The sequence below is a fragment of the Rhinolophus sinicus genome, chromosome 8, assembly GCF_057876585.1.
Source record: "Rhinolophus sinicus isolate RSI-liver-muscle chromosome 8, RSI-T2T, whole genome shotgun sequence".
Lineage (NCBI taxonomy): Eukaryota > Metazoa > Chordata > Mammalia > Chiroptera > Rhinolophidae > Rhinolophus > Rhinolophus sinicus.
In genome coordinates, this window is record NC_142508.1 from 12,196,488 (window position 1) to 12,318,383 (window position 121,896).

General features: G+C 45.3%; 3 protein-coding genes, 1 long non-coding RNA gene and 1 other non-coding gene across 12 annotated transcripts; 3 read left to right on the forward strand and 2 right to left on the reverse strand.

Annotated features, from left to right (window-relative positions):
• The first annotated feature begins 13,338 nt into the window (after positions 1–13,338).
• On the forward strand, positions 13,339–13,412 carry TRNAI-AAU (transfer RNA isoleucine (anticodon AAU)). The gene has a single exon. It is a non-coding gene; the product is annotated as a tRNA-Ile (tRNA).
• Positions 13,413–51,728: 38,316 nt separating this feature from the next.
• On the forward strand, positions 51,729–64,751 carry FAM180A (family with sequence similarity 180 member A). Its single transcript, XM_019750668.3, has 3 exons — positions 51,729–52,093; positions 61,993–62,093; positions 63,617–64,751. Exons 1-3 carry the CDS (start codon positions 52,018–52,020, stop codon positions 63,959–63,961), a joined length of 522 nt encoding a protein of 173 aa, XP_019606227.1. The 5' UTR covers positions 51,729–52,017; the 3' UTR covers positions 63,962–64,751.
• Positions 53,161–66,186, reverse strand: LOC109457634 (uncharacterized). 7 transcript variants are annotated; one of them, XR_016021925.1, is made up of 5 exons: positions 66,024–66,148; positions 59,780–62,066; positions 58,911–58,972; positions 55,657–58,188; positions 53,161–55,233 (listed from the first exon to the last, which is right to left on the reverse strand). It is a non-coding gene; the product is annotated as an uncharacterized LOC109457634 (long non-coding RNA). The 7 variants fall into 7 exon arrangements; XR_016021923.1 differs by lacking the exon at positions 53,161–55,233 and having other exon boundaries at positions 55,273–58,188; positions 59,780–59,949; positions 61,964–62,066; positions 66,056–66,186; XR_016021924.1 differs by lacking the exon at positions 53,161–55,233 and having other exon boundaries at positions 55,273–58,188; positions 59,780–59,949; positions 61,976–62,066.
• Positions 66,187–68,660: 2,474 nt separating this feature from the next.
• On the forward strand, positions 68,661–105,952 carry SLC13A4 (solute carrier family 13 member 4). 2 transcript variants are annotated; one of them, XM_019750649.3, is made up of 16 exons: positions 68,661–69,509; positions 74,804–74,932; positions 83,793–83,929; positions 85,775–85,947; positions 86,350–86,404; positions 88,990–89,029; positions 90,051–90,128; positions 91,489–91,673; positions 94,149–94,268; positions 95,409–95,510; positions 96,746–96,847; positions 97,640–97,737; positions 97,934–98,064; positions 101,247–101,408; positions 102,605–102,742; positions 104,759–105,952. In XM_019750649.3, exons 1-16 carry the CDS (start codon positions 69,411–69,413, stop codon positions 104,894–104,896), a joined length of 1,887 nt encoding a protein of 628 aa, XP_019606208.3. In that variant the 5' UTR covers positions 68,661–69,410; the 3' UTR covers positions 104,897–105,952. The 2 variants fall into 2 exon arrangements, with proteins under 2 accessions (XP_019606208.3, XP_019606216.3); XM_019750657.3 differs by having other exon boundaries at positions 97,940–98,064.
• A 3,321-nt stretch (positions 105,953–109,273) lies between these two features.
• STMP1 (short transmembrane mitochondrial protein 1) lies at positions 109,274–121,414 on the reverse strand. Its single transcript, XM_019750689.3, has 3 exons — positions 121,288–121,414; positions 112,080–112,133; positions 109,274–111,165 (listed from the first exon to the last, which is right to left on the reverse strand). Exons 1-3 carry the CDS (start codon positions 121,300–121,302, stop codon positions 111,091–111,093), a joined length of 144 nt encoding a protein of 47 aa, XP_019606248.3. The 5' UTR covers positions 121,303–121,414; the 3' UTR covers positions 109,274–111,090.
• Positions 121,415–121,896: the final 482 nt, after the last annotated feature.

The window sequence follows — 121,896 nt, forward strand, 5'->3', positions numbered from 1 at the left end:
ATGGAGAACAGGAATTCCAGGGCCTGTGAATTAGCCACGATGATGAGACGACTGAAAGTAGGAGGAGATGACAGGGAGTAACTGGAGAGGACCTGTCAGTGCCTACATCTGTGCCAAGCTGGAAGAGTGACAAGGGACCATGTCTGTAATTTACTTCATCTAAGCAACATTTGTTCCCTCGAATCCCTGCAACTTGCAGTGGGATTTAATTGTGGGCGCAAACTGGGGTTGTGCAGAGGATAAGAGAGTAGATCAGGGGAACAGGAGGAAACCACAAATTCAGAAGCGGGGTCTACGGAGGGCTCTCTAACACCTTCTTTGTCTTCTGATTGGAGGCAGAGGAGCCCTTTGGTTAATTATCCGAAGTAGGGGATCAGTTATCATTTCCTCTCCTTCGTCTATGAATGTAAGACTCACCAGCAATAGGGCTTGCCTTACGGTTGGGTGTTTTTTTTTTACTCCCCCTCCCTCAGGGGTGGAAATAATTAATGCTGACTCATGTGATCACAGAGAGACATTTGTAAGGCAATGGGCCAGTGACTTTGACCTTGATGTTTCTCAGCTCAAACCAATTGCCCTAATGCGATAGATTCCCACTTGCCGAGGAGTCCAACTCTGGCTGCTGGTTCAGCAATTAGCATTTTTCCAATTGTCCCCTTCTCTAAGAAGACAGCGCCATCTTGTGTAGAAACACTGACGTTTTCAGGCTACGCCAACTCATTTTTTTTCTTTTCCTTTTAGTTTCCCAGGTATTCTACCAGGTCTGTGCATTCCTGTTTCATTTCCAGACTTCACGGAGATGTTGCATCATAAGGTGTCCCTGAGTATGTTAAGCCGTTGCCAGGTACAGGAGGCAACACTTAAGATGTACCTTGTCCCTCGAGGATAACCTTCAGCATCGTTTTGGTGGCCTGTTACTTGCCTTCCTCAATGTGGTGCTTAATAGTAGCAGGAAATCTGCCTACCTGAAATCCTCCATTCAAAGCATGTCTGTGAATTCAAGGTTTTCTAAAGCTCCTCCATTCAAGTTTAAAACACCCTGTTGAGCTTTTCTCTGCAAGTGTGTGGGTCAGCCACTATGCTGCTGGGAGCAGTGGGATGGTGGCTAACCAGCTCCCAGGGAGGGGGAGGGTGGTCCTGCTTTGTAGCATCTTCTGGTTTCCCTGCTGCAAATACCTCCATTAAGGCTGATTTCAAGGGGCTGTACGCCATCACTGCTGCTAAGCTGGGGAAAGATGCACACCATTGGCTCCCATCAGCGGATGCAAGCTGGCTCCCGCAAACCCCCAGCTCACAGACCCACATCTTGGGCACATCTGTGAAGAATATCTCCCTCTCATGCTCAGAGGTAAGTACCAGATCAAAAGGGACAGAAGGGCTGATGGAAATGGGCCAGATTTGGGGACCCAAAAGAACCAGGCAACGCCAGGAAGGGGACTGGGAAGCAAAGTTATCTTCTCACCTTTGTACACAGACACAGAGACAGGCTCTGGGATGCTGTGTCCAAGAAGAGTTGATTTTTACCAGAGCAATATCCCATGGAGGTGCTTAAAACAGTGCCTAACATATGGCACATGCTCAGTAAGTTGTTGTGGTTATTAAGACTGTGACTTCCTGGGATGCACGACGGGCCACAGATCTTGATAAATTTGTTATTTTCTTCAGTTAAGGTCCAAAAGGAATAATTGTATCTTTTTCAGGCTCCAACACATATACCCTCAGCATCTCTGGAAAGCCCTGAATATTTTCCCTTGAAAGAGGCCAATAGTGAAATTGGCAAACACTCCTTCAACCAGCACAACACTCCTGGGAAAATGGTATTTACTGAGCACCTAATACGTGCCAGACAATTAATACAAGGTCTCAGTTTTCTCTTGCAACAACTCTGTAAAGGACTAGCTTTATTCCTTTCATAAATAAGGAAAATGGGGTTCTAAGATGTTAAGAGAGTCGTCCAGGGCCATTCTGTGAGACAGTGACAAAACTACTGTGACTCAAATTGGTCTTTGGGGCTCAAAGCCTATCACTCTCTCTATACATCCATGCCATCTTGAATGCGAGAAAGCAGAGCTCAAAGAAAGCATTTTCATCAAGTTGCAAACCCCATTTTACAAATCATCACTGTCCATGTGAATGGGACCCTGGATTTGTGCAGTGCACAGCCTGTGCACCCTTACGTGGCCATGTGTGTATTTCCCTCCCCTCCTCTCTGTTACTTTACCTCAGGGCCATTTTCTCTTCCCTAGGTGACACCAAAGCAGAATCAAAAGTCCTAAGAAAATGCTCAACTTCCACTTACGTGAAAGACAAAGACTTTCTCCTCAAAGACCTGAGGAAGAGGAGAGAAAAGATGGTGGCCATTGAAAACAGGAATGGAGGATGGTCTTGGCTCCATATGGATGAGGAGTACTCCAAATGGAAGAAAGAGGACCCTACTGTCAGAGAGGTCCAGAAAGGAGGATGAGCCTCCCCAGGGGGAAAGTCCCTGCCAAGTTCTCCAGTGAACAACATCTGGACTCTCTGGCTTCTGAAGAAACAGCTGTGGCCACATCTGGGCAGCTGAGGTGTGGGCCAGAGACACATCCAGAGACTTGGGGGCCTGGAGGCTCCAGGGGCCCTGACTACATCAGCCTCTCTCCACCCCTGGAATTTGAAGAAACTGGAAGTTCGTGCTCAGCTTAGCTATATAGAATATGGTACTGTGAAGCCCCCGCAGATATCTGGCTCACACAAGTTTAGACGACAAAAGGAAAAAACACATTCCAGCATGGGCAGATCCAGGGAACACTTCATAGAGCACGTGTTTGACTTAGTATTTGAGCTTTCTGGGCTGAGAGCTTCCCTGGCTGTACTGCACATGCTCAGAGGCCCTTCTCCCCAGTTAGAGGTCACCTTGCCACTTTCCTGTGGAGCAGGTCAGGTGCAAGAGGAAGAGAAAGTCAGATTTCTCCCCGGTTCTTCTGAAAGTGTGGAAGCACCCAGGGAGAAATGTGGGGTAGGGAAGAGAGAAAGATGTTCCCCACCTTAAAAAAAAAAAAAAAAAAAAAAAAAAGTCTGGCTCGGTATGTTTGCCCTCAGTCAAATGTCCTCTACATATTGCACAGGGAGAGAGGACTATTTATTAATATTTTGCCATTTACAAACGATCACACACAAAAAATCCTTATTTAAATTTTGAAGATGCAGGGACACAGAATTTACTCTTATGCTATTGGAGTAATTTTACTCTTTTTGGCAACATCTAAATATAAATGCTTTAAGACACGCCTCTGCCTAAGGCTGATAAAATCGTGTGGCATAACCAGCATTTGATCCATTAACCCAGAAATGCAACTCCAACCAGCTGGCTGATTGCAAGGTTAGCACATGGTTGGCCCACACCAAATGTTTATAGAGGAAGGGAGGGAGTCCTCATGAGCTGAGATAGACAGCAGTCAGGAACTTTGGAACTATGGAAGAAAAGGAAAGGGCTTTTGAAGGCAGGGGGCAGTGTCCTGTAGGAGGAAGGGAGATGCTTGCCCTAAGAGCTCCTGTTAGCCTGCTGAAACTGGAATGAAGGGCTCACATCCAAGCATTCCAGAGGCAACCAAGATCGTCCCAGCTCGCACACAGGATGGGTTTCTTTGGTTTGCTTGTTTGCTTTCCTTTGATTCTGCTGTTCAAAGGAAATAGGGTGTGTTGATGTTTTGGATAAAGAATGTGCTTTCTGGGGGATCTTACGCATCTTGCCATAGGAAGGAAAGGAAACCAGGGGGCAGAAGGAGGCAAGGCATGCGGAATACCTCAGTAGAAGGAAAACATGTGAGATTTTCATCTAGTATAATATAAACATGGATGTGACATTCTGCTGTGATGTGTCTTCCATCTTTCACCCTCTAAACTATGGATAACAAAAACATAACTGGTGTGAAGAATAAATGTTACATGGGGCAGGGCTGAAGGGTGGGTACCAGGGGGTACAGAAAGGAACAAACTACACACATTATCTCATTGAATCCTCACAACAGCCCAAAAGGAACTAGTATCTAAAAAAATAAAAATAAATAAAAAAAAAAAAACAGGGTCACGGGGAAAAGTCACATAGCTGGAAACTGTTAGACCCAAGACTTGAGTCCCGGTCAGTGTAATGCCCAAGTCCCTTCACTTCCCACAGCCTCCTAAAAACAATGAAGACTGTGAAAATCACAAAGCTGCATAGCCATTAGCCATGAACAGAAGTTCCTTTTCCATCGAACTTAGGCGAAAGGTACTTACTCCTGGAAATTACCAGCTTACTGGAGGTCTCCGTTTTTTAGGTAGATGCAGTATAGGTGAGATATTTTTAGCCAGCTTACTTGTATCAGGTTATTAGGCTATACTCTTTCCAGTATAATAATGGACAGGGTGAGTAACGGGATTTTGTTCTTAAGAAGGTTAAATGCCCACATCTAAGCAGCTGTGGTATGTTGGGATAAGGGAGTTGTTGTGCCTTCTAAGACAGGCCAGAGGTAAGAAATCGGTTTACCGAGGCTGTACAAGTCAACACATGCCCCTGAGCCCAGAAGCTGGAAGAAGTGGGCAGAGCTGCTGGTATTAGACTCTGCTCCTCTATTCCATTTCATTTGACTTGGATTGGTCTTTAATCAGAGTCTGTATTGACGGAAGAAATGCTGAGGCTCTGTCCACACCAGCCTGAAACAACTTGAAGACCGGTCAGCCATTCAATTCTTCTCTTTACAACTGCCAAGGGTCCCTGGTAGTTGCTGAGTTTTTCATTCTTCATCCAAATGTTTGTGTTTCCATATGTTTAGTGCACATAGGTTCCCTTAGAGCCAAACATTTGGATTGCAAAACATTGAGAATATACATATAGTTGACTTTTCATTCAGAAATTTGGCATTGTATAAAGACAATTAAGTTTTAATAATAAAGTCCAAGAATGGATAGGGCTGGCCAGTGCTAGGAGGGAACAATGTTTCAGCTAGGTCAGTGTATATTTTAAGAGCTAGTGAACATTTTTATTGAGCTAAAGTTCTACTTGGTCTGAGGCCCCCCATCACAGAGGGCCAAAGGAGGTCCCACCATGTGGCCAGGATGACATCACAGCTGCCGGGGCTGAGCTGAACTCAAATTTTACCCAATGCAGCCAAGAACAGGAAGACCACAGGGCAAGGAAAACTGTGCTCCAAGGAGGTTTTTGAACCAGGCTGGAGAAGTCAAGTTCTATCACCAGAAACAAAGCCAAGGGGTAAGGAAGCAAGAAATAATCAAAGATTAGAAGGAGAAGGAAAGAGGTCCAAGACCATCTCTGAGACTGAGGCTTGTCCAGATCAGCTTCAAACTAAGTACTCGTTTGAAGGAGCATCTTGTAGACCACAGATTTTCTGGGTCTGTTCAGGAATGACTGTCTCGGGGGACTTCCCTGGTCACTAAGTATTACAGTTCACAGCCCTTCCCAGGCAATGTTCTTCAGGACAGTTTCAGCCTGCCAAGGATAGATGGGTTCCTTTGGTGTCATCCAGGCCAGTGCACAAAACCCCGGACCACGTGGATGGAAAGGGTATGAAGAATGTAAGTCAGCACCCAAAAATGTAACCTCCGTTAAGCTGAAAGTTGTGGAGGAGGTACGGAAGGAAATGTCTAAGCTGGAAAGAGCGAGGCTAATAGTTAATACCCTGCACCTCAGGGTCAGACAGGCCAGCATCCAAATCCCAATTCTGCAACTTAGTGTTTGGGAACAGAGGACTAACTTGTGGAAAATCTCAGGTGCCCCATCTGTGAAGCAAGCATAAAAATGGCACCTACTCCACTGAGACTTATGGGGCTTGAAGGGTATGGCGACTGCTAAGGTGTACTGAGTTCTTATAGTGGGCTGAGCATCTTACAAGTATCATCACTTGCCTGGAAAATGGTAAGAATGCAAATGTTTGCTATAATAACCATCCGTGTTTTAAAATACTCACACAGGAAATATAAAACATTTTAATCAAGCAACACAAAAGGCAGAGTTTTTAAACTCAAGTCACTACTCATGGCCTATTAACAAACATTTCTTGAGGGGTTTGTAGTCTCGCAGAGAAGACGAGATGAACACAAAAAGAACCACTAACTACCGTATAAGAGAGTGTGTGCTGAAATCAAGATATAAAGAGTACGTTAGGAGCAGGGGAAAGGGCTCCTTGCGTCTAGATGAGACAGTGGCACCTCCTGAAGGAGGGGAAAGGAGGGTGTGGCAAACAGCGACAGTGAGCACACCAACAGCCAATCCCACCTCCCTTCCCTCTTGCTCACTTCCCAGCTAAATACTCACTTTCCCAGCCTCCCTTGCAGCTAGAGTAAGGGCAACCACATGATACAATGTTGGACATGAAGCTTTAGAGGAAGATTATGGAGGTTTCTGAAAATGGTTTTACTATTTGATAAAAGGGTAATCCATCACTGGCGATACTCTGGCCCTTCTTCTTACCTTAGCAGACACTTTGCAACCATATTGTGACAAGCCAATATACCAAGATGACAGAAAAGAAGGATCAACTGGGTCTTCGGTGACCTGGCTGAGCTGCTGCAGCAGCCCTGAACAGCCCTGAACAGCCCACCTCTAGATTTGTTGTTATGTGAATAAATGAATGTTTTTCTCGTTTAAGTCACTGTTGGTTAGAATTTATGTTACTTGCAGCTGAATGCACTCCTAAGTGAGGCAGAATTGCAGAGGGCAAAAGCACAGAGGTGGGGACACACAGGGCACTGTCAAGGAAAGGTGAATAAGCCTGATTTGTTGGAGCATAAGAAACAGAAGAGGGAACACAGAAAACCAGGCTGGAAATGCAGGCTGGTGATGATTGCACAACATTGTGAGTGTTCTAAATGCCACTGAATTGTAAAATGTAAAATGGCCTTATGCAAAATGGCAAGGATTTTAGATTTGGTGGTAGGGAAGGTAATGACGTTTTTGCATGTGAGAATGATGTGGTAGGAACTGTACTTCTGGAAGATTAAATTGTGGGTAGTTCAGTTTGGAAGGCAGAGGTGCTACAAGCTAGGAGAGCTGTTGGTTAGCATGCTACTGCAGCCATTCAGGGGAAAGGTGGGGGGTACCTGGCCAGGGTGACCAAAGTGGGAAAGGAGACAATGTTGGTGCAGACTGACTTCCTTTTTAACTTTTCCTCAAATATGGAGAAGTTCAGCTCGCAAAGCACAACTTAAAAGGGCTGTTTTTATGCACTACCTATATTTCACACCGGAAAGTACTCTTAGGACTTAGGACTATAGCTCTTAATATACAAAAATGCTTTAAATTGGGCTGACAACTATGTTCCAGGGTAATTGAAGAGACTTGTTAGGGCCATCGTCTCACAGATGCCTTCACTTGCCATGTATTTCAAATGTATTTGCTGAGGAAAATAAGACGTAGAAAGCACTAGAGACGTGAGGGAACAAAAATACAAGTCGTTAGCTCTGATTTTGTGCCAAACACAGTTCTAGAAATATTTACATACTTTACCTCACGTTTACTGATTTTCAAGACTGGTATTACTCTCTTCCTTTTACAGCTGAGAAAACTAAGGTTTAGAAAAGTTGTGTCCCTTATCCATGTTTATATACCATTAATTGGCAGGCCTGAAACTAGATTTCATACTCAACATACTAGGACAAGCCTCACAGCATCTGTTATGGGCTGAATGGTGTCTCCCCAAAATTCCTATGTTGAAGTCCTGACCCCAGTACCTCAGAATGTGACTATTTTTGAAGATAGGGCCTTTGGAGAAAAATTAAGGTAAAATGAGGTCAAATGGGTGGGTCCTACTCCAATATGACTGTGTCCTGAGAATAAGAGATTAGGACACAGACAAACACAGAGGGAAGACCATCTAAAGACAGAGGGAGAAGATGAACATCGACAAGGAGAGCGGTCTCAGAAGAAACAACCCTGCTGACGCCTTGATCTCAGACTTCCGGCCTCCAGACTGTGAGCAAACAAATTTCTGTTGTTTAAGCCACCCACTCTGGTACTGTGTTATGTCAGCCTGAGCAACCTAGCACAGCATCTTGGCTTTCTTCCCCAGCCCAGTCACTTTTCCTGCCACCCCTGAAGGCAGGGAGGCCAAAGGGCTGGCTCTAGGTGAGGAAGGAGGCAGGACTCAGCATTTTCTGTACTGTCTGCATGTCCCAGTCTTCTTAGAGTAAGGAGAGCCCTACTCTGCTCAAAAGTGCTAGAAATCTCCTCAAAAATTTAAATATAGAATTACCATATGACACAGCAATTCCACCCAAAAGCATTGAAAGCAGGTACTCAAACAAATATTTGTACACAAAGGTTCATAGAAGCATTATTCACCATGGACAAAAGGTGGAAGCAACCCACGTGTCCACCAACAGATGAACAGATAAACAAAATGTGGTATCTCCACACAATGGAATTTTATTCTGCCATAAAAAAGAATGAAGTACTGATACATGTCACAACATGGATGAACTTTGAAAACATTATGTGAACTAAAAGAAAGCAGACACAAAAAGCCACATATTGCATGATTCTGTTTGAAATGTCCAGAAGAGGCCAATCTATAGAAACAGAAAGCAAGTAGTGGTTGCTGGGGACGGAGGAAGTGACTGCCTAATGGGTACAGGGTTTCCTTTTAGAATGATGGAAAATAGAATGTTCTAAAACTAGAACTAGAATGTTCTAGAATGTTCTAGAACTAGATAGAGGTGATGATTGCACAACATTGTGAGTGTTCTAAATGCCACTGAATTGTACACATTCAAATGCGCACATTAATTTTATGTCACGTGAACTTAGCCTCAATTTTGCTGTAAGTGCTGGGAGCATGGAGTAGAGAACAGAGGATAAAGAAGACCTACGAAGACGTCTGAGGAAGCAGCAGAGCCGTGAGAAAAGCACTACACCAAGATCGAGAGGACACAACTCTGCTACACCCAGCTGTGTGACCGTGGGCGAGTCACCACCCACGCAGGGCCTCCGTTTTCTCCTCTGTGAAATGGAAAAGGCTCAAACAGCCAGCTCGGAGTTATCACTGTTCAGATGTCAGTCATTGTTGTCGATGTATCGTTAATTTTATGGATATATACATTCTTTTCTAATGACCTTCTCCTAGATGCATCCTGGTTTTTAAATCAGTTCACTAGTTCAGTCATTGCCAACTTCCAAGACGAAAGGCAGTGTCGGAGAGGCCAGAAGGGCCTGCTGTTCTAATAAATATTCTATGTTGAAGAGAGGAGGTGAAAGGCAGAACAGAGCCAATGATTAGTGAGTTGAGGGAACAGATGACAGAGAGGCTTCTGGCCAAGATTGTTAAAGAAACATGCTTTTTGACTTCACCACCCTGCAAAGCTAATAAACAACCCACTGTGCATGATTAAATAGGACACTGTCTGTAAATATGATTTGTGAACTCTAAGGCCACCTACTCCGAGGAAGATCTGATTTGTAACGATGGGAGCATCTAAGAGGCAGGAAGTGGCTGTGAAGCCGATGCCCCACTCCTGCCAGGGAACACCCAAGATGAAAGCCATGGTGGTGATGGGCTGCTTGACTGTTCTCTCCATGACTGCAGTCTAGACTGGAAGGGCTTCAAGCTGTGGGGGGGCCCCCAGGACACAGCCCCAGATTCACCCACAAGGCTGTGATCTCCAGGGCACCGAAGAGCTGTAGTGTTGTGCCCTGTTCCACCTTCCAGAGAACAAAGCACCAGTCTCTCCTCCTGCTTCTCTGGGTGAGGCTGATGGGGGTTAGGGATGGGGTGAGGGGGACAGCTCCAGCTCCAGCTCCCCTGAGGCCGTGACAAGCAATGCTGGCAGCAGCAACCCTGCAGGGCAGGGCAGGCCACACTGGATGGGAGGGTCCGTGGAGGATGAATTCTGCTCCAAGGTGCCCCCCTCCTTGCCTGCCAACAGCTCCCGCGGGAGCTCCCATGCACAGGAAGAAAAACACACAGATTCACCTAAGTGCATCTTCTAGATACCGTGCATTTTGTTGCTGTGTACAGAAGCTTTGCCTTGGCCAGAAACACCCATAAAAGGAAAAAACCCAAGCAATGTGACCTGGGGTCCACACTGCACTCAGCCTTCTCAATGTGCCAACCTACTTCTGTACTGGCAAAAATGACAGGTACTTGTCTGTTCCACATTCAGACACTTCTTAGGTTTGGCTGTGTCACCAGCACTTCTGCTGGGCACAGTGAGAGAGTCATAGTAAACAGAAGGCGTGTTCTCTGCCTTTAGGACTTAATTTCTTCATTCATTGATGCAGTCACTTATTGAGCCATCTGTCACGTGCCAGGCACTGATGCCAGTAGTTTGAAGTCAACATAGGGAGAAAAAGTGCTCATACCTCAAACAGCTAAAGAGTAATCTCAAACTGACATAACATGTAGGCAAATCATGACAATTACTGATATTCATGAGTTTAGTCATTTGGATTCACGTTATATATGAATTCAGGCAATCTCAGGCAGCTAGAAGGAGCTAGAGTCACCAGTAAGTCTGATGTCCCTACCCAAGGCCTGTACCAGAATCTCCTGGGGAGCTTCTTAAAAATACAGGTGCCTCACGCCCATCAGGATTGCTGAGGATGTGGAGAAATTGGAATCCTTGTGCAGTATTAGTGGGAATATAAAATGGTACGATGACTGTGGAAAACAGTACAGTGGTCCCTCAAAAAAATAAAAATAGAATTATCATCTGACCCAGCAGTTCCTTTTCTGGGTATACACCTAAAAGAATTGAAAGCAGGACCTCAAAGAAATATTTGTACACCTGCGTTCATAGCAGCATTACTCATAATAGCTAAAATGTGAAAGCAATCCAAGTGTCCATGGATAAATGGACAAATAAAATGTGGTGTATGTATACAATGAAATATTATTCAGCCTTGAAAAGGAAAGATATTCTGCAATATGTTACAATATAGATGAAGCTTGAGGGCATTATGCTAAGTGAAATAAGCCTGTCATAAGAAGACAAATACTTTACGAATTCTGAGGTACCTAGAGCAGTCAAATTCATAGAGACAGAAAGTAGAATAGTGGTTGCCAGGGGCTGGGGAGAGAAGAGAATGGGGAATTGTGCTTTAATGGGTAGAAAGTTTCGGTTTTGCAAATGGAAAAGTTCTGGAGATTGGGTATATTCACAACAATGTGAATATACTTAACACTACTGAACTGTATGATTAAAAATAGTCAAAATGGTCAAATTTAAATTTTTCAATTTAAAAAATACAGGCTCCTAGGCCCTGGTCCCAGAGATTCAGACGCAGGAATCTGCATTTCTAAAGCTTCCTGAGAGTCACTGATTTGCAGCCAGATTTAGAGACCTCCAATCATTCTTATTTTAGAGATGAGGCAGCTACAGTCCGGAGAAGTAAAGTGATTGCCAAAGGTCACCCAGCTCCTTAGTGACTGTACTGGGGAAAGCCTAGGTTGCTGGTTTCTCACCTGGGCAGGACATCTGAGTCACTCACTGAGCTCCAACCAGCCCCACTGAATCAAGATTTCTGGGGGAAGAGGCCTCAGCAATGGAACCTTGGAAACAAATGCTCCATGACCTCTTAAAATTCTGATATGTGACCAGAATTGAAAACTCCTGACCAAGTCTTCCAGTTCTTTTCACACTCACACACAAGACACCCGTTTCTGGCTGAGAATCAGAGATTGTACATCTGCTGTTTGAGAGGGCTGCTACCAGAAGAGTTTCCAGCCAGTTCTGGTGGTTTAGCAACCATGGTTCGCACCCTCTTGAAAAATAAAGTGTTGGCAATATCAGAAAACATCACTATTATGTATTTTGGAGTCTAGTACATTGCCTCCTTAATGCAACTGAGACCACAGTACCGAGAGAGATACACATGGAAGAAAGGGCCGGATGGAACCGCTGTATTCCACTTCATGAGCCTGGGCTGCAAAAGGAAGCCAGAGTTTCATCACGTCTCTAAGCCCTCAGCTACCCAAGTTAACAAGGAGCCAAGACTTTCTTCCAGAACTTCCTTCCAAACAATATTCCACAAAATCCCGGGGTTGCTTATGCACCATCAATGGGATGTGATCCAACCGTGTGAAACTTGAATGCCTCTTTGGGTGATGTGTGCCCTCTGGGGCAGTCTTCTCTAGAATAGGCCAGTGTGACTGTCATCAAAAAGACAAGAGACAACAAATGTTGGCGAAGGTGTAGAGAAAAGGCAGCTGGTGCAGCCACCATAGAAAACAGTATGGAGGTTCCTAAAAAAATTAAAACCAGAACTACCTTATGATCCAGTGATTCCTCTTCTGACTATATATCCAGAGGAAATGAAATCAGTCTCTTGAAGAGATATCTGCACCCCCATGTTTGTTGAAGCATTATTCCCAACAGCCAAGATATGGAAACAACCTAAGTGCCCACCAACAGATAAATGGATAAAGAAGATGTGATACACACACAATGAATATTATTCAACTACAAGAAAGAATTTGCTAAGCAATCCTGTATTTGCTATCATTTGAATGAATCTTGAGGACATTATACTAAATGAAATAAGTTCAGACAGAGAAAGACAAATGCTGTATGATTATCATTCATATGTGGCATCTAAAAAAGCCAAACTCAAAGATACAAAGAGTAGAGTGGTGGTTTCCAGGAGGTAGGGATGGGGAAAATGGGGAGATATTGCTCAAAGGGTACAAACTTCCAGTTATAAGATCAACAAGTTCTGGATATATATATATAATAAATTTTAAATACATGAGTTATATATGTGTATATATATATATATATATATGTGTGTGTGTGTGTGTGTGTATATATATATATATATATATATATATATATATATATATATATATATCTCACATCTTCTTTATCCATTCATCTATCAATGGGTGGTTGTTTCCATGTCATGGCTATTGTGAATAATGCTGCAATGAACATGGGGGTGCAGATATCACTTTGAGACAATGATTCTGTTTCCTTTGAATAAATACCCAGAAGTAGAATTGCTGGGTCATATGGTAGCTCTACTTTTAATTTTTGAGCAGCCGCCATACTGTTTTCCATAGTGCCTATATTAGTTTACATTCCCTCCTAAATTTTCTAAAGAAGGGATTAGAGTCTCAATGCAGTCCCTCCCTGGACACACCTGTGCTGCAGACGTCAATGTGCCCAAACTCTATTATAGGCAATTTGCTTTGCATGTGTATAAGGCATTCCATTAACTTTCCTAGAACAAGATAAAAGTAAGTAGTTAAAGATGTAACAATTGGAAAGGAATAAATAAAACAGCACTATTTTCGGATTCTATGATAATATACCAGACAACCCAAGAAAAAGGACAGAAAAACTACCTCAAAAATATGAATATTTAGGGGTGGCCGGTTAGCTCAGTTGGTTAGAGCGTGGTGCTAATAACACCAAGGTTGCTGGTTCGATCCCCGCATGGGCCACTGTGAGCTGCGCCCTCCTTAAAAAAAAACAACAACAACAACATAAAACACAATATTTAGGAAAGTAACAGGCTACAGAATTAAGAAACTATAACCAGTCAGAAGACATAATGGGGAAAAGGCCCCATTTACAATAGGAACCAGGGAAAAGAAAAAGAGAAAATAAACTTAACCAAAAAAGTTCAAGGTCTGCAGGAAGAAAAACTGAAAACAGTTCTGAAGGAAACAAAAGAAGATTTGAACAAATAGAGAGACATATACTATGTTGTGATATGTCAATATTCTCTAAATAAATTCATAAATTTAACATTGTATCGGGTGGTGAACACACAATGGGATTTAGAGATGATGTAATACAGAATTGTACACCTGAAATCTATGTAATTTTACTAACAATTGTCACCCCAATATATTAAAAAAAAAAAAACACATTATATCAACATAAATACCGACAGACTTTTTTTCTGGAGCTAGACAAGGTGATTCCAAAGGCCTTGATAAAAAATACAGTAGGAAAAGCAAGCGCCACGAGTGGTATTTACATGTATTATTAAGCCTCAAAATTTTTAATTGCATGGTACTAGTGTATAAGTAAGAAGACAGACTAATGTAACAATAGAAAGTCCAGAAATAGTCTCAAATCCATAAAGAAATTTGGTATATAATAAATTTGGGAAATCAGTGGGAAAAACATGGACTTGTAAATAAAAAGTACTATTACAACTGGGTAGTCCATCTGGAAACAGTTTGTAAGCCATACCTTATGCCATATGCCAGGATAATTTTCAAACAGATCAAAAATTTAAATATAATGACCAAAAAGAAAATCTATCAGAAAACATGGAAGAATTATATATATATATATATATATATATATATATATATATATATATATATATTGCATGGAACAATGCTAATATATATATATATATATATATATTAGCATTTATAATCTCAGAATCATTTTCTAAAATAATTCAAAATCCAGATGTTATGAAAAAAAAGATAACAATTGTTCACTTTGTAAAAAATTGAAACTTCTACATAGATGAAAAGAAACAGTCAAATGAACTATTATGAACAAAGACAAATGACAAATAGAAAAACATTTGCAACTCACGTCCCACATATATAAAAAGCTCTTACGAATTGACAAGTGAAAACATCAGTGGCTCAAAGAAAAATGGGCAAGGATAGCCCACTGAACAGGAAATACAAATGCTCTACCTCACTCTTTATAAAAGATGCAAATTAAAGCCACTGAGACAGTATTTTTCTACTTAAAAAATTGGCAAGAATCTAAATGTTTAATAAGGCAGACGCCTGTAGAGGACACAGATCCTCTCATTCATGGCTAGTGGGAGTGTGAACTGATACAATCTGTTTGGAAGCAATTTGGTAATATCTATTAAATCACAAAGGCATGTTCCCTTTGGAACTATTCCACTTCCAGGGATTTATCTGACAGTTATTTTTTTGCACATACAAAATGAACTACGTACAAAATTATTTATTAAAGCATTATATGCAATAGCAAAATATTGGAACCAACCTAGATGGATGACTACATGAATAAGACACTGATTAAATAAATTATGGTACAGCCACAAAATGGAATACCACACAGTTCTAAAAAGGTATGAGGAACTTCTTAAAGAACTGATATGGGAAGTTCTCCAAGATAAGATATTAAGAGGTAAAAGTAAGGTACAGAATACAGGGAACCCTGTTAGTGGTTTTTTTAAAGTTAGAAGATGAAAGACTATATTCATACTTATTTGTACCTGTTTTAATAATACCTCTTAAAGGATACCCCAAGAAACTAAATAGTACCAGATACCTGCTAGAGGAATAGAAACTGGGGGGATTGCGGACAGATTTGGAAAGGAGCCATTTTCTGTATCTAGGTATAGTTTTCATTTTTGAACTATGTACATGTATTAACTTTTTTTTTAATGGTAACTGTTTAAAAAGAATATGCTGAACAAGGGAATTAAATGGTATTTCCCTTGCTTCACACCAGTTGTTAAAGCCACTCTTACAAAACATCCTTTCATAAACATAAATTAGGCTGCTCTTTGCATCCTACACAGGAGGCCACTGTGCTGGCATTCCACCTCCCAACCCATGAGTGTCAGCCCCAGGACAAGGGACAGTGAACTGTCATCTCACATACCCTGCTTTGGAGCTCCACTCCAACCATCCTGGATTGATTTTTTAAACAAAACAAAACAAAACAAAACAAAAAAAAACAATGCAAAAATAGACAGCCTGGCCCAAGAAAGTCTTTCTTTGGGAAACTAAAGCTTATCTCCCAAACCCTATGGTAAATTTTTAATGAGTTTATGCAAACTCAATACTCATTATGGAGATACAACTAAATAATTTGGAGTTTCTTATTTTAAGATAAAAATTCATATTTTAAGATAAAAATGCCTTTTGGAAAAAAGAACACAAAAGAAAAAAAAAGCCTATATGCCTCTGACCTCTCCCACCAGTTCTCCATAATTTGTAGTTTCAAACATGACGGTGCTGTCCTACATTTCCTTCAGAAGCAAAATTTCATGCTCCACCACTTGCTAGCTTGCCATTGGATGCGCGATGGTTAGTTCTTATGTCTTAGATATCACAGACATAGGCAAATTTATGAAGTACTTTCTTTCCGTAAGAACGGTGGCTATTTAAGCCCCTGCAGCCACAAACTATCTTGACTTGGGTTGTCACTCTCTGAGGTAAAATGGGGACATGGAGACCCTGTATCACTGCCCACTGCTGACTTATCTACTCTTTCAACTTGTGTGCTAAGCAAGCGCTTGTTTGGAAAGGAGAGTTTTGCTGTCTTTCTGGGTGGCTTAGCTCCTGCTCTAATAGTTCCTGTATTCCAGCCAGGTGTCCCAAGATAGCAGGGACAAAGTAGAGAACTGGGGAGGGGCACGAAGGAAGCAGCACTCCTCCATCTGCGGAATCACCGTCCACCCCCACCCCACTGCACTACTGTCCCTTCTTTGTCCTCCCAAGCCACACTCATTCTTCAAGACAAGTTAGGTGTCACCTCTTCCAAGAAGCCTTCTCTGACTCTCCTCCTGCACTGAGCACCCATCGTTCTTTCTTCATCAATTTCCTGGCCCTATCTCATCAAAACACTAATAATACCCCACTATAATTGTCTTACTCCATGGCTATTTTCTCCTAACCTGTAAGCTCTCTGAAGCCAGGAGCTGTGCTTTATTCATCTGAACCCTCAAAGGCTAAAATGGGTCACCCAGCATACAGTAGGTGCTCAGCAAAGATTTGATAAATGAATGATGAGGTTAAAGAGAGGAAATTTGACCTACCAATGGTTAAGAGCCAGCCGAGTGCAAGCCTTTCCTTCTACCATCAGTTAGAAAATTCAGTAGGAGATGCCCAGCGATAGGAGCTATCCACGCAATTCAATCTCTGGCAGCAAATCTTTAACTGGATCCTTTTAACTTTCCCTGGACACTGGGCATGACCAGTAGGAGAACAATTGAACGAGCATGTTTCCCCATAAAGTACCTGAGTCATAGAAACTGTGCCCACAGGGGTTGAAGGAGCTCAGAAGACAAGGGAGTGTGGTGTTCCCAATGGGGAAGGCCCCAGTGGAAGGCTGAGCCTCAAAGAAAGGAAGTCTAAGACCTGGATTGTTGGAGAAAAGGGGAGAACAGCAGGCAGAGGTAATGGCGGGATGGCTAGGGCAAGCCAACCACAGGGTGGAAGTGAGCGCCTCTCTTTCCCTACCACCTTCCTTCCCCTTTCCCTGCTGCTGGGTTATGAGCTAGAAGGGGAACGTAAAGTTGAGTAATAAAGCCCAAATTATGAGAACGGTAGTCAGAATGCAGGGAGGGAGAAGGAGGAAGAACAATTAGTTCGTGTCAGGGCAGGAGGTATTCGGTGTGATCAAATTCCTACCTGATGAGAACAGGAAGTACACAGTGAGTAACTGCAAAAATAAATCAATAGATAATTTTTTAAAAAGGTTGAACAGGTAAAGCGAGAGCTATCCAAGGAAAAGCAGGTGGAGGTGACAATAGGAAGCAAATGACATATAATGAAGCCAACCTGACTATCGGCTAATTGATATAAACACAAGTTAAGATCTACAGCTACCCATCAACATACCATGTTTCCCCGAAAATAAGACCAGGTCTTATATTAAGTTTTGCTCTAAAAGATGCTTTAGGGCTTATGTTCGGGGGATGTCCTCCTGAAAAATCATATTAGGACTTATTTTCCAGTTAGATCTTATTTTCAGGGAAACACGGTAATAAAATGACATTATTTGGGGACCTGCTGTACATTTTTCATATTTTAACTCAATGGTTGTTTATATGTTATATGATTTTTAAGTCTGTTGCCTATAAACTCGGAAAAGGTTTAAAGGTTTATGGTTTTTCTGGGCTCACTCTTTTTGAACTCAAAGTGTCACTGAGTTTGCTGAACATCAGAAGTACAAGCAGCTCTGAATGAACCGCTCTCAGGCGGCTCTGCCCAGTAATTTGCAGGTGGGCCCATTCTTAGCTTCCAGCTGTCATAGAATGGTGTGTGTTTGTACGTCTCTCTTCACCCCACTGATGGGAACTTGGCCTCTGATTGAGTTCGGTTTTGAATCAGGTGTTCAAACGTCATAGGAATCACCTCTTTTCATACGGAATGAATGTTTCATTGAAGACAAGTGCTTTCAAGTTGCCTTGCTTGGAAGAAAAAAGCAGCCAGGATAGAAATACTTTCTTCCAGAAATACCCTCCCTGTCCCAGACCAAGTCAACATGGGGAGGGAGTCCCTGGAAAGCGCAGGCCCAGGAAGGGTGCGGGTAAGGCGGGGACTATTTTTAGCCCTGATATCACCTCCTGACAGCCACTGGCGTCAGTGGGCATAGGGCCTGCCCATTGGACCGCGTTCCTTAGCCTGAGTTCCAGGAGCTGCTGGCTGATGAATGGTTCTTTTCTGCAGGGAAAAATGCACTGTCCAGATGAATGGTGGGATTGTCTGGGGACTTGCTGGGAAAAGGTTTGGCATATTGCAAAAGAAATCTTGGATCAGCCAGCGAAGAGCTTCGTTTCCAGGCCTGCCCAGGTCCCCACCCCTCACTCTGCCTTCACCTCTCACCTCCTTACTTGTCCTCCTTTGCCTTCTCTTGTCACCAGCCCCCCTCCCCTTCAGTATCCCACCAGACAGTGGCTTCAGCAAGGAGGGAAGAGAGGCAGATGTGGGGAGCCCCTCAGCGGGAAGGAGGGGTACCCACAGGCTACCAGTCACGGGATCCCTGCCCAGATGTGACACTGCCCGAAACTGTCTTGCAGTGGCTACAGACACTGGGTTTCACTTTGGTTGTACCCAAATCCTGGTGTCCCTCTCAGCTTGCACCCTACTGTGTGAAAATGAAAACTAGTGTCACGTCGGTCTGATGTAGATGCAAGCAAGAGAAAATAACACTAGAACCAGGGTGATGGGTTTGAACAAGACTAATTCCACATCAAGTCATCTTATTTGGAATTTAGGAATCCATACATTTTCCTACCTGAAATAGGGCCTGGCTTAACCCCAGAGCCCAGCCGAGGACTGAGAGTAAAGATAGAGACTGTTCACCAGGCCCCTCTGGCAGGGTGGTAGCATTCAGACAGCCAGACTGGTCTTCATGGAGTTAGTATTGGAAACTACCCAGGTATATAGCAAGGAACACGGGTGGGCTGTGGTCCCTACTCGGTCCTCTCATCTCTCCAAGAAGTAGGTAAGGGTCCTCTTGCCAAAAATGGTAGGCAGCCAGCAGACTGTCCTATAGAATGTGCCTATTATAAGGCTTTTGCCTCAAAACTATCTCAAGCATGTCTGTCTAACCCTGAATGAAACCTCGTTTGGTTTTCTTCATGTTTGTAAACCTACAAATAGAGTCATTAGGTATGTGTTCATTTGTGAATGGCTCCTTTCACTGGCTCCATCACACTGTTGCTGTGGTTCTCCCCCCCCCCCAGGTTAATGCATGAGCTGTCATTTATTTTTCACTGTGTGTAGCACAATTTATATATTCATTTCCTCCTGGGTGGATGTGTATGTTTTTTCCAGTTTTTTGTTATTAGCAACAGTTCTGCTGTGGAAATTCTTTTTTTGGTTGTTGTTTAATGAAAATGCTCCCACCTCTCTCCTAATGCTCATAGGGAAGAATTTCTCTAGCGGGAACAGAGTGGAATTTCTGGGCCATTGTGCTATTGTACATCTTTAGCTTTTTTAGATAATGCCAATTTTTTCCCCCCAAAGTACCACCAGTAGTACTTTGCTCTATATACATGGTATTGTCTGAATTGTTCATTTTTGCCAGTCCAGTGACATAAAACAGTATCTCCTCCTTGTTTTAATTTGCATTCCATGATTAATAATGAAGTTGAGCACTTTTCATATGTTCTTACCCGTGTTTCCTTTTCTACAATGTTCCTGTTCTTATGTCTTCTCTACCTGTAGATTATGTGGTTTATCGGTTTCTTAGCGGTTTTTCGGAGTTACAGATAATAATCTTGTTTGTTGACATGTACTACAAATGTCTTCTCCCGTTTTGGAGATTTTATTCTCACTCTTTTTCTGGAGCTGTATAAGAGTTCTTAGTTAAGGGAGCAGAATTATCAGTCTTGCCCTGATACTTGTGCTTTTGTTTAAGAAATCCTTCCCTACCCTCAAGTCTTAAAGATGGTCTATGATTTTTCTAAAAGTTTCAAAGTTTTACTTTCTCTCAAGTCGTTATTCAATCCAGACTTGGTTTTTGCACATGGGGTGACAGGGCTCTAATTTCATTGATTTTTCCACATGGACAGCTATCGAATACTCTAGCACTCCCCCACTTTTCTGTAAGGCCACTTCTGTTATTTTATCAAGTTTCTAAATATGCTTCGGTCTGTGTCTGGACCCTCTCTGTCTTTTTCCAGTGGTCTTTTTGTATGTCCCTGTGCTAATACCTCACTGACTTAATTATTATTGCTTTATAATGAGGCATGATAGCTTGTAGGGCAAATCCCTCCCCTGTCCTTTTTTCCTTCTAGACTGTGTTGGCTAGTCTTGGACATTTGCCCTTCCACATAACTATTAGAATCAGCTTGCCAACTTCCATGAAAAACCATGTTGGTATTTTTATTGGAAATGCTTTAAATCTCAAGCTCCAATTTGGAAAAAATGGACATAATTTCCTTATATTTTATTGCTATTGTAAATGATACCTTTATCTAATTAAATTTTCCAATTGTTACTGGTATATAAAAATGCAATTGACTTGTTTATATTGGGTTTATAATTGGCAATCTTGCTAAGCTCTCATATTAATTCTAACAATTTCCTGTGATTCTATGCAAACAATCATATCATCTATGAAAAATAAGAGTTTTGTTTCTTCCTTTCTAATCCTTATACCTTATAAATCTTTTTTTTTCTTTCCGCTTTATTGTACTGGCTAGGAACTGGCAAAAGCAGAAATCCTGTGTTATTTCTTCTTGCTAAAGGATCTTCTTTTGCTATTTCATCATTAAGTGGAGTATTTGCTGTAAGTTATTTTTTATATACAGATGTCCTTTATAAGGTTCAGAAAACTCCCTTCTTTTCCTGGTTTGCTAAATAAGCGTCTATATCATAAGTTGATGTTGGATTTTATCTAGCAGTTTTTCTGCTTTTATTGAGAGAACGGCATGTGAATTTTCTCATTTGATCTGTGAATGTGGTAAATTATATCAGGCAATTTCAAATGTTGAACCAGTCTTGCATTTCTTGTTTATAAACAACCCTCTTTCCAATTTAGTTATGATTTGTTGTCTCTTTATATACTATTCATTTAGTTTACTAATATTTTATTTAGGATATTTTGTTCATGAGGAAAATCAGCTTATAATTTTCCTTTCTCATATTGCCCTCATCTGCTTTTGCTATGAAAAGTTTTTACTAGTTTCATAAACTGAACTGGGGAGTGTTTCCTCTTTTTCTATTCTCTGTAAGGTTTGTGCAATATTTTAATAATGTTTCTTAAAGTCTGTTGAAACCTACTTATAAAACTACCAAGGCCTGGCATTTTCCTAATGAGAATATTTTGTACTGCTATTTCAATGTATTTGATTCAATGATTATGGAACTATTTAATTTTTCTTTCACTTTTAAGTCAGTTTTGATAACATATTTCCCATTGATTTGCCCATTTCACCTAAGTTTCTGTGTTATTGGCATAAATTTGCTCATAGTAATCGCTTACCTTTGTAATCTCCACTGTATCTGATAAATGTTCCCTTTTTTTCCTCCTCATATTGATTATTTCTGTCTTCTCTCTTTATGTCTTTATCAGCCTTGCTGGAAGTTTGTTAATTAGTCACATCAAAGAACAAACTCTTTGTACTGAGTATCATTTTTTTAATTCTCTATTTTATCCTATATTTGTTTACTACTTCATTAATTTCTTCTCAGATCTTTGTCATTTTATTCATTCTACTTTCTTTAGGTTATTTTAATGGGTTTGTTTTTTTACTAACTTCTTAAATTGGAAACTCAATTTTTTTTATTTTAGCCATTCTTATTTCATAATATAAGCTTTTAAGGTTATAAAACTCCCTTCAAACACAACCTTAGCTGCATATCATGAATTTAGATACCGTGTTTCCCTGAAAATAAGACCAGGTCTTATACTAAGGTTTGCTCCAAAAGATGCATTAGGGCTTGTGTTCAGGGGATGTCATCCTGAAAAAATCATGCTAGGGCTTATTTTCTTGTTAGGTCTTATTATCGGGAAAACATGGTATGTGGTATTTTAGTTACATTACTAAAGCATTTTATTTTCCACAAGACAGCAGATAGCTCCATGATTTATTACAAAATGAATACTCAAGTAACCACCAACTAGGTGAGAAAAAAAAAAAAGAATATTACTTGTGTCCCACAAAACCCCTGAGTGTCCCTTCCTGGTCACTACATTATGCCACCCTCTCCAAAGCTAACCATTATCCTGACTTTTATGGCTATCTTTTCCTGTTGTAATAGTTGTTAACTCCTAAGTGTTTGCCCTTAAACACAAGCTTAGTTTTGAAAAAATTTTTCGGTTTCTTTTTTTTGTTTGTAAATGGACTCATACCAAATACATTCTTCTGAATTTGGTTTTGTTCACACAACCTTATGCTTGTGAGATGCAGCTACATCATTTATAGGTAGTTTATTCACTTTAATTGCTTATAGTTTGCCATTGTATGAACATATATTGATTTATTTATCATTCTACTCTTAATGGATATTTGAGTTGTTTCCAGTTTGGATTCGTTATGAATAATGTTGCTATGAACAATCTTGTAAGTCCCTTAGAGTATGTGTGCTTCCTCTACTTCTGTTAATTATATATCTATTAGTGCATAATTAACTAACTCAAAGGGTATGAAAATCTTCAACATTAGTATATAGTAACAATTGTTTTCTAAAACAGTTATATCAAATTACACTCCCACCAGCAGTGTAACTACTACTCCACAGTCTTACCAACACTTGGAATTGTCTTTCTTTTCAATTTTGGCCTTTTTGATAGGAATGTAATCATTTCTATTTGCATTTTGCTGGTTATAACGATGTTGAACATCTTTTCACATGTTTATTGGGTAGAAGAGAATACTAACTACTGCTGAAGGAAGAATTAATAAACTGGAAAATAGATTTGGAGAAATTACCCAGAAGCTAGCACAGAGGGAAAAAAAATGATGATGACATAAAAAATTAAGTGACATGAATGATAGAGTAAGAATATTTAACATAGAACTACTTGGAATTCAGGGAAAAGATAATATAAATAATAGGAAGGAGTCATATTTGAAGCGATATTAACTGAATTGCTCCAAGAATTGATGAAAAACACAAATCCTCAGAATCAGGAAGCCCCATGAATTCCAAGAAGTTCAAATAAAAAAAATCCATATTAAGATTCTTATGTCAAAATATAGCATACCAAAGGGCAGAAAAAGATCTTAAAAACAACCAGAGAGAAAAGAATAATTACCTATCATGGAATAACTATTAGATTAATTTCTGACTTCTCAACAGCAACAAATGAAGCCAGAAGACAGTAGAATAATATTTTCAAAATGCTAATAGTCAACTTATAATGTATATTAAATGATAGTTTCTTTCAGGAACACAGATGAAATAAACATATTTCAGACCAACAAAAACTGAGAAAAATTACTAACAAGCAGACCTTCCCTAAAGCAAAAGACCAGCCCATTAGTGAAATGTGGAAACCATCGAGAAACAGGAAATTCACAGGAACCAAAAAGTAAGACAGGGAACACCTTTCAGGTGTCACACCAAGCCTCCTTCCCTTTTCCTAAGAACTGAAAATATAATTTCCAAAAAGTTAAAAACACAACTCTCGTACAAATACAAAATAAACATATGTTAAGAACTGTCCAACTTATTTATGAGGAAATCAACCGGCCAAAGGAGCTGATTCAAAGCAGGAGTATAAGATGTAGGATTATAGAGTCATTAAAAAAAGATGTTGGAATAAGATTGCTAGGTTAAGTACAAAACAAGTTAATGTGCTATGGCCAATAAAACTATTACCTTTAGTTATATTTTCCATCAGCTAGAAACCCTTTTAATATCTACTAGAGAAACATCTATTAATTATCATGCTGCTTCACAGAGTATGGGCCTTTAATCAGTAGTAGAAAGTGAGTCCAATATAGGTATGTTCCCTAGGTAATTAAAGAACCCTTCTTTACACAATGCTCAAGTATGACATTGAAAGGACATGTTGTTCTCCTTTTGTCTCAGACTTGAGATAATTTTTAACAGAATAAATCCCCGCATAATGAAATGAAAGATGGCAGTATTGTTGGTAACACGCAGATATGGCCATAGCCAAGGTCGAAAGTGACCCAACCTAGCCTACTCAGCTTCTCTGCTATTGGGAATTGGGACATCCTCAAGGCTCCCACCGGAACTAAGGAGCAAAGTCTGCCATTTTGTGGCAACCATGTTTGTCCATGCTCATACCAAAGAAGTAAAAGCTGATCTACAGAGAAAAAGAATCATAGATCAAACAAAGAAGCAACGAGTCCAGGTGACCCCAAATGAGAGAAAAGTGAGGATGAAATAACCAACTAGCTTCTTGATGACTTTCTACCCACTTCCTTGTTCCCGGCCTTCATGAAACTCAGGCTGCAGTTCTTGGCCTTAGGTTCTGTGAGGTAGTCCAGTATTCTTCCAATAAATTCCCTTTTGTATTTAGAGGGAGTTAAGCGAGTTTAAAAAACCCAGAGAATCAAGACAGAGCTATGAGAGACTTTGTTCAATCAATGCAACTCCAAGGCTCTGAGTGCAAGACCCCCTTGATATGCCAGAAGATATCAGTTCTTGTGTGTTTCCTGTTAACCCCAGGTAAGGATACCCTGCTATGCAGTCAAGAGCCACACAGTGGACAGTTAATTAGGACTTTGAGCCAAGAGCTTCCCTGGGCTAAGCCCATGAACTCATTTCCACAACACATGCAATCACATCTTTCCTCTTTCTAGCTTTGTGTTGTTCATTCAGTGAGCTCACAGCCTGTAGTATGTTCTCTGTTGTCTATATTGATATAAACAAAAACACAAGGAAAACTCCGCAGCCCTTTCGTTTGATTTACCAGGTCAATTTGGGGGTCTAATTTTAAAGCTAAAATACCCACATCTCGAATGGGTATTTTCGCTTTTATATTGAAAATTTTTTTTTACATGTTCAAGCTTCCACACAAATACTAGACACTAGGACATCTCTTTAAAGAACCGAAGGAAAAAGGAGAGAGAACCACAGGGTGGCGGGGAAGACAGAGCTGTGATGAATGAATAGGAAGATGACTGGGGAGGGATCAGTCCATGAGAGAGAGAGACAGGGAGGGGCCAAGATGACATGGATTGAATCTGATAATCTATGGCAAACATGGGAAAACCAGATATTACCAACTATTTGCCCTGTATGAATCGGTCTGCAATTACCCTGGTGCATGTGACAGCAAATAAGAAACTGGAAAGGGGCTTTCATGAAAAGCTTTCCAGAATGTGTGAAATAACAAAAGGTTGAGTTTTCCATCTCAGCTCTTTTGTGCAATCACATCAAATAGAAACTCAGCAGGCCCGAGGGCCACTGCTGCTTCTAATTACGGCCCCAAGGTAAGGCAGCACGACAGGCGGTATCATCCCAGCAAAACATAAATTCCACCTCTGTCTCTAGCAGCAGCAGGCTGATTTGGGCTCTGTATGCTGTGTTTGTTCTCAGCTTGCATTAAAAGTGGCAGGCTGCACCTGCCTTCCAGACACCCTGCAAGCAAGTTTATTCTAACGCTGGTTCTCTTGTTCAAACAACTCAAAGCATGGCTAACAGATGTTAAGTAGAAGAGAAATGAGAAGCAAAGCAGTTTTCTCCTTTATGTGTATTTGTGTGTGTGTGTGTGTGTGTGTGTGTAGGAAGGGTATTGAATATAAAAGAATTACTACCCTGTTTCCCCGAAAATAAGACCTAGTTGGACAATCAGCTCTAATGCGTCTTTTGGAGTAAAAATTTAATGTGACCCGGTATTATATTATATTATATTATATTATATTATATTATATTATATTATATTATATTATATTATATTATATTACATTACATTACATTACATTATATTATATAAGACCCGGTCTTATAGCAAAATAAGACCGGGTCTTATATTAATTTTTGCTCCAAAAGATGTTCTAGAGCTGATTTCCAGCTAGCTCTTATTTTCAGGGAAACACAGTATTGCTTTCTTTTGCAAAAATGATATCCCATCCAACACATACGTGTCAACTCTGAAAGTTTGGGTTCTGGTCAAGGGCCTTCCTTCAGCCATGTGTCTAAGGAGAGTGATTCTCACACTTTAGTGATCATTAGAGTCACGCAGGAGGCCTTGCTAAAATGCAGATTACCAACCTCACCCCCAGAGTTTCTGATTCAGTAGGTCTGGGGTGGAGTCAAAGAATTAGCATCTCTACCAGGTAGTCCTGACGCTCCCGGTTCAGGGACCACATTCTGAGAATCACTGTTTTAGGACGTAAAGAGAAAGAGAAAAGGTGAAGAATCATCAGTTAGGTAACTTCCGATCCAGCCTGTTGGATGTTTTGAGACACAGCTGGTTGACAAAGAAGAAAGAGCTGGATTTAGATCTGAGCAGGTATGGGAAAGAACAAGCTGAGAGCAGGCAGAAGAGCGTTTTAAAAATGATTTCCAAGTAAGGGACAGTTCGTTAGGAGGAGGCGCCACTGGCCAGAGAGAGTTGGATTCACATTTGCACAGGAGGGGCTGCCCCAGCTTCCTAGGTCTCTATCAAGGCCGTGAGCAGGGCCCTCCCTCTTCATTTCTTCCCTCTCTTAGAAGCTGTGGGAGCCTGCTCCCCACCTTCCACCCAAGTTATTGCCACCACTCTTTCTCCTCACTGCCCCATAGCATCTCCTCTTGTAGGAAAACCTGGCTGTGGCAGAGAAAGGAGCTTCCTCAGCTTGATTCCTAGTGAAGGAGGGATGAAAGTCAGCACATTTTGGTTTTTGTTGTTTTAGGCCTGAGCTGCAGGACACTGTCTGCCTCCAATCTGTTCTTAGCCAGGCAGCCCTCATGCCCAGTCAATCCTGCCAGAGGTGGGTCATTTTTTCTATTGTGGGGTGTGGGGAAGGGGGTCTGTCTTATAGAGATTGTCAAATTAATTAAACAAGGAGGAATTTAGATTGAGGTGTCTCTAATGCCATGGCAGCCTGTGCAAGAAAACCAAAACCTAAGCTTGTAAATAATTCAAGGTTATGAAATCAAAACACTAAGGACAACCAATCACAAACAGCCAGCTGGGCTGTAAGCCAATCAATTTAGTTCCTTTCTTTGCTTCTGCATCTTCTCTATAGATGCCTTTCCCCTGGCTCCTGTCAGCAGAATGCTGCTATTAACTACTTCCTATTTTTGTGCTGTCCCATTCAAATGAATTTTTGTGCAAATAAACTCATAAAAATGTTAATAGCCTTCAGTTTCTCTTTTAACAAGGGAAACAGGAATACAGCATTCATTTTTCCGTATGGATTTTCCTTCCTCGCTGACCCCACCTCCCCACTGGCTCTCAGTGAGATAGTATAGGCTGTAGTAATGAAACAGCCGTGGCTCCTGGTCTCAACTACACACAGTATGAGTCGTGGGCAGGACCAGCTCTATACTTCTCAAGGCCCAGTGTCAAATGAAAATGCAGAGTCCTTTGTTCAAGGACTACTAAGAATTTCAAGATGGCAACAGCACAGTATTAAACGAAGCATGGGCTCCCCTACGTATGGGGCCGTGAGGAACCACACTGGTTGTAGGCCCCTGGGACTGGACCTGGTCATGGGATAATCTACAGGAGCCTTAGCATTCAGACAGGAAGCTGTGAGCTGTCCCTACTCTGGGATGCTGCCCCACTGGCCTGGAGGGAGCCTCTCCATTGTAGGCTCTGTGGAAGGAAAGAAAGGGAAGTGACGTCGGAAGAACAGGAAATGCAGTCTCTGACCTCAGAGACTCTCTGGGGCCTGGGGGAGGCAGACAGACACCAATCACTGAAGAACAGATTCTTTGAACAACTTTACAGGACGGGATGATGTGGCTGACCATCCATGCATCTAACTCTGCTTGCTGGCACTTTTCCAGCAAGGTTATCCAGGAAAGGTAAACAGAGGAGACCCGTGACGTTCGAGGACAAGAAAAGTGAAATTGAATAAAGAGGCCCAGGCACCTTCTGTTTGATCACAGAAGTTTCTGTCAGTTTCTGGAGATCTCAGAATTATGTGCAAGTCAGAAAGCAAACTACCTGATCTCCAGGTCTCTCCCAGCCCTATGAATATGTGTCCACCCCAATTTACAGCAAAGTTCCCAGGTATCGGCTACATAACAAACTATCCTGAAACTCAGTGGCTTAAAACAACTACCAGTGTTTTAAATCTCGCAATTTTGTGGGTTAGGAATTCAGACAAGGCTCAGCCATTAGATTTTTCTGTTCTACATGGTATCAACAAAGGAGGACCCAAGGCAGCGTCACTCACGTGTCTTACACCGTCACGGGGGTGCCTGGAAGGCTGAGCTCAGTGGGAACTGCCCTCTGGGACACCTATATGTGACCTTTCAAGGCTTGGGAATGCAAGATAGTGAATTCTCACATAGTAGCTCCCATGAGCCTCAGGGAGCTCTGAGCTCCCAGAGGGTAGGTATTCCAAAGAGTCCAGCAGGGAGTTTCAAGTCCAGCCATGGAAACCCCAGAATGTCACTTCTGCTGCCTTCTACTGGTCAAGAAAATCACTAACGCAAGCCCAGATTCAAGTCGAAGAAAATTGGACTCAACCTCTCAATGGGAAGAACAGAAAACAATTTATGGCCATTATTGATAATTATGAATGTGGTTCATACAAGAGAGAAAATAGGGAACTCCAATCAGCATATCCATGGTCAAAGAAAAAGCCTAGACTCAACATTAAAATATTAGGGAACGAATGTACGTTTAATGGTTTTAAATAAAATGTTTAAGCGATACAGGCACTATTTTTATATTGATTTCTCAACACTTTTTTCTTTATTTTGACCAATTGTTTGGGGTAAGAATCTCTCTATTGTAAGTTAAAAAACATTCAAGAATTTAGATTCATGACCATTCCTTATTTGTCTTTAAGGATTCAAAGCACAGCATGTGTTTGCTGATTCAGTGCAAAAACAAAAACAAAAAACTGGGTGCTCACTCTTTTTGGCCCCAGGACTTCCTGCTACAGCCTCTGCGGTTTGTATTGTGAAGCTCTGATTCCTAGAGCTAAATTGTCTTTTTCACCTCTCCTCTCCACGGTCACCTTGGCCAAACCTGCCATTTTCTCAGCCCCATTTCTCTCAAAGATGGAGACTCTATCCTCTGACTGCTTCTAACTTAAGCTGGGTAATGCTCCTCCATCCAGAAAACTAATGTTTTCCTTACTCTGATTTTGAAATGCCCACCATCCACTAACCACTCTCATGAAATCATTATTACTCGGCACCCTCCAGCTTCACTAATGATCCAACCCCAAGTACCATCACACCCTCAGTTCCTACAGACCCTATCAATGGCCCATCAAACCCATCCCCTCAGAGTCGTCTCATCCTTTGTTGCCATGGTAACCCTCATCTCTGGTAACCATCCTCTTCTACACACTTATCCTCATGCCTAGGGTGACTTCTCCAATAGTCTCTGGCAAAATAGTACCTACACTTTCAGACTGTCCTTCCCCTTGAGTCTTTTTCCATTAACCTCATCCATGGCTGTCTTTGCCTCAGTGTTCCGTCCGCCTCCTCTCCATGCCACCTCTGTCCCTATAGCCAACGAATCACAGGAGGACTGCTTCTAGCTTGTCACCCATATGTGTCTGTCGCTCCCCACTAAAACGCAAACTCTTTGAGAGCAGAGACCATGGTTTATGCATGCATTTTTGTTTTTGTTTTTTCTCACATGGTATAGACCACAGGAGTGGATTTCACAACCCATGCTCTAAAGATGTGTCTTGAAAAATTAAATGTCTAAAATATATATATTAATTGTGCCAGGCACTGGACGAAGCCCTTTATGTTATTTAATTATCATCCTATATTACCTCCTCTCACATCAATTTTAACAAAATGCAACCAAAGGGAAAGAATTTGGATGTCCCCACATAGTTCATTATAATAGGATTTGGCGTCTGGTACAAGCACGGCTCAGAAAGCCAAATAAAGGCATGAACATCGTCAGGTGGGGTCAGTGGCAATGAGCTCCTGGCAGGTGAGCTTGAGTTGCATTCGGAGGGACATGGCTCTGACTCCAGGCCGAGAATGGAACAGATAAGCCTTAGTGATGGAAACCAGCCATGTGTGAGTGAGGGACAAGAAGTAAGTTTCCTGCTCTAGAAAAGAGGAACTGGGTAGGAGTTGTGAGGAATGAAGTTGTGGAAGTGATGGGCGGATCCAAAATCCCACACCCTCAAAACAGTCAGACTTTCATTGTTTTACTATATATTTTTACAAATACTGGAACCAGGGACAAAAGGAACAAGCCACAGAAACTCGTTCTTGGCTTGTGTCAAGCGACAGAGCCCCGCACCATGATCTGAAAGTCTGTTTGCTATTGAACGGGGGATTCAGAGACACAAAGGCACTGGCGTGTCTAGTGGGCTCACTGGCTCTGATGCCAAGCGGGAAGGTTGGGAGTATTTGCCAGCAGTCTGCTCTGGTACACTCTGTCCCTGCCCAAATCTACTGTAGTAATTAGCTTTGCTCATTAGTTTCAAGCAAATAATCTCCTTGTCACAGCTGGGATCCTTTATCAGAACAGTGGACATGAGGGTTTGCAGAAGCAAACGACTTTTTTCCCCTGGAATTCCCAGAGATCTGAATGAGGCAAGGAAACTTCCAAAGTTGACTAAAATGTCTAAGGAATAGCTCCACCTAAGAGGGAGAAGAGTCAGGTATTAAAAATACGAAAAACAACAACAACAAAGAAAAAAGAAAAAGTTTTGGAATGAACATTGATCTCTTTTTTAACTCAGTTTAATGGTTTAGATCAACAAGCACACACAGTAGCTGCTACGTACCAGGAAATGTAGCCCCTGCCCTGGAGGGGTGTCCAGTCCAGGGAGAGACTGACCAGTAAACTGGTAATAAATGCACTAATAGCACCGATGCACTGTGATAGCAGAATGTACAGGGGGAGGGCACCCTAACCCAGCCTGAGTCTTTAGGAAGACTTCCTGGTGACGTGACTCCAGCACTGATTTAAGATGAGAAGGAGCTGCCAGGAGCATCAACGCAAGGTTTGTGGGGTGAGGAGGGGATTCAGAGGCTTTTAAGATAATTTACAAAGTACCTGTTCTCATTCTTTCATCCCTTGAACTCCCATCATTAAGCCCATTTTGAAGGAGAAAGTGAGAAGAGAGACTTGGCTGCCTGAGGGGTTGGGGTTGGGGGACAGTGCTGGCAAGGTGAGGCAGGACCCCCGCCAGCTTCAGGGAGTACCCCGTGGAGGCAGAACATCCTGTCCCTGACCCTTTAAGCTCTGCCAGGGGCACCTGCAGCGCCCTTAGTGCCAGGGGGCATCATCATTGCCAGGAAGGGTGCCAGCCTGCTTATTTATTGTTTCAAGGCCTGACTGGGCCAGAGCTCAACACCCAATCCCCTTCTCCCTCCACAGTGAACCTCACTGTGGAATTTAACCCAGGGCTGCCCAATAGAGGAAAGGTGACAAGGGTAAGTAGAAGGCAAAGGGGATATGTTTTCTCTTAGATTGACTGGAAATCATAAGGTGGGGAGAAAAATGAGGCAAAGAGGTAAATAATTGCGTGGTGGCTAAGAGCGTGGACTTTGGAATTAGACAGTACTGGGTTTAAGTCCCAGTCCTGCTACTTCCTAGCTGTACGAATATGTTCCCTGGGCTCCCTGCCCCTCAGTGTTCTCATCTAGAAAGTGGGTGCAATAACAGTATTACCCCAATGGGCCATTGTGAGAATTAGATGCAGTAATATGTGTAAACACTTCATGCAGTGTATGGCACACAGTAACTACGTGATATATATTAGCCATTGTATTTCCCTGTCCAATCAACGCACAGGATGCCTGAATCCACCAAGAGTGTCGCCTGATTCATCTAGACAGGTGCCTTTGTTTGATCATTTTGGAGATAACCAATGATTTTTTTTTTCCACAAATACTGTTTGTTTTTTTGTTTTTTTAACCAGAAATTGAAAAGATGCTTTCTAGTAGCAAAGAAGAGTTCCCAGGAAAGATCAAAACTAGAACTAACACAGGTTCTCACGTCCTTTGGGGCAGAAGGGGTTTATTTAATAGTACTTTGCCTTATGGCTGCCCAGCCCCTGCTCATGGGCACATTTACTGATGTGTGATGTCTCAGAATGGACAGTCCCTTTGAACAGCCTACCTGGACCACAGCATCCTGAGTCCTGAAGTAGAAATGAAAGGACCGTTGCTGTTTGTTCATTTGGACTAATTCATGTCACTTTTACTTTGATTAGCAGCTACTATGTTCAAGGCATTGCTTTAGAAATCACTGTCTTACCCAGGGACAATGAATGGGCTGTCCATTGATTACAAAATCGACTCTTCGTCCACAGTCGTGATCACAATTGGCAAACTTACTTACAGCTTTGTAACAGCTCAGCGTTTGAAGCCCACGTTCACAACCACGACCTCCCTGGAAGCAGGCAATCGAGGATTTTCACCCGTCGTAGAGTCTGTGAGAGTTTAAGTACTTGTACAGCACCATTTGATGACACAAAGCAGGCAGGCGACCAGAGCTGGCCTCCTGATTCCAAAGCGCTTCTTGTTACTAAATCAGGCGACTTTTGTCACAAGGAAAGGACACGCTGCATGCACATTCTTTATCCTTTGAAACCTAGAGGACACGCTTCTAGGACAGTTGGCTCGCGTCAGGGTATGATTTCACGTTCTGGAGCTGGAACCCCTAACCTCTATTTATGCCATGATCCAGTCATCCAAAGAGAGAATTTTGCAACTGGCTTGACCACAGTCCAAATTCTTCTGTTATCTGAATTAGAAATATTCAGTCCGTTGGCCAACACTGAGCGGAGGAAACCTCTGGGGCTCGTAGGCCTTCTAAGGGAAAACGACGGCACGACCCGCTCTCTGGAAAACCGCACGTACTGCTCCAAGTAGTCCAAGCTTTCTGACCTCCAGGCCACACACTGTATCTTTTCTCAGGCTTTAATGTTCAGAAATAAAACGAAACTGAACTGACAGTGGCATAAGAATTCTTTGTGTAGGGGGATCAAGGGTTGTGGCCACCGCCCTCTTGTAAAGTAGGTTTTGGGTAGAGGGCTCAGAGGGAAAAAGAGGTCATCCTGTGCCCACAGAATCTACTGAGGTCCATGCATCCAACTGGACCTCTCAGTGTACATCGTCCCTTCCCAAATAGAGGGGAAGCCATAGGTGGGTCCTAGACAGGGTCACGTATCTGTGGGGGCACATGAAACATTCAACCACTCATTATGGCAGAAGGCACTGGAAACCACAACAGAATGTTGAACTTTTCTTCAGGTGGCAAAAAGACAGGCCCAAGATGGCAGGACTATCTTAAATACATTCTCCTGATTTTCTTCCGGGGCACTGCCATTTACTGAACACTGACTACAAGCCCCTTGCCCTCCTCAACCGAGGTCGGACAACTAAGTTCGCGAACTCATCCTAGCAAAAGTGCTACATCCCTCAATGATGAATATCACCAGGGTCACCTTCGACGTACTCGCCTTGGGAAGCTAGGCACCGATGCAACAAGTTCATGAACTTAATTGTTGACCTCGTATGTTGTCTATATTCCGATGACACGCTTGACCTCTAAGTCAGCCTGCACTGACAATTCTGGACTTGCTGTCTCACAAAAAAAAGAAACCCCTAAAGGTTCAAGCCACTGTCCTGGGTTTTGTCTTCCCTGCAGCCTATTCCATTTCCCCAGCCAGAGCCATGCCCTTCTCTATGAAGAGCATTCCCCCAGCATAGAGCCTTGCTTCTCTGTGCTGTCATTTGTCTCCCAGCATTTGGGAGGAGGGGGCAGGAGGACTGCGCAGAAGTGATGGGCTCCCACTGACCCAGGAGAACAACACAGGAGCGCAGATGCCCTGACCTCAGCAATGCCCAACCCAAATTTATCCGGAAAGTTGGGGACATTTCCGCTCAGGGGAGCCCCAGCAGAGGTGGTGGTGAGTGAGAATTTCCTGTCCTAGGATTCAATAACCGCAAGACCCTGCTCTCAGCCAAATGTGGAGTTAGAAAGACTCTAAAGACAATTCATTCTAAAGGGAGAATGGCTTGATTTATGGTGTTTCTCAGGAATGTGTGTGTGTGTTTAAAGAGAAGGTCATTGACCTGAAGACTGAAGGCAGATCTTTGGACATTCTGACAGGTGGTGGGGACTTACTTTGCAGCAAGGGGCTGTACCACGTAGAGCGTCCACTCCCCTATGTGGTAGATTCTCCCTCCCCCTGTGCCCAATGGGGTCAGCCCTAGGTCACTGCTTTTCTTCTGAAATCAGAATCTCCTCATCCAGCTGCTGGGAAGAGAGAACAAAGCTGCCAGCTGATTATTATTCGAGAACAAAGCAGACCATTTATTTTCGCAGGTTCAGAGCCATTTATCTCCCCAGGACACACGCTGCAGTGTGTGCTCGCTTCCTTCAGTCCTCACACCCTTAAAGAGTGTGTTGTTCCTCTTGCTGAAGCAAGACAAAAGGGAACTGGAGAAAGAAATGTGTCGCGGCAATGACCTACGGAAGCTTCCCTCTCCTTCCTTTGCTGCCTGGACTTCTCAAAGGCATCAGGATTTCCTGTCTCTTCTAGAAACCACAGGCAGGTGAGGGAAGGTAGGAGAGAGGAGAACTTGGGTGGCAATCCCCACTTGAAATCGAGGCAGCCCAATGCCCTCAACACAACTATCCTCATCAAGGATTTGGGCTTCTTTGCTGCTGAGAATCTTAAGAAAGGATTGCCAGCTAAAACACAGGAAGTCGAATTAGATTTGAATTGCAGATGAACAGGGAATTTTTTACTATATAAATATAGTCCATGCAATATTTAAGACATACGTAAAAAAGGCGTTCGTTCTTCATCTGAAATTTAAACGGAACTGAGCATCCTGTATTTTATGTGCTAAACCTGACAATCCGATGATATCATCTCTCCCTCTCCCCCATCTCCTGTACCTTCCCCCACAGCCGGCTCTGGACACAACACGGTCCTGGACTGGTCCCCTGACCAGCAGATTCCCTTTGCTGAAAATGAGGATGTATGGGGGTACACACCAGAAGCATGTAGGATGGTGTAGGTCCATGTTCAATGTTGAACAGCGTGAGAGAGAAGTCTCATGGAGTGACAATCCATGTCTGGCTGCTTCATACTTGCTTGCCTAAGGTCATGATGAACCCCTAAACAACAAGTGAACACGGTCTGTGCTCTCAGAGAAGACAGGGACCATTTCTCCAGAGGAGAAAGTGAAATGTATAAGGGAGGCCTCCCGCTTGCATACATCAATATCCCCATTCCTCATCTACAACTTGGGGGGTTAGGCTAGATCCTTAAGCCTTTCCTGTTCTAAAGTCTGTGACTCTGGGCACCGCTGGCTCACGGGAAAGTTCAGAATCTCCCTCCTTGTGGTGCTGTCCAGACTGACCCAAATCCCAGGGCACCCAGGGGGCCAGCTCCTGTTCGCAATGGAGCTCCCAGAAGCAAATTGCTTCCCAACTCTTCCTGAAGCACCTGATACTTCTCCACTTTCCGAGCCCCCCCCCCCCCAATCCCGAATATGGGTCCTGTTTGGAAGTCCTCACTTGGGTTGGGACTGCAAGCCTTCTGGCTTTCCCACTGGTCCTGGTTTGTCTCCTATTTCCCCAAGAGTAACCAGTCAATCATAAACACCAGTCATTACCCCTGATGAAGTGTCACCTACCCAAACGTAGGCTGGAAAGCAATTGCATGAATTCTAACGCCATGAGGACCAGACATAAGGGCTTTATGGGCGAGTCTTTGATGCACCTCAGCAGTTTGGCAAAATCCACTTTTAAAGTCATATTAACCCAGTCCTTCTTCTAAGACATCATTTTTCCCTCTCACCGCCATATCTTTATTACCTTTTTTGTCCTTATGTCTGTTTTAACTGTGTTCTCTTTCGCCATTTATGTTCAAGTCATGTCGTCCATTTGAATTAATTGACCAGTAAGGTCCTTAGAAAAGTCAGTCCTTTTTTCTTTTTTAACTAATTCCCCTTTAAGATCTATCTAACCAATAGCTTATATTTCCTCTCTCAGTCTCTTCCTTTTTTTTTTTCTGCCCAAAGCAAACCATAAAATATAAAGTTCCAGTGAATTTCAAGATTCACTGGAACTTACATTTTGTGACTTTCTGTGTACAGTCTTCTGAAAACACTCTGCTTTTCCTTTTCCTTTTTTTCTTACAAAAGAGAACTCTACCCTCTCAAGCATTTTGTTTGGAAAATAGACACAGAAGAGTTTAGTCATTTGCCCAAAGACAACACTGGTGAAAATTTCTGGGATTAAGAAAAACAATAAGACAGGATTTTGTGGTAGAGCTTTTTCCTTCTATATTTCACTGATAACTTTCCCAATGTCAGAATTTTATAACTCTATAACTAGTGTCCTCCTATAGCTCTCATGGCTGCTAATGGCTGTATTTGGGGGCTTTTTTTTTTTTTTTTTAACAATGAGACTCTCCAAGCTTAACATACCAGAATTCTGGCTTTATCCTCGGTGACTAAAATCTCTTCAGTATAGGATCTATTTCTATTGTTTTGTAAAAATGACAAGCACGAGAAAAGGAGCTCAAGGAAAATACTGGGGCCTTGACAGTGGATGGCAAAGCAGATTGTGGACAGAAAAGGGGGTTCTATGGAAAGTAACCTCACAAAGTGATCTGATCGTAAATTCCTAACTGGGCAGGTCATGGTGGGGAGTCACCGCCCAGGCATCTAACTTCCTTAGCAAGAGGTTTGTCTTTGCCTTAAGCAGCCCTGTCCATTGTTCTTGAGCATCTAGGAGAAGACACCTATGAAATGCCCCCTTTCAGACCCCACCTTCTAAAGCCTGACCACCCTCAGGAGAGCACAGAATCTTAACTGTGCCGTAATCTGATCCCGCCTTGCTTTGTCTCACCTTCCTATAATTTTCCTTACATTTTCTCCTTCATTCCAAATACGTAAAAGAAACTGCAAACTGTTCTTCTCCAAAGCACTTTTCTCAGTCTGTTCAGATCTTGATTCCAGGGGTATCCTCTGTTGGACTCAAATAAATTTTTATAAAAATTCCCTACAGGTTTGGATGTTCTTATGTCAACAAAACGAACTGGAGGCCCCCACTTCCCTCAGCTAGAAGGTCATGTGAGTCATTCTCCTGCCTCTCCTCCAGACCATACCAGGCTGATGTTTAATATAATACTATATATCCAGTGAATGAAACTTTACATTTCAGGGTCTCCCAGGGAGTTGGTTCGTTCATTCATTCATTTGTTCATTCACTCATTTATTCATTCACTCATGCAACCATTTATTGCATCTCTCTCACAAGCCGGGTAAGACACAGGAAACATAAAGGTGAATAGGAACCTGTCTGTGATCTCAAAGAATTTACAGAGTGATGCATGAGACAGATCTACAAATAATAACGGCATCACAATGCACCTGTATGTGTTAAACTGAAAGAACTGACTCTCTATTGCAATGGTCCTCAACCCTGGGCAAAATTGTCCTCAGGGAACATTTAGCAATGTCTGGGGTCATGTTTGGTTGTCACAAGTGGGATGAGGGGTGCTACTGGCACCTAGTGGTTAGAGGCCAGGAATACCGCTAAACATCCTACAATGCATAGGACCAGATCCCACAAGACATTACCAGGATAATTCTGAATTATCTGTATAATTTTGAAATGATCCTAAAGGTGAACAGAGCCGCGGCTGAGAAACCCTGGTCTAGTAGGACAAATATCATGTGTCAGTTCTATCTGGTTGGCTGCGGAATTTGTGTCCATGTAGCTACTAGTGTTCTTGACTGCCATTCATTGGCTTTTACCGCTAAGCAAGTTACTTCACCCTCTAGGTTTAAGTGTTCTGATCTATAAAATAAAATTGGAGTCCCTGACCTCCAAATACCCTCCTGTCTAAGAATCCATGGCCTTGTTAGGCCAATATTTATGCTGCCAATGAACCCTGCTCCTGAAAGGAGATCTTTAGCCAAGGACGACTTACTCCAGCTCCAGGTCAAGGGTAGCTGGTGTCCTGCACTGATCCTGACAGGTCTATGTCAGGGAGGGTAGAATGTGACGTCTGCCCAACGACCTCCAGTTAGGGTGTCTCCTCATCTTCAGAGCCTAAGCTTTCCCACCAGCAAGGAAGAGCCTGCCTCCCTGTGTCAGAAGGAAAGGTGGAGTAAATGGAGCAAGATGGAAAATTACCCAGATGCTGCTCTAGTGACAGGATCCAAACTTTTCTCCCTTTGGGGGGTTCTGAGGTACTGAAGGAGTAGGAGAGACTCTGCTCAGGACCAGCTCTGTGACCTAGGGTTGGCCAGGGCTGGGAACGGTTCGTATCTCTCTATGTGTCTTTGGAACTGCCTCAAGGAAGACTTCTGTCATTTGTCCCCCTGAGGGGGAATTAGACAATGGATTCTTGGCTACATATTTTAAGCACTGGGGCTGGGTGTGAGTCAAGTACCCTCAGCTTCTCTCTCTCTTCCCCCCCCCACCCCCCATCTTTCTGTCCCTCTCTCTGTGGTTTCAAGTTCATTCACCAAACAGAAAGAGCTTTCCAGAGCCAAGGCCTGGAGGACAAAAGCAGCTGTGGAGCACAGGGGAGGCAAAGCCCCAGGAGGATGGAAAGACACTCCCGTCTGGGCCTAAACATAAGGTCTTTTCAACACTCCTGCGGTGCTGGCTATAGCCAGAAAGGCAGGAGAAAGCGAGCCAGGGCAGGGCCGGCACTGGCAGCTATGTTTATTTCTGTGTTACTGGCTCACTGTACCGGCAGAAGAGCAGCAAGGTCTGTCATTGGAGTCTTTGTGTCCTCTCCACGGCTAGACCAGTGCCATGCGACGTGGCAGATTCTGTGTGCAGTGAACAAATGAGTGCTCCTCTTTTCTTTTTTAATAGAAGAAAAACTGAAATTCACAGACATTAAGTAGCATGCCCAAGTTGCTTCAAGTTCTAGGCAAGGGGACTTCGCTTAGTGTGGCTTACTAGTAACTTTGAGCTTATCAACAATGTTCCTAAGTCAGTTCACCACATAGTTCCCATTCTTTATGTGTTCTATATGTGTTCATTGTTTGGGTTTTGGTTTGGGTTCCCCCCCCCCGGTATAATTTACATTCAGGTAAATGTGCAAACTTTAAGTGTATATCTCAGTGACATACACTCACGTATGCACACGCACACAGCAAGCACCAGGGTCAAAAGATAAAACATTGCCGTCATTCCAGAAAGTTCTCTCATGCTCTGTTCTAGTCAATAGCCATCCCACCACACTTGTTTTTACTTCTATCACCATATTGTAGATTTGCCTATTCTTCAACTTCATGCCAACTTCATACTGTGTTGTTCAATATGTTTTTTAGGTTCATCCATGAGGTGTCGATAATTTGTCCCTTTTTATTGTTGGATAGTACTCCATTATGTGAACGAAGCACATTTTGACTATCTTTTCTCCTATTGATGGATATTTACATTTTTTTCAGTTTGGGGCATTATGTTTGAGTTTTTCATTAGTCTCATGTGCCTATTTTAATTTTTTATTTGAACAACAACAAAAAGCCAAAATGGAGTCACTTTTGCTAAGCCACATCACCAACACAAAAGTTAATACCTAACCTAATCGCAGTTTCAGCTTCTCCCAGGAATGGAATATTACACCAATCAGTCTGGAATTTCCTGATCAACTTGTGAGGTAATCTGCCTGAGAAGACCCTTGCGATCCCCTAAGAGAAGGTGTCCTTCCACTCTTTTAACTTCTCAGTCCCCCTCTCTTTCTTCCTATAAAAACCTTCCATTTTGTACAACCTCTTGGAGCACCCATCTAGTTGACAGATGATGGGATGCCGCCCAATTCATGAATCGCTGAATAAAGCCAATTAGATCTTCACATTTCTTTGGTTGAATTTTGTTCTTTAACAATTCAAGCTTTAACGAAAGTCACCCTGTAGCATCATGAGGTAGAAAGAGGGACTAGATGATCTCGAAGGTCCTTTCCGCCACGACCTCCTCTAACCAACCTCATCTCTAAGAGCTGATTTCCAGCACCTACTTCCATGGCATTACGACAGCGTTTTCCCTGAACTGCAGAGCCCAGTCCCGTAAACAGAGATGTGGCTCCTGCACCCACGAGTTTGCTGACAAAGGCTAGAGATCTTGTTCAAGTAGAAGAAACACCCATGGCTCTTCACTAGATGACATCTGTTCTTGAAGGAAAGATGTTCTACCCACTGGAAGCCACTTGAAAGAAGCCAGTGGAAATGATGGGACGTACATATAATAGATGTATCTACTTCAGCCAATTTTTCTGTCCTCCACAAAACACAAAAGTGGTTTCTCCCTTGAGATAAGTGGGGAAGAATAAGGTCCACAGTGGGACTGTTACCCGGTCTCCAATACATTTTCATCAGACGGAGTCTACAAAACTCTAAATGAATTCCTACCACTCATTCTTATTCGTTCTTGCATTTTATTGAACCCTCGCTCTAAGGGATACGTATGTCTTGCGAGTCTCATTGCAGTGCACAAACTCCATCATAAAGTCAGGCATTCATTTAACTAGAGAATGGATCTTTTATACTCCTGGGCATGCAAAGAAAAGATTGGGAACAACCCTTTAGAGGAAACACATTTAAAAAAAAAAAAAAAAACTTTGCCTTAAGATTTATTCAATAAATATTATTGAACCAGAAAGGCTTGAACTCCTCATGGTCTGAATTATGACATTGTGCTACCTGACATCCAACGTGGGGACAAACCAATGAAGTCCTCCCCTCCTCAGCGGAACCCTGGGGTGGAATATATACCATGACTGGGCGGTGGGAGAAACACATATTTCATCCCGTTCCTGCCAGTCTTCTCTCATCTCTCCTAGCTCGGCCCTTGGTCTCTCTTTTCCTCCACATCTCTCTTATTCTCTTCCTTTTCCTAATTGGTTCCATCTCTCTACTGATCTCCACTCTTTATATGTTCACAGGAAAAAGGAAGAGGTCAGCCAGAAATAGATGTCACTTCTGTAAAGCAAATAGTCTTTCCTCAAGCCATTCAGATTCCTATATCCCCCTTGTAGGAACTGTTTGTCCCTCAGATCACGCCACATATACCCCAGGAATACGTCATCTGCACCAGCTGACCTCATGCACCACTGTTATTCCACTGCCTTGAAATCACGCTACACCTCTCCCACCTCCCACCCACTTTGCTTGTCCAAGATGGGGAGTGAAACTATTCTCTGGGATCTAATGAGCAGGTGGAGGTCCATGAGCTCTCGTGTCTGTCTCATCCTCACAAGAGGCAGGGGTGGTGCTTCTCTGTTTCTCGACTCCTTCTTGTTCCTTTCCCTAAGCTGGTCTCACTCACCCTTTTCTTAAAATGACAACACCATGTAAAATCAGCTTCTGACAGTCTCATCCCACCCCAGTCAGCCCATCCCAGCCCCTGGCCCGCACTAGTTCTGATGGCACCAGTCAAAAAACAAAGGCATTTTTCTAATCTCTCCCCACCCTCCACCCACCTCTTATTCTTTCAAGAACAAATTCTTTCCCCCCCAGCACTTCTAAATTAAGAGGAAAAGAAAAACAAAGAGTTGCTTCCATGTTGAAAGCTGATGAAAATAAACTCGTTGTCAGGCTGTCAGTTATTTATCAAAATCTGATTCAGAAATGAACTAGTCCTGGACTGAGTTCGGATTTTAAGGACAAACCCTAAAAGAGCTTCGGAGGTATTTTTTTGAAAATGCACCAGAAGCGGCCAGGAGGTGAATTTGCTAAGCTGTGGTTATTGGCATTGGGATTGCAAAGGCAGGAAATTCTGTGCATAACTAGCTTGTGTTCCCGAAGCCTGCTGGGAGCAGGAACCTCCAACCCATCCCTGGATATTTCTCCTGGGTTCCCAGCCCAGCCACCCACTGGCTCTGAGCAGAACCACTGACTGTAAGTTACAGCTTCAAGTATATATTCACATCTTTCCATCGAATCCCTCCTAGGCAAGAGTTCAGGGGAGGTGATGAGATCTAACTGGCAGAGACACCAACCATTTCTTCCATAAAGTTTTAGCAATGCCTTCTCCTTCTCTGGAATCTGGCCAAAGAGTAGCCAAGACGCCCATCCCAGAGAACTTTTCATTCTCAGAAACTCCTTCTGGAATCACCCCACCACCACCACCTCCCCCTCTCTAATGCCTACTCCCACCTCCCCTCACCACACACACACACACACACACACACACACACACACACACACACACACACACAGTGTATCTGTCAGGGTCGGCTTAACTGCTATAACAAACATCCCCAACATCTCAGTGGATTGACATACTGACGGGCATTTTTCTCTCACATGTAATATCTGCTGCACTTATCAAATATTGCCTCGATTGTGAGTTTTTTCCTAGATATATATCTTGCCTTCCAGATCATAATTCTTTGACGAACTGAGACTAACATTTTTTTATGTAACTGAGATGGCCCTCTTTACAGTTCCTAGTATAAATAGCACATTTCAACCACATCCCAGAGTTGACAGTAGCTGAAAATTCAGTCCATATTTTCCAAGACCCCAACTCCATTCCCTTTAAATATCCAAAGACATCTGAGTCCTTATTAGTATGTGGGTAGGGGACGGGGGAGAAAATGCAAAGAAAATCAGAAGTCATGGGAAGGGGCAAATCTTATTGAGTCCTCTCTAGCTGTGCCCACAGCAGGGCAGGGTGGTAGCTGAAGTAAAGTTACACTTCCCTGGGTTTGTAGTCGAGATAGGGAAAGTACCCCCCAGAAGCCACAACAGGGATCCCTCCAGGCTATGCTCAGTCCAGAAAAGTAAACAAAAGGCCCGAGCTCTTCCCCCAAGGATCCTTTCAGCTACTTTCCAGGGTGAGCCAACCCCAGAAGAATTGGACCAAGATGGGCTCCAGAAGCACCCCCTTCTCTCCTGCCTGTCACATGGATTGATCAGATAGCTAGCTAGCTAGCTATGAGTACCTGTCTCAAACTTCCTGCTAACTTCACTTTAGGGATTTAGTTGCCCACCCCTGCAACTGGCCCTGGTTAGAGATTGCTGCTCCGTTAGCTAGAATGAAGACAACATGGAGGAAAGCCATGGTCTATGCTATGCTTCATGAGTGACAAACAAACCTTTATTATTGTTGTAAGCCATTGAAACTTTGGGCTTATTTGTCAAAGCAGCATAACCTTGCAACTCCTGACCAATAAAGTGAATATCCAGCCCTTCCCTCCCAGAATACCTTGGGACTCTTTGTGCAAATCAGACAATGACTTCCCCCCCAGAGCTTTTCGTACCAAAAGAGGCCTGTCAAAGCAATTATTTTGCAACTTTTCTCCAGGTCTTCCGCCTGCCTTTTATCTACTTAGTAAATGAGGAGTCTCCTCATCTGCCCTGAGGTGTCCATCTAGTTCTGTGTCTGCAGAAATGGGCAGTTCTTTTTGCTAAAGAAGGAAAAACTAGCAACCCCCTCAGAGGGGAGTGCCACCACTTGTGTTTTCCCTACAGTGGCTTGCACATGGACTCCTGAGAATGTTTGTTGTCTGAAGACAACTGGAATAATTCTGAGAGGCATGCGTAGTATCATAAGTAAAGTCTGAAAGCCTGTGGGATAGATGGGACCAACTAAAATTTATTCCATTAAATCTCTATATGGGCTATATGTCTCTGTTTCAGCAACCAACAAGGCGGGGGTGGGGCAGAGACGGACCTAGAAGCAAGGGTGTAATTGGTTATTTTTTATCTGAGAAATACGAAGATCCCAGGCTCGACATGTCAAGCAAAAATGCAGTTGCTTTTGCTCTCTGGCCTCTAGACAAGGCACCTGCCTTTGGAATGGAGCGTATATAGCCTTTGGGTCTACACAGAGCCAAGCAGCTGAACTGATCGCGCTGCAGATGTTTTAGTGACATGTAAATCCAGTTCCAGAGGTTTTGCCAGCGCAGCCTGGCCCGGATGGTATTTCCACTAGAAGAGAGATCTGGCCCATTGTGTTCACTTGGCCCATCAATTGGTGGGCCTAGCCTTCACTCCCCCAAATTACTGCTCTGGCTAGCAAAGCTGGCAACAACAGGTGTTGAAGCCTCACATCGACACGGGCTGCATTGTCGGGCTGAATGTTCTTTTCCCTCTGTGCACAGTGGACCTCCACGTTGCAGGAGGGCAGCCTGGCCTGGCCTGGCACAAGTGTGCATGAGCTACTGAGTCATTTATGTTGGCAACCCTTGAGGGCCGATGACTCTTCTGCTTTGCAGGCTGGCACTTCTTAATTACAGCTGTGTTCCGGTTGTCATACCAAACTACCTCACTTATAGTCTTAAAATAGAATCCAGCCTAAAGGTGCTGGCTGCACAAAGAGGGAGTCTTCACAAGACTCAGAACCTGGGGGCTGAGCCAGAGGGCAGGGCTTAAAGCTAGACACAAAAGTCCTAATTGTTAAGAAAGAAAGAAGAGAGAGAGAGAGAGAGAAGAAAAAACCGTGACTCCTCCCTTCTCTTCTCAGGATGGAAACTAAACAGTGCCACAACAAAATTGTCTCCAAATTAGCAACCTGAATTAACTTGGAGTTCTGTCTCCATCACACTCCCATTCATCCCTTCATTCATTCAACATGGTACTTACTTACTGGATAGGGATCTACTCTGCTTGCCCTCCAGATCGGGGGACCCTGGGTCACTCTACCGTGGACCTAGGAGGCTGACTTCTACAGACCACATCATCAAGCTCCCTTGCCCTCTGGTTACCAGGTCTGGGCTAATGGGAGGCAGGGGATAGATATTAGAAAGCGAGAGAGGAGAAAAATGAAGGCATTTATTCCCGTTTCCTCCCTGCTGGGGCCACAGTCCACAGAGTTGCGTTCTTCCACCTGGTGCACAGCTCCTGGCAGGTGGCCCCTCTACTATAGATCATTGCAAACAATTCATTTCCTATCCTTGTCTTTTTTTTGTCCTGGAGTGGTGGATTGGTTTCCTAGGGCTGCTGCAACCAAGTATCGCAGACGGGGTGGCTTAAAGCAACAGCAATGTATTGTCTTATAGTTCTGGAGGCCAGAAATCCGAAATCAAGGTGTTGGTAATGCCATGCTCTCACTGAAACACTTAGGGGAGAGTCTTTCCTTGCCTCTCTTAGCATCTGGTAGCTGCCAACAATCACTGGTGTTCTTTGGCTTAGAGGTGCATCACCCCAATTTCCATCTCCAGCATCACACAGCTATCTTCTCCCTGTGTGTCTCTGTGTCACCCCTTCTCTTCTTATAAGGGCACCCTAATGACATCTTAACTTGATTACATCTGCAAAGACCCTATTTCCTCATAAGATCACTTCACAGGAACAGGGATGGGGGTGGTTATCCCTTCAAAATAGCTTCCTGAGGAACAAATTTTAATCCATAACAGGTATTAGCAGCCTCCCACCATGGCTTGTCCCTGGATTGGTCCCTTCACCCTTCACTCCTTTATAAACAGTCCCTTCATTAGACTCTTTTCAATGCCTTGTTAGAATGTGCCACCTGTTTCCTCCCAGGACCTTGACCGAGAGCTCAACTGCCTGACTGCCTTGCTGGTGGAGAACCCACAACTACCAGAAGGTGCTGGGGATACAAGGGTGAGCAAAAACTAGCACAATCCCTGTCTTCATAGGGCTTACAGTCTACAGTTTAACAGGCTTAATCAAAACATCACAAAGTAAAATTGTAATTGGGATGAGATGCAAAGGACAGGTTCATAGACCCATGAACGTGCTTAACTGGGGAAATCACTCCAGTCAGTGAAACCAGGAAAGGCTTCCCAGGAGAGGGACACTGGAACCAGAAAGTGAAGGGTGACTGGAATCAACCCGCTAAAGAAGGGATCTGAAGGCCCAGAAGAGTTATGTCACAGTGTCCATATCTCCCTCCAATGGGGAACCTATTGTCATTCCTATCCCAATCCATTCACAAGTGACTCTTCTCTCCAAAAAGAATTTACACTGCCGCCCCATCAGAGAACCCAGATACAGACGAGAGCGCTCCAATTAGAGAGCAAGACACCTCCAGGCTGCAGATAAAGGGCAGCAACACGTCACAGGGCATGGCAGGAGGCAGGCGCTATAGAAACCACGTAACAGCGACGCCCAGCACACACAGAAGCTTTAACACTTCCAACACTGAAATCACAGCGTGTATGAAACCAGCGCCTCCAACTTCTGTGCTGAGTCTCAGCCGGGGACACCCCAGAACTTCCTGTTTGCTCTCTCTCCCACTCTCAGCTCCTTCTCCAAGAAATCAGTGTGTGCTTCTGATGTTACCTCTTCAATCTTTCTCAAACCCATGCCCTCCTCTCCTTCACTGCTAGCGCCTGCCCTGATTCAGGTCCTAACTTAGCATCTTTCCCCAGATCTTTGCATCTCCTCCCTCCTTGATTGGTCTCTGCCCTGTCAAATCCGCCCTCAATAGTCCAGACCCGAGAGAGCCAACCACCTCCCTCTCCCCCCAACAGTGACCCTCCACGACTCCTTATTCCTAGCAGGGTATGGTCCAAGTGTGGCATACGAGGCTCTCCAGGCCTGGCCCCGCCTCCCTTACTGCCTGGCTCAGCCTTGATCTTCCCACAAGGCCAAACCCCTCTCAGTTCCTCGTATACATCAAGTTGTCTCGCCCTTGGTGTCATTTTCCAGGTTGTCCCATCCCTCAGCATACTTTCTCCCACAGTCTAATTAAAATCCATCTCATCCCTGAAAACTTAATTCAGGTATGAACACCTCCAAGAAGCCTTCCCTGATACCCCACCTCTCTCATTTCCTACCATAAAAGCCTCCATCATTAGCTCTAGCATCACGCGTTCTAAATATCTGAGGTGTCTATTCCCCCCGCTCGAATGAAGATTCTATATGGCAGGGACATGTGTTGTTTAGCTTAATATACCTATTACCTGGCACAGAGAAGATACTCAAAACTAGAAGAATGGAGGAGCAAAGGACAAACAAATGGGTACTGATTACACCACTTCTGGGCTGGACCCCCAGGATAAACAGAATCTTCCCCCACCCCCCGCACCTATTACTATTAATATTATGTGGGGCCAGCCCAGGACTCCCTCTGTGGCATCAGGTTTCCAGTGTGGAGAAGCGGCTTTATTGGTGTTCTATTTTCATCTCAGTCTCTGCTAGGCTGTATATGGAAGGGTTTACCATTTAGTAGTTATTTATCCCTTCTAAGTTTCAGGTTGCCACACATAAAATGGACTCTGTTATAGCATCTACCGAACAAAATTGCTGTGAAAATTGAAATAAAATAAGGTGAGAACTCAGTAAATTGTAGATGGGAGTAAACTGGAAAATGATTGGTACTGACAAGAGATATACAGGTAGATGCAGTGGGAGTTCAGAGGTAAAAATGAATTTGAAAACTGTTGCCTTAAGTAGCACCCCCCCCCAAGTATTCGTTAGATAATTAATAGATCTGGGAAGCTCCACAGTTGTGGTTTTACTGCAATCTGTTACAGAAGGCAGTGTTTTCCATTTGCTTACCAGTCTCAACCAGAGTCTGCAGAATTGCAGCAAGAACAAGAAAAATATGGAGAGAGGAAAGGAAAAAAAAAAAAAAAAAAATCAGTGCTCCAGGCCAGGGTTTCCCAAGACCTCAATTAGGCTTCTTGAGAAACTGTAGACATTTGCCTGTAGCTGCCAAGTTGCAGTGGTGGGAGAAAAGGCCTGGTTTATCATCTTATGAAATGAAATTGGTTACAAAACACATTTGCTCCCAGCCCAAATCCAGAAGCTAATCCTCATCCCAGTCTAGTACTTAGTAGGTGACAGTTTGGAGATCTGAGCCTCCAGATGAAAAAGTCCAAGACTGGAGGCTACAATTGTGATTTCTGGCCCTGGTTTCCCCGTGGCCAGACAAGTCATGTCCGTCTTACCCCTCAGCTCCTTTCTCACTCACAGGAGTGTTGGCAAAAACAGGGGGTGGGGGGAGCAGCAGGAGCCTTCTCAGCTTCAGCAACAAACGACAACTTTTCAGTGGGCAACGACAGGGTACCCAGTCACATGTTTGGTCCTTTGGGCAACTTGTACAGATGTTACAAAGTCCACTGCACAGCAAAGGAAACCATCAACAGAACAAAAAGGCAGTCTACAGAACAGAAGAACATATTTGCAAATCATATCTGATAAGGCATGAATATCCAAAATATATAAAGATCTCATACAACTCAATAGCAAACACACAAACAATCTGATTTAACACAAACAATCTGGGCCAAGAAACTGAACAGATATTTTTCTAAGGAAAGACATACAAATGGCCAACAGGTACAGGAAAAGATGCTCCACGTCACTAATCATCAGTGAAATGAAAATCAAAACCACCATGAAATCCCACCTCACACCTGTGAGAATGAGTGTCATAACAAAGACAAGCGATCACAAGTGATGGAGACGTGAGGAAAAGGGAACCCTTGTGCACAATTGGTGGGACTATAAATTGGTGCAGCCACTATGGAAAACAGTATGGAGGTGCTGCCAAAAGGTTAAAAACAGAGCTATCACATTACCCACAGTTCCACTTCTGGGTATTTATCCAAAGGAATCAGAATCCCTATCCTGAAGAGACACCTGCAACCCCATGTTTGTTGCAGCAGTGTTCACAGTAGCCATAGAAACAACCTAAGTGTCCACCAACAGATGAAAGGACAAAGAAAATGTGATGTATACATACACGCATACACACGCTGGAATATTATTCAACCATGAAAAAGGAAATCTTGTCATTTGCCACAACATGGATGGAGCTTGAGGACATTATGTTAAGTGAAATAAGTCAGACAGAGAAAGACAAATACCGTATGATCTCACTTTCATGCAGAATAAAAAAAAAAAAAAAAAAAAAAAAACCTCATAGGAACAGAGAACATCTCCAGGGGTGGGAGATGGAGGAAATGGGTGAAAGTGGTCAAAAGATACAAACTTCCAGTTATAAGGTAAATAAGTTTTGGGGATGGAATGTACAGCGTGGTGACTATAGTCAATAATACTGTATTGTATGTATAAAAGTTGCTAAGAGAAAAGAACTTAAAAGTTCTCACCTCATGAAAAAATGTGTAACTATGTGACATGAAGGGTGTTAACTAAACTTATTGTGGTGGTCATTTTGTGATATGTATGTATATCAAATCATTATGTTGCACACTGGTGTTATATGTATTAAATGTAAGTTATATCTCAATAAAACTGGAAAAATAAAATAAGGATCAAAAATTTGTAAGATAACTGTTTTAAAAAGGAAGAAAACTACGGAGAGAGAACTATACAGCAGATGCAGAGAAGTCATCAGAGTGAGAAGATCTGACCTTGCAAGGTAAGAGGAGTGGTTTGCTGGATCCAGCTCCTCTGGGCTTCCAGAGAACCCACTAGCAATTATTCAGAAAATTTCAGTCATTTGCTAAACCATCAGTAGCTTGAAATCAGCCATAGTGGGGGTATTTTCACCAGGAAATTGGCAAACCCTGCTCATCAGGGCTTCCCCCAGCCCTCCAGAACTGGTTTACCAGCACTCCACCGAGGAGGTGCCAAATGTAATGCTTCACGGCCGGCTATGGAATCACATAGACCTAGGTTCAAATCCCAGCTCCATCATTTACTAATTGGGTGACCTTGGGCAAATCCCTTAATGCCTCTGAGACTCTCTCTTCATGTGTATGTAGCACACATGAATGTGCCAGATATAGTTCTCAGCACTTTATACATGTGAATTCATTGAGTCCTCACAACAACCCTATGAAGAAGGAACTATCATTATCCCCATTTTATAGATGAGGAAAGTTGAGGCAAAAGGAGTTCAAGGAATTCAGCCAAGATATCACAGCTACCGTGTTTCCCCAAAAATAAGACCTAACCAAAAAACAAGCCCTAACATGATTTTTCAGGATGTTCGTAATATAAAATAAGCCCTACCATATTTCCCCAAAAATAAGACCAGGTCTTATATTATTTTTTACTCCAAAAGAAGCATTAGGGCTTCTTTTCTGGTTAGGCCTTATTTTCGGGGAAACACAGTAGTAAGTGGCAGAGCCAGGATACAAAGACAGGCAGTCTGGGTCCAGAGCTTGCCCGTTCACCTGCTAGCCCTGTGCTGCCCAGCACAGTAGCCACTGGCCCCATGTGGCTATTGAGTACCCCAAATGTGGCTGGTCTGAATTGAGATGCGCTGTGAGTGTGAAATATACATTGGATTTCAAAGACTTATTATTTAAAAAAACAGAAAATACCTCATTGATAGTTACATTGATTGTGTGTAGAAATAATATTTTGGATATATTGGGTTAAGTAAAATATATTATTACGATTAATTTACCTATTTCTTTTTACTTTTTTAAACGTGGTTACTAGAAAATTTTTAATTACCTTGTGACATTATAGTCCTGTTGGAAAGGGCTGTTCTATACGAACTTCACAGCTTGAAATCAATTAATACAAATAAAGCACTGAGCACAGTGCTTGGAACAAATTAACATCCACCAGCTATTACTGATACTCGTGAGATTAATCGTTTTCAAATGTTATAGTCAAGTTTTGGGGGGGGGGGGTTTCTTTTTTTCAAGCAACTGCCTATAACAGATAAAAGAGTTCTGATTGAAGCAGAGGACTTGCTAAGGTCACCTCTTAGTGGCCCATTTACCCTGGGTAACACCCCCACATGGTTAAACCATCCTTAAATGTCCTTCAAGCTTTAGCACAACACATCTGTAATTTCAGAGAAGGTAAGGAAGTAGTATTGGACAAGATGAAGGTGTCTATGGCAGCGCTTTTAAAACAACGTGGATCTTAAATGTGCTCCCCACGAATGAGAATTGGTAATTATGTGACGTGACGGAGGGGTTAGCTAACACTGCGGTGATCATACTGCAATATATAAGTGCATTGAATCAACACATTTTATACCTTAAACTTGCACAATGTTATATGTCAATTATACCACAATAAGAAAGAATTAATTGATTAACTAAATACCAAAAAAAAAAAAAATTATCACAGACAAACACTACCATTTTGCTTGGGAGAATCAAAGTTGTTTCATCCCAGGTCTAGACACAGTCTAGAAAGCAGGGTCTCATATGTGAATGGGGGCGAGGGTCACCTATGGGCCCCCGGGTCATCACCTGCATATATTATACCTACACACCATGGCACGTCTCTAATTCTGATTTTCACAACCTGCCAACTCCCCATCCCTACAGACCCTGGGGACGGTTCTAGAACTGGCCGTAGGCACCCATGATATTGCTAGGTCTAGCTTCAGGGATGACACTCAGCTCAGACATGACAAGGATTCTGCTGTCCTGCAGGCAACTTGGGGCTCCATCAGCCCGGCGTCTGCAAGGCAAGCCTCCCAGTTCCTCTTGCAGCCCTCGCCCTGGCTCTGGTATGTGTGTGTGGACAGGGAGAGCAGCCAGCGCTTCGTCGGGCTCTCTAACAAGTTCCACGAGTCTGTTTGTTAAAGAAAAATTCCAGTGGGTGCATCCAACACATGGAACTCAAGTACAGAAATTATATTTATCCGCCCCACTGCCAAGGCGATCACATGCCCCGTGAGTCACTCCAGATGTGCTCAAAAACAGTCTTCCTGTGGAAGCCCAGTGCCCCAATCCCAGAGAGAGTCAGAATAAGAGGTCCCAACTCCCGTCCCCCCAGGAGGCAGCCTCTGCCTCCATCTTCTGAGGCGGGCGTCGACATTTGTTCTTGTGAAAAGGGAAGGTGGTAAGAACTGTACCGTCTCCCTGGGAGGACCGTACGGGCATCCCTGTAGCTCCTGAGGACCCACTGGGTGCTTCTCACCTTTGTGGAGGAAAAGATGTGTTGGAAGACGTTGCTGCTTCTGCTGTTGTGTTACGATGCTCAGGCTACTGTGTCCCACAGGTGGAGCAGGGGTGAGTTGCTTTTTATTTGTTTGTTTGATGCTCATCATTCTTCTTTAAGTACCATTAGGAATTTGGGGGTGGGGGAGTGTAGAGGGGAGAAGGAAATTAGAAGCCCCATATTCTCCTCCTAGCTGGTCTCTGCCAATCGCTTTATGCCTCTTGACACATTAGAAGGTGCTAGAAGGTGGGGGGGAAAATGACACTGAAAAGAAATCAAAGCCACTGAGGGGACTTGGTCAAGATGGGGAGCAGAGACAGCACCCTTCTCTGACGTACCAGAAGTCTCTTTGCTTCATACCATGTGGACAGACTCCCTTGAGTTTCCCCCAACCCCAGGTGGCTGCAGCTGGACAGGGTGTGTGGAGAGCAGGGGCCCAGGTCTGACGCTCACTCGCTGGGGCTGTGGATGCAAGGATGTTACCTGGGGAACCTGACAAGAGGCTCTGGGCCCGCACTGCCCAGGATGGGGTCTCAACACTGCGGCCTGATCAGCAGTGGACACAACTTTCCAGCTGGTACAGCTGGCCCGGTGGCGGGAGACGAAGGGTAATCCTTCAGCATCTTCGTGTCTGCCTGCCTGCCTGCCTGCCTGCGGCTCCCACCGGCTGGCCAGTCCACCTCCAATAGGAAGGGGCCCAGCATGGTGTTGTCCCTCATGGCTGATGTCCTTTCCCTAGGGATGTAACTCCCCACAACCAGAATGTCATCTTTTCTCTCTGCCCTGGGACTGGCTCCAGGTGGCAGACCCTGACAGCACGTTCAGCCAGAGTTTATCACTGTTAGGAAGTGAGGGACCAATAGCGCGGACCACTCCGTGCCAATCTGAACTGAAATCCTCCCGCCTGCCGCCTGAAGTCAACTGAGGTCTCTCTCCCAGAAAAAACTGGAAAAATAAGTCAGGCTCGTAGGTGTTTCTAGAGATCCAAAATAGGAAGGAGACTGGCATGGAAGCATAAGGATGAGCCTCCTGGTTCTCGAGGAGAGTGTCGGGAAAGGAAGGAACAGCCAAGTGGGAACAGAGCGTGCAGAGCATATAGATCTGAATGGGGGGGGGGGGGCGGAGAGGGCTAAAGCCACTGCGCTTACTTGGGTTTTCTCCCCTCATTTTAAAGCCTGATTAGAGACTTGTTAGTTCTCCTAGTTGAGCTGTGAAATGATTGTTGCCCAGGGGCAAATAGTATTTTCCTTTATTTCTGGTAAGACCATTACACACACACACACACACACACACACATACACACACACACCCCTCCCTGCTCATCATGTGCACAAACTTTGGGGGTAACACTTGGAATCAGAGAGCAAAGCGATATTGGAGTTATGGTCTACCACTTACCCCTGTGTGACACCGGGGGTACTTAACTTGCCTACAAAAAAGAGATGGTCATATCCACTCTTTCTAATGCACAGGCCATTAGAGAGCCAAATGAGATGGTCTGCTTTGTAACAAGGCTTGTAACCATCAGATAAAAACCAGCTACCCTGCAAGGAGCTCAGAGATTTGTTTCTGTCTCCATCCAGCTAGCTGTGTGATCTCTGGCAAGTCTGAGCAAGTCACAGACAGGTAACATACTAAGAGGAACAAAACTTACCTTCACTGTGTTGTTGTGAGAGTCAGATTCAAAAATGTAAATAAAATGCTTTGTAAATGATGAAGTACTCTATACATGTTAGCGTCTTAAAAATGAAAAAAAAAAATTCATTAAAGAAAAGCTTGACACTCTCAACAGAGGGTTCCAGAGCAGCACCCTGGGAGCAGCTTCCTCGGGCCCCCACACCATCCTCACTTGGGAAGATCTGCCCACAATTACAATCTAAATAAAGACCCAAAGCCAACACAGCTGAAAGAGACCAGGCTGAGGCAGCAACGTTAAGCGCTAGATTAGTCCTTCACGTCAGTGTTCGGTCAACAAATGATATGGAGTCCTTCCAACCATCATCAAAACTCTTCCACATAGTTTTTTTCATTTTTGACATTTTTTTTCTGATTATACAAAGAATACACGATTGCCATCTTTTTATTTTTAAGACGGAATGGGAGTCACACCCAAATTTAAAAAAAAAAAATTTCCAAATGTACTTACTGTTCCTTTCACCTTCATCGTTACCTACTCCCAACCCCACCCTAAATCCAGGCCTAATTTCGAAGAATTCCCTTTGGAAACAGTCTGAGGGTGACTACCCGTTCCTCCACCACATATGCCAGCCCCAGCCCCCACCCTCCACCCCCCACTCTGCCCGCCCAAGTGTGGAAATGTAGAAATAAACCCAAAGGGAATACACCCTACTGTAGGACATCCCTTTTCCTACCGGTCCCGCTCGCAGCCTCTCTGTAAGAAGCGCTGTCTAGGATTCTGCCCTGGGAGGTAGCTTTCCACACCAGGATCACTGCTCCAGCCCCACCAACCTGGTTAAGACCAAATGACTCACCTGTGGTTAGCATGGCCCGCAGGGAACAGGACACAGCTGGCCCAAATCCATGCCCACCCCTGCTCCTGCCAGAGCAACCCTTGAGCGGGCTGGGGGGAATAGATTAGCCAGTCTTTTCAAAAATATCTATGTATTAATTACTATATAAATACCTATGTTTTTGTTAAATACATATAAATCATTTCTTTTTAAAGCCGTTTAATAGGGGAGGATAGCCCTTCAGTTACGTGGTGGAATTTATGTCATTTTCAGGGGTCCGTCTGAGTGTTGTGTGTGTTTTCAGTCCTGAGTGTTCCATAAAGGCCTATAGTCAGTGTTCAGTGAGTGTGACAGACTAACTGGTGTAGCATGGCGGAGGACACCATGTGGAACCACCTCGCTCACTCCATGAGGCAGGTGCTACATATTCTGACCACTTCCAGGTAAGAAAACTGCAGGTAGGGAGGAAGTTCATGTACCCCAGGTCACGCAGCCAGCAGCAAGGAGAGAGCTGGATTTCGATGGCCCCCATCCCCAGAGTGGTATCAGAGTCCCACTGTCATTCATGCCTTCCAGGGGCTCCTGTGCTCCCAGCAGCCCCGAGCTCCCCCTGGGTGGTGGGACATTTTGGCTAAGGGGAGCCGACACATAGCAGCCGTTTCAGAAGCACTCCCTTTGGACCCCAGCGCTCCGGGCCAAGCTCCTGGCTTGCTCACAATATCACAGTGTTTCTTGAAGGGCTGGCCCAGGAACAAAACAGTAAATGACATCAGTAGGATCTGGCAAAAGATCTTTTATAAATGAGAGCTTTTCCTTTCCACACCCACTGGTGTTTCCATAGAGTTGCTTCAACTGATTCATTAAAAATATGGTTGTATTTGGGCTTGACATGGTCTGCAGTTGGGATCCTTTCCAGCAAACTCTTTGGGAGAAATGCTGTGCACAGCTCAGTGAAAACCATGGTTTACCTTAATACAGCTCTGTCATAGCGACCATATTGGGGGATGGGAGGGAAGAAGAGATTTTTATCCCAGATTATAAAAAGCCAAAGAGAAGCTCAGGCTCAAAGTGAAAATGGGCTTCTCTGTGTAGGGAGACTTCTGCCTATATGTCTGGGCAAGAAAGCTTGGAGGGGTGAAGACCTGGGGGGCACAGGGGCCAACCTTGACTGAGATGATGAAAAAGCAGCTTCTCCCAAGCCAGAACTCCTTGGAGATGAAGGGAGAGCACGATGGAGACAGGAAACAACATCTGCTTTCTGATAATTCACCGGGACCTGTAACCTCAAATAAGTTCTAGAATCAGTCTGTCAGAAAGAGAAGGAATTAGTGAAGTACTCTGTTAGAAAAGAATGGAGTTTAGTGATAAACATAGTTAAAGTTTATCTCTTTAACTATGGGCAGGATGCTAAGCATTGGGAATACAGCAGTAAACAAAAGGGACATCCCATGCCTCGTAAAGCTAACATTCTAGTGAGGGGAAGTGGACAACAAACACATACAGAAATAAAACATCTGGATTGTTGGATGGCAATAATATTGGGACCGGTTAGAGGGTAGCAAGGACTATAATTTTAAATACGGCAGTCAGGGAGGGCCTCCCTGAGGAGGTGACTAAAGACCTGAAGCAAACGTGCGAGTGAGCAATGCAGTTTCTGGGAGAGAGTATTGCAGGCAGAAGGAACAGAGCGCAAAGGCCTATGGCAGGAGCACGCCTGGGGTGCTCGAAGAGCAGCGAGGAGGCGTGTGGCTGGAGCAGCCATGAGCCAGGGGAGAGCAGCAGATGAGTTCAGAGACATAGTGAGAAGTCAAGTCATGCAGCACCGAGGGCCCATTTGAAAATCTGGCTTTTACTCTGCGTGAGATGGAAAGCCATCGAGGATTATGGGTTGAGGAGGGACATCACCTGACCTATGTTCGCACAGAATCGCTTTAGGTGCTGTGTTAAGAACAGAAGGAGGATGAAAGCCAGGGATGGGAGCAGAGACCCCAGTAGGACAGGTGACGAGGGCTTGGGCCAGGGGACTAGCAGGGATGAGACAAGAAGGAGCCAGGTTCCAGATCGATTTTGAAGGTAGTGCCAACAAGACGTGCTGATGAGTGGGATGTGAGAGAAAAAGTCAAGCGTGACTCCGAGGTCTTTGGCCTGAGCCACTGAGAGAGATGGGAAGAGGGCAGACAAAGCAGGAAATGTGTGCGTAGCTGCATGTGTGTTGGGGGTTGGGTTGGGGATCAGGAGAGATAACTGCTACCCATCTGAAAGGAGATTCCAGTAAGGCGATTAGATATATAAAAGTCTGACCTGAAAATATAAAGTTGAAAGTCAGTAGGGAAGTGAGGGCAGCTGAATAGAGAGAGCCCAGGATGAGAGCCGGACTCTGCAATCTGAAGAGTGAGGAGAGAAGGAAGAGCAGCCAGCCAGGAGGGATTGTTTTTAAAACAGAAGAAGTAACACGTTTTCACGCTGACAGGAGAGATCCAGTAGAAAAGTAAAAATGAAGGCTGCAGGAGAGAAAGGGGGAGAGGTGAGCATTATTTTTACTGGAGGCCACGCACACGTGGGAAAGGCAGCTCGAGACAGGACGAAGGACACAGTAATAGAAGTCGGTGCATTTGGGCAAGAGGCAGGAAACTGGTTAAAGGAGGAAGGAGAAAGTGTGAAACCGAGTAGGAGGCATCAGGAAATAGGGGTAATGTTTGGGCAGCATGTAAGGGCCCGTGTGAGAATAACAATCGGAATTGGGTGACCACTTAACATGACAGTTGTATGTTCCTCCAGCCACGTTCAGGTGCACCAGTGCAGGTGTGGAACAGGTAAGGAGATGGATAGTGGTTTTGCCAAGTGATTGCAAAGGAACAAAGAGGGACCAAAGGAGGTGAGGATATGTACGAGACAGTGACCATAGACTTGTAGTCATTTGAACTTGCATGTCACATTATAAGTGAAAGGTAGAGAATTTTTTAAAAAACTACGCGTGATTCATTTAAGAGTATGTTCTGTACCATATGCATTCACAGCTCACACCATCACCCTTCCTGTAGTTATTCAAAACTGAGGAACACCCAGTGTGGGCAGATGTGCCCACAAAAGGATAGCACTACTCACCCTATCCCCTATGGTGAGACTGGGTTCTGGAGCCTAGGAGATCCAGATTTTAATTTCAATCCTATAACAAGCAACTTGGGTGGCAGAGGGCAAGTTCCTTCACCTCCAAGTCTCTTCATCTCTGCGTCGGGATGTGAATATTTACCTGACAAGGTGCATACGGAAAGCACAAAGCACGATGACAGGCATGCACTGGGCTCATGAGCTGTTGTCATGTCTGAGCTCCACATTTAAACAGCTGTGGTCTGAGGTCCAGATATGTCTCTCGACAGAAAACATGGGAACATGCTGTAACACATGATTCCTGTGTCTCTGGATCCAATGTCTGGACTGACTCAGTGCATGTGGCATGACCTTTAGCAAGTGAATCATTTTGTTCTATGCTGGTCAGTCCAATGAATCATAAATCCTCCAGTTCTCCAAAAGGCTCATCGGTCTAGGAAGTGGAGGAGGGGAGAGACCCCCAATTCCCCTGCTGCGAGGCCAGCAGGCCTTCACGCAGGGAGACAGGGAGTCTCTGGTGTTCCCTGGTCATGTTGAGTGGTCCTCGTGGGCGCATTCACATCTTGAAGAAACAGCTGGAGAGTGGGCTGGGTGTGTAGCGTTGAGTGGAGAAGAAAAAAACAAATCGGCCCAGTTGTACAGCAAAAAATGACACCGTCCATGATTTTGGACAAAACTGCCCGGTAGCTTCTTGCCTGAGGCTCAGTGCCCAGGTGGCACCTAGGAGGGCACGGGGTCTCTGGTCTCCCCAACCCACTCCCCTCTCCCTCCTCCCTCAGAGAAGCTGCCTTTGCTAATGGCCCACCAGCCGGGAGCATTCAGGTCTCCCTCCTACGAGACATGCAAAGACGACACTGCCCAAAGCAGTGTACCAGTCACTAACAGTGAGAAGGAAGCCAAACGTAAAATGACCTCCATAAATTAGGGAGATGAGATGGAAGGGAAAGGAAGATAGACCAGCAGAGCACAAATGCAAGAGTCCCCAGGGATGTTTTGTCTTGTTGTTGCTTTTTTTAATACCTGGTTTATTTTTGAAAACATTCCAAACTATATATATTGAACCTGCACTCAGAGCCCAGCTTTATGCAGACCTCGAGGTAAAGCAGAGGAAGCATGAAGCCCATTTGCTTCCTCCAGCAGCTGGCCATCACCGGCAAGATGTGAAATGTGGAGTGGATACAGAAAGCATAAGGAGATAGGGAAGGAAAAACAGCGTCCGGTGGGGTCATGGGGAAAGGTTTCCTGGGGGAACAGGGCTATTTCTCTCATCAAGAGAGAGCAAGTCTAGTTTAAAGCTTTACACACATACCTCTTGTTGCTGGTCAACTCTTGTTTCAGCTATCTGCATTTCTGGCAGGGCCCAGACTTCTCCTTTATGGACAAAAACATGTGAAGTGACTGCACGGTTAACTTTTTACCCAAATGTTCTGACATGGAGCAGACATAACTTACTCTCACCCACCATCTGCAGCATCTCCCGCAGAGATGAGTTTATGCTCTCCAGGCCTCAGCCCTTTCCTAGGGAGTCAGACCTGGGCAGCCGCTGAGATGTCCGGCCCAGAGCTGGCTGCACTTGAACAGCCCAAGGGCGCATAAAGGCCCCTGCCTGATCCGCTGTCAAGTAGCTACAGTAATGTGAGGGGTACCTGCAGAAGATAGGGGCAGTGGGGGTCGAGGTGGGACAAGGGAGGGGTTCATCTTTCTGATTCCTGTTCTCCTCACACATACTTTCGGAAGCAATCATCGGTCCCCTCGCCTAGAGGCTGAAGCTATTGCTAACAATCTTCCCCAAACTGTCATAGTTTTAAAAAGCTATGAGAACAAGGGCTATTGGAAACAATAATGTTTCTATTATTAAACTCAGCTTTGATTCAGGAAGCATTTCCCTCCTAACTCTGTGAGACTAGGGGTCCACCTGGGTGAGCATGTTACAGGAGTGTTGCTGTTCACAGGGGACAGGTGAGTGAAGAAAGTGCAGGTCTAACTGAGAAATTTCCCTCCCGGGAGGCAGCCACCTGACGTCTGAGGTGAAGGCAGCAGAAAGGGTTCGTGCCCAGGATATTTGTCCCCTCTGAGCCCCTTCACTTGCGGGAGTGCTCACTTCTTTTCAGGGAGCAAAACCTTTAATTTCACAATAAGAGAGAAATGCTGGAAGAAGAAGTAAAGAAGGAAACTTACTCTCAGATTGCATCCTGAGAAGGGGGTTCATCCACCTTTCATGGTAGGAGAAAGAAACAGGTCACATCTTGGTCTAGGACCAGTTCTGGTCTTGACGTCATCTTCCACCAAGGACAAAGCAGAGTCCTCTGTGTGTCTCTCCTCGTTTGCCTTGGTCTCTTCAGATGACCCTGGAAGGCCGAGATGGGAGTGAGCTTTGCATTGTGGCACCATCTGCTTGGCTGTGGAGCTGGATAGCCCAATGGTTATCAAACTTGCCTGCCCCTTACAATCACCTGGGAGCTCTACATGCCTACATCCATCCACCCCAGAGATGCCCATGAACTGGCCTGGGAGGTGGCCTTGGGCACTTGGGTTTTTTAAATCTCCCAAGTGATTTCTCATGTACAGTCAAGGTGGAGAGCCCCTGGGCTAACCTGCAAGTGGCCACGCAGCCAAGCCAGCACCTTGTCAAACAGCCTCAGGTCAAGCGCCCTCTGATTCTCAACGTTGGCTGCCATTAGAAGCACCTAGAAAGCTTTTAAAAATCTGACTGTCCCAGTCGCACCCTAGTTCAATTAAATCAGAACCTCTGGAGATGGAACCCAGACCTCAGCGTTATTGAAAGCCCCTTGGGTGATTCTCATGTGCAGTGGAGGTTGCAAACCCACAGAGCAAGAGACACTTCACTCCTGAGCTCCACCTGAATCTAAAGGCAGAGGCAATCAGTGAACAGAGGCAAAGGCCTTCTCGAGCCCTAAAATCTACGATTCTGGGGGAAATTGGCATTTTTCCAGTAAAGAGAACAAATTCTGCTAAAATGCTGGGCTAGGAAATACTGCTCTGGATTCATAGGCACCTTGTGGGGAAGCAGAGCTGCTCACTCTGCTAGCCCGCCAAGGTCTCCTTCAGCACGTGGAGTTGGTCAGCCAACACCCGGAAGCCTGCCAGGCTCTGCTGGGGGTGCAGAAACCTAAACCATATTTATCCTAGCCCCTGAGGAACTTGTGGTACAGATAATAAATGAGTACAGAGAAAGCAACATTATAGCAACACTCTGCCCAACCAGCTCCTTCCAGGAAGTGGGAGATCCCGACCAGTGAGCTTTTCAGCAAATGTCTTTATGTTGAAGATGTTTCATTTTTATCAGGTTGGATAGAAAGCCTTCTAAAATGCTTCTGCAGTTCCCTGCCTTCTTTCACACTGGACATAGCTGGAGCCTTTCTTGACGGCCCCAGGGCACCATGACCAAGAAGCAGAGCTGTGGTGTATGGTTATGCAAATTTTGCACAGCACAACTCCAGGGGGCACTCCTTACCTCGAAATCTCCTGGATTTTCAGTTAGTTGCCCAGTGTTCTGGGAGATCACAATCCAGTGTCTTTAAGAAGCCGTGCCTTTTTCTATCAGCGAGGAGCAGGCTCGCCAGCCATTTCTGTGCAGTGCCCTGGTTCACGGAGGGGCTGCGTGGGTGGGCGGCACTGTCTGCTCCCAGCCTGATACGAGCCTGGAGAACTGCCATGTGTGATTATTCCTCCATCCTATCCTATAGTGTCTTCTCCTTTACTTGCCCTCAGTCAGGTCCTAATTCTTGCTACCTCCTTTACCAGAAGCAGCCCATCCGTCTTCCTCCAGAGACCATTTCTCAATGCACCAGGGAGGAACAGCATTAACAAGTCATTGACTTTGTCCCAAATGCATTTCTAAGTCAGCCAGCCCTTGGGGGAAGCCCTGAGCTTGGCTCCACACACACCCTAGAACCACACGTCAGTGGTCCTTTACTTTGCCGCCTGCGACCCGATTCTCAGCAGCTACATTCCGAAGGGCTGGGGCATAGCCAGAAGTCTGATCCTCTGATTAAAAGGGTTGTCAATAAATATAAGCCAGGATTTTATACTGATAAAGTGCTGAAATGGGCAGTACTAGTAGGGAACCATATTACCAGGGAACTAACTCGCTTGTTGCGTACATTTCCCCACCACCAAAAAAGAAAAAAACTTTCTGGGATGATTCTTATGTGCAGCCAGGTTTGAAATCACTGGTCTGAAACAGTCCCATCTGACATGCCTGGGAGCTCTCTGGGGCACACCAGAGCTGTCTGTCACTTCTCCGGCTTTATGTCTACCACCACTTTGAGTTCACTCTCTTTCAAGACTGGCTGGCTAACCCAACGCTACCAGAGGGAGAAGGTTAGATTGCGCACAGACCCTCGAGCTCACTGTGTTGTTTCTTGCAGCCGTCCTCTTCCCTGCTGCCCATCGGCCGAAGAGGTCCTCATCAATGCCCTTGAATCCCGTCCTGCAGAGCTCCCTGGAGGAAGTAGAACTGCTCTATGAGGTAGGCAGAGGTGAGAGTGGTCAATTTACATCACCCCTAAGGCACTGTAACTTTTCTGTTTTTTGAAGAAGTAACCTAAGCCCCTGAAAATGAGTGGCCTCTGCTGCCATGGGGACTGGCCGAGACTAGTGTGTGGAGGTCATTGAATCCTGCCCATCCCAAAGTAGAGTATCCCTCATCTCTCCTCTCATTTCCCACATGTCATAATGACGGCATTAGGAGTTAAGCGGAGGCAAAATTAGAGACTTAGGTTTGGTCCCCAGGTGCCACTCCCAGCACCCAAGCAGCAGAGTGGGCAGTAATCTCAAGCAAAGGCTTTGAGACAAAATGAGTCAGTAGCGTTCAGGCAAGGCCAAGCCTGAACGGCTGCTGGGTGGAGCCGTGTCTCCAATAACCACATACTGTGACAGTCCAGTTTCTGACTGCCCCAAAGGCTCTCTTCCTCTGCCTCTCGCATCTCTGACACTCAGACCCCACTTCTCCTCCAAACCACAGGTAAATTTCCCAAGGCCAGCTTGGTTTGTTTCAGTGGTGAAATCCCAGGTTTAAGATCTGAGCGTTAGTTCCGGTTCGGCCACCCATCAGCTACATGACCTTGCATAAGCCACCCGTCTCTCTGGGCCTGAATCTTCTCAACTAGGACATGAGGGACTACAATGATCTCGAAAATTCCCCTCCTGCTTGACATGGCCTCTGACATCCTCCATGTTCTAAGACTGTCTGGCTAAGAAAGAGACAGCCTGCTGCAGCCAAGCAGTTGAACCAGGGGGCAGATTTCAAATCCTGCTTCTGGGAACACACTGGAAAATGCACAGTTTTTGCCAAATCTCGAACATGCAAGTCATATGAACAGATCCGTTTTAGAAAAAATAGCAGACAGTAGCCTGGAGATGGATTACAGTTGGGAGAAGTTGGAGACAGAGAGAAGAGTGAGAACCCTGAGTCCAAGAGATATTTATTAGGTTCCTGGCCCTGAGCAGAGAGTGCAAGTGGCAGGCCCACCCCTTCTCTTAAAGAACCAGTGAAAAATGAGGACAAATCTCTGTATCCCACTTAATTACTAGTACAATTCTCGGCATCCTTCAATCCCCAGCTTCTGACTTAAAGTTATCCAAAATAGTCAGTTCATGCTTTCGATCGTTGGTGGGTGGGAGGGAGAAAGGGACGGAGGGGTTGACCCAACACACTAGGAACAATAAGTAGTAATTAAATAGTGGCTTTGTACCAGGCACAGTGTCAAATGATGTCCATATTTGTCTTATTTACTTCTCACAATATCCCAGTGCTGTATTTCTGTTACTAGTCATTTCACAGAGGAGGAAAAGAAGGCTCGGAGAAGTAACTAACCCATCCAGGGTGACACCGTTAGTGGGGAACTGGGAACTGGAACCCAGGTCTCTTGGATTCCAACGTTCTTTCTGCAGCCTCCTCCCTAAATGGATGCGCGTTGACAATAAAAACAGTGGTGTCCTCAACAATGCCCAAATGCTTCATGTCTCCCTCCCTCTCGCGTTTCTCACCAGTTCCTGCTAGCTGAACTTGAGATCAGCCCGGACCTAGAGATCTCCATCAAGGACGAGGAGCTCGCCTCCTTGCGGAAGGCTTCGGACTTCCGCGCCGTCTGCAATGCCATCATCCCCAAGCGCGTCCCTGACATCCGCAGGCTGAGCGCCACCCTCTCCAGCCATCCTGGCGTCCTCAAGAAAGAGGACTTTGAAAGGACAGCGCTGACCCTGGCCTACGCAGCCTACCGTACAGCCCTGTCCCAAGGGCATCAGAAGGACATCTGGGCCCAGTCCCTCCGTAGCCTCTTCCAGGCCCTGAGGCGTGACTTGACGCGGTCCTCAGGCTCCAGAGTGTCTCCCTGAGAGACGCCCGCACCAGCAGGGCCCAGCACACACACTAATCCAGAAATTCTTCATTTTCAGAGACCAGCAGCAAAACATGTGCCACCCACTCAGAGTAGCAGAGATAATTAAGCCCGATGCTCTTTGCCCCTTGTAGCTTCCTGACAAGCACACCTGACTCATGTCATACATAATGTGATGTAGGGCTGGAAGAAAGGGCTGGAGTGGTCATTCAAGATGACTCCAGAGGCCGAACGGGTTGCCTGGTGACATGCAGAGTCTAAGATACGCTTCAACACTGAGTGACTGCCACAGATACCCAAGAGTGAGGACAGAACTGGAGGAGACATCATAGAGGTTTGAGCATGGTGGGAAGATGGGGGACAGATTTCTTGGGTTCTAAGCAATCAGGGTGCGGGGTTGAATGAACATCTTTCTGAAGGTTCTGTAGTAAGAAAAAAGCTAGAGCTACAGCCAAATAAACACAGTGTTAGCCAAGGATATACTTCTCAACGTTTCCAAACGTCGCTGAGAAGAATCAGTTAGAAAATCAGTAATTTGATGACCTATATGTCTTGACTCTTCTTATCTGAAGGCCGGTCTAAAACAGAGAAGAAACGTGAAGGGGGGCAGGGGGCACAGAAATGCTACAAAAGTCATGCCTGTCTTTTGAGCAGAGAAAGCAAGTAATGCAGAGAGGGTCACCTTAATGAAGAGGTGGTACCAACAGCCATGCCTTTCTATCCTAACACTAAAATTATGCAGCCGCAGCAGAGAATGAAGTGCTCCAAATAAAATCCTAAATGATTTTCAGGTGACAGATTTTTTGACCCTTTCAAATGCCAAGTTTTCATTTTAGCAGCATTGATTTGATATATTTTGAAATTATACATACGAAATGCCGGAAGCTTTTATTTTGCGTCTTTGAAACATTCTAATGAAGGAGGTGGAAAGCATAATCTCTAAGATGCCTGGACTTCTGAAATTTCCACAACCATTTCCCTAACTGTAAGGTATTACAGGGAGGACACCTGGACCTAAGGGGGCTGCTGGCCTATTTGTACCAACACTGGAGAGTCCATAGCTTTGCTAATTGTGTATCTGGTGTGAGTTTTTCTGCTGCCTTCCTCACAGTCGGGCTATAAGAGGTGCATTTCCTTTGTGACCAATATCACTTGCCCTTTATATTTTGTTCTTTCTTAGCGGCCATCGCCTAAGAAAACAAGATAGCTGGGCTTGTTATAATTCTATGTTAAATAACAGTTAATAGGTGAAGCACCTGAGTTCTAATAAAGATCCCTCTCACCAGTCAGAGGTCTCTCTGGCTTCTCCTAGGTTTGCAGCTGGGTCCTGAAGCCAGGGTAGCAATGAATGGGTGAGGATGCATTGGGGCTAAATTTGATTCTGAAATGAGTATTTAACAGTTGTCATTCGATGATGACAAAAGCGGGTCTGGATTTCTGTAAAATCTTTGTACAACTGAGCTTTGCCTAGCAGGAAGAGAAAAATTGAGCTTTGCATTCTAATGTTCTCAGGCTCAGAAGTTGAATAACTCACTCTTTTTCATTCTTATTCCCTGATTATACTGTTCCTTTACCTCCCTCAAATGCAGACTGACATATGTTTTTTTGTTCAATTTTTGTCTTTCAATTTTTGTCTGTCTGTTCTCGTCGATGTGGTCACTTTGCTCGTCGTTGGGGTTTCTGCTGCTCTATCTTTGGGTCTGATTCAAATTATCTTTGCATCCATTTGACATTTGCTCGCTCTATCTCTGCCAGCCCGCATTCATTCTCTGACGCACACTGGCTTTCGGTCTCCTTTGGGTATCACTGTCTGACTAAAACAAAGGTCGGTGTACAGGCAGGGTGGGGATTGCCCAGAAGGCAGATCAGCCTCACAATCTAGCTTCACTCTCTGTACTTTCCCTTGATGTGGGTTGGGGAGGGGGGTCAGCAGAGGCCTCAGTCCCCACCACTCTACAATAAATACCCTGGCCATCAGAGTCTTGCATCACACCCTGTGATTCCACCCCATCAGAAAGAATCTCAGAGCTTCCCTTCAGTCACCAGCTGGGAAGACCCACCCTGGTAATTCCTGCTTCCCAGGTCATCTTACACATGGCTGCTCCCAGGAGCAGGACATCCGTGGTGGAAGGGTGGCTCCCAGACCAGTGACAGCAATGGTCATTCATTCACCCTGCAACAAAAAATTAAAGGCACTGTACTTTTGTGCTCATAAATCAGGGCGCATGTATGTGGCAATATATGACTGAAAAAAACAAAAACAAGAAAGGCATGACCTCTTTTAAAGACAAATAAAAATTTTATTTTCAGTAACTAGATACTTAAAACACTATTTTAGTCTGAGTATAAATTGTTTACCCACAAAAAGTTTTATAACAATGGCTTCATTTACATGCAAAATCAAATATTATGCTCATGACTGACACCCAAAAGCCTGACTCTTTGCCCAATGAACAGGAAAGTAAAAAGACTGGACAGAAACAGAATCTTCCATTTTGCCTCATTAATACCACCACACTGTACATACCGCAATCACAACCAAGTCACATTTTATCATATTTACTCATAAACAGAATAAATTTGGGGTGTGACATTTGTAGTGGAAACTTGCCTGTGACTAATGGAACCATTTCTGCCATTTCTATACTGCTGGGAAATATGAGGATCTATAAATTCTGGAAGTTTCCTCTAGAGTTGGCATCCTCACAGCTACCTCTGATGTCACTCAAGAGACATTGAAAAACATCTCTGTGCTGAAACTTTCATTGCTCTGTCATCTCACCTTGAATCCAGCTAAGAGTAGCACATACTGGTAAATCAATCAGAAAGTATTCCCACGGGTAAACTGGTCTAAAATCAAATGCTTGTTAAATGACTTTCTATGGTACCCCTTACTCTCCTAGCCCATTTTAATGTCTTACTTTTTGTGTGTGTGGTAAAAAAGCACAACATGAATTTACCCTCTGAACTATTTTTAAGTGGACAGTACAATACTGTTGACCATACGCACATCATTCTGTGTTCAGATCTCTTTTCATCTTGCAAAAATCGTAGCTATGGAACAACTCCTTTTTTTCCTCTCCCCCAGCCCCTGGCAACTGCCATCCACTTTCTGTTTCTAAGAGTTTGACTACTTTAGATACCTCATATAAGTGGTATTTGTCTTACATTTCTTAAGCCTTGTATTCTGGAAAATGTTTTCCTCATCTGAAAAAAATGGATAGAATACTAAAGAAGAACTACTGGTCTTAATGTGTCATTCACCTTCCCTAATTTTATTTAACAAATATTCACTAATGGTGTAATAAATATGACATGATGGAGTTACTAGGCTCAGTGGAATCTTTGTTATCTCAGATTTTCTCACCAAGGAATTTTGAAGTGGTTCATGGATTTAACATAACGTTGATTTCCACAGTTATTTATTATTTATCCAGTCTTTTAATATTTGCCACCAAAACGTTGTACGTGCAGTATTATTCATGCTGAGTTTCAAAATCATCACAAAAATAAGGCCTGAATGTAGTAAATACAGTAGCCAGTTTTTAACATGCATTTAAAGAGATAAGTCATCATAGCCCATCCTATGATGGCATGATAATTTCTAAGGGGACCTAGGATGCCCACGGCTGCACCTGCCTTAGAAGTCAAGAAGAACTGGTTTTCCAGAGTCCCTTCTCCAATTACTTTACATTTACCCTGGGGATCATTTCCAACTGGTATAGCTGTAGACCTTGGAACGCCATTCCTTGCATTCCGTAAATTCAAGAGACCCTGGGTTTCATAACCCTTGACTCTCCTCAGCCTCTCTCAGATCAAGGCAATGTTGCTGAAGACCACCACTTATGGAACATTTGGGGTTGTCTTTCTTTCTTTTCTTCCTTACCCCAAATCCACATGGCCTTTCTGAGAAAGGCTAACAGCGTCTCCCTATCTATAAGCCGCAGAAAGTCAAGTCCAGCTGCTGGCAAGGGCCTGTCCCTGAACTTGTCAGTTTCTTCCTTGCCTTCCCACCTCCTGCTTGCAGCCCAGCCAAAGGAAGCCTTCTGCCTCTTTTTTGGTAAAAAGCCTCTGAGAGAAGCATTTGAGCACCTACTCCAGCCAGAAAGACCACGGACGCCTGGGCTCCAAAGACCTCTGAAATGATACTGGCATCTAGACTTTTCCAGGGAGGCACAGCTGTCCTTCCAATTCTCCCTACAAAGGTCTGTGGTCTTTCTTACAAGCTGACACCTTCTGCTGACTCAGACGCTTTATCAAATGCTCTTTGCCACCAGGAAAGTTGGAAAGGTTTAATACTGTACACTCTGGGGCAAATTTCTCCAGAATTAACATTTTGTTTTCTCCCTGCCACCAGACCCATCATCTTCCCAAGGGCTAGGGCCCTCCCAGAGAAAGCTCTGTGTCCTACAATCTGCAACGATAAAACTGTGCTTGGGGAAGTGGATTATGTTTACAATGATGGTCATCACTCCAGCCCCTAGAATGTTTGAAAAACAAAAATAAGCTTTGCAAGTTGCCTAAGTTCTGCAGAATCAGCAGGCCCCTGCTGGGACCAATCAAGAAGTGCCTTTGGAAGAGATACTGACTCATTCTTTCCAACGTGCTGATTGGCTGTGAGGGATGGGCGGGGCTACTGCCTGTGTCTGGCTTCCCATAGGTGAATGAAAGTTAAGGTGGGCCTCCAGCTAGATTTTGTCCCGTGACAAGTAGGAATGTCTTGGGGACTTTTTTTTTTCTGCTCCGGAGGCCCAGGCTCAAGGCAAATTATAAGTGGGAAATCAATTTGAAGGAAAGAAATTTGAACTAAGTTAAGGTGCCACGTCCTGGGAGAGAAGCCCAGGCCTATCTGAAGCCTGCATAACTCAGGGGGGCTTGATTTAAGGAAGGGGGGGGGGTACTAGATTTTTTTTTTAAGCGAAGGGGGTTACAGTGAGTACAGGTAGGAAGTGAAACTGGTACTACTACCCAAAACAGGCCATCAGAGAAAGAAAAAATGATGGAGGGCAAAATGTACTCTCGGTATTTTTAATTTTGTAAAGCCTTTTAATGACTTCTTCAAGGCCAAACACCTGCAGCAGAGGTGTAATTCTGATTGATTAAGGGGGCTTTTGGTAAGCCCTAGAATGAAATTACTCTATTACTAATCCAGCAAAGAGGGAACCCACTATGCCCCGGTTTACCATCCTTTGCCGGTTCCTTTCTGCTGGGCATAAAACCATGCTCACCAATCCCACCTAAAACAGGAGACAAGGAGCCCGGCGTTTTGTGCAAGCAGGGGCTGTAACTGCCCTCCTGTTCTGCCCCAAGACGAAACAGGACTCTTGGCAGCCGAGGGAGGCGTAAGAAGTCTTTCTGGACCCAGTGCGAGCATCGTGAGGAGCTAAGGCATTTATTGGGCCGACCAAGCGGGCTCCGAGGGGGTCGAGAGCGCACAGAGGTCCAGGATGGGCTTGCTGAAGGGCCTCCTCCGAGCAAGGAAACTGCTGCTGGTCATCTCGGTGCCGCTCCTGCTGCTGCCTCTGCCCATGCTCCACTCCAGCAGCGTGAGTACTGGCCTGTCCCCTCCTGGGGCCGGTGGGTCAGGTGGGAGGTCAAGGAGGGGTGGTGGCTGGAGGGAAAGGGCTGCTTGTGCAGTTCCTCTGTGCTTTTCTGTGCATTTGAAGAAATGGAAGTGTTTTCCTGGAGGATGCTAAAGTACTTTCTTCCTAAAAACTGCCCTTTTCATCCCTCTATCTCATTCCCGGTGTCCCATCCAATGCCCCCCATCCAGGAGTGAGGTTAGAGGAGAGGCCGCTGAGCTGCCTGATGTGTGTTCCACAAATCAGTGGCCAGCCTTCCCTAGCAGCAGGGATGGGCCCATGGGCCCATAAGAAGAAGGACACCCAGCCTCCCGTAGTTGTCAGGGCTCAACATGTGACCATCTGTCTGTGAGAGCAAGTGGAGATGCAGGAAGGCCTCCCTTTGATGACAATGAGGAGAAGATGGGGAAGGGAGGAGACTGGGGACGCAGGACTGGGGTGGGGTGAAGTGGGGTGTGGCCCGGAGGGGCCTCTCCTGCACCTCAGTGGGAGAGCCACGGGCTCTGATAACCAGGCTTTGAACGTTCATCTCCAAAGTTCCCTCTGAACTTTGAACTGAAAACAGAGTTCAGCATCTCGGCTTGCCCCGGTCCCCAGCATAACGCCCTTTATTTGTATCCTCTGTGTTCTTGAAGGAGAGACAGCAAATGACATGATAGAAAAAGAAGCAAGAGCCCTTAACTCTAGACCATGACCTAATTTTTGACCAGTTTGTGTGAGCAGAGAAGCCCCAACTTTTGCTCTATACTCATCTTGCTTCTCACACCATCACTTGCCTCCCTTCCCTCCTTGCTCTCTCCTCTCGCTCTCTCCCCTCCTCCCTCTCCTCCTCCTGCTGCTCCTCCTCCTCCTCCTCCTCCTCCGCCTTTTCCTTCTCCTCCCCTCAGCGGCTTTAACCTCCCCCCGCCCCACTACCCTTGAGACTTGAGGAAAAATAAACTACGGGAGGTTGATGGCGTTGGTGGGCGGGGAAGAGTGCCTTCCACCCATGGCCCTGAGTAACTTGGTAACCAAGATTAAATTGTAACGTTACATAGAGGGGATTAGGATGCTGCTTCTTAAAAACAAACTGGCTTCGATCTTTAGTAAAATAAACACCCCCAGAGCGCCAAGGAGACTGATTAAAACCGTGCTGGGATTAGCAGACAGTGATTACTGCTGACAGATTTCTTGGCCTGTACACTACTCAATTTTCTGCTTTATCCAAATGAGCTGATTTTTTTTCATGTGTGTTTTTTTTTTTTTTTTCTTCTCAACACTAGATGGATTTCAGGGAATGCTAACGGAAGACTCACTGCCCTCTTCTCCATGGCAGTATCAGGCACTCCCTGTGACCTCCTAAATTAGCCCCATCCTTGGGGACCCTGACTCTAGAATGCAGTGTTCCCCACATTTCATTTGGGGACCCTGTCTTTGAGCTTCTTAGTTACCAATGGCTAGTGAGAAGTAGCCACAAAAAGGAAAAAACAATTAGTGAAATTGGCAAAATAATCTATACATTTGAGGGGAAAGGGATGTGGTGGGGGGAAAAGAGGAGAGGGACGGAAGGACAGGGTGCCTATACTCTTGTTTGCTTCTGTCAATCATTTTTGAAGAGATTTTTAAAGCTGGACCTACAAAGACCAAAAAGTAATGCCCTATCTTGACCTAGCCCCTTCTTTCAGGCTGAGTTCCACCTTAGGACAGGGTTTCTCAAGAGCCAAACTAGTGACACTTGGGGCCAGATAATTATTTGTGGTGGGGGCAGGGCTGTCCCCTGTATTGTTGGATGTTTAGCAGCATCCCATTAGGTGCCAGTAGCACACATTGTCCCTGCCCACCCCCCAATGGTGACAGCCAGCAATGCTTTCAGATATTATCAAAAATCTCCTGGGGGGCAGAATTGTCCCCAGTTGAGAACCAGTGCCTTAAGAATATAGAAATACGGTACCTCAGAGCTTTCCAGTCAGTGCACATGGGTTAGTGGCGGGCAGATGTCTTGACCCCCATATCTCTTGGGACAGCTAGATAAAGCTTGGGTGGCTGATGCCCTCAGAACTGGACGGACGCAGCCTATTTGCCACCTGCCCCAGCGTGCCCTGCAAAGATGAGTTCTCTGTGTGTCACAGTGTCAACAAAAGCCCTGCTCTTCTTCCTCTATGGTGATGTAAATCGGTGCCCGCTGTAGGCAGAAACCAACCCGTAGGATGGCTCTCCCCATTCCTCCACCTTGCTTCAAACCTTTAGATTCTGATATTTAATCCTGAAGATTCCTAAATGGACTTGTCTGCTCTGGGCTGGAGCTGAGAGAAGTAACCTTGGCAGAAGCTGCTGGCCTCCAGTTCTGATGGTTCTTCAAAGTGACAGGCTACATTTTGGGAAGGGTTAGAATGACCCTTTTTCCTGCCCAGTGCTTTAAAACTAGGGGCCCAGACTCAGCTTACCATATTACAGAAGAAAAGCGTACAAGATGGGGTGTCCATAGCTAAGTCCTGCTTCAGTGTCGCCGGGGGGATAAAAATTACACCCAACTCCCAAGGTAAATTTCAAAAAGGCTTCCCGGTCATTTATGACAGCAGGGTCACAGACCACAAGCCCCTTTCAGTGAAGTTTGGATGGGATATCACTGGGGTGGCTGAACTCCATGGAAAAGGAGAGCAGAGGCATGCAGCTATTACCGTGTTTCCCCGAAAATAAGACCTCACTGGAAAATAAGCCCTAGCACGATTTTTCAGGATGATATCCCCTGAATATAAGCCCTAATGTGTCTTTTGGAGCAAACAGCTTAATATAAGGCCCGATCTTATTTTCGGGGGAACACGGCAGTAGCAGTCAGGAAACTTCTGATATGGGGAAACGCTACTTTTGAACACTCTCCCTTATTTGTAAACAGGAGCAGAAAAACAATTGACAACATTATCCCTGAAAGTCACTGTCTGAATACTTACCAGCCCCTACACACCAGCTGAGCAGTGGCAGTGATAAGGGGCCTGGGATTCTCAGAATATTTTCTCCAGTAGATAAGAGACCTGTGGGCCAGCAGAGGGGCCCAATTCACTTCAATCAACATTGACTGACTGATTGATTGATTGATTGATTGATTGATTGATTGATTGAGCTACCCCCAACACTAGCCAGATGTGGGGACACAAGACTTCTGCAATCAAACTTCGTAGAATATTTTGGGGTGTCTAAACATAAGCTTGCCTGTTGAATTTTGAGAAGGTCGAGAAGTGGCAAAAGGAAATTTATGTAAATTCCACAAGTGAACTGAGTGAGAAATATATGGAAAGACCCTCTGATGGTCTAGTCTTTTGGCCTTTTTTCTGCTCTAAGGAAAGTCCAGATAACAATGATGGTAGATTATCCTGTTCTCAGTACTGATGGATGAATGTGGCTTGGTGACTTCCTCCAGTAACCTATTCTAATTCTTAACAACAGTTACAATAAAAAAGTTGACTTTGGATTACCCAAATTCTCCTAATTCAAACCAAAATGGTGCCTGGTACAGGGAAAGTTTTTGTGTCTCATTCTCAGTCTGTCTGTCTCCCTGTCTCCTCTCCCTTAACTAGTGGCCTTGTAATGACCAGGACAAGAAAGACTGAAGGTTCTCAGGAAGGAGTAAGCACTTCTCAGTGAGGGACAGATATTCTGTCCCCTTTATCTTCAACTGGAGTTACGACCTGCCATTCTGTTTCTTTCCCAGAAAATAGATGGGAATAAGTGGACGCAAGTGAGCTAAAGGGCTTTGAACTCCTTTAGGTCGTTTTATTTCCACAACAAAGGGTGTATTTCTCTAAATTGCATTCTTTTCCAAGTGGAACCTTTTTATTTTTCCACGATTGATTCTGTTGTCTTATCAGCACTTTCAAAAAATTTTAACTTCTCTCTGATCTTTTGGCCCCCAGAGGAATTCTCAGTGGGAGCTACAGTCAACAATGGCTGGGGCCGGTTCCCACTTCTCAAGCCCTGAGCCTGTAACCCACATCAGGAAAGAGCAGGTCCCATCCAGCCAAGCAGGGTTAATCACTCCCGATGCCCCTCCCTGATCATGGCGGCCCTTTGTAATTTTTGTGCAAGAGTGTCAGGACACATGTTCTGAACCCAGGGGAGAGATAAACAGAACGAGATTTGTCAGGTTTCTTGATCACCAGCCAGCCTCAGGGCAGGTCAGACCTGAGCCCAGATGGTTTAGAACTATGTATAAATTGAGGAACCCACAGCCAGCTTGGATCTTCTATACAGCAACCCTCCGAGCCCATTGTTAAGGCCCTTGGATGGCGACCTCTCCCTAAAGTAAGCCAGTGACTTTTCTCAACACCATGAAATCAGTGCCATGCCAGGCAACTGACATTCCTGGAAGCCAACGTGAAGGAGGGCTGATTTTGTATAAGAATGCTGTACTAATTTGTTCTTTGCACCCAGGGGTTGTGCCACCAGCAAAGGGAGTGCGCTGGGGAAACCACTGGTACATTTCCAGGCCTTCCCTCCAGTTGGCAGCACTCTTTATCCCCTTCGTCAGAAGATGCTTCCATGTGCATTCCACCAAGAGGTGGAATGGAGTCCCAGACCAATGAGAGCCAGACACTGCTTAGGGCACTGGTTCTCCACCAGGGACCATTTCCCCACAAAGGGACATCTGGCGATGTCTAGAGACATCTTTGGTTGTCACAGTTAGGGAGGTGAAACTGACATCAACGGGTAGAGGCCAGAGATGCTGCTAACATCTTACAATGCACAGGACGGCCCCCATAGCAAGGAATTAGCCAGCGCCCAATGGGCCCATCTCAGCGCACCTGTGAACAAATTACACAGATCGATGCCTACCTTTATCTACCCCCAAGATCCTCTAGTGTGCCATCAACTTGACACCAAAATATCCTGGCCCAGTCCGAGTTAAAGCTGGGAACTCTGCCTTTAGTACAGTATATGATCGTGGCTCTGAACACGGCGGTTAGATTCGGTCCCCACTCTTCAGTGTCAGGAACCAGCCGAGCTGTGATGTCCTAACAGTCCCATGGCCACCCTGCTGCAAACCACTGCAAACCACATGCCAAGCATCTGTTCGTCCAAGGAGCAGCCATGACGTCCCACACCCATGGATGCGTCCCACACATATCCACCACACTCCCTGGCCAGGCGTGGCCTTGTACCTGCTAAGACTGGGTCCCAGTGCCCATATCTGAGTCCGGGGGCCGCTGCCGCTGCCCTGGGTCTCATCTGGTTCTCAGTGGCAGTGGCTGTCCTCTGACTAACTGCCCTCTTCCCTCCCCTTCCAGGAGGCTGCGTGTGCATACGTGCTGATCGTGACGGCTGTGTACTGGGTGTCTGAGGCGGTGCCTCTCGGAGCTGCAGCCCTGGTGCCCGCCTTCCTCTACCCATTCTTCGGAGTCCTCCGATCCAGCGAGGTCAGACCCCTTATGGCCCAGCCCCCTACTCGGGTCCCTGCCAGGCCAGAGACAGAGGGCTCCAGGTGAAGGGAGATGCGCAAGGCACTTGAGGACAAGGCTTTGTCACCCTCCGGAAAACCACTTAGCACCAAGCCTTTGCACGGGCTGTTCCAGACCCCGAGTTCCTCTCCTTCCACCCATGACCCGTCTCCCTCAAACTGCCCCTTTCAGGAGTTTGCGAGGGTAGCATGACCGTGAGGAGATAGGAAGATTGTCTGGTAAAGCGTTAGGCATTGTTATCGCTGGGGCCGGAGACAAAAAGCAATGGGAGAGCCAGAGGGCAAGTTTGATCATTTGAGGTGAAAAATCCTACCCCATCAGTCCGATAAGCTACTGATGATATTTAGTAATTGGGTTACAGGGAGCAGCGTGGGCCAAGCCTGCTGCACTCAGATGTGAAGGAAATGCTGTTAAGATAGAGGGCATGGGGCATTGCTCTTTGTGAGCTATTTAACTTTGCAGACAGAGAAAACACCTCTTCCACAACCACCGGCCGGCCCCCTGCACCAGCGTGTGCCATGGCTCACCGGGAAAAGCTAGGCTGGCATCAGCAGGAGCCCCTATTCCAGATGCATCATCTGCTTGTCACCCCCCAAACCCACCGTGTGCTTGCCCAGCCCCTTCCCATGACTCAGGCTGTTCTTCTACCTTGGAAAGTTCTCTCCAATTCCTTCAACCTTTAAAATCCAACCCAGTTACCCTCTGCAGTGAAGTCTCTCCAAAGACCTTGGCTAAAAGTGTTGTTTCCTTCCCTTGGAGCCTATCTGATGTCTTCTTTAAATGGTACATGAGCTACACCAGATACAAACTTTCACCAGACATGTCCTTTCTCCACCAAGACCCAGGCCCTCTAGGATGTAAGAAGTCCATGGCAGGTGTGTGCGCAGGTCATCGTGTTAGCCCTTAGTTAGCGTTTCTTGATTGCAATGTTTCTTGATGGTGTATCAATAGTGTACTTTCCATATGAAGGTACGCATGGGAATAAGGTCAGTGTGACTCGAGGACTCTGGCTTTTGTCCCTCATGTTGTTCACTCAACATTCAGAAAGCGATTTTCTGAGTTCTGTATCTACCATGTGCAACATAGGATGTAATAGGGACCCTGAGGGTGACAAACATGAAACACATAAAGTCTGTCCTCTTGAATCTCACAGCTGAGGCTTCTGAGTTTCCCATTGTGGGCTAGATGTGTGCCTATAAGTGGTTCCTTTTTATAGTGACCTATTGGTCAGCAGGTATTGTGAGTCTGCTACGTGCAAAGCTTAGACTGCCTTCTCTCTGTGGAACTCAGGTCCTGAAATCATAAAAATGACTCCTGACCTTGAGAAGTTTCTATTCCACTAGATAGAAAAAAACAGAAGACCCTCAGTTTCTGGCATTGCGGAGGATTTACGCAACTCCCCATGAGGGAGTGTTCTAGATAAATGAGATTTACCCTGTCAAGTGTCCAAACTTTACATTGATCACTTTTTGATTCAAGTCTTTCTAAAAGGCTTTCTAATTTCCCTGGTCTTTATGTTCAACAGAAGTTGCCGAACATAAATTAACTTTTTCTTTGGAGCCTACAGAGTTTGGGGGGAAAAAAAAATCTCAATCAGAGGAGCGAATGTGGGCTGGATGATAGCACAGTTGAGTAACTTGAGTGCTGGTTAAACAGCTGAACCTAAAGAAACTTGAGTAACACATTGACATCGGACTGGAGACAGAGCTCAGATGAAAACATAAACGGCATGCTTTCAGGTTTGCAGAGGACTCAAAGAGGCATGGGCTAGCTAATGTATGGTGACAGAATCAATGTTCACAGGGTGAGACAATGAACTAAAGCTGACAAAAATAAAGTGTAATAAGGATAAATGTTAGCAGTCCGTGTGAAAAAGACCCTTGGCTTTTAGTTGAGTACAAACTCAGCACGAGTCATCTACCAGCTCACTGTGGCTGCCAACATTTCGAGCATTTATTATTTAACAGGCGCTATGGGAGTTCCTTTACGTGTACTATACCATTTAATCCTCTATAAAGTGGCTGTTGTTTTTACCTTCCATTTACAGAGAAGGGAACTGAAGTTCAGAGAGGTTAAGTAACTTATTGGAGGTCACGCAGCTAGTAAGTCGTAGAACTTGAACCCAGGACAGTATGATCCCAGAATCTGTGCCCCTAACCACTGGTATATGTACTGAAATCTGCTGAATTAATAAACAAATGTGTCCAGAGCATCAGGTTCTGCGTAGGGAGCTCATTCAGGGGTGGGTAGCCAAGATACCAAAAAGCGAGAACTAGAATGTCAGTTACATGAGGAATGAAGAGAAAACTCAAAAAGGGTGTCATTTCTGGCTTCTACAGGGCAACACACCAGGCTCACAGGTCAAAGCTGAACCCAAGAGTAAAAGCACCATAAGGGAGATTCCCTCTCAGAATGAGGGAAGCTTGAAAGGGGCTGCCATGTGTGGTCCTGGTGGCCCATCCCCGGAAGTACAATCCAGACGACCCTGTCAGGGATGCTGGATGTCGGCTCTTGGAAGAGGGGTTGAAGTCTCAGGGCCCTTTGACTTCAGGATTCTATGATTTTCTTGTGGGCACCCAGCCAGGTCTTCACTCCACTGGTATTCAGACCCCAGTCGTGTATTTTAAATTTGTTTTGTTTTGTTTTGTCGCCATTGTGACTCTCACTACTGTCCTTGTATCGGCTTCTAAAGTCCTCTAAGCCCTTCTAGTGTGTTGCCATATCCTGGGACAGTCAGTCTAGCTAAGATTTACCGTTTATAGGAGAGGGGCATAGACGTGGGGGCAAAGGGGTTCTCTGAGGGGAGTCGACAGCCTGGTTTGAATGCTGGGGCCTGGTATACCTCCAGGATGCCCAGGGTCAGGAACTCTTCCCGGGGTGATTACCTCTGCTCTCACCAGCACACACATACACACACACACACACACACACTCCGCTGTCTCCGGGGTCCTGCACTGCAGGTCTCTGGCAAGTCTTCTTCAGATTCCAGTTCCTTCCAGGTCAAGAGAGGCAGTGAGGCAGCTCCGGCTGCGATAACAAAACAGCCACTGCAGCCAAGTGACACTTGAGACTGATGTCATGAATCTGCCTCCCTGTTTGTTCCTGATCTTTCTGACCCACTGGATTCCTCTGACTTTCTCTGTTTGTTTAAACCTAGGGGCATTTCATATACCACTCTCTACTCTGCCCTTTTGGCCTCTACTCACCATGGAGGCTGACCCGCCCCTGCATACAGGCCTGGGGGGGTGTAGGCCGAGCATCTGGGCCTGGCCACCTGCCAGAACCCAGGCTTCCCATGACCCACAGCCAGCCAGACACTGCCCAGAGCTGAGCTCCACACCCACACCTTACTTGGGGACTGGAACAGGAACCTACAGCTCTCACAGCCTTTTGAAGACAAGCAGTGTTTCTGAGAGAAGACCTATTCCCTAAGAATGAACCAAACCTTTGTCCCTGGGCTCAAAGCCCAACCCGGTTTCTCCCACTGGGGCAGTTCATGCAGTCCCAGAGAAACTGGGGGCACTTTATGTCAGCATTTCCAGCTATGCAGGACCTGAGCCAACTTCTGGGCCAGGTCAGCACCCATCTGGGCTCTCTGCTTTAGACTCCCCTAGGGTAGGGTTTGCAAAAGGTGTTTTTTAAAGCAACAAAACCTTTTCTTTAAACCAAATCTTAGGAGACTCAATACATGCAACTGATGGAAGAGGGAGTCCTACTCCAGTTGGGGGTGGGGACCCAGAGCCCTGGCTGTTAGGGCCCTTCTCACAGGATCCCCTGAATTTTCAGAGGCAGTGAGTGTGGTTTGAAAGCCTCTGCCATTATATCAGGTGGTTTAGGTGACTAGGAGGAATCCACATTCACTTACCCAGCAGAAGCAGCATTTCTGCCCCGAGGGAAAGGCTGAGAGCCAGACACACTAGATGTGGCTGCATGGCTGGGGAACTGGCTGGAACGGTGTACTGTCGGACTCCAGCTCTGATGGGGAACCAGTCCAGACATCCCCTCCTGGGGTCTACAGGATTTCACTGCAAAATTGTTCAGATGAACCAAAAAAGCCTCAAAAGAGGCCCATTGCCAGAGGCCACCACTGGTCTCTTGACGGGTTGTGACATTACTGCCATTTGAAGAGGCTGACTCACAGCTGACTAGCAAAGAGCCTGGGTCAGAGGTCAGCTGCAGGGTGCTGATTGGTCGCCTTCCTGAGGGGCCCCAGCCAGTGCCACCAAATGCCTGCATCAGGAGAACAGACACAGTCAGACCCACATATCCTACTGGTCCCTGGCTGCCTCCACCATGAGCAAGTACAGTGGCCGTGCAGAAAGGGTCAGGATCCAAGCTGGGAGTTGGGCTGCACTGAGTTTGAATCCGCTTTGTCACTAACCAGTCTTGAGCAAGTTGTGTAACCTCTCTAACCTGCCATTTACTCATTTGAAAACTGAGAGTAATAGAAACTCCTACCTCCTGGGGAGTGGTGAGGATTTTAGACTATTCTGAGTGAGGTGGTACCTATCACAGCACCCGGTTTATGGGCCTGAGGACTGGTTGATCGGTCACCGTCTTCCCTTGATGGGAATGGCAGGGAGGGAAACGCACATTCTTACTGAGAAAACACTGAGCTGAGGTTAACAGCCAGATTTCCATTTTCCTCAAACTTCTAGGAATAGAGCGGCATCTCCCCTCTGCCCTCTCCCCTAAAAAAAAAAAAAACAAAACTTTTGTAAAAACTAAAAACCGAATATATCTAGAGAGCAGTAAATAATTCTGTGTCTCTAAAAGCTCATCGCTAACAGATGTCACAGGCAATTCACTAACAACGAACTGGAGAGTTAACAGACTACATCATCAGCATTTAGGTCCTTGGGCCTCTCGGTCCAGGCTGGGGCAGAAAGCTGTTGCGATACATTCACCCTTCACTTAAGGAAATTTGGAGGAATCTTAGCCTTTTAGGTCCACCTTCCTCCTTGTTATTTCACTTCTTTCTCTTATTCCCTCATTCGATCACGCTGGCACACCTGATACCTAATCCTCAGTTTCACCGTGAAGCTGTCTGTCTTTTCTTACTTTCCTTAATGATTGTGATAACATTGATTAAGGACTTCCTATGTGCCGGGCACTGTTCTATAATAAGAGCCCACATGCATGATCTTACTGAAGGCCTGAGTCATGATGGATTAAATGAGCTACGTGTCATCACTGCCACCACCAAAAAGGTTGGAGGGACGAGTCACAAGTGTTCAGTAGATTGTCCAACAGCGTACAGCTCACGTGGCCAATCCGACATGCAGCCAACAAAGCAACCACTCAAATCCGGGCAGTCTGAAGTCCAGAACCCATGCTCCAAACCGCTATACTCTGCTCCACCTTTGCAAAAGCAGTCTCCTTGTGCCCATCTCTTCTAAAACACAGTGCAGAGACACCGCTGCTCTCGAAGCTCAGTGATTTGGCAAACAGAAAACCACACAGCAGAAAAGCAGGAAGGCAATACAACCGCCAATGCAAGTGTCACAAAACCCATGCCGTGCATTCTACTCGTGGGAGGAGCTCGCATTTTAAAATCTATTTTCTTTCTGTAGCTAATCCTAACAAGCTTTGTTTTCAAGTTTCCCAACTCACAGAATATTCGTCTTGGAAATTAGATAGTGGGGGGAAAGAATGCTTATGGCAAGAGTGAGTACAAAACACATTTTAGAAAATAATTAAGATCACCCTCAAGAATCCAGGAACTCTGGTGTTGCCTGAGGGGTTCTGAGTAACCAAAGTTTTACTGTAAAAGAAAATGGGCTAGACAGCTAACAACCACCACCGTTGGACGGGATTTTGATTTATAAAAGCAAAAAGGCAGCCTTGTGCCTGGGCCCACTCTGTGTGCTAATGGCCTCAGGACCACTTAGTAACAGGAAGTACCTCCAGAAATCCTGGCTGTCAGCGTGGTGGCCATGCTAGCTGGTTTGCATATGTCATTTAATCTTCATAACAGCTTTACAAATGGTAGGGACTCACATAATCCTCATTTATTTATAGATGAGCAAAATGAAGCCCACCGAGGTGGAATAACTTGCCCAGGGTCACACAGCCAAGCTCTGCGTGCCCTCATTCTTCACAACTTGACTACATGACCTCGTAATCACAAACGACACCCAGGCTCACTGCCCAAGCACATGGCATTGCTTACAAGGGGGCAGGGAGGGCACTGGAATAGACCTGAGCCCACCAAACACCAAATAAGAAAGCACAGAGGCAATATGCCGCTAAAGCTGGTCCTGGGCCCATGTACTTAGGGTCAGTGTCAGGACTTCCCTCCTTCGTAGACAGAGGAAATTAAAACACCAATTCTACCACAAAGCTGTCTCCTCGATATTCTGGGAAGGGAAGGGTGCAGTCAGAAAGGTCCTAGGACCACAGTTTAGCTGTAGCCCTCAGGCATCCCAGAGGTGCTTCCACCTCCCGCTATGGGGCAGCATCTCCACCCTTGGGCAGGCCCCAGAGTTACAAGCCCAGCAGAGCAGGGGGCCATCTCTGCACCGGGGAGCTGGGGTTGAGGACCAGAACTGGATTAACCAGAAGCAGAGGGCTCTTCCTCCAGGAAATGGTCACCGAGAGGGCAGATGTGCCTTCTACACAAACCTCATCAACCAGACAACGAAGTCACTGTGAGACAAGATAAGAGGGAAACGGAGCAGACTGTCTTTGACCTTTACATAACCAAAGTGCTACGTGCGGAGTTTAAAAAATCAAATACTGAAAAGCTCGCAGTGAAAAACTAGCAGTCTCCTTCCCCGCCCCTCCCCAAGTTCCACCTACCCCCATCCAGAGTCAGTATCTTTTAAATGTGTTAACCGCTTCTTCTAGTATGAAGCTCCACTTTCCTATATGTATTCTGATTTTAATTCTTCAGTTAGCACTTTTAGACATTATTAGTTGACTCCCTATTATAGCAGATGAGAACACCCCCCTTCATCCTCCCGAGATAAGGTATATCACAATTTTGTTACTTTAATAATCAAGTGTAACAGTGTGATTATGTAAATATGGTTTACTTAAACACTATATATTTCACATTTCCTTTTCTGTTCAATCTTAATTTTTCTTGCAGATAAAAATGTTCTTGTTCTTCTTACTTTAAGAGGGTTTTTAAATGAGAAGTTAAACTTTCTTTTTATATCTTTTCCTCTTGATTTCTCTCATGGTTCCATTGTGGGGAACAATTCTCACGTCTGTGACAAATATCTATTGAGCATCTACTTTTGTGTATTTTTCTACTAGGTGTTAAGAGATAGAGAAACAAACGTGGTGCTTGGCCTTTTGCAGCCTAAAATTTAGTTGAGAAACAAGAGAGGTTCACTTAAAAAAAAAAAAAAAAAAAAAAAAACAGTGCAAGCATGAGGCAACAATTCCAGCTTTGCCCTAAGTGCTCTCTGAGGTGTGGAATTAATGATGCCTGCAGGGAATGTTCTGGAATCAGAGGCTAGAGTCACAAGGAAGGTTTTCTGGAGGACACCAGGCCTGAACTGGGCTTTGAAGTCTGATCAGTCTGTACAAGCAGAGATGAGAAGGGAATGTTGCAATTGAGGGAGGAAATCAGTGACGAGTTGGTCCACGGACCCCAAGTATATGAAATATGTTTTTAACAGACCTAAGTCTCAATTTCCTCATCATTAAAAAGTGAGAAGTTGATAACTGGTACTGTGGTTGTGTAAGAAAAAACCCCTATTCTTAGGTAACATACACTGAACTGTTTAGGGGTAAAGGGCCAAATGTATGTAACTTATTCTCAAATGGTTCAGAAAAAAAATATGTAGACAGACAGGTAGTGTACGGGTGTTCCTCATACTATTATCATTTTTGGAACTCTTTGGAACTTTGGGTCATTTGGAGTTATTTAAATTGAAATAAATATTTTTTTAAGGTTTAAAGCTAGTTATAAAGATACCCTCAAGAACTCTATCCTAAGGAAATAATCACATTTATGTAAGGTTAACAATTTAAGCAGAAAATTATTCTTTGCTCCATTTGTAGTAGCAAAAACAAAAACAAAACACCTAAAAACCTAAATATTCAACAAAAAGAAAAGGCCAAATAAGTTTATGGTACATTATGCTGCCATTAACGTATTTTTGCAATAAATTTAAATCTCATAAGAAAATTATTAGGGTTTGATGTAAAATGAAAAACAAAAGCAGGATATAAAACTGTACATACTGTATAAATCCAATTATGACATTAAAAAGTTGAAGAAAATATACCATAGTATTAACACTAGTAGGATTAAGGGGAATTTTATCTTTAAATGTCTATATTTTGAAGTTTTCCATCATGATCATGTATTGATTTTCTAATAAAAAATGAACATAATTTCCCGAAAAGCTAAAGAAAAATGAGATTTGGGGACAAACCCAGGGTTATTTGGATAATTTTTAAGGATTAAGATAAAATTACAAGTATGTTCATTCTTTGAATTTATATCATAACTAAATAAGTGTTTTTATACCTTTAAAAAAATGGAGAAGAATATCTCTACCCTATGGGGTTATTGGCAGGATTAAAAGAAATATCTTTGTAAAGTTCTTAGTATAGGGCCCACCCAAGGTAGTATGCATGTGTGTATATATATATATAAATTTAAAAAATACGTATATTTTAAATAGATATAAAACAGTTGGCTATTTTAATAGCCCTCATCTCCCTGCTTCTTGTTGGCCCAGCCTGTGGTTGAAAATGAGTTTTACGGTGCGGGGATGGTGGGGGGGAGGCTGGCCCGCGCTCCCCGCTGGGGCTGGGCCCCGGGTGGGCAGCAGGTGACCGCACTGGCCTCCCGCAGGTGGCAGCCGAGTACTTCAAGAACACCACGCTGCTGTTGGTGGGCGTCATCTGCGTGGCGGCCGCCGTGGAGAAGTGGAACCTGCATAAGCGCATCGCTCTGCGCATGGTCATAATGGCCGGAGCCAAGCCAGGCATGTAAGTCGCACGTGGAGCCTCCAGCCGGTAGTGCCTGCCCCCAGCTCCCAGAGGGCCAAAGAGCACGTCCACTTCAGGTTGTTTTCCTACCAATGACGATGGGATGGGCCACGCAGCTCCCACCTTTCCCTCCAGCGAAAGGGCCTATGACCATGGGATAGAGTTGAGTGTGTGATTCTGGTGTCACTTATTGTCACAGTCCAAATAATTTAGCTGAGCAACCTAGGCTGCAAGGGCAGCAGGTTATAAAATATAAGGGACTCATCAGGTAAAAACAAGATGGACCAACATAAATTGTTTAGGAGACCTGAAGTTTTCCTCCCATCCACCTTGAGTTTTTGTTGTCACTGGTTCAGATCACGGACCTGTGAGACGGGTCGCGTTTGACCCGGTGTCTGCAGTGCCCTCAGTGGCTTCCCCTTTTCCTCTCTGCTGTCAAGAAGGCCAGTGAGAGATTCACGGCCCTGGGGAATGTGAAAGGAAAGCAGGATTGACAGTTTGGGGTTAACCTCACCCCTGCTCCACTGGATAACCCTGCCCTTATTTTCCCATTGGAGAAGCCTTCTCCCCTCCTTCTAGTTTACCACTTTCTTGCTATATTTTATTTAAGCTGCCCTGACTCCTCTGGGCGTCAAATAGGGTCTACACAATCATATGGGATTGGTTTTCAACATTAGTCATTACAGGAATACAGGTTTTGCTTAAATGCATGCTCCTGTCTCCCACTTAACTGCAGCTCAATTCAGCGTAATTCACCCCTCATTCGTAATAATCTCGTACCCCACACGCAACCTCCTAGGCACATAGTGGCATTTCCTCGCATCATGTTGGGACTCTGAAGCTCTTTAAAACCTCTTGTACTAACCTCAAGAATTTATATCCTATTGTGTTTCCACTCATCTCTATTTATCTCATTCCCCCACAAGTGTCCACCCCCTGTGGTGCTCTCTGTCCTAGCGTGTGGGGGGCAGGCAAACTCGTGTCACTGTAGCCTAAACAAACACACCATCAGGACTTTGGCCTACCGAGACATCGGCCACATGTCAGATGTGTGGTCCCCAACTGTGCAGTGATCCCACCTAAAGTAATAAACACGGAAGTCTTTATGGAGGCTTATCTTCTGGAAATGAGAACCATGTCTGTACAAACACACACAGCACGTTTCAAAGTCAAGGAGAAATAGCTGGAGAGTTACCGTGCTTAGTGTTTTCCTCCGAGCATTGGCTCTTTAAGTTACCAGCGGAGAAAGTGCACACCATGGTGTGGACACTTCTGTGACTTCAGGGGCTGTACTTTCAGCAGGTTGACAGTGGGACAGTGGGTAGAATTGTGAGCTCCACCATTGGTCTCTGTCTGGTCACTAATATAATAACTACTGTGACAGGGCTGCAAAGCAAGGGATGTCATGGTACTCAAGAAGTGCTGGCTGCCAGGGCAAAACCAGAATTCCTTTATGCACACAAAACACACATTGTCACCAAGATAGTCTGCAGAGACGAGCGATCACTAAATCCATGCCCCCTGACTCCACTCCCAGAGCTGTTTTTTGCTTAAAGGCTTCCTTCTGGCTAAGGCCACTAGTGCATGAAGTGTGATTCATTCACTCAACAAATATTTATTGACTGTTTCCTCTGTGCCAGCCATGGGAGTGCAGCGCTGAATGTATGACAGACATACAACCCCAGTTTTCTGGGTAAACAGCCCCGGTTTGCTAGGCCAGGACCATCGGATTGGGCAGAGCACCCGCCACCCCCACCCCACCCACAGGAGCCCTGGGAGGGCGGCATCCGGGCCTGGGAGATGGCCCTGCTGTCGGCGCTCTGCCCAGCCCTGCCTGCCTTCCAGGCTGCTGCTGTGCTTCATGTGCTGCACCACGCTGCTGTCCATGTGGCTCTCCAACACGTCCACCACCGCCATGGTGATGCCCATCGTGGAGGCCGTGCTGCAGGAGCTGATCAGCGCCGAGGAGGAGCAGCTCGTGGCCAGCAGCGCCGGCACCGAAGATGCCGAGCCCATCAGTACAGTTTGCTGGAGTTTCTCTACCCTTTGCCCCGCTGCCCTCCTCTTGTGACACTGCCCAGCTGGGTGCCTGCCCCCACGACCCCTCACCTGTGCGCCTCCCCTCCATCCCCTACTAGCCCTTGTCGCTCTTCTCCCCACTGCCAGCTCTTCCTTCTTCCCCCACTTAGAGCAGCCACCCCTGCTCCCTTCTCCCAAATGGTCAAGGCTCAGGGCCACCCTCAGGTCCACCATGCCTTGCGGGGAGGCGAGAGGGCAGGGAGTCGTCAGGCACCAGCCTCCAGCAGGAGCCTTTATGCCCTATGTCCCCTCACAGCCCTGAGCCCCTGAGCCCGAGCCCTGCCCTACAGGGTCAGGTCCGGCCTCCACCTCTCACTTCCTGCTTTCCTTTGCTGCTATAGGTCTTGAGGTCAACAACAGCCAACCTTCTCTGGAACTCATCTTTGTCAGTGAAGAGTGAGTATGACGGCTTTCCTCCCAGACAGCCTGTCTAGGTCCGTTCCCAGGCCAGGAAAGCTGGGACCTGGGCCCAAAAACAGCTCTTTTAGACGTATAAGCCATGCTCACATCTTGCCACACCACCACCTCCCCAAACCCCGATTTCCTCTCCAGACCCAGGAACCACTTGCCAAGATCTTGAGGGTAACCCCTTAACCATAGGGGCTGGCGTGATGAGGGAAGAGAGAAAAGACCACACTGAATCTGAGGCAGTGTGTGGACTGCCTGTATATCTGCCAACTAGAATTCCATCTAAACCAACGTCCCTCTTAGGAGAATAATACATTTAATCCATTAATGGAAAAACACTCACATAATAGATGTCACTGGAGATTCTTAGATAATCACAGAATGTTATTAGGTATGGTCTTACTAGATCGGGTCTTGTGAGATATGGAAAAAAAAAAAACTAGATGACAGGTCGGAGCTTAAAGGACAGTTGTTGAGAGAGCCATTTGATGATGACAAGATGCTAGAAAAGGAGAAGTCTCTGACACTCATGTGAGTGGAGATCCACTAACAGATCATTTCTGTTGGCAATTTGATAGCAAAATGTGGTCTGCAAGGTATTCCTTGGGTATGACACTTTAAAAATTACATTTGTACTAGAGCTCAGTTTTGCAATTTGCTCTTTTCATAAAAAAATGGAGCCCTCCCGTTGAGCGAAATGAGCATATGCAATGGGACAGACACAGAAGGCTGCCATCAGGAAACGGCTTTCGTTTCCTCCCACCACTGTCTCCCATCACAGCACATTGGATTTCCCTCCCCGGCCCTTGATGAGCGCTCAGACAAGTCCCACGGGTCTGCTGGTTCCTGTCAGACATTAGAACGATCTCACTTTCAGACATTCAGCAGCCGAGTCCAGTCCCACAACAAAACTTCAATCTCATCTAGAGCTTCTCCCCACCTCCTCTCAGGCTCACGCCCACCTCCCTTCTGCCCAGGTCTGCAGAGCAAAAGGCAAAAGCAAACGGGAGAGAGTTGACCCCTGTCTCACTCTTCCTCCACCACCCTCTTCTCCTTTGTCCTCCCCCAATTCACTCTGCTGCCCTGACTTGTCCAGGGTGAGGGCAGAGGCTATAAGCTTCATCTTTGAAGGGGCCAAAAGGGTCTAGGGCTGCAAGCCTTGCCGATCGGGGCGTCCCCTTGAGGCTGCCTCTGCATAGCCCTGGGCCTGATGGCGGTGAGGCACTTGGACGACCGCTCCTGCCCGCTCCCTGGTTCTGTGCTCTGGTGGTTCACCCCACCCCCACCCCAGCGCCTTGGTGCCGGGGTTGCTTCTGCCTCTGGGGCAGGCCCTTTTCAAGGTGGCTGTAGCCCAGCTGCCTGACAAGACTCTTGAACTCTGAAAGCACAGGCTGCCCCCATGGCAGGGGGTCTTTCTCCTCACTCTGGCCTCTCTGGCAGGGCCCAATGGCCTTTGTTCTTTTCCAGACAAAAATATGTGTCCCCAAACTCCAAAGAGAAAGCTCAAGTTGTCCCTAGAACTCTCTCAGCACTGGTGGGAGCCAGCGCTGCTGGCAGTGAGGACGACCAGCGCCACCTCCCATGCTTGTGAGGGGTTCTTTGCCGGCCATCCTCACCCAGCTTGGGACAGAGGGAGGGGAAACATTGTGCCACTCTATCTGCTCCTTACAGGCTAATGATGCTCTCCAAAGAATGCTTCCCTCTGAACCCCCACTGACTCCTTAGCCTTCCCTGGTGATGAGTGAGAACCACAGGACCCCAAGCCCTACATGTGGGTCCAACACCCCTCATTTGTCTTCTCAGTGGGTGAGCTTGCGCACCCACTGTCCTCAGAACTAAGACCAACCAGAAACAGCCACTGAATACTCAGTTTGCCGGCAATGCTGACAGTTCAATTCTCACCTTCCTCTCTACTCAAGGCAAAGGCTGGGGACTGACAGGTACGGGGGAGACTCAGTACGCACATTTGGCTGCCATGCCATCCCCCACCCTCGAGGGGCAGGTACTGACCAGAAACTCTCCTCTATGTTCTTGTTCTCACTCGCCTCTCACCTTGTGGAATCGGCCTTCCCTGCTCCTATTACCTCAGAGAAGCATTTCACACCTTTCTCCTTCTAGATAGTGACCTCCAGAGTCAGCCAGTGAGCAGGGGTCTGAGGCCCAGGCAGGCGGAGATGGGGTCCTATCTGGCACCACCACTGAGCGCCCCACAGCTCTCAGGAAGCTAGTGCCCTGTCTCTGCCTAGTTTCCTATGCTTCGTGCACCACGGACCTGTTATGAGGCTACACAGCGCCGTAAGGGTTAAAGTCCCGATGTGAGTGCCAAGCACCTAATAAGCACTCGTGTTAGCGACTATTAGGAGTATCGGTTCTGCTTCAAAGGAAATGCTCTGTGTCCCCACCAATCCTGACAGCATCTCTGGAAGGTCTGGAAGACAGGGGTGAGGTTAGGCTTCTCGGAAAACCGGAGTCTAGAGGGGTCCCTGAAACCAGTCACCGATGTGTGGGGGGAGTTCCCATCTCCTGACATCTGGGCCACTTCTGACTTTCCTGCTTCCTTCACTTTGTTCCAGCACCACTACTACAGACTCCACTTCTCTGATGCAGAACAAGGTATGGCGTTGGGTTTTTCTTGTGCTCTGAGATACAGTGGTACCTCGGTTTTCTAACGTAATCCATTCCAGAAGACTGTTCGAGTTCTGAGACGTTCGAAAACTGAGGCACGGTTTCCCCATAGAAAGCAATGCAAAATGGATTAATCCATTCCAGACCTTTAAAATCAACCCCTAAAACTGCAAATTTAGCATGAATTTTACTATCTAATGATACCATAGATCCATAAAATTTACAGCGTTCATAAACCGAAATGTTCATCAATGGAGACATTTAAATACTGAGGTACCACTGTACTTGAAAGTCCCTCAGGGTAACTGTGACAGAGATGCCTGACAACTTGTCCTAGAGCCCCGTGGCCTCCACTGAGAGCTAAGAGGTGGTCACTGGGCCTGGACGGGCTCCTGGCGAGGGTCATGTAGCCCCAAAGCCCAGCCCTGAGCACTGGGCAAAGCCCCCTAAGGTCCCGGTTGACCTTTCCCACAGAAACTTAATACTCAGCCGTCCAGCTTATCCTGGGTCTCAGATTCATCCTTAGAATTTCTTTCAGGGGCATTCCATTTACAAAAATCTTATTCCAAGAAGGGACACATTTACCTGCACGCTGCTCCCTGGCCAACCCCTCCCCTGAAGCTGGCTTTACATCTCTTCGTACCTCAGTCCAAACTGCGGGTTTTATTGTGGTGCAATTTCTGTTTTCATTTTGTGTTAAAGAACAATGAAGGATTCTTCATTAGCTGATGAAGTTCCAGAAAGCCGAGCTCTCCTATAAAGACAGTGCCATATTCCGCCCACATTCAAAAGCCTCTTCATATGAGGAGTTTGATACCAGGCGGATGGGACCGTGTGAGATGGAGGCAGGCACGGGGGATGGCTGCCCACTGTGGATGCCCTCCCTGGGTCCTGGTCTCCAGTCCCCTCGGTGCTGAGGCATGAGGTGCCTCTGGGATGGTGAGGTGGCACTTCTCAAGGCCCACCCCACATCCTCTTTCTGACAGCATGATGGTCTTTGTCCCCACAGAACCTGAATGGCGTGTCCACAGTCACCAAACCCGTCAAAACAGCAAAGCACCAGAGCAAGAAGCAGCCCCCATCCCAGGTAATTAAACTGCATCTCCTGACCCTGTTTCCTACACGAAATGCCTTGAGCTTCCCTAGGGAAACTGGTCTTGAAGTTGTGAGGGCGTCAGGCTAGTGAGCTGTCACCGGGCCCTCGTTATCCACATGCAGGTCTGGCCCTGCGTGTGCCACGCATGTTAGGATACAACACCTAACTCTCTGTTGACTCGGCAAGTCGTTCTGCCATCTGAGCCCCCGTTTCTTCAAGTACAAAGCTGAGGATTGCTCTAGATCAGAGGTGTTCAAAGTATGCCTCAAAGGTGCTTCAGGGACACTGCAAATATTTTATTTGAAGATCCTGAGATTTTAAGGCAACTGCTTGTCTCTGAGAATGGGACGTTCCTGGCACTGTACCACTGAAACAAAATGCAGAAGTGAAATAGATGTGGACGCTGGTGTAAAACCACAGCTGTCACTTATCACCCGTGACGCACCGTTTTGTGTTCGTCAAAATGATCTCAATTACTTAACATCCATCCTCATCATACATGTCGCCATTTATTAAACACTTATGCTGTCCCTTTTCCCCATGGCTGTCCTGTGATCTGGCCTGCTGACTTCTGCACTAGGCCGCTCTGAGTCTCATGAAGACTCCCTGAGGGGTGGCCAGGCCTGCGGGGCAAAGGGCACATGCTTCTTTACTTTATACTTGAGACCAGAGGATAGTAACCTCCGACCCTGATGGCCATCATCTGGACCAAGCAGGGCCTGAGAGGACCACAGCAAGGCTGAGGCTTATAGGCAAGGAGGTGGGGGGAAGTGGGGAGGAAACACCAACAGGCGAAAAGGAAAAATGAGTGAGGAAGGAAGGAAGGAGAGCGTCACATATTTCAACCCTCTGCCCAATGAAAGCTGGATTCCTTCTGTCATCCAAGGCTTATTTTTTTTTTTTAGTCATGGCCCAGTTGGGATTGTCCTTCTAACTCCACATAGGCCAACCATCTTCTATTTGTTATTCAGACACAAAAGTGGAGAACAACCACTTTTACTGGAGTTCAAGGAAATGACAGAATGTGCTGTTAGTAACAACCTTAACAGCCACAAAAATAATAGCTTACCATTCATGAAATGCCAGGAAGTATTCTAAGTGCTACATATGTATGTTTGTATGTATTACTTCATCTTCTCTTCATAACAATCTGGCAGAGAAAGTAGGATTTTCCCCATTTTACAGAAGACCCTGCAATTCGGAGGGGCCGCCCAAGTTGGAAAATGGTAGAACTGGCATTGGGATTTGTCTCTGTGACACCCTTCCCCCTGCACCGTTGCCCGTTTTTTACACTTTATGTGCCGGACAACCCGAGCGGGGTTGGAGAGACCCAGTGATTTTCCTTTGGTAGGAAAAGCCACCAGTCCTGAGCCCCAGCGCCAAGACCCAGGGAGTCAACAGGAAGTACAAGTCCCAGCACGACCAGATGATCTGCAAGGGCCTCTCTCTGAGCATATCCTACGCGGCTACCATCGGGGGCCTGACCACCATCATTGGCACCTCTACCAGCCTCATCTTCCTGGAGCATTTCAACAAGTGAGTCATTCACTCGGTCAACACATGCTTACGAACCATTCACTCCACGTCAGGCACGGGGCTGAGGGCTAAGGATACAGCAGAAAATGGGGCCAGGACAGCTTCTGTACCGAGAGGGAAAAGAGACAATCAGCTGATTGCCGTTGAATGTGACGTGTCGGGCAGGATGCTGCTGGGAGAGCCCCCCTGGGGGAGGTCACTCAGTCTCAATGCCTCCCCAGAGAGGCGACGAGGGACGTAGGCCTGAAATATGAGTGGGAGTAAACTGGATGCAGGGAGATTTTCCAGACAAAGAAAACAGTGTGTCGGAGGGTTCAGAGCAAGAGAGCAGAGCACATGAGAGAAGATGAAAGAGGGCAGAAGGGGGCCCGGGAGGTGGACAAGCGACCACGACAGGCCTCGCAGGCCCTCTAAGGAACTTGTATTTCATCCCAGAGGCCGTGAGGAACCTTTGAAGAAGTTTAGGCAGGAAGGGAGATGATCAGATTTATAGTTTTGAAAACTCATTTTGGATGTTAGAAATGCAGAATGGACTGGAGAAAGCAGGCAGCAGGAAGACAGTTTAGGACGCTGGTGCACATGCCCAGGAGAGAGCTGATGGCGGCCTGCAGGGAAGTGAAAGTGGGGAGGAGAAATGGTCAGACTTGAGAGATATTAAGAGGTAGACTTGACAGGCCTTGGAAGGACTAGAAAGAAGGTGAAGCCAAATCTAATTGTCAGGCTTATGGCTTCTGCAGCTGGGGAAACAGAGTTGCCCTGGACCTAAATGAGGGGACCAATGAGGAAAGGGTGACGTAGAGATTGCGATGTCCAGTTAAGAAACAGAGACCTGAACCTCAAGAGAAATTTTAGGCAAAAGGCATAGACGTGGCTAGATTTGCAGTGGCCTGCAGAGCTGTCTTCATGGACATGCAATGTGTGCGGTCACCCAGGGCCACCAAGCTTGCCTGATGCTCTGCTGTCACCAACCTGAAATTCTTAAGAATTTTTGAACAAGAGGCCCCACATTTGCACGGGGCCCCACAAATGAGATGGTAGTCGGTTCTAGTCGTGTGCATATAAACTGAAGTCATAAGAGTGAAGGGGATTACTCGGGACAACACACAGAGTAAGTAGAGCAGGGGGCATACATAGTAAGTTCAGGCATTTAAAGCAGACCACAAAAGAGAGAATAAAACAGGAAAGACAGGAAAGAGAAAAATCTAGTGTCATTCTACCCAAGGAAGAAAGAGATTCGAGGGGGAAGGAGTGGTCCAGAGTGTTTATAGTTGCTTGAATGATCAAGCAAAATAAGGCCAAAACTGTATCCATTCGATTTGGTGACATGGAGGTTACAGGTGACCTAGGCAAGAGCAGTTTGGTTAAGTGATGGGAAAGAAGCCAAATTTCAGTGAGTTGAAGAGTAAGATGGAGGTGAGGAAAGGGAGAGTTGGCTGTGAAGGGAAGAGAGATATGGGGTGGTAATAAAGGGAGGTAAAAAAGAGAGAGTCAAGTAGGGGTTTTAGGATGGAGGTCATTTAGATGCCGATAGGGACGATCCAGATGAGAGGATCATTAAAGACTTGGGGGGGGGGGGGGGTGACTGATAGAGTGATATCACTGAGAAAATAGAAGGAATGGGATCCAGAGCAGAGTGAAGAAATTAAGCATGGACAAGAGACACACAGCTTTCGTTTTAGTGGGAAAGAGAAAAAGGAAAGAAAAAGGGAGGAGGAAGAAGGGAGAAGTAAGGAAATGGAAGTTTAAGACTCCATTCCCCAGGGTCTGAGTTTCATGGACTCAGAAGGGCCCAAGGGTAAAGGAACACAGGCATTATCTAGACTAGCCATGGCTTACACAGGGTGCAGGCTCGCTCCCCAGGACACCCCCCTCTGTTCCTGGGCTGCAAGTGAGTCCCAGCTCTGCCCGATGCTGAATGAGGACTCCTCTGGGCAACCTCCCTAGCACCCTACGACGGCAGATAAAAGACCTGGAGAGCCCAAGTCTTGGTTTTCCTATGCGCACAGTTAACACCTGGAACCTTCATGAGATGCTAGAGGCTGAAGTTTTCTGGAACTGATGCCCCGTGTCCCCCAAAGCCCACATTCCTTCAGGGACTTTATAAACAAAGTACACCAGACTGCCCTTTCATTCTCTGCTGTCTTGAAAACCAGATGCGTACACTTATCAGAATCTTTATGGACATTAAGAGCAAACAACTCCTGAGTGATTCTCCTGCAGGCAAAGCATATACACTTCCGTGAGATCAATTCTGGTTGCCAGATGCCTTTTTTAGCTTACTTCATAATTCCTGGCTGGGCTCTGTACAGTTGCAACTGTCAAATAAGTGAGCACTAGATACATGTTTTACCATATTGTTATTATCTCCACGTTAGCTCGGCTATGTCTTTTTAAGGAGCATTTAGCTTATCACGTCCAAAATAGCACATGGAAATCCACCTTTTCTAATCCCTGACCTGGTTCTTCCCCCTACAGCCAGTATCCAGCTGCAGACGTGGTCAACTTTGGCACCTGGTTCCTGTTCAGCTTTCCCATCTCCCTCATCATGCTGGTGGTCAGCTGGTTTTGGATGCACTGGTTGTTCCTGGGCTGCAAGTGAGTCCCAGGGCCCTGCCAGCAAGGCAGAGGCTCTCCTGTCCAGCCAAGGTCCCGGCACAAGCCCTGGAGGGTGCCGCTTGAGGGGAGCTGCTGAGTAAACACAGAGGATGCCCCGGGACGGGATGGCGAGTCAGGCATTGTCTGTTGTAGATGCTCTGAACACACATGAGCTCTGCCCTTCACTGTCAGCTCTGCAATGAAACGTTCTTAATTCCCACCACTGGCTAGACGAACCGTCCGATTTACAAAGTCCGAACTGAAGAGTGCTCGTGTACTTTCTTTGCTCTCAAAGCATATGGAGTAATTTCAATTAACTTCTAAAAAAATATGGTTCCAAGTAGGAGTTGCTTAGCCTTCATTTTATAGACACGAGTGATTTATACTTAGAAGTTGTGTGGAATAGGCTCGTTTCCCTCAACATGACAAGTTGGACATTCCTCTTGCAATATTATTTCTAACATTAATCTACTTAGCAAACCTTTTCTTCATAACCAGTAATCTACTCAAAACTGGATGCACTTCAAGCACATGACGGGAAGATATATGTAAAGTGTTGCTATTAGTCCATAGAACCCGATGCCCCCATTGGTCAAGGAATGTTCTCTGAGCTGACTTATTATTATTGTTATTATTATTATTATTATTATTACTCAGAGACTGTTGTCAAATCAATGAGGGCTGAATATTTCTATACCTCCAGTGTTGCAAATAGAAAACCAACACACACTTTCACCCTACACAAGCCTTGCCTCTAGACAAACATAGACCACACACACGTGTGTGTACAACACACAAATATATAAACATCTGCACACATATGCCACATCAGTCTCAATTATGTAAAGACAAGTACGTAGAAACAACGCCACATAAATACACCTGCCCAAGTCCACAAGACATCGCTTCACACGGATACACCAGGTGCATGACCCAAAAGCCTTGGGGAGAAGGCTGATGAGAGGCTGTGTAACTTGGCAAATAAAAGTCATATGACAGGTGGGGTTGGAGGGCCAGGGTGCTAAGGGGCGAGGAGAAAAGTCATCAGAGCAAGCCAGTAGGTTAGTATGTGCTTCATACTTGACCTCTGGGCCTCAGAAGTGTGTTTCCTTCATTCTTTCGCTCATTCTCCCTTCTCAGTTTTAAAGAGACGTGCTCTCTGAGCAAGAAGAATAAGACCAAAAGGGAAGAGTTGTCAGAGAAGAGGATCCGAGAGGAATACGAAAAGCTGGGAGCCATTAGGTAAGAATCAGCCACTCGCCTTCTCTCCTTCTCCAGGAGAGAAAGCGAGCACAGAAGCACCTTGCTCTTGACGGTCCCTTGAGCTGGGGGAATTGTCCACAACCCTGAACCCGAGCGTTTAGAGATGCTAATGAATGCCAGAGTCTGGCCACGATTCCAGGTGGTCACCTTTCCCCTTCACCATATTGAGTCCAAGGTAGAACCGTGGCATAGAGGGTGGAGGACCAAGAACAACTCAGGACAGCACAGCCACCCTGCTGGCTGAAGTCTCTCAAGTCAGGATTCCCCACATTGCTCAGAACGGGCCACCGCAGGTCCCGGGGCCCCTTGTAGGGAACTGGGCACTTTGTACTATATTTAGAGCATCGGGCAGCATCAAATACAGACTTGAAGACATAGGGTCTGCGAGTTCACTCACCAACTCGCAGCCATTTCTATCAGCTTTCTCACAGCCACCCAGCGCCCTATTTTGTGTTCTGTCTCCTTTTATGGCAATTGGCATATACAACTTTGGGTGAAAGGATTCAGGTTTAAGCTGTAGTCTTAATTTATAAAAGGAATATATGCTTATTGTAGAACACTTAGAAAATGCAGGAAAATATACAGTAAAAACTGACTTGTAGTCCTAGCATCCCAGTGTTAACTGTTAACAACTGTTACCATGTATTTCTCCTTCCAGGCCTTTCTGGTGCAAATTATATGTTTTTTTGGTAAAATTCAATCCACACTGAACAGTTTCACACCTTGCCTTTTCTCACTCAGCATTAGTTATGTTCCCAGGTCATTAACTCGGCCGTTAGCAGCAGGATTATTAGGTGCATCTCATTTTAACATATGCTGAAATGTACTCAATGTCATGGGATACCACTGGATATGTAGGTTGTTTCCATTTCTTTTAATATTTAATTTTTTAATAGATAGTTTCTGTTTGCGTTTCTGGTTATTTGCTTAGATAAAAGGACCAAATGTAAGGCTTCTGAGATATATCATCAAATTGCCTCAAGAAAGTTGTAGCAATTTCTACTCCCACCAGCACTGTTCGAGGGGCCCATTTCACTGCATTCTCCTCGCAGGCTGTATTTTAACTTTTTTATAAAATGTGTGATGCTGTGCTCTCTTTCCCTTCCCACCTACATTTCTCTAGTAAACATGGCTAACATTTTCTGGCACGATAGTGAAAAAGCTAACAGAAATTTTCCAGTTCCTGGAGCCGGTCTTTCTGTTTGATTTTATAGCTACCCTGAAATGGTGACTGGATTTTTTTTCATCCTGATGACCGTGCTGTGGTTCACCCGGGAGCCTGGCTTTGTTCCCGGCTGGGATTCTTTCTTTGAAAAGTAAGTGATACTGTTTTCTCCTTAAGAACAAACCCCTCACGTAAACTTTTCTGGCACTTTCCAATGGCATCCCCTCTTAGACTTTCAGGGACAGGGAGCCAGGAAAACACTTTGTTCCCATGAAAGTCCCCTCTTTTTAGGGAAGCTGCAGTGTGCAGTCAGGAAGAAAACAGTCAGGAAGAGTCCGAGTCAGGGGGTGGGATCCAGGGCTGCCACCTATCCCGCTCTGTCACCTTGGTCTTGTTACTTAAGCTCCTGGAACCTCAGCCATGGCATAGATGGTTATGAGAGTTGACAGAGCAAATGTCCATAAAGTAAAATGCCAACAGTGAAGAGACTGCAGCCAGTAGGTGGCTGAGGTGTAGGGGGAGACGCAAACATGGGCTCCGGTCCCTGCGTCTTCCCCTGAGGGTCATGGCCACAGCCCTCCAACTCGCCCAGCACAGCTTCTCATTTGAGAAAAGACACACATGGAGGTGTGAGCCTTGCAGGAAAGAGGGCCCATCCGTTTCTGTTCTCTTTCTTCTACGCAACTCTTTGTCACTTCTTCTAGGCCTCGCCCCAATCCACGGGCCTATAAATTCACACTAGGGCATCCACCCTAGCCAGGCCCTGCCTCCACACAATAACCACTGCCCATTACACCCACCGCTGGATCGGATGGCAAAACTGGCAAGGAAGGTTGCCGTGGCCTCGAGTCTAAAACGAGGCCTTGTGTTCAGACGATCCCGAGACATTGTGTTCCCCGGGGTCCCTGAGCCGCCTCCTCCAGCCTGCTTGTCTCTTCGCTAGGAAAGGTTACCGTACCGACGCCACCGTCTCCGTCTTCCTTGGCTTCCTCCTCTTCCTGATTCCAGCGAAGAAGCCTTGCTTCGGGAAAAAGAAGGATGGTGAGAGGAGTTCAAGGGGAGAAGTGGGGCTGGCTGCAGTGCAATTACACCCAAGTCAGCATTTTCAGGAGGAGCCTGACCAAGGCTCAAAATAGCAGAGCGGCCTCCCGAATCAGCCGGTTCCTCAGCTGGGCCCCTAGCTCCACAAATCCCTCCCATTATGGCTCACCTGGCCCTCCCTCCCTGTCCACCTGAGATCCAGGGGAGGACAAGGAGCCCTCGCTGGGGATGGAGCCCATCATCACGTGGAAGGACTTCCAGAAGACCATGCCCTGGGAGATTGTCATTCTGGTGGGAGGAGGCTACGCGCTGGCTTCCGGCAGCAAGGTAACCCTTGAATTCTGTTCTCATTGGCTCAGGTCTTTTCCCAGCTACTTTACCTAACAGAGTCATTATGGTTCTGGGTGGGAAGATTCAAAGGAGCTGAGGGAGAGGTGAATGTTCACCCAAGTCCCTGGGAAGGGAAGCAGTACCGCCAGGAACAGTACCCTGCCCTCTCTGAGCTTCCAAGGGAACAGTTACAGGTCAGCTGGGCCACAAAGCAGGGCACAAGGGCATTCATACTTCCTTCACGGGCCCACCTGCCACAGGCAGAAGGTTTATTAGAGCTGTAGCCATCTTTTTCCACAGATTTGAGACTGGCGATAGGAGATGTGCCTATAAAGGCCCAGAGACGCCCCAAAGGACACACAGCAAATTCTCCCTCAGTCAGTCCATGTGCATATACTGAGCCCTTTCAAAGAGTCTATGCTCAAGCTGATATAAATGGTCCCTGACTGGGAGGACTTGGGATGCGCTCTTTTAAAGGGAGCTGATGGGAAATAGTTGAATTTCCTGAAATGCCAGCCCTTCCTGCAATAGAAAACGATCCTAGGAACGAATCAGGTTACGGTTCACTCTGTTTCTCCCTCCACTCTCTGTACACATTAAGCCATTCTAACCTGGGCTCCCTTTTCCCCCCCATTCACTGGGGGACAATGCTCTCTGCATCACTAACAACGTCACAGAGCCCTACACGTGGAAGGAACCTTGGAGGACAGGGTCCCATCTTCTACCCAGTGTGAGAGCTCCTTTCGTGACACCCTGGGCTTGAACACCTCCAGTGACAGGCCACTCCCTGAGCAGGGGACAAAGAAGAGTTGTTCTCTACTTTCAGCTCAGGTCTTTTCTTCTGTATGTCTCCCACTGACAGTGCTAACTCTATTCTCTGGAAAACTCTCCAAGGTAATAACTACTGACATAATCAAAAGTTATTAATTCCCTTAGATCATCTTTTTTCCCAACAAAAACTCCTTAGTGCCTGTAACCATTCCTCATAGAAGTAGTGCCCCCTTACCAGGCAGGCTAGTTCTTTCCTCAGGACTCACTAGTTTGCCCTGGGCCTTATTCGAACACGGTCCCGTAGGCGGTCAGAGCAGAGCAGTTATATCACCCAAGCCCCATCACTCACGTCTGATCCAAGCACCATCCTGTATTTTTACGGAAGCTTTTACAAAGCTTTACTGGCTCTCATATCAATACGGATATTGCAATTGCAGTCATTGAAAACCCTTCATTCTTTTCATTGTTAGCCACTGTTAAGCCTCAAGTCCTTCATCCAGTCTTGTATACAGGCTTTCAATATTTCTAATTCCAAGTTCAGGATATCATATTTAACTTGATTGAATTTCAGTTGTTAGTTTTGGCCTTGAAGCCTAGCCTGGCAAGATCTTTTTCTTTTCAACCAAAATTGTGCACATATGACAGATAGTATAGTTGACATTTCTGTAAAACCCTGACTCTACTCATTCTAATAATACAATTCAGGTATAATGTATGTGATTCCTACTGAGTTTGAAATAATTTCAGTCTTGACAGCAGTGAGGAAAAACCAACGTAAAATGTTTTCATACCAAGAGTTGAAGAAATTAAGACTTCCTTTGTTGTGTTTTCCTAACTTTGCAGTCTGATTTATCAGTTTATCTCAAATTATAGTATAAAATCGTTCTGGAGAAACAATAATTGCCATTCAATTATTTCACTTTACTTACAAGGGCTATTTGGGTAACATGATAAATCAAACTCCATTTCTTGATAAAATGTAGTGTTTCCACTCGGCTAACTGGTTTCCCTCCCATCTTTGTCTGCTGAGCAAGGTTTAATGTGTTACAAGAGATAACAATTACAGAGTTCCCACAGGCCTCAAAGCTCTGCACCAACCATTAAATGATGTAGTCCCCACATACTGGATTTGCGACTCTCAGTCAGTTGAGAAAAAAACAAGAAGTGCTCCAAGGTAAAAACGGCTACAAACAGAGAATGCTGAAGTCATCGGTATTCAGTGTCTATGAGCTCGCCATGAGGTGGCCAGCGTGCTGTGGAGATCAAATGAGCTTTTGGTGAAGTTGGAGGAGAAAAAGTAGCCACTGCCAATGTAGCGAGGCTGTCTTTAATAGTGAAACATGAGTAGGGCTTACAGCTTGAGGAATCATAAAATGCCACACCTTGCTGTCTGCCCAACTCCCCATTTCTGGATTGCATTTGCAGTCTCTAGGGTAAGTAGGAAAAAATCACAGCACGTCAACCATAGATGGGAGAGGAACAGGGACGTGGGGAGGGAGGGAGATTTCATAGGCAACCTGGGGTTTTTAGCACAAAAACTAAATGGTGACCTTAATTTGGGGGGGAGCAGGGGGAGAGCCCTCACCATTGGCAGATGAACAGCTTCCAAAGGAATGAATTCTTTCAACTGGGAATATTCATTTACTGGAGTGGATACGGTTCAAGAGTGGCAATATGCCTCATATCCTGTGTTGTCAGAAAGCACTGGCACATCACAGAGCCTGATGTCAGCCACCATGGAACTTGAACCTACAAGGGCTGCGTTGCCACTGAATGACGGTGCTCACAGGCCTGCATGGAGATAGACTCGGAATCCCCCTCCTTACTTACTCATATAGGACGTCTTCCGTCCGGCCCCGCCCGCTGCAAAACACAGGGAAGGTTACTATCCATAGATGTTGACAGTTGTTTTCCCTTTCTCAGGGGTGATAAAAGAAATAGATTTCAAAGGCAGAATTAAGGATTGCACTTGGCAGTCTGTGGATCAGCTGCCTAGAGGGAGAGTGTCAGAGGCTGGGGAAAGAGTAATGCGGTGGCAGTTGAGGAGCTGATGGCCCCACGATCTTCATCCCCTCCCGAAGCCAACATGGCCTCACAGCAAAGCCCGACAAAGGCCATGGCACTTAGGGTGGGTGGCTCTCCACTCCCCGTGACAGCGACTGATCAGGGAACCCTAAGACCGAATGCTGTCCTATCATAAAAAAGGAATTTTCTGGGCTAGAAAAAAGATCAAGTCACAAAATCAAGATTGCTGCTGGGTCCGGTCTGCCTGGAACTAGGCAGGCAAATTAGAGGACTCCTGCCTGGTGGTTCCTCCCAGCCTCCCCGTGTTCCCGACCTCCTGGACTCTAAGCTCCAGTGAAACGCTTTTCCTGCTTTCTTCTGACTGTCCCCGTGTCGGCCTGCAGAGCTCCGGCCTCTCCACGTGGATTGGGCACCAGATGCTGACCCTAAGTAGCCTCCCGCCGTGGGCCATCACCCTGCTGGCATGCATCCTCGTGTCCATTGTCACGGAGTTTGTGAGCAACCCAGCCACCATCACCATCTTCCTGCCCATCCTGTGCAGCCTGGTGAGTACAGCAGGGTTCCCAGACGGGCTGCCCCGGGGCGCGCAGTGACAGGCCTGGGTCAGGGAGCTGCTGCCATGGCTGTACTCTCTTCTCGGGTCATTTTCATTGATTGGTATCCATACCACAGTTTAAAAAAAATTAACTTTTTCAAATAACAATTGACAGTAGAGAAATTAATAAACCATAGCAAGGGTTCTAGGAAACCTTTTCCAAAAGACTAGGATTTGTTTAGGGGCAGCCCTGAATGGAAACAAGATTGAACAAAATAACCTTAAAACTCTAGGATTCCAATTCCCCACCACCATCATCTATTTTCTCTCCTGAGATAAGACCTAATACCAGGGGCCAGAGAAGTAACTACAGAAAATGGAGGCAAAATGCTCCCAGAAGTACACTCGGCCGCAAGGGCCAAGACCACAGCTCTAACTGCCATCACTTCCACCCAATTTCAGTGTCCAGAAGGTTCTGAGATTGGGGAGTAAGGCCAGCCTCTTACCACGACCTCACAACAATGTTATTAATGGGACAAGGAAGGGGCAGCTGCCAGATCTTAGCCTGGCTCAGTAGCCCCTGTGTGCATCTGTGTGCATCCAGAGATGGAACCTGTGACGTCAGGCTCTTCCCCATCTCCAAGGAAACAGTACCCTCCCGCTTCCCAACCCTGGATGCCCCCACTCCTCGCTTTGCTCCTTCAGAAGCCTCCGTCCAGCCCCTCCCTTCCTCGTGTGTGTGACAGGGGCGTGGGTGTGCCCTTAGCTAAAACTCAGCCACACTGAGGGTTCAATCCATGGAAAGCGAGTGTCTCACTTAGAGAAAAGCCCCTTAATTCTGCACCCCGAGGGTGAGGGGTCTCTACTTCAACCAAAGCAGCTTATTCGTGAGATCAGTGCTTAAAGACAGACTTTCTCAGCTGAAGAAGAAAATGTGAAAGCCACTTCCTCAGACCATCACCGCCAGGTGTACCTCGGAGCCCGTTTGCACAGGCAGTAAATGGCACGCGCACCTTCGGCTTGGCCAGCAGGGTGTGCCCTTGAGGCTAGTGATTTCACGAGCACTGGCACGAGGTGTCCGGCCAAGGCCAGCCAACAGGAAGCCATCATTTAAAGCACCCTGGTGACGTTGCGCACAGGAAATGCAAGTCTAACGTCAACGCTCGTGTTTCTATGCGTTTTCTCTCTCTCTCCCTCTCGTTCTAGTCGGAAACGCTGCACATCAACCCACTCTACACCCTCATCCCAGTCACCATGTGCATCTCCTTTGCAGTGATGCTGCCTGTGGGCAACCCCCCCAACGCCATCGTCTTCAGCTACGGGCACTGCCAGATCAAAGACATGGTGAGTCCGGGGTGCCCGCCCTACCAGGCCCGGCTGCCGGGCTGACTGGCTCCACCCACAGCCGCCTCCTAAAGCTGGTTATTGTGGAGCAGTTGTCCCGGGACTGTCAGCCCGCAGTCAGCTGTGGTGGAGAGAGTGGTACTAGTGAAAACGTGTGGGCTTGGTCCCTGGGGACCAAGAACAGTAACAATGTGCCCCACAACCCATCTGGGAGAAAGTGGGGACGTGGAACAGGGGCCGGTTCCAGAAGGCATGAGCCTGCAGTCTTTGCTTCACTTTCTTCATCGGACCAGTGGGGCTAGTCATTCAAAAAGCTGCTGGTTTGTTCCTAGAAGGTGAAGGATGAGAAACTCTATGAACCTAAGGTAAAAGGTTATTTTGAGAGAAGAGGATCCTTCTGTGGAACTCTCCCCCAAGCAAGAAACCCTGAAGCAACAATGGCAAAATGAAGCATCCGCAGCTCATTTCTTAGTTTTCAGCTGGGCTCACCAAGATGGCTTTGCAGAGACGTCTTGCTGCTGATTCTCATGCTGGGCAAACCCACCTTGCCCTCCTCCATGTATACTCACTGCTCCGCTTCTTAATACCCAGGGTTGATGGGGGCTGGGGCAAGGATGAAAAAAACAAATTCCTGGGGCCTGACTGTCTGAAACGGGGTCCATTCACCCTTGCTGCGTCTCAAAAATTTTTCCACTAGAGTCCAAACTCATTCTCAGCAGCCCTGTAAGTATCACCCGGAGGAAAGGAAGAGCGAGCTGCCAGCTGGTGGCAGGGCCGTGTCTCACACTGAGCTCTGCCCCAATTCTTCTGTCCCCCGCCTCCCACCCCGCGTCCTCTGCCGTGCACCCCCACCATTCTACCCAGGAATGAAATAACCAGAGGCAGTAATTTTCAAAGGCACCAGATGACAAGGAGTGAGCCAGGCCTGGGTTCTATTCCCAGTTTCGGCACTGACTCGAGACTTCAGTTTCCTTACCTGCTAAACAAGGAGGTTCAGACGAGATGCTCTACCGGGTCCCTTTCAGCTCAAATCCACCTCAATCTAGCTCCTGTAGAGCCTGCCCCTTGCCTGCTAGGAAACATGGGCAGTTTTCCACTCCCAAACGGCCCCAGGGGCCAGGATGACTAATGTGTCCAGGGCTTAGGCCACAAAGCAGAGAGGGGACTCATCTAGTTATTTGCTTGGAACAATTTTGTAGCCTTCATTTTCCTTTGCAACTTTCCCAACTTAATGCCAGCGAGTGGACTTGTGGTGGCCACACACTGTGTGCTTGGTTACACCCTGGTAGGATGCCAGCTACCCTTACTGTACACTTTCCCACCTGGCCCTGGCTCTGCCATCCGTCATCCCCGCTCACCTGTGAGCGTCAGTGCCGTGGCAGAAATGGAAAGGGTCAGACTCATTAAGGTGCCATTCCCTCAGAAGGAAGCAGCAAAGCTAGCACGCCTGTGTCACATTCCCATGGCAGGGCTACGCAGAGGCAGCCAAACTATTTCCCCAGGTGAACCCAAGATACACACCTTCCATGACTGTTCTTTGAAAGAAGAAAAGAGGTAACAGTGGCAAAGGCTTCATAGAATACAGCCCCTCCTATGAAACCCCATACGTGTCAGCACCCTGAGGGCTCTGAGAAGTTCCTGCCCCACAGAGACAGGGGCGACTGGGTTTAATGCATTTCCCTATCATGTAGCTGCAGGGCCCTTTTTAGCGTAACTCTTAATGTTCAAATCTCTGGCGTTGAGTACATACCTTCTAGGCCTCCCCTTGCCATCGAGTGCACAAGGAAAGAGGATTTTAATGGCACTCTCCCAGCCCCAAGTCCTCCCTGCCTTTCCCATCCTTCCAGTCCTGTCCCACCTTATGGGGCAACACTAAAGCACCCCAAGCAGTGACTGGAACTAATCAGGGCCAAGTGGACGGGCTGTGACGGGGTCAGAATGGGGCATGGATGGGGAGCACTCGGCTCTGTCTGCTGCCCACACCCAGTGACTAGGCTGCTCTGCTCTGTCCTGCAGGTGAAAGCTGGCCTAGGGGTCAACATCATTGGCTTGGTCATCGTGATGGTGGCCATCAATACATGGGGCGTTAGCCTCTTCCACCTGGACACTTTCCCAGCCTGGGCTGAGGTCAGTAACATCACCGATCAGGCCTAACGCCGCTGGGCAAATGGCCCAGCCAGAGGCGCGGTCGGCACCCAGCAGAACCTGACCAACAGGCGAGGAAACCACCAGGAGCACACAGCCCCCACCAGAACATTCCGCCATCTACCACCTCAAGTGAGCGGCAGGAGGCCTCCAACCACCAAACACACAAGCTTGGATGTCAGTGTCTTCTTCTCGGCCCTCCTTCCTTAGCACCAGAGCTCAAGAAAACCTGACCCCTTCTGACTTCCTTGTATCCAGTCCCTCCAGTCCTTTCTGAAGACAGGAAGAGAAGCGAGCCTTAGATGCCCCTCAAGAGGCTAAGACTCACACACTTACTAGCCTCACTAGGCTTGACGTCATTCTTATTTTTTAAATCCCTTTTTAGGAGCTAAAGGAGAAATCCAAATCACCTTATCTATGCAAAGTGACAGCGAAACCAGTGGCATCTCCTCTTCTGGAGGAAAATCTCACCCCGAACTTGAGACCTGACATAATTAGCTGCTTTCTCTTCAGCGTTTCTATCCTAAGTTCTCGCCACAAAAAAGCAATTCTTTGTGGCAGTCGCTTTTAGCACAGTCTGATTCCCTTTTAAGCATCTCTCTTCAGTGGCTTCTCTGTACCTTGGCACCACATTCCTGTAAAGAAACAGTGCTCCCCTTTCGAAAAGAGCTGATGCTGTTCTCGCTGTCAAGGGAAAAGCAGAGAAAGAAGACACGCTGATACGCGTCTCCCTCCACTCATCACTACCCATCAGTTTCATCGTGTTGGGTCAGTGCTGAGAGAGAAAAACTTGTCATACCCATCTTACGAAGGCCAGACTAAGGCTATAACTAAGACCACATCACTATTAATGATATTTGACTGGCTTTCTTCTGGGTGGAAGGAGTGGTCTGTTCCTGAGAAGACACACATGTACAGAAAGGTCCAAACACATCAGTCACTTGCTACAAGTAGATGAGCTCTTTCAGGGGAGAGGACATGTCTTATGTCTCTTAACGTCCCCAGCAACTTATACACTATAGTAAACTGTAACTGCTCAATAAATGTTTTCCTTGAGAAAAATCACTTTGGAAATCAAGGCCACCACCATTTTCTCCTGCAAACCATGCCATTTTCTCCATGACAGACGCCCCTGCTGTCTGACGGGACAGCTCCCTCATCCTCCGGTTTCCTGGTATCACATATGTCTGATTTCCACCACTAGTTACTTGCTTATGGCAAAAGGAGTACCCCATAATTATTACATTGTTTTCATTGACTTTAAGTTACTACTGTTAGTATGTGCTGTTTTCACACAATAATTTATCAATGAAGTCACGCCCTTGGTTTATCAAGGATCTGTGAATTGTAAAATTTCTTTTGTGCCAATCAATACTTGCACGCTCTGATCACTGCATGTGACTGACCAGGTTTAACCAGTAATATTACCGCTTCTGCCCTGTCCATTAGCTGAGGCCAAATTATTTGACCACTTACAAAAGTGACGAGCTAATGAACCCAAATAAAATACCGGTATTAGATACACTGCAGCTGGTTTAACCGAGCCAGCATCTCAACAGTTGTTTTGCTTTAAAATGTTCAGAAGAGTCAGGGTGTTTGCTGCTATTGTCAGCCTAGCCAAGTCGTCGAATGGCTGACCCATCACAGAACTGAGACATTCAGCCCGTAAGTCAGACAGTAAGACAAAGGCACAGATAACCGATAAGATTCCAGGAGTATAAATAACTGAAAAGAGAAAGAAAAGGTGACTTAGAATTAAGTGGACTTAGAAGTACTGGCCACTGTTCAGCTATTCGAGAACCTGACTCGTTCCTACGAGGAAAGCAGTGCAACTCTCCACAGCAGCTGCTGCCAGGGGCTCCCAGGGGCGAACGCACTGGACTAGCCAATCTAGAAAGAGTGCTCATTCAGCCTGGTCTGACCGTTCTAAAGAATAGCACTGTTCTCTCCCCACCCAGAGATTGAAGCCAAACAAGACTGCTCGTTTTCCAGAGACAGGAAATGTCAGATATGACTAACAATTCCTTATGTCATCTAAAACTACCCAGTGTTGGACAATATCTAATAACTCTCCTTAGTCTTGTGTCTTGCAAATACCTTAAAATTTGATTTTTATCTTCTATCACACTACATGGATGGAAAAGCTGTACGTGACCATCTTATACCAGCTCACTTGACAGGTGACAAAACTAAGAAACAAAGACACTACAGTTGCATCTTATTCTCAAGTCAGTTATGTATCAAATTTGCTTAGTCCCAGTTGCCTTTGAAATTCCTTTAAGTCTCCCATGAAGTACATGGTATACAATCCTTTACATTAGCATTTACATGGCACAAAGACTCTAGTGCCAGCTTTTAATAAATAAAAAAATAGCTACTTTTCCCCCCAATGTCAGACTAAGTCCCTGTTTCTTCACTGGTACCAAATAAGGTGGGTGGCTTCAAAGTTAGGGCTCATGTTTGACAAAGTATCTAAACACTAGAACCACTCTCAGTATTGCAAGTTGTTCAAACCATTACAACCCACAGGGAACGGAGACCCCTGAGTTCACGGGTAGCTCACTCTGGGGCTGCCCTCACCGCATGGACACCAAGCACAACTGCCCGCACTATTTTCATGGCACCTTTTCCTTGCCCCCGTCCTGTGCGACTGCACCTGTGAGATGATGTAACCACATGGTACCTTTCCTAAGCTCTCAGCACAGAGGCAATGGTTCAGGCAGGCCCAGGACTCGGGGCTTGCACTGCTCCACCCCCGTCCCCGTTCCACAAAACCCCACTATCTGTTCTCTCTGTTCCAGTGCCTTGCAAAACATGCCATCCATTAGGTCGTCAGTACATGAATCAATATGTTGCACCCAGATTTAGGAAAGATATAAACTAACCATTTGAAAATCTGAGTGTCTCAAAATATTTTCCCTTCACCACCCTGTTCCTTTCCACAAGGCCCTAATAGTCAGGAGGGAAAAAAGGACTCATTCATCTTGCAAAGTCCAAGATGGCAAGTTTAAGAAAAGCCTCATTTGCTCCAGGACAGTATACAGTATTCCTTCAGGAGGAGTAACAGAAAAAGCATTAAAACACGGAGACCTCAGCAGAAAAACAAACACTCCACTGTGTCCAGGGAGTGAACTGCTTAGAGGAAATGAGAACATTATGCATGTTATACGTAAGTTCTAGGAACCCATATGCACAGACAACTAGAAAAACCACACACAGTCACTTTCTCTATAGTCACACAAATGAAAACTGTGAATGAGTTAGGAAAACAATGAAATAAAGTTGTTCCTTTAAATCAGAAGCTGGTAACTGCTTAACAGCATAAAACAAAGTCAGAAGGAAAGTCTAAAGACATCAACTGGTAACTAAAATACATAAAGTAACAAACTACAGCCTGTTTTGATGATTTTAAATAAGATGGTTTTGGTTTTTTCTCTCCTTGTTTGAGAGGGTTATAGTTTAAGGATAAGCTTTTGAAGTTCAATGTGTTTATTAGGTTCCCAACATCAATCCTGAAGTCTTATTTTTCACATATGAATAACCTTCAGCAGTATTTTGAGTAACCTTTCTTTTATTCAAGTATGGCGGTAAGTTTTCTTAAATCACGTCAACAGAAGTTTTCAAACATTTTTTAAAAGAAAGGTACGTCTTGCGGTGATTCTTCCCATCCCTCCATTGGTTTGTGAGGGGAGGGTCCCTACGAAACTCACAGGGAAAGGAACTCTCAGTGGCATGATGACAATCGCTGCAACCCCCATCCACAACTACCCCCTAAAACTGCCGGTTCTGGGTTCCTTCTGCATCTCAGTGAAGATCTTGCCTGGGAACTCCGGGCCCCTTATCACTGCTGCAAGAACCTAAAACAAGTGACCAGTGCCCACTAAGTCAGGTAGCAGTGTACCAGGCAAAGGTGACCGAGAATGGATTGGATGGCTCCTCTCGTAGACATGATTCGATAGTGAGGTTAAGTGTCACTCCTGAGGAAACCCTCAGGCCACATGAACTTTGTTTACAAGGTACGACACAGAAAGACCTGATCTCCTAACACCTAAGTGACCTTCTTCCCCCAAGGAGCCACTGGGAGACCACACACAAATAACAATGCTACCATGGCGGGTAACAAGGGATACCTAAGCGTGTAGCATTTTGAACACCCTCTAGGGGGGTAAACCTTTCTCCTTCAGGGTGGTACCCTTCCATTGCTAACAATTCAGTCATTTAAGATCAAATCTCGTGAGCCAGGTGGCATGATCAAAGTAGATACTGTAGACTTTCATCAACAACCAAGAGAGTGACCACAGAATAATTACACATTTTGCAAGGTTCATAAACTGGTTCCAAAAGTGACTGCAGAGAAACGCAAGTATTCTCATCAAAAGCAGCATGTTTGGACTGAGATCTACTATTTATTGGGCAAATTTGCAAAGCACTTTTCAACACATCACATACATTATGTCAATTATTTCTCATGGGAGCCCTATGAGGTAGGCATTGCGTCCAGCTCTTAGACAATGCAGCAGTTTCAGAAAAATAAGCCATCGGCCTATGATCACACCGCTAGGGAGACGCCGAACCATAATATGATGCTAACTTGTCCCACACACCAGGATGAACCGACAGGGACAAAACTCTCCATGTGTGAGAGATCCATGCTTTCAAAGAGAAGCAGAATCACTTCATTTTATAATCACATGTAGTATTAGTGTCATCGCTGTCTGACAAAAGGTGTCTCTAAATAATTCTTCCAGTTTCCTGATTCTGCTCAAGTCTTCAGAAATGGCATTCTCAGTGAAGCTGCCCAAGCGCTCTGAAACAAAACATGCAATGAAATGGGCCTTTCCCTATAATTAGTGCAAATTACACTTTGGAAACTTTAGTTTACAGCTATACCTTGCAGAGACACATCCAATCACATTAGGTTCAAGGATATCACTATAACAGCAGGAGACAGGAAACATCAGGAACTCATTAAGTAAATTACGGTGTGTTCATTCAGTAGAATCTTATGCAGCCAAAAAAGGAAAAAGTTTCCTTGCTCCTTACATACCTTTTTCCATTAAAAAAAAAAAAAAAAAGACCGGGGCCAACTCTGTATAATTTGTTATCGTTTGTGTAAAAACACCTTGCACATGTTTATTTAGCACAGAATCTTTCTCAAAAGTCTACAGTAAACTGCTGACAGTGCCTGCCTCCAGAAAGATGAACTCAGAGCTAGGGGTAGGAGAGGCCCTTTGTTCTAAATCACTTTTGTATCTTGACCCATGGGACAAGTGATGTATTCAAACATTTTTGTTTAATTTTAGAAAATGGACTACTGATTATACATTTGACAAATTACAGCAGTAATTTCTAATTGCAGAAGAAAAACAAAACGTTTTCTTTGGAGAACCACTATAAAGTTATAAGGTACATTTTTTTAACATAAAAAGGCATAAAATTTCATTTATAGACTATTTGTCATTTACCCATCATGTAATGTCAAATGTACCTGTAATCCCTTAAAATAAGTATGATTGTTTTCAGGTAAAAGCCACATTAAATACATCATTAAGGAAACACAAGCATACTAAACTCTGAATTCTACTGAGGACAAAGGCCATTATTTTATGTATTTAATTCTCCAGCTCCTGACGGGGTTCTCAGAATAGTTTCTCAGTTAATGAGCAGCAAATTGATTTGTTGTTTAAATTGGCAACTATGGAGTTATATATGTCAGTTATACTGACAACAGTGTAAAACAAAAGGATAATTCACCAAAAACTGGCTTCTAGATTTTAATTTTAATTACCTTGAAACAACATAATTTGGTACCAAATGTTTAAACACCCATTATAATTGCTAAACTGAAATCAGCATTATTTATATCTGATCAGCTATACAAAACTCATCGGTTGTCTTTTGAAAAAAGGCAGTAAGAAATCCCAAAGAATAAGGGAGAGACGGCTAATTAAAGGTCATGTTTACTAATCTAGCACCATAATTCCAGTCTGAGGACCTCTCAAGCGGCTGGAAGGAGGAAGGGAAGAGGGGAGGATGTTAGAAAGTCAGAACAGTTCTTAACTTGTGGCCCCATTTGCGCTCTAAGGCAACGCAGGTCTGAGACTGGACAGAAACACAAGAGCTTTTGGTTGGGATGGTAAAGGAGGCCCCGAGCAGAGCAGACTCAGCATACGGGTATCCTGGAGGCAGTGCTGGAGGTGGCCTCATGAGCTAGGGGGTTTCTTCTTAGCATCCAAGTCTTTTTTAATGTCTTCAAGTTTTTTAGCCAGGTTTGGTATCTTTAAAGAGAAAAGAGATGATTATCATTTTGCATCTAACGAATCAATATTCTTTTACTTCTCTTCCTCCACAGATAAATGGTGGTTGTACAAGTTTTTATTTTCCTCTGAAAGAGACCTGCTAAATAGTGGCGTTTCTTAGCCTCGTAACTGCGTTAAGAAGGATCTCAGAAGTTGTAAGTTAAATGCTCCCTCCCTGAAAGCAAGACCCCGACTTCGACTTTCTTATACACCCACTTAGCCCCTCAATTCAGTGCCAAGCAGAAGTTGTCCATATAAACAATAAATGGGATATAAGTTAACAAAGCCCCTGCCTAGGAAACCGTATGACTCAAGTGACAGTGGGAATTCCCTTTGTCACAGTAAAAGCTTTACTACAAAAGTTAGTATCATGGTTCCCGTTCTTGTCTCTTTAAAACAAGCATTACCTTTCCAGAATCCCATTGATGGTTTTCCGCTTCCTCATCTCTAAAGTGAGGCTAATGCAACTCCCCACTTCACAAAACTGTCCTCCTCAAATGTGCTAGACCACCCACAAGATTCTCAGTCACCTCTTCTAATGGGTAGGAGGACTGAGAAGATTACCCAATTAATCTTTAAATTCTCACTTATCACATGATTTGCCACAGAAATGTAAGCATATAATACAACTCTGGGCTAACACAGCCCAGGATCACCGTAAGACCATCTAACGTGGTGGGATTTTGCCCTCTTGTGGTGATACGAAGGACAGGTGCTTCTGTGACTGCCATTACTCTTTTTTCAAACAATGGAAAATCTCTCTACAAAATTCAGTCCTTTTCCCTCAGATCTATGGACCCCTTCTAAGCTGGAAGGCATAGCTTACGTCAACCAAGACCCGTCACTACAATCAGTTACATGGAATCACGGAGGACGTGGATACGGTCACTTACGTCATAATTCTGAGCCAGATACATTCCAACCAGGTTGCCAAAAGTAAATCCAAGCTGAAAGAATAGAACAGGAAGAGTTATACTGAGTTCTGTGCCATCTGACACCAAACCAGACTACACAGATACTATTCTCCTAAGGAGCTCGGGGTAGTTAGAAGACCGCAGGGTCCAGTCTAGGGCTGGACAGTGCACAGTGTGAAATTCACAGCTTGCTTCTATAAATAGATAAATAAACAAATAGAACTATCCCCCCAAAAGGTTAAGGAGAATATCAAAAGAATAAATGGTAGCATTGAACAAACCTACCCTAAATTATCCTTGTCCCCTCACAACCCCCATGAATACCTGACTGTAAGTTCTAGAAACCCAAGCCAAACTTCTGATTTTTATTGTTACAAGCTGCAATTATTTTTCTTTCTTTGGTTATGAGCATTGTTCTTCCTTGCGACATCAAATAAAAAGAATTCAATTTTAAAGTGTTCAGTGAAATCACAGGATCTTAGATAATGAAGGAACTTGCACAGTTCCATCTCTTCATAGTTCAAGAACGTGAGACCCAGGAGAGTGAAGTGACTTGCCAGGGTCATTCACAACGAGGAACACAGGACAAATCAGATACAGACACACGCTCCAAAACTAAAATCTATGATGACAAGAGGAAATTATGACAAGCACCCAGAGAGCATATGGCTTGGCACTCTGCCATGGGCGGAGTCTAACAAGCAAGACACTTAAGACCTGCAGGGAACACAGGGCCCCTGACCAGCTCTTACTCAGTGATAAGAGAGGCACACATTTTAGAGAACTATGTTCATCCCACTGGTGACTATTCTCCCAAACAAAACTGTTGCACGAAAATTTAAAGCACTCCTTTCACGCCAAGAGAGCCAACACTCATTAAGCTTTGCCTTTTAATGGGGATCCCTGGGATTAAAATTCCCTGGGATTTTCTTCCCCAATAATTGATAATCTCCAACTGGACACCTAATTTCATAAATTCAAACTGGCATCTGACTTTTTTCATCATTTTCTTTAATCAGTGTTGTGCCTCTTCAATACACAGCAGAGGTTAATGCAGAAACACAAAGTGTGGCCGTCATACGTGGAGGGGTCTAACCGTGTCTTCCTTTTGGAAATGCATATGGGGAATAGAACACAGCTGGGTCTTTCCTACGCTTTAAGCTAATGAAGCTTTAAACACCAAAAGCACAATTTAAATTGGTTGTTGTTAAAAATTGAAAAGCATAAAAGAGGCTATCTAATCTCTAATCATAGACCACTTTCTGATCATTTGATTGATCAGATACATCTTGTGAAATAGTATTTTATACTACTCAAAGTGGCACTATAAAGCAAAATGACTTTTTCACTCCTATAGGTTGAAACCAGGTAGACAGAGGTTTTCTAAATCCAGAAAGGGTATTAAGTTTGCTTAAAAGAAATCAACTGAGAATTGTTATCTCTAACACCAAAAAAAACCCAAAAAAACACGCTGTTGAAAAATTTCAAGAAAAATAAACTAGAGTTTTGAGTCTACCATTATGTAACTGGGTATGTATAGGAAAGACACTTAACCTCTTAGGAGGTTTGCTGGAATTTCCTGATTTATAAAAACATTACACTAACAAAAGTTCCTTCCAGCTACAACATTCTAGGATTCCTGGTCCTTACCGTGGTATCTCAAAATAAATAGGGTATATCTAATGTGGCTGCATTTTGGCAACTTCAAACATCAAGGTGCATAAAAATATGGCAGTTATTTTAAAACACAAAACAAAACAAAAACCATGGGTTTCTAGACAAGTCATATCCAATTCCAGTTTCAGACTACTGCCAGGTCTACCAATGGGTACTGTGAAATTAAGTACACAACATAAGATAAATGTTGCACATTGTTGGGAAAAATGCATGAAGTGCGAAAAGCATTTATATGTTGTTCATGGAATGCGCCATAGGCAAGTTCAGACAGAAAGAAATTAAATATCTCAGAAAGTAAAATCTAAATCTGGGGAACGGTGCCTCATTAGTCTGAGAAGTTAGCCTGGAGCCAGACTGATGGTCTTGAATGACGCTGAAACCTCCCTGCAGGCCAAGAATGCTTAACTTCTTCCAGGCCAAGACCTGGAAGCCTCATCAGCAGTCCATTCAGATGGCTGGATGCTATCCCCATGTCCCTCTCCATAGCACATAGGTCCCCCCATAGTATTCCCTGGAGAGAAGGTGGCAAGCAAATGTGAATGAATTGTTTTTCTTCTTAAAAGTCAATGAAGGCAATGGAATAAAATGGAGGGTCCAGGAATAAGCCTTTACATTCACGGTCAAGTGATTTTTCCACAAGGGCTCTAAGACATTCAATGGGGAAAGACTGTTCTACATTCACTTTCATGGCAATAAGCCAGAGTGAATACTACCTGCCAGATCTGAAATATGACTCATCAAATCACATTTTCAAAAAGTACACACCCGAACCCATGTTATGACAGAGAATCTGAACCGTCTTATATTTACTGACAAGGGCTTAAGAAATCCAAAAATAATCTCATTTAATTTACAAATGTAGCCACAACTAGCATTCAAAAGGATATCTAAGAAAGTTTTATGCTCTCAGGTGAGAAAAGCTACACACTGACATGAAAACCAAAAGTACACATTACCTAACATTAATAAGAGAAATACTCATAATTTTATTTCTCAATTTTACTTTCAGCTACAGAAGCTGTCAGAAGAGGAGGCAGGAAAAAAAATTGACCCCTTTTTGTGTCTGTCTTCAACCACTTCAGATTTGGTGTGGAGAACATTACCAGATGTGTTTAACAACTGCTTCAAGTAATAATAAAACCCACATTCTGTACATTAAAACAAAAATCTGCTGAGGATATAATCTACGAAGTCTGACAATTAAGTTCGCAAACTTGCCACTGTGCGCTGACGTTGGCAGCACTGTATAAACAGCTCGGTGAGGGTTTATATTAACCTTGGGATATCAGTGTCTCACAGCTGTGTTTCTGTGGACGTGTGGCAGTGTCTCACTGAGTGGCGTTCATTATTGTTGTTGCGTGTTTTTGTGTGCCATTGAGGGAATGGCTGAGCTTGAATTAGAGCAATGAACAAACACAAAATTCCTTGTTAAGCTTGGCAAGAGTGGAAATCAGGGACATGCTAGTCCAAGTTTATGGGGATAATGCCACGAAGAAAATGGCAGTGCACAAATGGATTAAACCTTTTCTGGAGGGAGGGAACGTGTCACTGATCAAGGGAGGTCAGGGCAGCCAGTAATGAGCAGAACTGATGAAAACATTGCAAAAATTTGTTGCACTGTGTGTCAAAATTGTCGGCTGACTGTGAGAAGCATAGCAGATCAAGTAAACATTGATAAACAGTTAAGAAAATCTTAACTGAAAATCTTGGCGTGAGAAAAGTGTGCAAAAATAGTTCTGAAGCAGCTCACAGATGAACAAAAGCAAAGAAGAGTTAAAGTTTGCCAAGACCTTTTGGAGAGGCAAGACGATGTTTTGGGCCGTGTTATCACTGGTGATGAAACATGGGTGTACCGATATGACACTGAAACAAAGCGTCACAGTGCACAATAGAAGTCAGCCAATTCTCCATGACCAGAAAAGTTCCGCCAGTCCAAATCAAGAGTCCAAATGATGTTGCTAACCTTTTTTGATATCAGAGGGATTATTCATTATGAATTTGTACCAACTGGACAAACAGTTAACCAACTTTATTATTTGGAAGTGCTGAAAAGGCTGCATGAAAAAGTTAGATGAAAACTACCTGAACTTTTCGCCAACAATTCATGGCTCTTTCATCACGACAATGCACCAGCTCACACCGCACTGTCTGTGAGGGAGTTTTTAGCCAGTAAACAAAGAACTGTATTGGAACACCCTCCCTACTCACCTGGTCTGGCCCCCCAATGACTTCTTTCTTTACCCAAAGATCAAGGAAATATTGAAAGGAAGGCATTTTGATGACATTCAGGACATTAAGGGTAATACGACGACAGCTCTGATGGCCATTCCAGGAAAAGTTCAAAAATTGCTTTGAAGGGTGAACTAGGCACTGGCATTGGTGCATAGCTTCCCAAGGGGAGTACTTTGAAGGTGAGTATTGTGATATTCAGCAATGAGGTATGCAGCACGTTTTCTAGGATGGGTTCGCAAACTTAATTGTCAGACTTCGTATATCCTCTCTTCTACCACCACAGAGAAGCACATTTTTTAAGATGTAAGCTAGGTTTTATATTCAATAATTTTCCTTTGAGAATGAAGAGAGAAAAAAAACCTCTTAATTCTTTACTGAACCAAAAAATTAAATAAGGACATTCATGAAAAAGTTAGCCAGTAACACTCCAGAATGAGGTACGCCAGGTAGAACTGGTTTGCCTGTTTTCAAAGCTGATTCAATTATTCAAATACCTTATGAATATCTGAGAGTGATAATCAGGCAAAAGAGGGATATCTAATTAAATCAATGAAGTCAATCACAGAATATTAACTAAGTGCCATGTCCTTGAGAAATCAAAGTATAAGGTATGTAGCTTCCTCCCATGGAATTTATGATCTACTCTAGAAAGACAAGACTAAAATACGAGAAAGTGCAGTCAACAAAACACAGCATGTCATCAAAAATGATGGTCTGAATGGGCCGCACAGTTTAAGTGCTTTATGTTACAAAGCTAATGTAATTCATATTGACATAAAGGAGAAAAATCATATGATCACCAGATAGGGAAAGAGCATGATAAAAGTCAAGAGCCAAATCACAATAAAAACTCTTAAACTAGAAATAGAAGAGAATTTCCGTAACCTGTTTAGAAAATATCAGAAACACAAACATTATACTAAAACCTGAGAAGATTTTTACTAAAAGGAGAAACAAAGGTAGAATATCCAATCTCACTACTTCTACCGGAAATCCTAGCTTGGAGGGGCAGAGGGGGGTAAAAATTGGAAAGAACACAAACTTATTTTTGCCTTCACAGTATTGTCTCCCCTGATTGACTTCCAAGTGAATCTACAGACAAACTTCTGGAGCTAACTGATAGGAAAGATTGTTAAATACAAAATCAATACAACAAAATAATTTGCATTTCTATATATCAGCAACAACTAACTTGAAAACGTAATTTTGAAAAGGAAGCCACTCCCAATAACATAAAGTACCTAGAAATAAATATAACAAACAGGGGGCAAGAGTATTACTTATTAGATTAAAAAAAAGAAAAAATGATAAAAGACATGTACAACCTAAATAAATGGGGAGATGATAAGTGTAAAGATTTCAGGACTTTAAAGTCATCAGGAAGGCTCTGGAAACAAGATGGGAGCTGGTCCATTACGAGAGTTGGGAAGGCAAAAAGGAGGATTTAAAAAAAAACGTGGCAAGATATGAAGGCAAGAAGGTCCACAGGTTGGTATGGATCAGAGCAATTAGCCTAGTCAATTGAAAACAGAGGATGTATGTTTGAAGGGCAGTGAGAAAGCAAAATGGGGCTAGATTAGCAAATCTTGCAAATCAAGTAGAAGTGATTACGATTTGACGTGGAAGGACCCAGGGACCGCTGAGAGTTTCTGAGTGTGTGAACAAGGCCAATTCTGGATGATCACTTTGGCAGCTGCAAGAGAGGGCAGAACCAAAGGCACTGGGGGAGACATACACAGAACGAAAGGCAACCTTGCTTTTTTCTATGGCTCATCAGACCATATCAGGAGTGGCATGTTTTAAAAAGAATTCAAAAACTAGGATATTCAGAGAGGGGTAACCAGCAGGAACCGGAAATCATTAAGAATGGGGGGGAAGAAACAGAGATGTTTAGCCTAAAGAAGAGACTGGTGGAGTGGGGGATAGAGAGAAGTACCAAGACAATGCTCTTCAAATACGTAAAGGGTTGTCACATGGACTGGAACTGCTCTTTAACATCAAGGAGTAGAACTGGGTAAAGAGACAGAGCAAAACTGAAAGCGATGACCTGAGACCAGTGAACCTGTGGTACCTGGAGGTGACCCAACGTAAGCAGGATGCCCTTAGTAGCGGAGACTAAAGCCTCAGCACGTTGGCTGGACTAGAGAACCTAAAATAACACTTCCAACCCAAAACTGACACTTCCACACCAGCGAGGCCAGTGTAGCTCGTCCAAGGGTGGAGTAAAATAGACCTGCTCTGCGAACTTGGCAGTGGGAACATAGACACCTTTCACAAGGTGAGCAATGGAAGACTCGATGGCTTGAAACAACAGCTACCTTGCTAAGTGCTTGCCGTATGCAAGGCAGCCTTCTAACTTCTTTTCATGAGTTACCTCAGGCTCTTCCCAACCTTATAAAGCAGGTACAATTATTGCCCAGGTGATGTGGAGGAAACTGAGGCACAGCAGTTCCGTAACGTGCCCAAGATTATATAGTGCATAAACATATGTACCAGACATAGCTAAACGGCATGGAGAATGAAGGAGAGAAATAGATAAAAGATTAGGTCAATATTTCAAATTTCTGAAAGGCAGGACTGTGGAGCAAAGAAAGAGGCTGGGTGTGGGGCATGCGTTGCAGGGTGGGGAAGAGGTAATGAGTCCAGACGTGTTGCGTCTGAGATCCTGGATATGACAAGAGATGCCCAGTCGGCAGCTGACGACAGGGAACTGGAACTTAGAGAAAAGGATTCAAGGTAGTTTTGGAAGACGTCAGTGAAGAGGGGGACCTGCCAAGGGTGGGGTGGAGAGAAGAGCAGAGAGTCAAGGACTGAGCCTGGAGAAACACCCAGTAACCAGCAGGGAAAAGCAGCTGGTACAAACAGAGGAGATTAGATAGGGCCACTTCCCAACTGGTGCACCGAGACACTGATACCCCGGGCCTTGGAGGGCCAGCACCACAGCCGGTCACCTTCACTCTGTGCAGGTTCTTCCATAAAAATAAATCCGTGAGTTGTAATGGGAAAGAATGTCGGGACGGACTGAGACAGTGGGATCCACAGGCCAAAGGAGGAGGGACTGAAGAGGAGACGACTAAGAGTACCAAGCGCTGCCACTTTAAGAGGTAAGAAGGCAACACAACCACAGGCAGCGTACACAAAGCCTCCAGCAGTGTCAGGGGAGGCCTCCCTTTAAAAGCTCCAGAAGTGTCCTTACAACAACTGTAGCTCAACCATATGCCACAATTAAGAAGCCACTGCGCTGAAAGGAAGGGGGAAAGCAGCAGCGGGACACAGGGACAAGTTTTCAAGATTGCGATGACGGGCAAACATTTCAACCCAAGGAGGAATGAACAATTTATAAGCAACTCGATCCGGCGCTGTGGCTTTCAAATAGTGTTCCAGGAACACTGTAGGAAACATGTTGGAGAGTTCCAAATGTGTGATGACAGTGCACGTTTAACCCGTGATGGTTCCATCACTGCCAAAACTCTTCCCTTCACCTACGCTTCTGAGGGTCAACTAATCTCCATTTCTGAGAAGGAACGAAATCAGAATTACTGATACCTTGTAGAAGAGAAATGGAACAATATCTGGGTCCTTTCGAGGGGTCCCGCTTTAAGTACTTTAACGTATAGACTCATTTTTTCATCCTCACAACAAAACCATGAGGTACGTCCCATTGTCAGAATGTGGGAACTGAAGCAAAGAGAATGTACATAACCTGCCCATGTTCCCACAGCTGAAAAATGATGACTAGGGTTCAAACCCAGCAGTCTGACCTCATAAACACTAGGGCATGAAGGCTGGTCACAGGTTAAAAGCTGGAGATCTTAGGGATCGTCTCCTTCAAACCCATTGTTTTAGCAAAGAAACGGCTAAAAGCAAAGAGAAAGACTTGCCCAAGTTCGTAGAGTTAGCAAATCACTGGACAGAGTTAGAATCAAGGCAAAAAGTGATACCATCCCGTTCTTTCAACAGACGCAGTGAGGAGGTGGGAGAACAGAGCGAGCAAGAGAATATCCATGTTCCAGTCACTTCTGAGCTCGGAATTTCATGAATGGTTCCAAGCAGCTCTTCTTAAATGCCAAGAATTCTGAATTCTCGAATCAGCCACATCCATGTTTATCCACAGCAAAACTTTATTCCAGAACCAAATACACTCTGTCTGCAAAAGCACTTACCAAGTTAAGTATAATTGAATGATGGCCTCCCACTTTACCAATGAGCTACAGCAGGAGACAGATGCTCAATTCTATCACCTTATATGTACTTTGGGGCAAACTGATACTGTTTTCAAACTGAGTGTTCCCTACAACGAAGGCACAGTCATTATTTCTGTGACTCCTAACCGAACACCAAGTTAGAAAATTAAAAGTCAATGACCATCTCGAAGAGGACAGAGGGGGCATTTTCCCCCCAGTCTCTTCGAGAAAGAATCTTAACATTTGAGAAAACATCTCATCCCGACCAGATCTCCACTGACCACCTGGAGGACGTTAGAATACCTGCCTCTTCCCACAGTAAAGCATCCAGTTTTGATGGCACAGCAACGTGAAAGAAAGACCTTCACTGGGAAATGTGATTGGCAAGACCTCCCGACACCTCCACCAGGGAATCTGAAATACACTGAGCTGTGCCAGAAAACCGGTTTTTAACCGAAATCAAGAGCCTTGAGAATTTGTTGACTCATGGTAACACCCATTTTGCCCCCCACAATGAGCATTTTGGGAAAAGTACGTGTAAACCAGGGTCTGTCTCACGCCAGCAGCCAGCCATCCTCAAAGTCTGGAAGCTACGAAAGGTCTGACGAGGGCTCCTGAGCCTCCAACCCTGACTCTGCGTTTCTGGGCCTCGCGAGGTGGCTCATTTATAGAGTTTATTCCTGGCCGTCCCCGCCCTCCTACGTTCTCAGAAGCGCCAACCAGCCGGGCTCTAAGTCAGGGGACGGGGTAGTGTCCGTGTCGGGGCAGGAGAGGGGACGCTGACGAAGTCATGAAGGACCCAAACGCTTTCACGCGAGGTTTACACTAGGGACGCAGGGCACGACACGCCGTCGGCAGCTCTGAAAATGCATCCTCTGGCGGACTCCTCCAAGTTTTAGGGACTTGAACGGCTGCAGAAAAATACTGGGAGCGGGTTTGCGCGAGGCAGGAACCAAACCCCGCAGCCCACCCCGAAAGGCTGAGGGCAGGCACGGGGGCTGCGGGGCCCCCGACCCAGGACGGCACGGCGGGGTCCGGAGGCTCCGGCGGCCCTGAGCCCAGCCCCCGGCCCGCTTCTCCGTAGCTCCACTCACCAGGAACTGGATCATGATGTCGGCGAGGGAGCGAAGGGCGGTAGATGCTCCTTGGGCCGTTCCTACCCAGCCTCCCCAGGCGCGAGGGGCAGCACCCGCCGTCGGCTTCCGGGTCACGCCCCGCCCCGCCCCGCCCCGCCCTCCTCGTCTCCGCCGGAAGCCGCTAGCGGCGTCCGGCTCCCCCTGGCGGAGCGCCCTGGAATTACCACCTGAATTGCTTAAGTAGTTAAGAGGGAGGCCTTTGGAGTCTGGCCCAGCTGGGTCAAATTCATGACTGCCTTGTGCTTCCTGGCAGCCATGAACAAGCTACTTAACCGCTCTGAAGTTCGCTTTCCTTCTCTGTAAATGGGGCTAACAGCAGCTCCCTTGTTGAATTGTTGCAGGGATCAAATGAGACAACGTGAGGGATCAATAATTGCTTGTCATGTGCGCGTCCTGGCTCCACACACAGCTAGGCCCTCATACTGTGGGCCACCACCTGCTCCTGGTCGTCACATCCCTTGACAACCTCCATCAACGCACATACTTGCAAAGCCAGACACCCTTTCTCTTTACACTCAGCCTTCTGAACTCACCCTTACCTGCTGTAGTGAGTAGAACTGTGGTTCC

What these genes read in the sequence shown, in the direction of transcription:
- FAM180A (XM_019750668.3), top strand. Translation starts at nt 52,018, where the DNA reads ATGTGTTGGAAGACGTTGCTGCTTCTGCTGTTGTGTTACGATGCTCAG. An exon ending in GTCCCACAGGTGGAGCAGGG is followed by an intron (nt 52,094 to 61,992) that starts GTGAGTTGCTTT and finishes TGTTTCTTGCAG; the next exon opens with CCGTCCTCTTCCCTGCTGCC. An exon ending in AAGTAGAACTGCTCTATGAG is followed by an intron (nt 62,094 to 63,616) that starts GTAGGCAGAGGT and finishes GTTTCTCACCAG; the next exon opens with TTCCTGCTAGCTGAACTTGA.
- STMP1 (XM_019750689.3), bottom strand. An exon ending in ATCTGGCTCAGAATTATGAC is followed by an intron (nt 111,166 to 112,079) that starts GTAAGTGACCGT and finishes TTCTCTTTAAAG; the next exon opens with ATACCAAACCTGGCTAAAAA.
- SLC13A4 (XM_019750649.3), top strand. Translation starts at nt 69,411, where the DNA reads ATGGGCTTGCTGAAGGGCCTCCTCCGAGCAAGGAAACTGCTGCTGGTC. An exon ending in CTCATCTTTGTCAGTGAAGA is followed by an intron (nt 86,405 to 88,989) that starts GTGAGTATGACG and finishes ACTTTGTTCCAG; the next exon opens with CACCACTACTACAGACTCCA. An exon ending in ACTGCCAGATCAAAGACATG is followed by an intron (nt 102,743 to 104,758) that starts GTGAGTCCGGGG and finishes TCTGTCCTGCAG; the next exon opens with GTGAAAGCTGGCCTAGGGGT.